A 108,911-nucleotide genomic window follows, 5' to 3' on the forward strand; every position below is an offset into this window, starting at 1 on the left:
AGAGGCTGATCCATGGGTTTGTGTGATGGGAGATCATGTCTCATGAACTTGTTTGAGTTTTTGAAAAAGTAAACAAGAAGGTTGACAAGGGTAAGACCATCTTCTTCTTAGGCCCCTTCTCAGGCATGGCTGACCCATGGGTGTCTCCAGGGTTGGAGGACGCCTGTGCGTGACTTTGTTTAACGTGGGGAGACTGGTGCACAGACAGCCACCCCACGGTCCTTGACAGATCTGGGTCAGGATCCAGTGGCATACAGTCCAAGACGACGGGGGACCCCTTTCTGCTGCAGCCTTCATCCGCCTTCCCAGCCGTTGTGACGCTCCACTAAGGTCAGCTATCATCCTCCGCCTGTTCCACCGTTGAGGTCTTGATCGGATTGCTCTTTGTCAGAGTCCTCCCCCTCGACCTTACCGCCATGGGTGGCCCTACCAGGAGCATAGCTTAGACTAACTGGTCTGTAATTCCCCAATATGGCTGAATTATGTAAGAAGGAACTGAATGTCAGCGAGGCCCAACGCAAATTGGAGGATCAGCACCTCTTATTTCTCTTTGGGCAGCTTACACCCCAGTGGTATGAATGACTTCAAGTAACCCTTGCTTTGCAACTCCATCCCTCCCCCATTCTCGATCTCTGACCAGTCTGACAGTCCTCCTGCCTAAATTTGATTTTGTATGTTATAACATATAACCATATAACAATTACAGCACGGAAACAGGCCATCTCAGCCCTACAAGTCTGTGCCGAACAACTTTTTTCCCTTAGTCCCACCTACCATAACCCTCCATTCCCTTCTCATCCATATGCCTATCCAATTTATTTTTAAATGATACCAACGAACCTGCCTCCACCACTTCCACTGGAAGCTCATTCCACACCGCTACCACTCTCTGAGTAAAGAAGTTCCCCCTCATGTTACCCCTAAACTTCTGTCCCTTAATTCTGAAGTCATGTCCTCTTGTTTGAATCTTCCCTATTCTCAAAGGGAAAAGCTTGTCCACATCAACTCTGTCTATCCCTCTCATCATTTTAAAGACCTCTATCAGGTCCCCCCTTAACCTTCTGCGCCCCAGAGAATAAAGACCTAACTTATTCAACCTTTCTCTGTAACTTAGTTGTTGAAACCCAGGCAACATTCTAGTAAATCTCCTCTGTAGTCTCTCTATTTTGTTGACATCCTTCCTATAATTGGGCGACCAAAATTGTACACAATGCTCCAGATTTGGTCCCACCAATGCCTTGTACAATTTTAACTTGACATCCCAACTTCTATACTCAATGCTCTGACTTATAAAGGCTAGCATACCAAAAGCTTTCTTTACCACCCTATCTATATGAGATTCCACCTTCAAGGAACTATGCACGGTTATTCTCAGATCCCTCTGTTCAACTGTATTCTTCAATTCCCTACCATTTACCATGTACATCCTATTTTGATTTGTCCTGCCAAGGTGTAGCACCTCACATTTATCAGCATTAAACTCCATCTGCCATCTTTCAGCCCATTCTTCCAAATGGCCTAAATCACTCTGTAGACTTTGGAAATCCTCTTCATTATCCACAACACCCCCTATCTTGGTATCATCTGCATACTTACTAATCCAATTTACCACACCTTCATCCAGATCATTGATGTACATGACAAACAACAAAGGACCCAACACAGATCCCTGAGGCACCCCACTAGTCACCTGCCTCCAACCCGACAAACAGCCATCCACCATTACCCTCTGGCTTCTCCCATTCAGCCACTGTTTAATCCATCTTGCTACTCCTGCATTTATACCCAACAGTTGAACCTTCTTAACCAACCTTCCATGAGGAACCTTGTCAAAGGCCTTACTAAAGTCCATATAGACAACATCCACTGCTTTACCCTCGTCAATTTCCCTAGTAACCTCTTCAAAAAATTCAAGAAGATTAGTCAAACATGACCTTCCAGGCACAAATCCATGCTGACTGTCCCTAATCAGACCCTGTTTATCCAGATGCTTATATATATTATCTCTAAGTATCTTTTCCATTAATTTCCCCACCACTGAAGTCAAACTAACAGGCCTATAATTGCTAGGTTTACTCTTAGAACCCTTTTTAAACAATGGAACAACATGCGCAGTACGCCAATCCTCGGGGACTATTCCCATTTCTAATGACATTTGAAATATTTCTGTCATAGCCCTGGCTATTTCTACACTAACTTTCCTCAATGTCCTAGGGAATATCCTGTCAGGACCTGGAGACTTATCCACTTTTATATTTTTCAAAAATGTCAGTACTTCTTTTACTTTGAAACTCATAGTATCCAATAGCTACTCTACTAGTTTCCCTTACATCACATAATTCAATATCCTTCTCCTTGGTGAATACCGAAGAAAATAAATTGTTCAATATATCCCCCATCTCTTTTAACTCTGCAGATAGCTGTCCACTCTGTCTCTCCAATGGACCAATTTTATCCCTCGTTATCCTTTTGCTATTAATATAGCTGTAGAAACCCTTTGGATTTACTTTTACCTTACTTGCCTAAGCAACCTCATGTGTTCTTTTAGCTTTTCTAATTTCTTTCTTAAGATTCTTTTTACATTCCTTATACTCCTCAAGCACCTCATTTACTTCATGCTGCCTATAATTATTGTAGATCTCCCTCTTTTTCCGAACAAGATGTCCAATTTCCCTTGAAAACCAGGACTCTTTCCAATTTTTACTGTTTCCTTTCAACCGAACAGGAACATAAAGATTCTGTACTCTTAAAATTTCCCCTTTAAATGTCCTCCATTTCTCTTCTACATCCTTCCCATAAAACAAAATGTCCCAGTTCACTCCTTTTAAATCATTTCGCATCTCATCAAAGTTAGCCTTTCTCCAATCAAAAATCTCAACCCTAGGTCCAGTTCTGACCCTCTCCATAATTATATTGAAACTAATGGTATTGTGATCACTGGACCCGAAGTGCTCCCCAACGCATACTTCCGCCACCTGTCCTGTCTCATTTCCTAACAGGAGGTCCAACACTGCCCCTCCTCTAGTAGGTACCTCTATGTATTGCTGCAAAAAACTATCCTGCACACATTTTACAAACTCCAACCCATCCAGCCCATTTACCGAATGTGTTTCCCAGTCTATGTGTGGAAAATTCATATCTCCCACAATCACTACCTTGTGCTTACTACTAATATCTGCTATCTCCTTACATATTTGCTCTTCCAATTCTCGATCCCCATTTGGCGGTCTATAATACACCCCTAATAGTGTTGCTACACCTTTCCCACTTCTCAGTTCCACCCAAATAGCCTCCCTAGATGAGCCCTCCAATCTATCCTGCCAAAGCACTGCTGTAATATCTTCCCTGACTAGTAATGCAACACCTCCACCTCTTGCCCCTCCAATTCTATCACACCTGAAACAACGAAATCCTGGAATATTTAGTTTCCAATCACAGCCCTCCTGCAACCATGTTTCACTGATCGCCACAACATCATACTTCCAGGTATCTATCCAGACTCTAAGCTCATCCACCTTTCTTACAATGCTCCTAGCATTAAAATATGCACATTTAAGAAACCCCCCGCCTCTTATTCTCTGTTTATTTCCTTTTTTTTCTTTCTCCTCTTGTGTCCGAGTGCTTCCCTTTTCTGCTTCCTGCCTCCCATTCTGTCTACTACCTTTCGCTATTTGAGTCCCTTGCCCCAACCATTCTAGTTTAAAGTCTCCCCAGTAGCCTTTGCAAATTTCCCCGCCAGGATATTGGTCCCCCTCGGGTTCAAGTGCAACCCATCCTTTCTGTACAGGTCCCACCTTCCCCAAAAGAAGTCCCAATGATCCAGAAACTTGAATCCCTGCCCTCTGCACCAGTCTTTCAGCCACGCATTTATCCTCCACCTCGCTCCATTCCTACTCTCACTGTCGCGTGGCACAGGCAGTAATCCTGAGATTGTTACCTTTTTGGTCCTTTTCCTCAACTCTCCACCCAACTCCCTAAATCCTCCCTTCAGGACCTCTTCCCTTTTTTTACCTATGTCATTGGTACCTATATGTACCACAACCTCAGGCTCCTCTCCCTCTGATTTCAGGATATCTTGGATGCGTTGAGACACGTCCGAGACCTTGGCACCAGGGAGGCAGACCACCATCCCGACTGCGTCCACAGAATCGCCTATCCGAACCCCTAACAATAGAGTCCCCAATTACTATTGCCCTCTTCTTTTTGTCCCTACCTTCAGGAGTGTACCTTTCGCTACCCCTGGGCAGGCTGTCACCCCCATCCGTACTCAAACAGGAGTACTTATTTGCAAGGTGTACCAATATTGAAGTACTCACTCGTCCCTGCCACTGCCCTTTGCCCTCCCTTAACGTGACCCACATGTCTCTCTCCCGTGGTTTTGGAGTGGTTTTGGAGTCCCTATAACTTCCCTCTATGACCTCCTCACTCTCCCTGACCAGAGGTCATCGAGCTGCTGCTCCAGGATCCTAATACGTTCCCTTAGGAGCCCCATCTCGCTGCACCTGGTGCAGATGTGGATGTCTGGAGGGCCATCCGACACCATGTCCTCCCACATCTGACATCCAGAACAGTACACTGCTCTGGCTGTCATTCTCCCGCCTTACCCTGGATCTGATACCAGTATAATACAATAGAAACTGCTGGGAGAAATCAGCAGGTATCTGACTCACAACAGCTGCTCCCTCGTGACCTTTAAACTGCACCTTTATTAAATTAGCAAAAAGCACTGTACCCTTAACTCACTGTACCTTTACTAAAGCACTGTACCTTTAGCCCATTGTACCCTTGGCTCACTGTACCTTTACTAAAGCATTGTACCTTTAGTCCACTGTACCCTTGGCTCACTGTACCTTTACTAAAGCACTGTACCCTTAGCTCAATGTACCCTTGGCTCACTGTACCTTTACTAAAGCACTGTACCTTTAGTCCACTGTACCCTTGGCTCACTGTACCTTTACTAAAGCACTGTACCTTTAGCCCACTGTACCCTTGGCTCACTGTACCTTTACTAAAGCACTGTACCTTTAGTCCACTGTACCCTTGGCTCACTGTACCTTTACTAAAGCACTGTACCCTTAGCTCAATGTACCCTTGGCTCACTGTACCTTTACTAAAGCACTGTACCTTTAGTCCACTGTACCTTTAACCAGGAAGCAGAAATGCTAACCCGAGGTTGCACCCAATCAGCTGTTTCCTCTAGTCTGCTTCCACCAATCAGCGGCTTCCACCAGAACCCTCCCTATGAAGTGTGGAACGTTACAGATTTCTGTAAGCCCTGCCCTCCTCCACACTCTCCAACGATCCCGGGCCTCTCTAAAAGCAAGCCCCGCGCTCGATTTATATACTCACCGCCCTGACCCTCCTCCACTCTCTCCAACGGTCCCAGGCCTCTGTTTCGTTGTCACCTTCCCCTAGATAACAATGATACACAACAGACAATAGGTGCAGGAGTAGGCCATTCGGCTTTTCGAGCCAGCACCGCCATTCAATGTGATCATGGCTGATCATCCACAATTAGTACCCCGTTCCTGCCTTCTCCCCATATTCCTTCACTCCGCTATCTTTGAGAGCCCTATCAAGCTCTCTCTTCAAAGTGTCCAGAGTACCGGCCTCCACTGCCCTCTGAGGCAGAGAATTCCACAGACTCACAACTCTCTGTCTGAAAAAGAGTGTGTGAATGATTTTCCTTAAACATCGTCCCCTTTGATCTCTCGTTTTCACACCTCACCTTCCATATCATATGTTTCCAGCATCTGCAGTTCTTTCTGAAACACTTCCATATCTCTGTGTCTCCCTCTCCCCTGACTCTCAGTCTGAAGAAGGGTCTCGACTGGAAAAGTCACCCATTTCTTCTCTCCAGAAATGCTGCCTGTCCTGCTGCGTTACTCCAGCATTTTTTTGTCAATCTTCAGTGTTTAATATGTGTGGACACAGAACAATGAAATCCTTTCTTGCATCAGTATAACAGGTCTGTAAACGCAATACTGAACACAATAAAAGGGAGACACAAAATGCTGGTATAACTCAGCGGGACAGACAACATCTATGGAGAGAAGGAATTAGTGACTTTTTTGGTCGAGACCCTTCTCTCCAGAGATGTTGCCTGTCCCACTGAGTTACTCCAGCATTTTGTGTCTATCTTCAGTGTAAACCAGCATATGCAGTTGCTTCCTACACATAACTTTGTTATTGCCAGCCTGAGATTCTCAAGCCCTGCTTTCCCTGTAGACACAGTTGTTTAGTTTCACACACAACTTTCTTCAATAAGGCAAGGTTTTACTTTGCACGGTGGCGCAGCGGTAGAGTTGCTGCATCGCAGAGACCCGGCTTCCATCCTGACCACGCGTGCTGTTTGTACGTTCTCCCTGTGAGCTGCGAGGGTTTTCTTCAGGTGCTCTGGTTTCCTCCCACACTCCAAAGACATACAGGTTAGTAGGCTAATTGGCTTCAGTAAAAAATTGTAAATTGTCCCGATTGTGTGTGGGATAGTGTTAATGAAGTGGGCGCATGTGCGCATGTGCGGAGCTCTTCTAGTGTGTGCGCATGCGCAGGACATTTCTAGAGTGTGCGCATGCACAGGACATTTCCGGAGTGTGCGCATGTGCGCATGTGCAGTATTTCGGGCGGGAAAAGCCTGCAGAATCAGCCATGTTTGCCAGACGTTTCTGAGTTTGTGTATTGCAGAAATAAGTTGCTTAAAGCTTAAATAAAGTTAAGTTAATTACAAGTATTGAAAGTTTCATTTATCTCACAACAATTTAAGCAACTTATCTTCAGAAGTGAAACAGTCCGACTTGGGATGGAGAAGCTACTGAAACCACAACGCTTGGATCTGGATCCCAACTCACCTGCTGGTGCAAAGAATTGGAAGCACTGGCTTCGCATACTAAATAACTTCTTTGATGAGTGCAGCAATGATGCACCAGACAAACACAAAACATTAATAAGCTTTGTCTCTTCTGATGTATATGATTACATAGAGGAATGTACAACTTATGATTCTGCTATTGATGTACTAAGCAAACTCTTCGTTAAGACACCCAACGTGATATTCTCTCGACACCTCCTTGCTACTCGGAAACAAAAACCTGGTGAGTCACTTGATGAATTTTTACAAGAACTTCAAAGACTTAGTAAAGACTGTGCCTTCAAAGCAGTTACGGCTGATCAATATCGACAGGAAGTTATTCGAGAGTCTTTTATCAATGGTTTGGCATCGCCTTTAATACGACAGAGACTATTAGAACACAAAACCTTGGATTTACAGTCAGCTTACAATCAAGCTTACTCTTTGGACTTGGCTCAGAAAAATTCAGATGCTTATGGCTCATCTAATGTGTATTCTGCTGCAACTACTACAAAAGAATTTCACCCACGTACTAATATGGAGCAAACGGAAACAATTTCTACTGATAAAGGTGCCCTTGCTGCAGCATATAATTATTCAAAAAGGAACTGTTACTTTTGCGGGGGGTAATATTCATAAGAGAGAGACATGTCCTGCTCGAGAGGCAACTTGTAATAGTTGTGGCAAGAAGGGACATTATTCTAGAGTATGCAAGTCCAAAGCAACAACTAAAAGTGTGACTGCTGCCATATACACACCTTCTTTATGTGCAATTACAGCTGCATTTCCTCAGAGCTTGTCTCATGCAGCTACAACGGTATCCATTAATGGCCATACACTTAATGTATTACTTGATTCTGGCAGTTCAGAAAGTTTTATAAGTGAACAAGTTGTGTCCCGACTAAATCTAACTATAATTCCTTCAAATAGAGAAATCTCAATGGCTCTGACAACTCTCAATACTCAAATTATAGGATCTTGTATTGTAGACTTTATTCTGAACAAAACTAGCTATAAATCTGTGTGTCTTGGTATTTTGAAAAATTTGTGTAGCGATATAATTCTAGGTCAGGATTTCCAGAAACTGCACAGATCACTTCAAATAATGTATGAAGGAACTATGCCTGATCTTGTATTGTCAAAGCCACCCGTATTGTGTGGTTTTTCTGCTGCATCTGTTGAATGTCCTTCATTATTCACTAATTTATCCTCCAAGTGCAAGCCAATTGCTACAAAATCAAGACATTTTAGTAAAGATGATAGGAACTTTATCAACACAGAAGTAACTAATCTTTTACAAGAGGGGATTATAGAACGCAGTTCTTCCCCTTGGAGGGCACAAGTTGTCGTGGTTAAGGACCCCTTGGAGAGACATAGAAAGAGACTCTGCATTGATTACTCTCAAACTATAAACCAGTTCACGGAGCTTGATGCATATCCATTACCTCGAATAGAAGAGATTATCAATACATTAGCTAAGTATAAGATATTCTCTACTTTTGACTTAAAAAGTGCTTACTATCAAATTCCTCTGAAGGAATCAGAGAAGAAATACACTGCATTTGAAGCAAATGGGAAATTATATCACTACTGCAGAGTTCCTTTTGGGGTAACTAATGGCGTGGCTGTTTTTCAGAGAGAGATGGACAAACTTGTTGAACAGGAAAACCTTAAAGATACTTTCCCTTATCTTGATAATATAACTATTGCAGGAAAAGACCAAACTGAACATGATGAAAATGTACAACGGTTTTTAGATGTTGTACATTCTAAAAATCTAACATTAAATGAGGCTAAGTCAATAACATCAGTTTCATCAATTAATATTCTTGGTTATTGGGTTAGAAATGATATAATCAAACCTGATCCAGAAAGATTCCGCCCACTCCAAGAGATACCTGTTCCAGCAACATTAAACTCTCTACGAAGGGTTCTTGGGATGTTTGCATATTATGCTAAATGGATACCAAATTTTTCTGACAAAATTCAACCTTTGATTAGAGCGAAATCTTTCCCCCTTGACTCTACAGCAATTGGTGCCTTTACTTCTTTAAAGAAACAATTGGAATCTGCGACATTGCACGCCATCGATGAGGATCTCCCCTTTGTTGTTGAATGTGATGCCTCTGATTTAGCAGTATCAGCTACATTAAATCAAGGAGGACGACCAGTGGCTTTCATGTCTCGTACTCTCCAAGGTAGTGAATTGCACTACCCATCCGTCGAAAAGGAAGCTACAGCAATTATTGAAGCAGTGAGGAAATGGAGTCATTTCCTTGCTCGCCAGCACTTCACTTTGATAACAGATCAGCGTTCAGTGGCTTTTATGCTGGATATTCGGAAACGAACGAAGATTAAAAATAACAAAATTCATGAATGGAGGATTGAATTATCTGCATATAGTTATTCAATTGAGTACCGCCCTGGTAAGGATAATGTTGCTCCGGACACATTAACTCGAGCATTTTGTGCCTCTGTTCATTCTTCTGCACTCACTGATCTTCACAATGGGCTGTGTCATCCTGGAGTCACTCGTTTGTTACACTATGTTCGTTCCAAAAACTTACCTTTCTCTACAGAAGATGTGAAGATGACATGTGCTTCATGTAGAATCTGTGCTGAATTAAAACCAAGGTTCTTCCGTCCTGAAGAAGGAAGATTGATCAAAGCTACTCAACCTATGGAACGTTTGAGTATTGACTTCAAAGGGCCTTTACCATCCTCCTCTCAAAATGTTTATATACTTACCTTAGTTGACGAATATTCGAGGTTTCCATTTGCCTTTCCTTGTCCAAATATTTCAGCTGCTATGGTTATCAAATGTTTAGATCAACTGTTTTCATTCTGTGGATTTCCAAGTTACATACATTCTGATAGGGGCACCTCATTCATGTCAAAAGATTTAAAGGACTACCTTTCTAAGAGAGGAATTGCAACAAGTAAAACAACACCATATCATCCTATTGGAAATGGTCAGGTTGAGAGGTATAATGGAATCATTTGGAAAGCAGTGAAACTGGCTTTAAAGTCGAATGATATACCAGATCAGCAGTGGGAATGTGTTCTACCAGATGCATTACACTCCATCAGATCTCTACTGTCAACTGCTACCAATAATACTACTCCACACGAACGGTTCTTTAACTTCAAACGGCGTTCTTCTAGTGGTACTTCTCTGCCATCATGGTTGACGAGCCCTGGGCCTGTGTTGCTTCGTCGGTATGTCCGATTAAATAAGAATGAACCTTTTGTTGATGAAGTTGAACTGACTGATGTCAACCCTTCTTATGCAACTATCAAGTATCGGGATGGACGTCAGTCAACTGTCTCACTTCGTGACCTTGCACCATGTCCATCTTCTCCATCAGCTCCGTCACTTCTTGATAACACTAATCGAGAACTTCCTCTGTCAGCTCCGTCGCTTCTTGATAACACTAATCGGGAATTTCCTCCAACACTTCCAGCATCCTCTATGGAAACTTCTACAAGAAATTCTAAAATTGAAAATCTAAATAACAATATGAGTGAAGTTGATGACCAAGCAATATATCTACCCTCGGCTATTGAAACACCTGTATCTCCTGAGGCTCCAGTGCTGCGACGGTCATCAAGACGTTATTAAACCTCCTGACCGTCTCAACTTATAAATAGGAGGGGAGAATGAAGTGGGCGCATGTGCGCATGTGCGGAGCTCTTCTAGTGTGTGCGCATGCGCAGGACATTTCTAGAGTGTGCGCATGCGCGGGACATTTCCGGAGTGTGCGCATGTGCAAAGTATTTCGGGCGGGAAAAGCCTGCAGAATCAGCCATGTTTGCCAGACGTTTCTGAGTTTGTGTATTGCAGAAATAAGTTGCTTAAAGCTTAAATAAAGTTAAGTTAATTACGAGTAGTGAAAGTTTCATTTATCTCACAACAGTTAGTGTGCGGGGATCGCTGGTTGGCGCAGACTCGGTGGGCCAAAGGGCCTGTTTCCGTACTGTATCTGGAAACTACACTAACGTAATCTAAACTCCAGTGACAGGTCTGTGGAATTTGAATTCTCTATCCCTTTATTTCTCTGGGATACTGTGGACTCAGCAGCGGTTTCTGTCTGCCTCACTGTAACCCAACAGTCAACAATTAACTCAACAAAATAAATTTGTGGTTGCTAAAATTATTTTAATCTTGAGGCAGGTACAGTGGTGGACCTACATTTTTGGGGCCCTGAAGCTTGAACTGTTAAGGGGACCCTTCGCAACCAGCACCGAGGTCTGGGTAAACACTGTTATCTTCTGCAATGGGGTTGTTCCACGACAGATCACCACAAATTTTAATTTCTGTCATAAATGTTAATAGTATTTTAAATTATTTATAATTATTTTATATTAAATATATTTAGAATGAAACATCCTTAATTTGAACTTTTTTTCGTTTACAGCTAGCCTACATCATACTTTAATAAACTTTTAATTTTTATCTTAACTATTATTTTGTAATGACTATCATACAGTAGTCCCAACATTTTTAAGCAATGTGGACTAAGCATTGGATAAAAGTAGGAAGTATTGGCCGGGGGTCAAGGAGGCTGACGTGGCCCCTGGCGGGGTCCAGGGGCAGCGCCCCCGGTGGGGGTTCAGGGGAAAACGCCCCCTGAAGCTCCTGCATTTTCAATAAATTGAAAGTGATTCTCAAGTTTTCTGCTAATAGTTTGCATAACAGAAGCTTAGAATTTTTCTAAGACATAAGCAGTAAAATAACCCCCAAAAGATATTTCATGGTAGACAATAGACAATAGGTGCAGGAGTATGCCATTCGGCCCTTCGAGCCAGCATTGCCATTCACTGTGATCATTGCTAATTTTCCGAAATCAGTACCCCGTTCCTGCCTTCTCCCCGGTTCCCTTGACGCTGCTATCTTTAAGAGCTCTATCTAACAGCAGTCTACTTTGAAGTCTGAAGAAGGGTCTCGACCCGAAATTTCACCCATCCCTTCTCTCCAGAGATGCTGCCTGTCCTGCTGAGTTACTCTGACATTTAGTGTCCATCTACAGTCTACTTTAGTCAGATTCTGGTCTCTGCTGTGAAAGGACGAATGGAAATCGTAAAACATTCAAATCAGGTGGAAAGGAGTAGCAGGACATTTGCTTATCTGCAATGGGGTGAAATTGGGCAGCGTTTTCTCTTCTGTGTCCTTCCGAGGTGCATGATTTATAATTGTTACTAGACTAAGTGGGACCCGTTGGGTCCCAGCATCACACAGGAGGGCTGGTCATCCAACACAATATTCCACCTCTCCACCAATTCTAATATTGGTGGCCAGTTGGGGGGGGGGGAGGGGCTTTCTGGAGCACTAGTATGGGTGTTGTGGGCTGAAGGGACTGGTTTCTAGAGGGCTAGTATGCAAATTGTGCGCCAAATGGATTATTGGGCTGGCGTCTCAGTCAATCAAGCCTGTTGTGCTAGCAACTCACTCACTCACGGCTGGTAGTTAACTCATGGCTAATCCTTGAAATTCTATTTCAAGCAGGGTGCAAGGCGACCAAATTCAAGTGCAGTTTCATATCATTGGAAGTAGGGTGCAAAGCCACTAAAGACAGCGACTCGTGACCTCTCCCGCCTCCATCTTGCAGAGACTGCGCCACACCCACATTTCCGGGTTTTATAACCCCTCCGGAAAAGGTGTGGCTTTCATGGAGTGATTGACAGGAGAGAGATTCTCAACATTTTTTTAAAAACTAATAACACTTTTATTTTTCATTGATGGGAAGAATTCCCTGCACCTGCTCAGCGGAGGGGGACTGAGTAAGATGGCCAAAAATCACAGCCGTAAGTGGTAGCATTTTATCTAAAATCAATATACAGTGCAAACAGGAAGTAAGTGCATTTACAGTAGTGCCTTTTAACTTCAAGCCAAAGCACCCAAGCCACCATTTGCAGTAAGTAGTGCATTTCAACTTCATGCCACCATTTGCAGTAAGTGGTGCCTTTCAACTTCAAGCAAATTAACCCATGCCACCATTTGCAGTAAGTGGTGTCTTTCAACTTCAAACCACACCCAAGCCACACCCAAGCCATCATTTGCAGTAAGTAGTGCCTTTCAGCTTCAAGCCAAAGCAACCAATCCACAATTTGCAGTAAGTAGTGCCTTTCAACTTCATGCCACCATTTGCAGTAAGTAATGCCTTTCAACTTCAAGCCAATACACCCACGCCCCCATTCGCAGTAATAGTGCCAAAGCTCCCAAGCCTCCATTTGCAGTAAGTAGTGCCTTTCAACTTCATGCCACCATTTGCAGTAAGTGGTGTCTTTCAACTTCAAGCCACACCCAAGCCATCATTTGCAGTAAGTAGTGCCTTTCAATTTCAAAGCTCCCAAGCCACCATTTGCAGTGTGGTGTCTTTCAACTTCAAGCCACACCCAAGTCATCATTTGCAGTAAGTAGTGCCTTTCAACTTCAAAAAGCTCCCAAGCCACCATTTGCAGTAGGTAGTGTCTTTCAACTTCATGCCACCATTTGCAGTAAGTGGTGTCTTTCAACTTCAAAGCTCCCTAGCCACCATTTGCAGTAAGTAGTGCCTTTCAATTTCAAGCCAAAGCAACCAAGCCATCATTTGCAGTAATAGTGCCTTTCAACTTCAAACCAAAGTCCCACCACCATTTGCAGTAAGTTTCAACTTCGTCATAATTTGCAGTAAGTAGTGCCTTTCAACTTCAAGCCAATGCAACCACGCCCCCCATTTGCAGTAAGTAGTGCCTTTCAACTTCAGGCCACCATTTGCGGTAAGTAGTGCCTTTCAACTTCAAGCCAATGCACCCACGCCCCCCATTTGCAGTAAGTAGTGCCTTTCAACTTCAAGCAACAATTTGCCCAAGCCATAATTTGCAGTAAGTAGTGCCTTTCAACTTCAAGCCACACCCAAGCCATCATTTGCAGGAAGTAGTGCCTTCAACTTCAAGTCAAAGCAACCAATCCACCATTTGCAGTAAGTAGTGCCTTTCAACTTCATGCCACCAATTGCAGTACGTGGTGTCTTTCAACTTCAAGCCACACCCAAGCCACCATTTGCAGTAAGTAGTGCCTTTCAACTTCAAGCCAAAGCAACCAAGCCACCATTTGTAGTAAGTAGTGCCTTTCAACTTCAAGCCAAAGCAACCAAACTACCATTTATAGTAATAGTGCCTTTCAACTTCAAGCCAATGCACCCAAGGGGCGAGGGGAGGGAGGGGGGGCTTTCTGGAGCGCTAGTATGAACCATTTTAGAACCAACCAACATTTTTTTGCAAGCTTTAGAACCAATAGACATTTTTTGCAAGCTTTAGAACCAATAGAGACATTTTTTTTGCAAGCTTTAGAACCAATAGACATTTTTTTGCAAGCTTTAGAACAAATAGACATTTTTTGCAAGCTTTAGAACCAATAGACATTTTTTTTGCAAGCTTTAGAACAAATAGACATTTTTTGCAAGCTTTAGAACCAATAGACATTTTTTTGCAAGCTTTAGAACCAACAGACATATTTTTGCAAGCTTAGAACCAATAGAGACATTTTTTGCAAGCTTTAGAACCAATAGAGACATTTTTGCAAGCTATAGAACCAATAGAGACATTTGTGCACACTTTAGTACCAATGGACATTTATTTGCAAGCTTTAGAACCAATAGACATTTTTTGCAAGCTTTAGGACCAATAGACATTTTTTTTGCAAGCTTTAGAACCAATAGACATTTTTTGCAAGCTTTAGAACCAATAGTGACACTTTTTGCAAGCTTTATAACCACTAAGGGCACTTACATTTGAGTAGACATGTGTTCAGTGTTATTTACAGCTCAGAGAAACGTGACCCTCTGCCTTCTTCCATCTTGAAGAGACTGTGTGGCACACCACTTCCTGGTTTTATAGTCCCTCCCCCTGCCGCCAGCGGGGGCAGCAGAGAGAATGGGGAATTTTGTAAAAACATTAATATCTCTGTCATTTTTAATCAACGGGAAAAATCCTCGGCACACATGTGGTGGAGGGGGGCTCTGAGCAAGGTGGTGAAAAATGATGGCGATAGGTTGCGGCGTTCTCTCGGAAATCGCAGCACAGATGGCCAAAACCGGTCAAAAACAGACTTTTAGTAATATAGAAGATGTCAACAAAAATAGAGAGAGTACAGAGGAGATTTACTGGAATGTTGCCTGGGTTTCAGCAACTAAGTTACAGAGAAAGGTTGAACAAGTTAGGTCTTTATTCTTTGGAGCGCAGAAGGTTAAGGGAGGACTTGATAGAGGTCTTTAAAATGATGAGAGGGATAGACAGAGTTGACGTGGATAAGCTTTTCCCATTGAGAGTAGGGAAGATTCAAACAAGAGGACAGGACTTGAGAATTAAGGGACAGAAGTTTAGGGGTAACATGAGGGGGAACTTCTTTACTCAGAGAGTGGTAGCTGTGTGGAATGAGCTTCCAGTGAAGGTGGTGGAGGCAGGTTCGATTTTATCATTTAAAAATAAATTGGATAGTTATATGGACGGGAAAGGAATGGAGGGTTATGGTCTGAGCGCAGGTAGATGGGACTAGGGGAGAAAACTGTTCGGCATGGGCTAGAAGGGCCAAGATGTCCTGTTTCCGTGCTGTAATTATTATATGATTATATGGTTATACTAAGTTGCTGCTTGGCCCGCCCAGTATTTCTAGCATTTTCTGTTTTATTTTTATTTCAGATTTCCTCCTTGTATGGCTCTGGGTTTTTTAACATGGAACATAAACTAACATAGAAAATAGGTGCAGGAGGAGGCCATTTGGCCCTTCGAACCTGCATTGCCATTCATTGTGATCATGGCTAATCGTCCCCAATCAATAACCCGTGCCTGCCTTCACCCTATATCCCTTGATTCCACTAGCCCCTAGAGCTCTATCTAACTCTCTCTTAAATCCATCCAGTGATTTGGCCTGCACTGCGCTATGTGGCAGGGCATTCCACAAATTCAACAATTCTCTGGGTTTTTTTCGCACCTCAGTCTTCAATGGCCTCCCCTTTATTCTAAGACTGTGGCCCCTGGACTCGCTCAACATTGGGAACATTTTTCCTGCATCTAGCTTGTCCAGTTCTTTAATAATTTTATATGTTTCTATAAAATACCCCCTCATCCTTCTAAACTCCAGTTTTCAATCTTTCCTCATATGACGGTCCCGCCATCCCAGGGATCAATCTCGTGAACCTACGCTGCACTGTCTCAATCACAAGGATGTCCTTCCTCAAATTGTACCAAAACTGTACACAATACTCCAGATGTGGTTTTACCAGAGCCCTATACAACTGCAGAAGAACCTCTTTACTCCTATACTGAAATCCTCTTGTTATGAAGGCCAACATTCCATTAGCTTTCTTCACTGCCTGCTGTACCTGCACGCCAACTTTCAGTGACTGGTGTACAAGGACACCCAGGTCTCCTTTTGCTTGGCCAGCTCCTCCCTCATGCCTTCCTAGTCCCCTTTGTTCCATGCCGACCAGTGATCCCCGCACACTAATGCTATCCTACACACGCTGGGGACAATTTACCGAGCCAATTAACCTACAAACCTGCACGTCTTTGGAGTGTGAAATCCTGGGGAAAACCCACGCAGGTCACGGGGAGAACGTACAATCCTCGTACAGACAACACCCTAGTCAGGATTGAACCGGGGTCTCTGGCGCTGTAAGGCAGTAGCTCTACCGTTGCACTGCTACGTTACCCCTCAGTTTCCTATAAAAATCTTTCCCCCTTCACCTTAAACCTACAAGATACAAGATACATTTATTTGTCACATGTACCAATTGATCCAGTGAAATTTTTGGTCACCATACAGCCGTACAATAACAAAGAGCACAGAACATAGTAACATAGAAACATAGAAATTAGGTGCAGGAGTAGGCCATTCGGCCCTTCGAGCCTGCACCGCCATTCAATATGATCATGGCTGATCATCCAACTCAGTATCCCGTACCTGCCTTCTCTCCATACCCTCTGATCCCTTTAGCCACAAGGGCCACATCTAACTCCCTCTTAAATATAGCCAATGAACTGGCCTCAACTACCCTCTGTGGCAGAGAGTTCCAGAGATTCACCACTCTCTGCGTGAAAAAAGTTCTTCTCATCTCGGTTTTAAAGGATTTCCCCTTTATCCTTAAGCTGTGACCCGTTGTCCTGGACTTCCCTAACATCGGGAACAATCTTCCTGCATCTAGCCTGTCCAACCCCTTAAGAATTTTGTAAGTTTCTATAAGATCCCCTCTCAATCTTCTAAATTCTAGAGAGTATAAACCAAGTCTATCCAGTCTTTCTTCATAAGACAGTCCTGACATCCCAGGAATCAGTCTGGTGAACCGTCTCTGCACTCCCTCTATGGCAATAATGTCCTTCCTCAGATTTGGAGACCAAAACTGTACGCAATACTCCAGGTGTGGTCTCACCAAGACCCTGTACAACTGCAGTAGAACCTCTCTGCTCCTATACTCAAATCCTTTTGCTATGAATGCTAACATACCATTCGCTTTCTTCACTGCCTGCTGCACCTGCATGCCTACCTTCAATGACTGGTGTACCATGACACCCAGGTCTCGCTGCATCTCCCCCTTTCCTAATCGGCCACCATTTAGATAATAGTCTGCTTTCCTGTTTTTGCCACCAAAATGGATAACCTCACATTTATCCACATTATACTGCATCTGCCAAACATTTGCCCACTCACCCAGCCTATCAAAGTCACCCTGCAGTCTCCTAGCATCCTCCTCACAGCTAACACTGCCCCCCAGCTTAGTGTCATCCGCAAACATGGAGCTGTTGCCTTCAATTCCCTCATCCAGATCATTAATATATATTGTAAATAGCTGGGGTCACAGTAGTACTGAGCCTTGGGGTACCCCACTAGTCACTGCCTGCCATTGTGAAAAGGACCCGTTTACTCCTACTCTTTGCTTCCTGTTTGCCAGCCAGTTCTCTATCCACATCAATACTGAACCCCCAATGCCTTGTGCTTTAAGTTTGTATACTAATTTCTTATGTGGGACCTTGTCGAAAGCCTTCTGGAAGTCCAGATACACCACATCCACTGGTTCTCCCCTATCCACGCTACTAGTTACATCCTCGAAAAATTCTATAAGATTCGTCAGACATGATTTACCTTTCGTAAATCCATGCTGACTTTGTCCAATGATTTCACCACTTTCCAAATGTGCTGCTATCCCATCTTTAATAACTGACTCTAGCAGTTTCCCCACTACCGATGTTAGACTAACTGGTCTGTAATTCCCCATTTTCTCTCTCCCTCCCTTCTTAAAAAGTGGGGTTACATTTGCTACCCGCCAATCTTCAGGAACTACTCCAGAATCTAAAGAGTTTTGAAAGATTATTACTAATGCATCCACTATTTCTGGAGCTACTTCCTTAAGTACTCTGGGATGCAGCCTATCTGGCCCTGGGGATTTATCGGCCTTTAATCCATTCAATTTACCCAACACCACTTCCCGGCTAACCTGGATTTCACTCAATTCCTCCAACTCCTTTGACCCGCGGTCCCCTGCTATTTCCGGCAAATTATTTATGTCTTCCTTAGTGAAGACGGAACCAAAGTAGTTATTCAATTGGTCCGCCATATCCTTTCCTAATTAAGCCCTTTGTCCTCCTCTGCTGGTCTCTGAATTTCTCCCAGTCCTCCGGTATGCTGCTTTTTCTGGCTAATTTGTACGCATCATCCTTCGCTTTGATACTATCCCTGATTTCCCTTGTTATCCATGGATGTACTACCTTCCCTGATTTATTCTTTTGCCAAACTGGGATGAACAATTTTTGTAGTTCATCCATGCAGTCTTTAAATGTCTTCCATTGCATATCCACCGTCAACCCTTTTAGAATTAATTGCCAGTCAATCTTGGCCAATTCACGTCTCATACCCTCAAAGTTACCTTTCTTTAAGTTCAGAACCATTGTTTCTGAATTAACAATGTCACTCTCCATCCTAATGAAGAACTCAACCATATTATGGTCACTCTTGCCCAAGGGGGCACGTACAACAAGATTGCTAACTAACCCTTCCTCATTACTCAATACCCAGTCTAAAATAGCCTGCTCTCTTGTTGGTTCCTCTACATGTTGATTTAGATAACTATCCCGCATACATTCCAAGAAATCCTCTTCCTCAGCACCCCTGCCAATTTGATTCACCCAATCTATATGTAGATTGAAGTCACCCATTATAACCGTTTTGCCTTTGTGGCACGCATTTCTAATTTCCTGTTTGATACCATCTCCAACTTCATTACTACTTCATCCTCCTCTGTTGGCCTCCCCTGTTCGGGGGGCTCCCAAACCCCCCGCTGTCGCCGTTACGGGCGGCCCGATGTTCAGGCCCGCTCGCTGGGGTGATGGAAGTCTGACGTCGGGACTGGAGGACATCCTCAGTGGCTTGGAGCTCCGAATCGGGCACCTCCTACCGGAGTCCGCGGCTCCGAAGCCCACAGGCCCCACTGGGCGGAGATTCAACGCTGGCGGCCCCCGGCAAAGGGCCCCGGGACCCCGCGATGTTGAAGTCAGCGCTGGAAGCTCTACCAACCACAGCCCCGCGATGTTGAAGCAACAGGCCCAAAACTCCGGAGCTTCAACGGCGACCCAGGTAAGCAATCGTCCGCTCCGCGATGTATCCAGCGCTGCGCTGCCGCTGCTGAAGCTCTGGTCCAGTCCCCGGCAGGAAAGGCCGCTCCAATCCAGGTGGTAGGCTGCGAGGAGGGGGGCGAGGACTCGACTCGGAGAATAGTTGCATCCTCGCCACAAAGTGACTGGGAAACGGTTTCCCCCTTACCCTACCCCCCTCCCCACATAGAAAAGCTAAATAAATCTCCAAAAGCAAACTTTTAAAACTGGCTAAAAAAAAAAGACTGAAAAACAGACAGCCTGTAGGCAGAGGCTGCCATCAATGCGGCGCCCCCTAGTGGCTATGCCCTCTGCCCTCTGGTTCTCAATTCCCCTATTCTGGGCACGAGACTGTGCAACGAATGTGATCCCATTTCTCAATACCTTTCCTCACTGTAGACCAATTCCTTAGTGCACTTCATCATGTACCTGCTTAATTGTTACTCCCACTCAACCTGCTCCATCCGTTAGATCACATAATGATCTACAACTACTCAAACCTCAGCCCTGCTGTTTTCAAGAGGAAAATGCAACATTCTTAAGAGGACAATGCAAAGAGAAAGAATAAGGCAGACCCCTTGTAGATTATAGTCTTGGAGTCACAGAAGCTTCTCCCCGTGACCTGTGTGGGTTTTCTCCGAGATCTTTGGTTTCCTCCCACACCCCAAAGACATACAGGTTCGAAGGTTAATTGGCTTGGTATAAGTGTAAATTGTCCCTAGTGTGTGTGTGGGATAGTGTTAGTGTGCGGGGATCGCTGGTCGGCGCGGACTCGGTGTGCCGAAGGGCCAGTTTCCGCCCTGCATCTCTCAACTAAACTAAAAGTAATTGATGCACTTCAATGCTGAGAACTATATTCTGTATTTGTAAGAACTGTATCTTCACTGCACTCAAGGTAGTTGAGGCCAGTTCATTGGCTATATTTAAGAGGGAGTTAGATGCGGCCCATGTGGCTAAAGGGATCAGGGGGTATGGTACAGGATACTGAGTTGGATGATCAGCCATGATCATATTGAATGGCGGTGCAGGCTCGAAGGGGGGAATGGCCTACTCCTGCACCTATTTTCTATGTTTCTATGTTTCTATGTACCTCGGTACATGTGATAATATTAAACCTAAACGTAGAAACATAGAAAATAGCTGCAGGAGTAGGCCATTCGGTCCTTCAAACCAGCACCGCCATTCAATATGATCATTGCTGATCTTCCGAAATCAGTACCCCGTTCCTGCTTTCTCCCCATATCCCTTGATTCCATTCGCCCTGAGAGCTGTATCTAAATCTCTCTTGAAAACATCCAGTTTAACATCCAAGCCTAAACCCACACAGCTCCTACAACTCCCTTGACTCCATGTTTAATTTGGTTTAATTTGGTTTAGAGATACAGCATGAAAACAAGCCCTTCGGCCCACCGAGTCCACGCCAACCAGCGATCACCTGTACACTAGCTCCATACTACACACTAGGGACAATTTACAGAAGCCCAAATCAAATTAAAAACCTGTACGTCTTTGGAATGTGGGAGGAATCCAGAGCATCTGGTCCGGACAATCCACGCAGTCACAGGGAGAACGTGCAAACTCTGTACAGACAGCACCCGCAGTCAGGATCGAACCTGGGACTTTGGCGATGGAAGGTAGCAACTCTACCGCTGCGCCACCATGCCACATGATTGTATCTGTCTGTGGCATATCTGATCTGTTTGGATAGCACGCAAAACAAAGATTTTTGCTGTACCTCGGTAGATGTGACAATAAAAAAAACAAATCTAAACGTACACAGCAGAGAAACATGTTCCTTCAGTCCCTGGATCCACACTGACCAAGAAGCACTTACTTACACTAATTCTATAGTTTAGTTTAGTTTAGATATACAGTGCGGAAACAGGCCCTTTTAGGCCCACGGGGTCCGCTCCGACCAGCGCTCCCCGCACACTAACACTATCCTATTACCCACTGGGGCCAATTTTTACATTTACCAAGCCAATCAACCTACAAACCTGTATGTCTTCGGAGAGCGGGAGGAAACCGAAGATCTCGGAGAAAACCCACGCAGGTCACTGGATGAACGTACAAACTCCGCACAGACAAGTACCCGTAGTCAGGATCGAACCCAGGTCTCCGGCGCTGCATTCGCTGTAAGACAGCAACTCTACCACTGCGCCACCGTGACTACCCACTATAGTAATCTATGAGATACTTTCACTCACCTACACAAACTGGGCACAACTCACAGCAGCCAGATGGCTGAGCAACATCAACCACAGCCTTGAAATATGGATAGTCTTTGGCTGCACGAAGGACTTCGGGATTTATGTGCTAGGCGGCGCGGTGGCGCAGCGGTAGAGTTGCTGCCTTACAGTGCCAGGCAGCCGGGTTCAATAGTGATGGCGGCTGCTGTCTGTACGGAGTTTGTACGTTCTCCCCGTGACCTGCGTGGGTTTTCTCCGGGTGATCCGGTTTCATTCTACACCAAAGAGGTGCAGGTTTGTAGGTTAATTGGCTTGTAATAAATGTAAAATTGTCCCTGGTGTGTGTAGGATAGCGTTAATATGCAGGGATCGCTGGTCTTAGTGGGCTGAAGGGCCTGTTTCCGCACTGTATCTCTAAACTAAACTAAACTAAACTACTGGGGTTACTAATTTACTGATTTTTTATTTATTATGTATTATTTATATGTATTGTGTATACAGGTCTATTATGCTGCTGCAAGTAAGAATATCATTATTCAGTTTATTATTGTCACATATACTGAGATGCAGTGGAAAGCTTTTGTTTGCATGCTTTCCAGTGGGTCTGAAGAAGGGTCTCGACTCGAAACGTCACCCATTCCTTCTTTCCAGAGATGCTGCCTGTCCCTCTGAGTTACTCCAGCATTTTGTGTCTGTCTTCGGTGAAAAGACTATACATGATTACAATCAAGTTACCCACAGCGATGCACATATGATACTTGATTCTTGAGCCTCGGCCAATTCTCACGTCTTTGGAATGTTGGAGGAAACCGGAGCACCCAAGGGAAACCTAGGTGGTGACTGGGAGAACGTGCGAACTCCACAGAGACAACACCAAAGGTTAGCAGTGAACCTGCATCATCGGAGCTGTGAGGTAGCGTAGCAACTATACTGATAAGGAATCATTTAGGTTGAGCAGGCTAGGGCTTTATTCCTTGGGGTGATTTTATCATGTGTTTGGAGCAGAATTAGGCCATTCGGCCCATCAAGTCTACTCCGCCATTCAATCATGGCGGATCTATCCCTCCTTCCTAACCCCATTATCCTGCCTTCTCCCCATAACCTTTGATACTGGTACTAATCAAGAACTGTTCCAATTCCTCCTCATCTCCTAGAGTTAGATAGAGCTCTCGGGGCTAGTGGAATTAAGGGATATGGGGAGAAGGCAGGCACGGGTTATTGATTGGGATGATCGGCCATGATCACAATGAATGGCGGTGCTGGCTCTAAGGGCCGAATGGCCTCTTCCTGCATCTATTTTCTATGTTTCTATGTTTTTAAAAGAACGTTCTTTAATTCAGCGGCAATAACCTCTAGTCCTAGACACTCCCACTAGTGGAAACATCCTCTCCCCATCCACTCTATCCAAGCCTTTCACTATTCTGTACGTTTCAATAAGGTCCCCCTTCATTCTTCAAAACTCCAGTGAGTACAGGCACAATGCCGTCAAACGCTCATCATATTTCAACCTACTCATTCCTAGGATCATTCAGTCTTATGCCCAGAGTAGCGGAATCGAGGACCAGAGGACATAGGTCTAAGGTGAGGGGGGGGAAAGATATAATGGGAACCTGAGGGGTCCCTTTTTCACACAAAGGGTGGTGGGTGTATGGAACGAGCTGCCGGAGGAGGTAGTTGAGGCAGGTACTATCGCAACGTTTAGGAAACATTTAGATAGGTACATGGATAGGACAGGTTTAGAGGGATACTAGACTAAGTGGGACCCGTTGGTTCCCAGCATCACACAGGAGGGCTGGTCACCCAGATGGGTGTTGTGGGCCGAAGGTACAGGTTTCCAGAGGGCAAGTATAGACATTGTGGGCCAAATGGATTCTTGGACTGGCAGCTCAGATACTGAGGCATGGCAGTACAGTCACTCGGACCTGGCAGGCTGGAAGCTGAGAAACTGCCAGAAATTCTGCCCAAAACGGGTGACAGACTGTGAGAGAGAAGGGGGAGAGGGTGGACTGAATGGATTATTGGGCTGGTAGTTCAGTCACATATGGCCGGTGGGCTGGCAGTTCACTTACTCATGGCTCGTGGGCTGGAAGTGCAGTGACTCACACCTGGTACGCTGGGATTTCACTGTCACCCCTCCTCCCTTCACCACCACCCCCTCCACTCTGCTCCTTGTCTGTCACACGCACACACACACACACACGCGCAGACACACACGCGCAGACACACACGCGCAGACACACACGCGCAGACACACACGCGCAGACACACACGCGCAGACACACACACACACAACTAAAATGCCAAGTAACTTCAGAATGTATTGAATACACAGTGGGTAAAACAAATGTTGAAAGCCTCCTGTAGAGGTTGCTGGTGCTGAATCAAAAACATGCTTCAAATAACATCCAACAAACACACTCACCATAGACAGAGCAGCTCTCCTGAATTAATCAACGGCGCCTGCACTCGGCGCCATCTTGACGTCACCCTCTGAGTGAGCCACCACACTTCCGGGTTTTATTGTCCCTCCCCCTGCCGCCAGCAGAGAGAATGGCGAATTTAAAAAAAAAAACATTAATATCTCTCTGATTTTTCATCAACGGGAAAAATCCTCCGGTCCAGTCCGGCGGGGGGGGGGGAGGCTCTGAGCGAGGTGGCCAAAAATGACAGCCGTAAGTGGCGGCGGTCTCTCGGAAATCTCATCGCAGTGAGTCAAAAGCGGTCAAGATCTTACTTTTAGTAATATAGATGGGCCAAACACAGGCAGGTGGGATTAGTGTAGATGGGGGCATGTTAGTCGGCATGGGCAAGTTGGGCCGAAGGCCTGTTTCCACAATGACTACGACTCCATGACACTAATGGCAGATTCTGGTGATTAATAATGCCTCAGCCTTCCTGAGCATTGAAGATCATTAACTGGTAATTCTTTTAGCTGTAGGTTCGCAAGATTCATTGCTCACAGATTCATTTCCTTCCAGACAAGGACATTAGGCTGGAATTCATCTCCTAAGGAAATATTTACATCTGAGTCAATCATTTTTACATCTACAGACTGGATCGCTGTGGTCATTTTCTGCTAAAAGCCACCAAGCAAAGAACAGCATTCTTCACCATGGTGACACAAAGTGCTGGAGTAACTCAGCGGGTCAGGCAGCAGCTCTGGAGAACATGAATAGGTGACGATTTAGGCCTGGACCCTTCTTCAGACTGGAAAAGTCAGCTATCCATGTTCTTAGTTTAGTCCAGTTTGGAGATACAGCGCAGAAACAGGCCCTTCGGCCCACCAAGTCCGCGCCGACCAGCGATCCCGCACACTAACACTATCCTACACCCGCTAGGGACAATTTACAATTTTACCAAAGGCAATTAACTTACAAACCTGTACGCTTTGCAGTGCGGGAGGAAACCGGAGCTCCTAGAGAAAACCCACGCAGGTCACGGGGAGAATGGACAAACTCCGTACAATCAGCACCCGTAGTCAGGATCGAACCCGGATCTCTGGTGATGAAGAATAGTAGATTCTGGTGATTAGTAATGCCTCCGCCTTCCTCAGCATTGAAGATCGTTAACTGGTAATTCTTTCAGCTGCAGGGTCTCAAGATTCATTGGCACAGATTAATTTCCTACCAGACAAAGTCACTTGGCTGGAATTCAGCTCCTAAGGAAGTATTTACATCCGACTCGTGCTTATTTCAATCTAAAGTAATTTTCTGCTAAGACCCACCATGCGAATAACAGGGTTTATCACCATGAAGACACAATGTGCTGGAGTAACTCAGGGGGTCAGGCAGCATCGCAGGAGAATGTGGATAGGTAAAGTTTCTGGTTGGGATACTTCTACAGACTCAAAAAGTCACTTATCCATATTCTTCAGAGATGCCGCATGACCCTCTGAGTTTCTCATAAGTTCATGTTCCTAAGGGATAGCAGATGTAGGCCATTCGGCCCATTGAGTCTACTCTGCCATTCAATCATGGCTGATCTATCTTTCCCTCTCAACTTCCTAAGTTGTAAAACTTCCTCTCCCCATCTGGAAAACTGAGCCCAATTTTTCTTTTGACACTGATGCAATTAAGAAATACTAGCTCATGTCAACATTTAAATTCGCGGAACAAAGATTCGTCATTTATGTTACACAATAAAGTACATTTTGAATTTGTGTTTATTGTGATATTTTAGAGATACAGCAGGGAAACAGACCAGGGCAGTCGCACTGTGGGCGGTCACGGTGGCGCAGCGGTAGAGTTGCTGCCTCATGGCGAATGCAGCGCCAGAGACCCGGGTTCCATCCCGACTACGGGTGCTGTCTGTACGGAGTTTGTGCGTTCTCCCCGTGACCTGCGTGGATTCTCTCCGAGATTTTCGGTTTCCTCCCACACTCCAAAGACGTACAGGTTTGTAGGTTAATTGGCTTGGTAAATGTAAAAAACAACAATTGTCCCTAGTGTGTGTAGGACCGTGTTAATGTGCGGGGATCGCTGGTCGGTGCAGACCCGGTGGGCCGAAGGGCCTGTTTCCGTGCTGTATCTCTAAACCCTTCAGCCCAGCGAGTCCACGCCAACCAGCGATCACCTTGTACACTCACATCATCCTACACACACTAAGGACAATTTGCAATTTTACAGAGGCCAGTTAACCTGCAAATCTGTAGGAAATCGGAGCACCCGGAGAAAACCCATGCGGTCACAGGTAGAACGTACCAACTCCGTACAGACAGCACCCTTGGTCAGGATCAAACCCAGGTCTCTGGCGCTGTAAGGCAGCAACTATACCGTTGTGCCACTACCATCTAAGCCAGTCCCATTTGCCTGCGTGTGATCCATAACCCGCTACAGGTCACAAGGTTATAAGGGATAGGAGTAGAATTAGGCCATTCGGCCCATCAAGTCTACTCGGCCATTCAATCATGGCTGACACATCTCTCTCTCCTAACCCCATTCTCCTGCCTCCTCCCTAAACCTTTCCTATCTGTGAACTTGTTCAAATGTTTGTTAAATATTGTTATTGTTGCTGCTTTAGCCACTTCCTCTGGCATCTCATTCCATCTACCGGCCATCCTCTGTGTGAAAACAAATTGCCCCTGAAGAGGTTGACGTGTTGTACAAAGGCCAGGTTTAATATTTAAACGATACAGCTCAACAATTAGTACAAAAGAGCAAGGTGTGTGTTAACATGTCGACTGTGAAGTGAAGACTAGCCCCGGTGTCTGCTGTACCCCCCCAACTGTTCACCCGTTGATTGGTCGGCCCAGATCACGGAGGTCCACGCGAGCGCTCGAGCTCGACAATCGATGATTCGAGACCAAAGTGGCTCGGCCCGTCACACCCCTCAGTTTCCCTTCTCTCGAATTAAATCTTTCCCCTTACCCAAATAGATCGGGTAGTCACACAGAGTCTTTTACCCAAAGTAGGGGAATCGAGGACCTGAGCTCGTAGGTTTAAGGTGAGGGGGGAAAGATTTAATAGGAAGCTGAGGGGTTTCTCTTTTACACAAAGAGTGGTGGGTGTATGGAACCAGCTGCCAGAGGAGATAGTTGAGGCTGGGACTATCGCAACGTTTAAGAACCATTTAGACAAGTCCATGGATAGGACAGGTTTAGCGGAATATTGGCCAAACGCAGGGAGGGGGGGAAAGGGGGGGAGTGGGGGGAATGGGACAAGCTAGTCTCCAAAGGGGGCCAAACAAGATAATATCCTATCACTACATCCCAGTGTATAATTAGCCCAATAAACATATAATAATTTAATAATATGACAAAATATTGCACGGTTGCACTCACTAATTATCCTGAAATATAATTATCAAGCGTCAAGAAAAAGACGGTAATCATGTATTTTTACAGAGATGCCAGCCCGGAAACAACCCGCCCTGACACTCCCGTAGCTCTGGGCCTGCGCGCACACGCACACACGCGCACACGCACACACACGCGCACACGCACACACACAAATGAAACATAAACCAAAGGACTAGTTAGATCTCAAGTCGGGTGTTGAGCAGCCAGGTTGCTGTCTCTGCGTCAATGTCTGCCATTTGGTGGGTGATAGAGCGGGCGCCCAGAGATGACATGGTTGGCTGTTTGTTGTTCTGCTCCGCATTCACAGGCTGGGCTCTGGAACTTGATAAGAAAGAAATCCAAATGGGGGGGGGGGGGGGGATAAGAAAGATAAAAACCTCGGTGGATAGAAGGAACTGCATGTGCTGGAAAATCGAAGGTGGACAAAAATGCTGGAGAAACTCAGCAGGTGAGGCAGCATCTATGGAGCGACGGAAATAGGCAACGTTTCGGGTCGAGACCCTTCTTCAGACTCTGTGAGCAGATGGAACCAGTTGGGAGGTGATGAGCCGAGGAAACAGGGAGGGGGTGTACAAAATCATGAGAGGATTTGATGTTGCTGAGGCCACATTTCGAGTTTTGAGTTCAGTTCTGGGCACTGTGATATAGGAAAGGTGTTGTCAAGCTGGAAAGGGTTCCGAGCAGATTTACCAGGACTCGAGGGCCTGAGCTACAGGGAGAAGTTGAGCACGCCAGGGCTTTATTCCTTGGAGTGTGGGCGTATGAGAGGTAATCGTACAAAGTCATGAGAGGAATAGGTCGGGGGAACGTCTTTTGCCCAGAGTTGGGGAAGGCAGCAGAGGTGACTTGGATAGGCATATGGATGAGAAGGGAATGGAGGGTTATGGCATGTGTGCAGGCAGGTGGGACTAAGGGAAAAAAGTTGTTCGGCAGGGACTTGTAGGGCCGAGATGGCCTGTTTCCGTGCTGTAATTGTTATATGGTTATATGGTTATATGACGTTTTGGGTTGAGACCCTGCTGTCCATGTTCTCCAGAGATACTACCTCACCCACTGAGTTACTCCAGAACACTGTGTCCCTTCATGACTCTAGAGATACAGCGCGGAAACCGAGACAGCGTCGACCAGCGATCACCCCGTTCACTAGCACTATCCGATGCACCAGGGACAATTTTACAACTTACCGAAACCAATTAACCTACAAACCTGCACGTCTTTGGAGTGTGGGAGGAAATCTGAGCACCCGGAGAAAACCCACGTGGCCAGTGTGCAAACTCCCTACCATCGAGGGGATCTATCGCAGTCGCTGCCTCAAAGAGGCTGCCAGCATCATCAAGGATCCACACCAACCTGGCCACTCACTCATCTCTCCGCTGCCTACAGTTATTATGTGTGAAATGTTTTAAGTTTTATGTGCGATGCTCTGGTATTCCCTAGGAAAAGTCTTCTCATTTTGCACTGTACAATTGTCGCTTTGCAAGATGACAATAAAGGTTGATTGATTGATTGATTGATTGAGGAAGAAGGTGCAGGAGCCTGAAATCTGCAACATACAGGTTCAGGAATAGCTACTTCCTCACAGCCATCAGGCTATTAAACTCAACTCAATCAAAACTCTGAACATTAATAGCCCAATGCACTTTATCTGATTATTTATGTGTGTATATATATATATATAATCAATAGTTTATGGTCACACTGATCTGTTCTTTATTTATTTATGCTTACTATATTCTGTTGTGCTGAAGCAAAGCTGATAACAAGAGGAATCGAATATAGGAGCAAAGAGGTCCTTCTGCAGTTGTACAGACCCTAGTGAGATCACACCTGGAGTATTGTGTGCAGTTTTGGTCCCCTAATTTGAGGAAGGACATTCTTGTTATTGAGGGAGTGCAGCGTAGGTTTACAAGGTTAATTCCCGGGATAGCGGGACTGTCATATGCTGAAAGAATGGAGCAGCTGGGCTTGTACACTCTGGAGTTTAGAAGGATGAGGGGGACCTCATTGGAACATATAAGATTGTTAAGGGTTTGGACACGCTAGAGGCAGGAATCATGTTCCCGATGTTGGGGAAGTCCAGAACCAGGGGCCACAGTTTAAGAATAAGGGGTAAGCCATTTAGAATGGAGTCGAGGAAACACTTCTTCTCACACAGAGTGGTGAGTCTGTGGAATTCTCTGCCTCAGAGGGCGGTGGAGGCAGGTTCTCTGGATGCTTTCAAGAGAGAGCTAGATAGGGCTCTTAAAAATAGCGGAGTCAGGGGATATGGGGAGATGGCAGGTACAGGGGTACTGATTGGAGATGATCAGCCATGATCACATTGAATGGCGGTGCTGGCTCGAAGGGCCGAATGGCCTACTCCTGCACCTATTGTCTATTGTCTATTGTCAAAGCAAGAATTTCATTGTCCTATCTGGGACACAAGACAAAAACTCTCTTGAATCTTGAATCCATACAGACAGCACTCGTAGTCAGGATCGAACCCAGGTGTCTGCCGCTGTAAGGCTGCAACTCTAGCGCTGCGCCACCGTGCCGCCCCGTATTGTGTATTAACCAGCATCTGCCGTTCTTTGTTTCGACACACATACAAAAAGCAGATGGCTGGATAGATCATAGAGTTTTACAGCGTGGAAACAGGCCCTTCAGCCCAACTTGCCCACACACCGGCAAACCTGTCCCATCTGCACTAGTCCCACCCGCCTGTGCGGATGCAGCCAAGCCTCCGTGAATGCTGGTGTCCACACCTCTGCTTGCAGCAGCTGTGTTACAGGAATGCAGTGTCATCTTACACAGCAGCACAAAGGCCTTGCGCAAGAACTTCCTGAGCTTCTGCTGCAATCTTGGGCCACACTCGCTCAACATCCTTGCAGTGGAAGCTGAGTCACTGCAGCAGGCCAAGTCTGGGTGATCATGTTTGCATGCAACCTTGTCAAAGAAAAGATTACACATGATTACAATCCAGCTGTCCACAGGATAAAGGGTAGAACATTGATGCAAGATATAGCCCGCGGTGGTCAGGATTGTTCCCTAGTAGGTGAGAGGACAATACATGATTACAATCGAGCCCTTTACAGTGTACAAATACATGATAAGGCAATAACGTTTCTTGCAAGAGAAAGTCGGTAAAGCCCGATTAAAGATAGTCCGAGGGCCATCAATGAGGTAGATAGTAGTTCAGGGCTGCTCGCTGGTTGAGGTAAGGTGGTTCAGTTGCCTGATAACAGCTGGGATGAAACAGCTAGGACGATATAGACTCGGCTTGTACTCACTAGAATTTAGAAGATTGAGGGGGGATTTTATAGAAACTTACAAAATTCTTAAAGGGTTGGACAGGCTAGATGCAGGAAGATTGTTCCCGATGTTGGGGAAGTCCAGGACAAGGGGTCACAGTTTAAGGATAAGAGGGAAATTCTTTAGGACCGAGGTGAGAAAAACACTTTTCACACAGAGAATGGTGAATCTCTGGAACTCTCTACCAGAGAAGGTAGTTGAGGTCAGTTCATTGGCTATGTTTAAGAGGAAGTTAGATGCGGCCCTTGTGGCTAAAGGGATCAGGGGGTATGGAGAGAAGGCAGGTACAGGATACCAAGTTGGATGATCAGCCATGATCATATTGAATGGCGGTGCAGGCTCGAAGGGCCGAATGGCCTACTCCTGCACCTATTATCTATGTCTATGTTTCTATGTCCCAGAATTTGGAGGTGTGAGTTTTCAAACCTCTATACCTCTTGCCAGATGGGAGAGGGGAGATTTAAATTACATAACAAATTTAAATGTAGATTTAATTTACATAACAAACGTGAACACACGTGAACATCCCGGGATGGCGGGACTGATATATGATGAAAGAATGGGGCGACGGGGCTTACATTCGCAGGAATTTAGAAGGATGAGAGGGTATCTTATAGAAACATATAAAACTCTTAGTAGAGCTTAATAGGACTTGAAGTTTCAATCCCTGTAGTAAGTCGGCTCTCTTGATATTGGCAGTGGGATTAGGTCAGTGTGAAGGGAGTGGTGAAAGGTCAGGTAGGTACGTCATCGGGGTCATCCTTCTTTGACGTTTCATTGATAAGCCCACAACGTCTCCAGAGGGCTCAACGGTGATACCTGGCTTCCCAGGTACACCCCCTTCAGTTCCATACCCTCCTGTCTTCACCTTGCAGCCCAATTGTTGCAGCCCAATGGTTGGATGATCAGCCATGATCATATTGAATGACAGTGCAGGCTCGAAGGGCCGAATGGCCTACTCCTGCACCTATTTTCTATGTTTCTATGTTTCCTTTTAATCCAAAGCCAATTGCTGCTTTTTTTCTGCTGAATTTGACAATGATTTGATTGCTTGTTGGAGGGAGCGACCCCTCACCCCCATTTTCTTCAATAGCCTGGTCGCAGATGTGGCAACAAATCCCCTGCATCCCACTTCGACAGGGAAAACCTTGGCCTTCCAGCCATTCTGGGCAGCTTCAGTTGCCAGTTCACAGTACTTGGTCTGTTTCCTCTCATAAGCTTCTTCAACACCATCTTCCCATGGAACTGTCAATTCCACAATGGATGCCAAGATGGCTGTTGTGGACCACAGCACCACGTCTGGCCGGAGTGTTGTAGTCACAATGTCTGGGGGAAACACAAGCTTTTTTGCCAACTCCACGTCCATTTTCCAATCCTGAGCAGGCTGCAGAACGCTTGCATCCTTTGATGTTACCTGGTGCTCTGGAGGTTGGCCTGCTGGTACAAATGTTGTGAGGTGGACATTTCCTGCCGATGTTGGTGGGGAAGCATTTGTGGTCGTTCTCCTCTGTTGTTGGATTGATGCCAGCTGTCTGAGAACTTAGTTATGCTGCCAAGTGTAACACCCTTGGCCGAGGCTCATAGTGCATCCTGTTAAAATGTGCCTTAGTGATGCAGGTGCTTGGCAAAGGGAGCAAGTGGGGTCTTCTCCGTCCGAACCACTGCTTCAGGTTCTGGGGTGATGGTAGAACATCATAAGTGGCTCTGTTGACAAAACTTAGCCGAGATCCCTCCATTTGCCAGATGTCACGCCAGCCGAGTTTCCTCTTTTCCAGGCTCTCCCAGTTAGTCCATTGGTCCTGCTTGGCCCTTGAGACGGCCTTGGCGTGTCGCTCTGCCTCCTCCCGTCTTTTCAACTCCTCCACCGCAAGCCGTCTCTTCGGCACTGATGTTGCCTTGTGCCATTGAGGAGCTTTTGGGACGAGCCAGAGCTCGGTTCTCCCGTGTTGGACTTGGCCAACCACATCCCGGAAATGAAGAGCAGACTTAGCACTCTGAACGGCTTCAGATGGGGCCCACTTCCTTCCCCGGTGCCAGTAGGAAAAATGTTCCCCATGTTCGGAGAGTCCAGAACCAAGAGGCAAGAATAAAGGGTCGGCCATTTAGGACTGGGATGAGGAAAAACTTTTCCACCCAGAGAGTTTTGAATCTGTGGAATTCTCTGCCACAGAAGGCAGTGGAGGCCAATTCACTGGATGCTTTCAAGAGAGAGTTAGATAGAGCTCTTAGGGCTAACAGAAACAAGGGATATGGGGAGAAAGCAGGAACGGGGTACTGATTTTGGATGATCAGCCATGATCACATTGAATGGCGGTGCTGGCTCGAAGGGCTGAATGGCCTATTCCTGCACCTATTTTTTATATTTCTATGTTTCTATGAAGCGTCACCTGTCTATTCCTCTCCACAGATGCCGACTGACCAGCGGAGTTTTATTTAGTTTAGAGATACACGGGGAAACAGGTCCTTCGGCCTCCCAGAGTCCATGCACAGTAACACTATCCTACACACACTAGGGATAATTTACAATAATACGAAAGCAATTAACCTACAAATCTGTAAATCTTTGCTGTGTGGGCAGAAACCAAAGATCTCGGAGAAAACACACAGGTCACAGGGAGAACGTACAAACCCCGTAGAGACAGCGCCCGTAGTCAGGATCGAACCTGGATCTCTGGTGCTGTAAGGCAGCAGCTCTACCGCTGCGCCACCGTGCCACTCCAAAGCCTTAATTAAGCTCTGCTTATTGTGGCCAAGAAGCAATAAGTCATCTGTGGATCATATTGCAAGTTTTGGTGAGACAATGGATTGATTAAATTATTAGCTGTGTGGTTTAACCAGATTTTTAAACAACAATCAACAATCCACAACAAGAATGTCTGATTATGTAACGACTTTCATACCATTGGGGTAATTCACAATCAGTGGACTGCGTTTTAGGTGACGGAAGGAAATGTGAGACGCAGAGAGAATGGATTTTATGCACACGTGTTGGTGAATGCCATGCAATCATGTGGCACGGTGACGCAGCAGTAAAGTTGCTGCCTTAAGGGCTTGTCCCACTTAGGCGACTCTTCATGCGACTGCCAGGGACCAGTTGTAATGGAATTAACCTACTACACCCTACGTCAACTTACGACAACCTACGGCAACCTACGGCAGCAAAAATTGTTGCAATTGTCGCTGAAAAATTTTCAACCTGTTGAAAATGTTGTGGCAGTCGCCTCCAGTCGCCCAAAAAATCGCCAGAGTGGGACAGGCCCATTACAGCGCTTGCAGCGCCGGAGACCAGGGTACGATCCCGACTACAGACACTGTCTGTACAGAGTTTGTACGTTCTCCCCGTGACCGTGTGGGTTTTCTACGGGATCTTCGGTTTGCTCCCACACTACAAAGATGTACAGGTATGCAGGTTATTTGTCCCTAGTGTGCGTGTAGGATAGTTCTAATGTGCGGGGATCGCTGGCCGGCGCAGACCAGGTGGGCCAAAGGGCCTGTTTCCGCTCTGTATCTCTAAACTAAACTAAACTTGCACTTCCCACAACAGAGCTGTCAGAAGGAAGCAAATGTGTGTGCAACTTTGAAATTTCATTTTCTCGTCATAAGGGCAGAATTAGGCCATTCGGCCCCTCAAGTCTATTCCGCCATTCAATTATGGCTGATCTATCTTTTCCTCCTAACCCCATTCTCCTGCCTTCACCCTATAACTCCAGACGCCCTTACTAATCAAAAATCTATCTATACCTTAAAATGATCCATTGACTTGGCCTCCACAACCTCTTGTGGAAAAGAATTCCACAGATTCACCACTGTCCGACTCAAGAAATTCCTCCTCACCTCCTTCCTAAAGGAACATCTGAAGTCCCTGGTCCTAGACTCTCCAACTAGTGGGAACATCCTCGCCACATCCACGCTATCCAGGTCTTTCACTATTCGGTAAATTTACATGAGATACCTCCCTCATCTAAACTCCAGTGAGTACAGGCCCAGTGCTTTAAAACGCTCATCATATATTAACCCACTCATTCCTGTGACCATCCTCGTAAACCTCCTCTGGACCCTCTCCAGAGCCAGCACATCCTTTCCGCAGATATGGGGCCCACAATTGCTCACAATATTCCAAATGCGACCTGACCAGCGCCTTGTGGAGCTGCAGCATTACATCCCTGTTTTTGTATTCTAGTCTCTCTCGAAATAAATGCGGGCAATCCGTTTGCTAATTTTACCAAGACTTTTGCAAATGTAAACTTTGCAGATGGCAAAATGAGTGAAAAATAAATGCACATGCAGTAATTTACTAAAATTTACATCACAGAGACGGCCCTTTAGTGCAGCTGCTCCAAGATGGTGTTTATGTTTTATACAAGCTGTAATGACCCCTTCATTCTCCATCTCTCTGTACCCATCTCTATCATGGCTAACATACCCCGTATTTCCCGGCAATGAAGACGCACCTACGTCGAAGATGCACCCCCAATTTGTTGCTAAATTTTGAAAAAAGGATGACAGGACGGGATCAAGGGTCTGGTTTAGTCCAGGGGTCGGCAACATCACCTGTGTGCCCCGGGACTGGCAGTAGCGCCCAGGTCACCTGCCACGGGACTAGTAGAGAGAGAAGAGAGAGAGACAGAGAGGGAGAGCGAGACCGGGACAGAGCAACCAGCACCCAGTAGCTACTCGCCAACCACCACCTCCACCGGTTGCACCTGTGCCAAAGGACACCGTGGCTGGCTGGCGGGCAGGCCGGCGAAAGGCGCTGAGGTGGCGGCCGGTTCCGCTGTCCGGTGCCGGCGGCTGCTAACAGCCACCCGAGCTACTTCCCTCCCCAGCCACAATGCGATAGCAGCAGTGAGTGAGTGAGTTGCTGGCATGATCCCCGACCCCCTCCTTCTCAACGCTCCTGCCCTCCCCGCAACTTTATCCCTGGCTGCCCAGCCACTTTGTGCAGCCCGGGCTGTGCTGACCCGGGCCAGACTCCCCACACACTGTGAAAGGAACTCCCCCCCCCAGCGGCACTGTCCTTTTACAACCGCTTCCCACTTTACAGCCGCTGCCCATCAGCTGCTAGCAATGAGGGATAGACTTGAACATCATTCATGCTGTACTGAGGGATAGCCAAGTCTATCTTTCTTGGCTAACGACCTAACCTTGGGCCTCCAAGACGCAGGTAAATTTCTGTGCCTTATTTTGGATAAAAAATAGCGTCTTCATTGCCAGGAAATACGATATGTGGTAAAACAATGGGACGTTTAAACTAACAGGGCAGGGGGATGGGAACCAATGCAAGGAGACAGAGGGCCATAAAAGGAGGACAGAAGCAAAAGGTAGAGGAGAGATAAGAAAAATTAACCTGAAAGCTTTGTGCCTTAATGCGAGGAGCATTCGTATTAATGTGGATGAATTGAATGCGTAGTTAGTAGTTAAGGGATATGATATAGTTGGAATTATGGAGACATGGCTCCAGGGTGACCAAGGCTGGGAGCTAAACATGCAGGGGCATTCGATATTCAGGAAGGATAGACAGAAGGAAGAGGAGGTGGGGTGGCATTGCTGGTTAAAGAGGAGATGATTTTGATGCCTGCCATCCGGGCCGGGATGGGGGTGGGATCCATGTGTACACGTGATAGATGTGGTCCGCCATCCCCGTACAGACATGCGCCCTGGCCCCTATGCAGAACAACGTTGCCGACCCCATATCTAGCGGGAGGGAGGAACTGAAGGGAATCCACGTTAGTCAGGAAATGGTGTTAGGTAAACTGTTGGGACTGAAGGCAGATAAATCCCCAGGGCCTGATGGTCTGCATCCCAGAGTACACAAGGAGGTGGCTCTAGAAATCGTGGATGCATTGGTGACTATTTTCCAATGTTCTCTTGACCCTGGATCAGTTCCATTGGACTGGAGGGTAGCCAATGTGATGCCACTGTTTAAGAAAGGAGGGAGAGAGAAAACAGGAATTTAAAGACCAGTTAGCCTTAGATCGGTATCGGGGAAATTTGCTTGAGTCGATTGTTAAAGATGTTATAGCAGCACATTTGGAGAGCAGAGACAGGATCGGTCAAAGTCAGTATGGATTTATGACGGGAAAATCATGCTTGACTAATCGTTTGGAATTTTTTGAAGATGTAACTAGTAGAATGGATAAGGGAGAGCCAGTGGATGTGGTGTATCTGGACTTGCAAATATCCTTCAACAAGGTTCCACACAAGAGATTAGTGTGCAAAATTAGAGCACATGGTATTGGGAACAGGGTAGTGTCATGGAAATAGGACTGGTTGGCAGACAGGAAGCAAAGAGTACGAATTAATGGGTCATTTTCAGAATGGCAGGCAGTGACTAGCAAGGCTCGGTGTTGGGACCCCAGTTATTTACAATATATACTAGACTATGTGGGACCCGTGGGATCCCATGTTCACACGGGAGGGCTGGACCCCCAACGTAATATTCCACCTCTCCACCAATTCCAATATTGGTGGCCAGTGGGGGGGGGGGGGGGCTTTCTGGAACACCAGTATGGGTGTTGCGGGCTGAAGGGACTGGTTTCCAGAGGGCTAGTATGGATATTGTGGGCGAAATGGATTCTTGGGGTGACAGCTCAGTCACTAAAGCCTGATTTGCTGGCAGCTCACTCATGGTAGGTGGGCTGGCAGTTGACTCTCGGCTATTCCTTGAAATTCCATTTCGAGCAGGGTGCAAGGCCACCAAATTCAAGTGTAGTTTCTTACCACTTCAAGCAGGGTGCAAAGCCACCAAATTCAGGTGCAGTTTCCTACCACTTCAAGCAGGGTGCAAAGCCACCGAATTCAAGTGCAGTTTCATAAGACTTCATGCAGGGTGCAAGTCCACCAAATGCAAGTGCCGTTTCATACCACTTCAAGCAGGGTCCAAGTCCACCAAACCTAAGTGCAGTTTCCTACCACTTCAAGCAGGGTGCAAGGCCAGCAAACTCAAGTGCAATTTCCTACCACTTCAAGCAGGGTGCAAGGCCATCAAATTCAAGTGCAGTTTCATGCCACTTCAAGCAGGGTGCAAGGCCAGCAAACTCAAGTGCAGTTTCATAAGACTTCATGCAGGGTGCAAGTCCACCAAATGCAAGTGCAGTTACTACCACTTCAAGCAGGGTGCAAGGCCACCAAACTCAAGTGTAGTTACTACCATTTCAAGCAGGGTGCAAGGTCAGCAAACTCAAGTGCAGTTTCATACCACTTCAAGCAGGGAGAAAACACCATAAAACCACACAAAACACTACATAAACACTACATAAATACTACATAAACACCACACTCACAGTTCAGTAGACATTCAGTGTGTTCAGTTGATTCACAGCTCAGACAGTCGTGACCTCTCACTCCTCCATCTTGCAGAGACTGAGCCACACCCACACTTCCGGGTTTTATAATCCATCCCCCGCTCACACCAGAAGGGGCGTGGCCTTCATGGTGTGATTGACAGGAGAGAGGTTCTCAACATTTTTTAAACATTAATAACACTTTTATTTTTCATTGATGGGAAGAATCCTCTACACCTGATGAGCAGAGGGGGACTGAGTAAGATGGCCAACAATCACAGCCGTAAGTGGTAGCGTTTTATCTAAAATCACTATACAGTGTAAACAGGTAATTGTCAAGTTTATACTTTTAATCATTTGCCATTTCAAACCAACCACCAGCAACCATTTGCAGTGCTTTATTTCAAACCAACCACCACCAACCATTTGCCGTCCTTTATTTCAAACCAACCACATTTTCAAATTTCAAAACACATTAAGGGCACTCAATGTCAGTAAAACCACACTCACAGTTTAGTAGACATGTGTTCAGTGTTATTCATAGCTCAAACTGAGAGACATGACCCTCTTGCTCCCCCATCTTGCAGAGAATGACTGAGGCACTCAACACTTCCGAGTTTTATAATCCCTCCAGAAGGGGCGTGGCCTTCAGGAGAGAGAATCTCAACATTTTTTAAACACTAATAACTCTTTTATTTTTCATCAATGGGAAAAATCCTCTTGTCCTGCGCAGCGGAGGGGGACTGGGTAAGATGGCCAAATATCACAGCCATAAGTGGCAGCGTTTTTTTCTAAAATCAATATACAGGACAACAGCAAGTGGTCAAGATCAGACTTTTAGTAAAATAGATTAATGATTTAGACGAGGAAATTAAATGTGACATCTCCAAGTTTGCAAGCTGGGTGACAATGTGAGCTGCGATGAGGATGCTATGAGACTGCAGGGTGACTTGGATTGGTTGGGTGAGTGGGCAGATGCATGGCAGATGCAGTATAATATGGATAAATGTGAAGTTGTCCACTTTGGATGAGAGGGGATCTTATAAAAACATACAAAATTCTTAAAGGATTGGACAGGCTAGATGCAGGAAAAAATGTCCCCGATGTTGAGGGAGTCCAGATCCAGGGGTCACAGTTTAAGAATAAGGGGTAGACCATTTAGGACTGAGATGAAGAAAATTGTTCACCCAGAGAGTTGTGAATCTGTGGAATTCACTGACACAGAAGGCAGTGGAGGTCAATTCACTGGATATTTTCAAGAGAGAGTTGGATTTACCTCTTGGGACTAAAGTAATCAAGGGATATTGGGAAAAGGCAGGTACTATATTTAGATGATTAACCAGTATCATATCGAATGCTGGCTCGAAAGGCAAAATGACCCACTCCTGCATCTATTTTTCTGTGCTTCTATGTTTCTATGACAATTTGCAATTTTACCAAGCCAAATTTAGCCTCCAAACCTGCACGTCTGTGGAGTGTGGGAGGAAACCAAATATCTCAGAGGTCACAGGGAGAACGTACAAACTCCGTACACACAGCGGCAGAGAACCGAGTACGATCCTGACTACGGGCGCTAGAGTTTGTACTTTCCCTGCGTGGGTTTTCTCTGAGATCTTCGGATTCCTCCCATATTCCAAAGGCGTTTAGGTTTGTAGGTTAATTGGTTGGTATAAATGGAAAACTGTACCCAGTGTGTTGCAATTGTGTCAAAGTGCGGGGATTGCTGGTTGGTGCGGGCTCGGTGGTCAGAAGGGCCTGTTTCTGCGCTGTATCTCTAAACTGAACTAACTGAACACTTTGTGCCTATCTACGGTACAGACCAGCATCTGCAGTTCCTTCCTACACGTATGGAACTTCCTTGTTAAATTCATCAGCTCACAAAGATTTGCTCATGGATATGTAGGGAATGGAAGCATATGGATTATATAGGCACACGGGAGTTGGTTTTGGTAGCATGTTCATCACAGTAATCTCAGCCAAAGTGCTCTGTTCATGTGCTGCGCTGTTCTAAGTAGGAAGGAACTGCAGATTACACAGAAAAGCTGGAGAAACTCAGCGGGTGCAGCAGCATCTATGGAGCGAGGGAAATAGGCAACGTTTCGGGCCGAAACCCTTCTTCAGACCCTTCCTATTTGCCTCGCTCCATAGATGCTGCTGCACCCGCTGAGTTTCTCCAGCTTTTCTGTGTAACCTTCGATTCTCCAGCATCTGCAGTTCCCTCTTAAACAAGGAACTGCAGATGCTGGTTTAAACCTAAGATAGACATAAAACGCTGGAGTAACTCAGCGGGACAGGCAGCATCTCTGGAGAGAAGGAATGGGTGACGTTCCAGTCTGAAGAAGGGTCGAAACCCGAAACGTCACCCATTCCTTCTCTCCAGAGATGCTGCCTGTCCCGCTGAGTTACTCCAGTATTTTGTGTCCACCTGCATTGTTCCATGTTCAATTTGTCCCCATTATATGAAGGCTATAGAAACATAGACATAGAAACATAGAAAATAGGTGCAGGAGTAGGCCATTCAGCCCTTCGAGCCTGCTCCGCCATTCAATATGATCATGGCTGATCATCCAACTCAGTATCTCCATACCGCCTGATCCCCTTAGCCACAAGGGCCACATCTAACTCCCTCTTAAATATAGCCAATGAACTGGCCTCAATTACCTTCTGTGGCAGAGAGTTCCAGAGATTCACCACTCTCTGTGTGAAAAATGTTTTTCTCATCTCGGTCCTAAAGGATTTCCCCTCTATCCTTAAGCTGTGACCCCTTGTCCTGGACTTCCCCAACATTGGGAACAATCTTCCTGCATCTAGCCTGTCCAACCCCTTAAGAATTTTATAAGTTTCTATAAGATCCCCCCTCAATCTCCTAAATTCTAGCGAGTACAAGCTGAGTCTATCCAGTCTTTCTTCATATGAAAGTCCTGACATCCCAGGAATCAGTCTGGTGAACCTTCTCTGCACTCCCTCTATGGCAATAATGTCCTTCCTCAGATTTGGAGACCTAAACTGTACACAATACTCCAGGTGTGATCTCACCAAGACCCTGTACAACTGCAGTAGAACCTCCCTGCTCCTATACTCAAATCCTTTTGCTATGAATGCTAACATACCATTCGCTTTCTTCACTGCCTGCTGCACCTTCATGTCTACTTTCAATGACTGGTGTACCATGACACCCAGGTCTCGTTGCATCTCCCCTTTTCCTAATCGGCAACAAGTTAGATAATAGTCTACTTTCCTGTTTTTGCCACCAAAGTGGATAACCTCACATTTATCCACATTATACTGTATCTGCCATGCATTTGCCTACACACCCAGCCTATCCAAGTCACCTTGCAGCCTCCTAGCATCCTCCTCACAGCTAACACTGCCCCCCAGCTTAGTGTCATCCGCAAACTTGGAGATGTTGCATTCAATTGCCTCGTCCAAATCATTAATATATATTGTAAATAGCTGGGGTCCCAGCACTGAGCATTGCGGTACCCCACTAGTCACTGCCTGCCATTGTGAAAAGGACCCGTTTACTCCTACTTTTTGCTTCCTGTTTGCCAGCCAGTTCTCTATCCACATCAATACTGAACCCCCAATACCATGTGCTTTAAGTTTGTATACTAATCTCTTATGTGGGACCTTGTCGAAAGCCTTCTGAAAGTCCAGATATAACACATCCACTAGTTCTCCCCATCCACTCTACTAGTTACATTCTCGAAAAATTCTATAAGATTCGTCAGACATGATTTACCTTTCATAAATCCATGCTGACTTTGTCCAATGATTTCACCACTTTCCAAATGTGCTGCTATCCCATCTTTAATAACTGATTCTAGCAGTTTCCCCACTTCTGATGTTAGACTAACAGGTCTGTAATTCCCCGTTTTCTCTCCCTCCCTTTTTAAAAAGTGGGGTTACATTAGCTACCCTCCAATCCTCAGGAACTACTCCAGAATCTAAAGAGTTTTGAAAGGTTATTAATAATGCATCCACTATTTCTGGAGCTACTTCCTTAAGTACTCTGGGATGCAGCCTATTTGGCCCTGGGGATTTATCGGCCTTTAATCCATTCAATTTACCTAACACCACTTCCCGACTAACCTGGATTTCACTCAGTTCCTCCATCTCATTTGACCCGCAGTCCTCTGCTATAGGATAGCATACAGGTTGCAAGATTGAACAGTGCGTTTGTATTCAACCTAATCTCAGTGCCCCCATTGTGCTTCTGTCATTGCTCCGATATTGGTCTCAGTCTGACTTGTTGCATTGCAGTATTTCAAGTCCAACCAGTTAGGGAGAGTCCTCAGGGTTTGTTCTGGCCTCTGAGATGACGAAGAAAGCCACGGAACTGAAACAGAATGCATATCATGTAATACTTGAGAAAGCACAAGAAGGTACTGGCAGGCTGATGATAACTGTGAAAGGCCTGGATAGAGTGGTGAGGATGTTTCCACTCGTGGGAGAGTCTTAGACCAGAGGCTACAGCCTCAGAATAAAAGGATGTACCTTCAGGAAGGAGACAAGGAGGAATTTCTTTAGTCAGAGGGTGGTGAATCTGTGGAATTCATTGCCTCAGACGGCTGTGGAGGCCAAGTCAATTGATATTTATAAGGCTGAGATAGATAAATTCTTGATTAGTACGGGTGTCGGGGGTTATGGGGAGAAGGCAGGAGAATGGGGTTGAGATGGAAAGATAGATCAGTGATTGAATGGCGGAGTAGACTTGATGGCTTAGTTCTGCTTGTAAGGTGAGGGGGGAAAGATTTAATAGGAATCTGAGCGACAACCTTTTCACACAAAAGGTGGCGGGTGTCTGGAACGAGCTGCTGGAGGAGGTAGGGACTATCCCATCGTTTAAGAAATATTTAGACAGGTACATGGACAAGGACAGGTTTGGACGGATATGGGCCAAACGCAGGCAGGTGGGATTAGTGTAGATGGGACATGTTGGTCGGCATGTGCAGTATTGGCTGAGGGGCCTGTTTCCACGCTGTATCACTCTGACTTTGGTTTTGTTTATTGTCACGTGTACTGTGAGGTACAGTGACAAGCTTTTGTTGTGGAAAGCTTTCCATTATGGCATTATTCCTTTCCCACGTTTACGTGTGGCAGGGTGGCGCAGTGGTAGAGTTCAACCCCAACCGGGGTTCGATCCTGACAGCGGGTGCCTTCTGTACGGAGTTGGTCCGTTCTCCCCGTGACCTGCGTGGGTTTTCTCCGAGATATTGGATCCCCCCCCACACTCCAAAGACGTCCAGGTATGTGGGTAAATTGGCTTGGTAAATGTAAAAAAAAATTGTCCCTAGTGTGTGTAGGATGGTGTTTAAGAAGGAACTGCAGATTGAAGGTATACAAAAATGCTGGAGAAACTCAGCGGGTGCAGCAGCATCTATGGAGCGAAGGAAATAGGCAACGTTTCGGGCCGAAACCCTGCGTTGCCTATTTCCTTCACTCCATAGATGCTGCTGCACCCACTGAGTTTCTCCTGCATTTTTGTGTACCTGTGTAGGATGGTGTTAGTGTGCGGGGATTGCTGTTCAGTGCAGACCAGGTGGGCCGAAGGGCCTGTTTCAGAGCTGTATCTGTAAACTAAACCTAACACCGATTCAGGACTTACCTGGACTTACCTTGTCTGCACATCTGGATGCCCGCAGCGGCGACTGCGGAGGGTTGTGGTCCCGACCGCGGGGGATCTGACCCAATTTTGGGCCTTCCACTACAGTGATGAATGCTGTGGTGGATGTTTGTGTTAAATTTTTATTGTGTATTGTGTGTTCTTTTTTTATTGTACCGCTGCTGACAAATTCAGTTCAATGCACTTTATGTGCACGTAACGAATAAAACTTGACTTGACTTGACTTGCACTTCCCACGACATAGCTGTCAGAAGGAAGTGAATGTATGTGCAACTTTTAATTATCATGTTCATATTATAAGAGCAGAATTAGGCCATTCAGCCCCTCCTGTCTGTTGAAGGGCCTGTTTCCGCGCTGTATCTCTAAACTAGACGAAACAAAATAAAATTTAACTGTATCTTATTGAGTCACCTCCAGTCAGTGAAACGCACTGAACTGCCATTCCAAGGTTGAGGAATGCTATATCAATGAAAGTTGCAGATGCACGAAGTTTAAAGGAGGTAGATAGACACAAAGTGCTGGAGGAACTCAGCGGGTCAGGCAGCATCTCTGGAGAAAAGGAACAGGTAACGGATGACGTTTTGTCTGACTCCTGAGTTGTACAGGACCCTGGTGAGACCACACCTGGAGCATCGTCTGCAATTTTGGTCTCCTAATTTAAGAAAGGACATTATTGCTATTGAGAGAGTGCAGCAAAGGTTCACCAGGTTAATTCCCAGGATGGCGGGACAGACATACTATGATAAAAGAATGGGTCGACTGGGCTTGTATTCCTTGTAATTTAGGAGGATGAGAGGAGATCTTATAGAAACATATACAATTCTTTAAGGATTGGATAGGCTAGATGCAGGAACAATGTTCCCTATGTTGGAGTCCAGAACCAGGGCTCACAGTTTAAGAATAAGGGGTTTCAAAGGTCTTTTATTGTCACGTGTACCAATTAAGATACAGTGAAACTCGATTTACCATATAGCTATATTAGAAAAAGCAACAAGACACACAACTACATAAAAGTTAACATTAACATCCGCCACAGCGGATTCCCCACAATTCTCACTGTGATGGAAGGCAATAAAGTCTAATCTTCTTCCCTCTTTATTCTCCAGGCAGTTGAACTATCTGCAGTCGGGCCGGGACAGTTGAACCATCTGCAGTCGGGCCCGAACCTCCCCGCGGCTTGGAGCTCCCGAAGTCGGTCCTTAACCGATCATTTAGGACTGAGATGAGGAGAAAATTTTTCACCCAGAGAGTTGTGAATCTGGGGAATTCTCTGCCACAGAAAGCAGTGGAGGTCAATTCACTGGATGTTTTCAAGAAAGAGTTAGATTTAGGGCTAACGGAATCAAGGGATAGGGAGGAAAAAGCAGGAACAGGGTACTGATTTTAGATGTCTGAAGAAGGGTTTCGGCCCGAAACGTTGCCTATTTCCTTCGCTCCATAGATGCTGCTGCACCCGCTGAGTTTCTCCAGCTTTTTTGTGTAACCACTGATTTTAGATGATCAGCCATGATCATATTGAATGGTGGTGCTGGCTCATTCAAAATGGTATACCCCTTATTCTTAAACTGTGATCCCTGGTTCTGGACTCCCACAACATTGGGAAAAATGTTTCTACATCTAGCCTGTCCAATCCCTTAAGAATTATAGAAGTTTCTATAAGATCCCTTCTCATTCTTCTAAATTCCAGTGAATACAAGCCCAGTCGATCCATTCGTTCGTCATATGTCTGTCCTGCCATCCCGTGAATTAACCTGGTGAACCTACGCTGCACTCCCTCAATAGCAAGAATGTCTTTCCTCAAATGAGGAGACCAAAACTGCACACAAAACTCCAGGTGTGGTCTCACCAGGACCCTGTACAACTGCAGGAGGACCTCCTTGCTCCTATACTCAAATCCTCTTGCAATGACGGCCAAACATGCCATTAGCTTTCTTCACTGCCTGCTGCACCTGCATGCTTACTTTCAGTGTTGAAAAGGGAACTGCAGATGCTGGAGAATCTCAGCGGGTGCAGCAGCATCTATGTAGCGAAGGAAATAGGCAACGTTTCAGGCCGAAAACCCTTCTTCAGACTTTCAGTGACTGTTGTACAAGCACACCCAGGTCTCGTTGCACCTCCCCTTCTCCTAATCCGACACCATTCAGATAATAACTGATCCATTTACAGTGTCGATTAAAACGTGTGAGGCGATTGTAATACGTGATTGTAGATCAGCGGCTGAGGCCAGCACGCAAATAGTTGCCTGGCTGTTTTAAACACAGACACTGGCGGATGAATTGAATGCATTGCCAAGGTTGGTGGTGGAGGCAGATACAAAAGTGTCATTTAAGAGGCTTTCAGACGGGCAAACGGATATGCAGGGAAGGCAGGGAATTGGATCACGTGCAGACAGAGGAGATTAGTTTATCTTGGAATCGTGTTCAGCAAGGACATTGCAGGCTTTTGTTTTGTTTTTGTTTGCTTTTTAACAAAAATAAATGTAATCAATTATTGCAAGAATAATATATACAATACAAAACATTGGCAAACGAACCAAAATCACCCACTTATCTAAACAAATATTTTAAATGCCAAATACACTCTTCAACAACTATTGCCTCATCCCTTCACCTCCCGCGATGCCCTGTGGTCCTGGGAATCCCCCAGGGTGCCCGTGGACAGCGCGTAGTCCGCTCTCTAGTACCCCCCCAGGCACGGACGTAACTCCAGAAATGGGGCAGGCAGCCGGCTCGGGCACGGCCCTCTTCCTCCTGGTGCCGTGACTTGCAGATGGCCAGGCCCAGGAGCAACCCAACCAGGACATCTTGAGCCCATCCCCTCTCCCCTACACACAGGGGTGTCCAAAGATGAGGGTGGTGGGTGTGAAGTGAGGTCAGATGACCAGGAGCAGCCCCTTTAGATATTGGAACAGTGGCCGCAGCCTCACGCACTCCATATACAAGTGGTACACAGACTCTTCCAGCCCGCAAAAGTGGCAGGCGGCTGGCGAGTCTGTGAACCGCGAGAGAAACAGGTTGCAGGGAACTCACCGGTGCAGTATCCGAGGTCCCCTGATGTAGAGGGGTAGAATCTCTGCGTAGACTTATTCTCCCGCGGGCCAAACGCAGGCAGGTGGGATTAGTGTAGATGGGACATGTTGGTCGGCATGGGCAGTATTGGCCGATGGGCCTGTTACCACGCTGTATCACTCTGACATTGGTTTAGTTCATTGTCACGTGTACTGTGAGGTCCATTGACATTTATTGTCACGTGTACTGTGAGGTCCAGTGACAAGCTTTTGTTGTGGAAAGCTTTCCATTATGGCATTATTCCTTTCCCAAGTTTACGTATAGCAGGGTGGCGCAGTGGTAGAGTTCAACCCCGACCGGAGTTCGATCCCGACAGCGGGTGCCTTCTGTACGGAGTTGGTCCGTTCTCCCCATGACTGCATGGGTTTTCTCCGAGATATTGGATTCCCCCCCACACTCCAAAGACGTCCAGGTATGTGGGTAAATTGGCTTGGTAAATGTAAAAAGAAATTGGCCCTAGTGTGTGTAGGATGGTGTTTAAGAAGGAACTGCAGATCGAAGGTACACAAAAATGCTGGAGAAACTCAGCGGGTGCAGTAGCATCTATGGAGCGAGGGAAATAGGCAACGTTTCTGGCCAAAACCCTGGTTTCGGCTCGAAACGTTGCCTATTTCCTTCACTCCATAGATGCTGCTGCACCCACTGAGTTTCTCCAGCATTTTTGTGTACCTGTGTTGGATAGTGTTAGTGTGCGGGGATCGCTGGTCGGTGCGGATCAGGTGGGCCGAAGGGCCTGTCTCAGAGCTGTATCTGTAAACAAAACCAAACACCGATTCAGGACTTACCTGGACTTACCTTGTCTGCACATCTGGATGCCCGCAGCAGCGACTGCGGAGGGTTGTGGTCCCGACCACGGGGGAAAATGGAGGAGGACTGGCACAATTTTGGGCCTTCCACCACAGTGATGAATGCTGTGGTGGATGTTTGTGTTAAATTTTTATTGTGCATTTCCCACGACATAGCTGTCAGAAGGAAGTGAATGCGTGTGCAACTTTGAATATTCATGTTCATATTACAAGAGCAGAATTAGGCCATTCAGCCCGTTCCTGCCTTCTCCCCATATCCCTTCACTCCTTTTTCTTTAAGAGCTCTTAAATGTGCGTTTACCTTATAAAGTGACCTTGTCCAAACTGGGGATAGACACAAAATGTTGGAGTAGCTTAGCGGGTCAGGCAGCATATCTGGAGAAAGGTTTCTGCAGATCACGTAAGAATTGTGGAGAGAGGAGTGAGTTAGTGTTTCAGGGAGGTGGCCTGGCACCGAGAAAGCCAGTTCAGACATTGTGTAGGAAGGAATGTCGGATGTTGATTTAAACCAAAGACAGACACAAAAAGCTGGAGTGACTCAGCGGCTCAAACAGCATCTCTGGAGAGAAGGAATGGGTGACGTTTCGGGTCGAGACCTTTCTTCATCCTCTGAAGAAGGGTCTCTGGCCGAAACGTCACCCATTCCTTTTCTCCAGGGATGCTGTTTAACCCACTGTGTTACTCCAGCCTTTTGTGTCTATCGTCAGTTCAGATATGAACTCTTTACATACTTTCAATTATCACTTTTTATTTGATTTTTCTTTCTTGTGGCAACTTCCTGTTTGTTGAACTAGTGACGCGCATGAGTTACCCCACACCCCCAGAGTCAGGGACAGATTCTTCCCAGCTGTTATCTATTAATTGAACCATCTTATCAACAACTAGAGTGCGGTCCTGAGATACTATTCACCTCATTGGAAACCCTCAGACTATCTTTAATTGGACTTTATCTTGGTTTAAACGTTGTTCCCTTTGTCATGTTTCTGTACATTGTGGATGGCTCTATTGTAACCATAGGTAGTCTTTCCTCTGGCTGGTTAGCACATAACAAAAAGCTTTTCACTGTACCTCGGTACACATGAAAATAATGTAAACAAACTGATGGGGTGGCACGGTGGCGCAGCAATAGAGTTGCTGCCTCACAGCACCAGAGACCTGGGTTTGATCCTGACTACTGGTGCTGTCTGCATGGAGTTTGTATGTTCTCCCTGTGACCTGCAGGTCCTCCCACACTCCAAAGAAGTACAGGTTTGTAGGTTAATTGGCTTTGGTGAAAGTTGCAAATTGTTCCTAGTGTGTGTAGGATAGTGCTAGTGTACAGGGATCGCTGGTCGACACGGACCCGGAGGGTCTGTTTCAGCGCTGGGTCTCTGGGTGGGAGAGAGAAGGGGGTGGGAGGGGGGAGAGCAGGAGCTGTAGGGGAGGGGAAGAAGGGGTGGGGGCGGGAGGGGAAAAAGGGGTCGGGGGGATAAAGGAGGGGAGAATGGGCCTGGGTGGTGGAGAGGCAAGGAGAGAGAGGGAGAGGGGAGAGGGGAGGAGCAGGGGGAGGGGAGCTGAGCAGAGGGGAGGAGGGGGGGGGGGAGGAGAGAGAGGTAACTTTTTAAGTGGGGGGGGTGGGGGGGAGAGAGAAGTCATATAGTCAAGAAAGGCTTGAGAGTAGAAAGATGAGTTTTAAGTCTCGACTTAAAGAAGTTGATGGAGGGGACAGTTCTGATGGGAAGAGGGATTCTGTTCCACAGTCTAGGAGCTGCAACCGCAAAGGCGCGGTCGCCCCTGAGCGTATGCCTAGACCGCAGGATGTTCAGTAACCCCAAGTCGGCCGATCTGAGGGACCTGGAGGTGGTGGGGAGAAGGGGTGAGGAGAGAGAGAAGGGGGGAGGAGGGGAGATGTACTCTTGGTGAACGTGGGAACAAGGAGAGGGGAGGAGGAGTGAAGAGAATGGGAGAGGGGAGGAGTGAAGAAGAGAGGGGAGGAGAGGAGAGAGGGGAGGAGAGAAGGGAGGAGAGGAGAGTGGGGAGGAGAGGAGAGAGAGAGAGAGGAGGGGAGAGGAGAGGGGAGAGGGTGAAGGGGAGAGGAGAGAGGAGAGGGTGGAGGGGAGAGGAGAGGGAAGGGGAGGAGAGGAGAGAGGAGAGGAGAGGGGAGGAGAGGAGAGAGGGGAGGAGAGAGGTGAAGCGAATGGGAGAGGGGAGGAGTGAAGAAGAGAGAGAGGAGGAGAGAAGGGAAGGTCGATAAAGAAGGGGAGAGAGCGGGAGAGAAAGGGAGAGAGAAAGAAAGAGAGAGAGAGAGAGAGAGAGAGGGGAGGAGTGAAGAGAATGGGAGATGGGGAGGAGAGGAGAAGAGAGGGGAGGAAATGAGAGAGGGGCGGGCGGATCGAAGCTCTGCCCAAACCGTGTGAGTGTGTGTCACCAAAGATCCTACAGCAGAGCTATAGGATCTTTGTGTGTCACTGCGGTCTGACCGCCCTGCTTCTCTGTCCCTGTGTGTGTGTGTGTCTCAGAGCAGGGAGGGGAAGGGATGTGGGCGGCCAGACCGTGAATGCGCTGCTGCTGCTGGAGCTGCTGCTGCTACTGCTGTGGGGCCGGGTTGTGGACGAGATGAGACGCCAATGAATCCGGCCAGACTGTCGGTCCTGTTGTGTGGGGCGGTCAGCAGCTTGGTGTGCCTGTGCATCTACCTGGCGGGCAAGGGGGGGGAGGGAGGATCCGGCGGCAGCCCGGGGCTGGGCTCTGGACAGTGCCCGGTGCGGGGACTACCCGGCCGAGTTGTGCTCCGCTCTGTTCCAGGGCCGGCCGGCGGCCGCCGCGCTGGGTGCTCGCTGCGAGCGCCTGTACCCGGGCCGCCTGTTCGAGCCCCGCTCCCCCCTCAACTGCTCGGGGCTGTCGAGCGAGCCCTCGTCCTACATCGGGCGGCCACTGTCGAGGGAGGAGGAAGAATTCCCGCTGGCCTACATCCTGGTGGTGCACAAGAACCTGCAGACCTTGGAGTGGCTGCTGAGGGCCATCTACATGCCTCAGAACATCTACTGCATCCATGTGGACAAGAAAGCCCCCGCTGCCTTCAGGCGGGCGGTGGGAGACCTGGCCTCTTGTTTCCACAACGTTTTCCTGGCTTCCAGGGCCGAGAGCGTGGTCTACGGGGGCTTCTCCCGGCTCCAGGCCGACCTCAACTGCATGCAAGACCTGGTCCTCTCCAAAGTGCCCTGGAGATACGCGCTCAACCTGTGCGGCCAGGACTACCCGCTCAAGACCAACCGCGAACTGGTGCTCCTCCTCAAACGCCGCTGGAAGGACAAGAACATCACCCCGGGCATCCTGCAGCCCGACCACATCAAGCAGAGGACCACGCACGTCCACCGCGAGTACATCTCGCCAGCACAGTCGTACGTGGTGAAGACCGGCACCAGGAAGGCGGCCGGTGTCCCCCACGGCCTGAGGCTCTACTTCGGCTCCGCTTACTACGCCGTGACCAGGGAGTTCGTGCAGTTTGTACTGCGGGACCAGCGGGCCAAGGACCTGCTTCAGTGGTCCAGGGATACCTACAGCCCCGATGAACACTATTGGGTGACTTTGAACCGCATTTCAGGTAAACCCCTTACCCCTCCGTCTCTCCCCCCCCCCCCCCCCTCATTCTCCTTCCCTCCTCTCCCTCCCCTCTCCCTCCCTCTCCTCCCCCCTTCCCCCTCTCCTCTAACCCCCCTCCTCCCCTCCCGGAGTCCCCCTCTCCTCTCCCCCCCCTCCTCCCCCCCGCCCCACTCTCCTCTCCCCCCTTCTCCTCTCCTTCTCCTCTCATTCTCCCTCCTCCCCTCCTAGCCTTAAGGCCCCTCCCCCCCACCTCTCCAACCCGTCCCCCTCTCCTCTCCTTCCCTCTCCTCCTTGTCTTTCCCTCCCCCTCTCCTTCCCCTCCCCCCTCCGCTCTCCTCCTCCCCCTCCTCTCCCCCCTTCCCTCCTCCCCCCTTCCCCTCCTTCCCTCCTCACCCTCTCCTCCTCTCCTCTCCCGCCTTCCTCCCCCCCCCCCTCCCTCTCCTTCCCTCCCCCCCCCCTCTCCTCCCTTCCCTCCCTCCTTCCCCCCTCCTTCTCTTCCTCTCCCCCCTCCTCTCCTTCCTCCTTCCTCTCCTCCCTCCTCTCCTTCCCCTCTCTTACCTTAACCTCCCCATCCCCACCCCTCCTCCCATCACCTGCCCTTTTCTCCTCCCCACCCCTTCCCCAGGTGAGATGTCTGTCTCATTTCTTATCTTACAACAGGTTGCACTTCAAGAGCACGCACATTTGCTTCTCTATCTCAATGTTTCATTGGGCAGAGTTGCTGCCTTGCTGCGCCAGAGACCCGAGTCCCATCCTGAACGTTGATCCCGAGCTTGTACGTTCTCCCTGTGACCCTGTGTGGGTTTTTCTCCAGGAGCTCCGGTTTCCCCCCACACTCCAAAGACGTGCAGGTCTGTAGGTTAATAAGCTTTGATAGAATTGTAAAATGTCACTAGTGTGTGTGGGATAGTGTCAGTGTGTGGGATAGTGTCAGTGTGTGGGGATCGCTGGTCGGTGCGGACTCGGTGAGCCGAAGGGCCTGTTTCTGCACTGTATCTCCAAACTAAACTAAACTAAACTTATTCTTCGCCCAACCCACATGAAAACTTCACACTATCCCTCTCTCTCCACACTTCTGAACTGATTTGCATTTTTTCTCCAGAATTAACTTGTTTTCAGCTTTGCTTCTCTCCCCTGGCTCCTGAAAGGTTGTTTCAAAGTTCAAATGCGCACAAATTAATCATTTAAAGTAATCCCTCTCCCTCCCTTCCCCCTCTCTTTCTCTCCTTCCCCTCTCCTTCCCTCCGCTCTCCCTCCCTCCCCTTCCCCTCTCCTTCCATCCCCTCCCCCTCTCCTCCCTTCCCTCAAACCCCATCCCTCACCCCCTTCTCTCTCCTCCTTCCCACACTCCACTCCATCCCTCCCTTCCCCCCCCTCCCCCCCCTCCCCCCCCCCCCCCCCCCCCCCCCCCCCCCACCCGCCCATTGACCTTGGCTTATATTTCTTGCTGTGAATGTCAAAACAAAATCCCCTCTTCCGTTCTGAGCAACATTTCAACCGCAGGCATTTTTGCTCGTTTTAAAGAGAAATTGAGTCATAAATCTAGTCAGAGACAAATGTGGTGAAACTGAAGGCTGGGTTTCCTTGAAAAAACACAAAATGCCGGGATAACTCAACGGGACAGGCAGCATCTCTGGTGAGAAGAAATGGGTGACGTTTTGGGTCGAGTCCCTTCTTCAGACAAGGGCTTCCTTGATGTGGGAAACTGAAACTGTGTTCCTGAATGGATATAACTACTTATGTCACTGGTTAGATCCACAATATAAGCAATCTAGAACAGGCCCCTCAGCACAACATGTCCCACCTACACTGTCCCACCGGCCTGCTTCTAGCCCATATCCCCCTAAACCTGTTCTATCCATGTACCAGTCTAAGTGTTTCTTAAACATTGCGATGGCACCTGCCTTAACTATGTCCTCCGGCAACTCGTTCCATATACCCACTACCCATACCCCTCCAGTTCCTATTAAATCATTTCCCCTTAAACCTCTGTTCTCTGGTTCTCAATTAGGTCATGAGGCCATTCGGCCCATCAAGCCTACTCCGCCATTCAATCATGGCTGATTTATCTTTCCCTCTTAACCCCATTCACCTGCCTTCGCCCCATAACCGGGTTTCGGCCCGAAACGTCGCCTATTTCCTTCGCTCCATAGATGCTGCTGCACCCGCTGAGTTTCTCCAGCAATTTTGTGTAGCCCCATAACCTCTGATGCCTGTAATAATCGAAATCTATTTATCACTGCCTCTCCAGAGCCAGCACATCCTTCCTCAGGTATGGTGCCCAACATTGTTCACAATATTCCAAAATGAGGCCTAACCAGCACCGTATAAAGCCTCAGCATTACATCCCTGTTTTTGCATACAAGCCCTCTTGAAATAAATGCGAGCATTGAGTTTGCTTTCCTTACTACCGATTCGACATAGACAATAGGTGCAGGAGTAGGCCATTCGGCCCTTCGAGCCAGCACCGCCATTCAATGTGATCATGGCTGATCATCCCCAATTAGTACCCTGTTCCTGCCTTCTCCCGATATCCCCTGACTCTGCTATTTTTAACAGCCCTATCTAACTATCTCTTGAAAGCATCCAGAGAACCCGCCTCCACCGCCCTCGGAGGCAGAGAATTCCACACTCACCACTATCTGTGAGAAAAAGTGCTTCCTCGTCTCCGTTCTAAATTGCTTACTCATTATTAAACTGTGACCCCTGGTTCTGGACTTGCAGATTAACTCTTTGGGAGTCCTGCACCAGCACTCTGAAGTCCCTTTACATCTCCGATTTCTGGATTCTCTCCCCCATTTAGAAAATAGCCTACGCCTTTATTCCTCTGACCAAAATGCATGACTCCACACTCCATCTGCCACTTCTCTGCACACCCTCCCAACCTGTCCAAGTCCTTCTGCAGAGTCCCTGATTTTTCTCTACACCACCTGCCCCTCCACCTATTTTCGTATCATCCGCAAACTTGGCCACAGAGCCTTCAATCCCCTCGTCCACATCATTGATATGCAACGTGAAGAGTAGCGGCCCCAGCACCGAGCCCTGCGGAACTCCGCTAGTCACTGGCAACCAACCGGAAAAAGCCCCCTTTATTGCGACTCTTTGTCTTCTGCCATCCAGCCAACCTGCTGTGGATCGAAAACTCTGCCTTACTGTAAACATATCCACTGACCTGGCCTCCACAGCAGACTGAATGAACCAGGTGCCAACCTTACCTGCCTCTGTCTGCTGATAATATCTGTGATATACAGGGATGTTGAGGGGTTTGGTGACAATGGGTTAATGTTTTACAGTTGGCATCTCCAGGCACAGCCAGCGGACTGATAATCTGAAAGGTTGGGTCTGCTGTTCATCAGGTGCAGTTACAGCTTTGTTGATTGTTAGCATTGGACCCAAGCCATTGCAAGCTGTGGTGATAGAGCATTTTTTATTTAGTCAAAGGATTACGGGGCCTGTGGCACTAACTGTTTGTGGCTCTCTATAAGCAATTCCAGTCAGTCCCATTTCACCTCCGTTTCTGTGCAGCCCGTAAAATTATTTTCCTTTAAGAATGAGAGGAATAGGTCGGATAGACGCACAGAGTCTCTTGCCCAGAAGAGGGGAATCTAGAAACAGAGGCCACAGGTTTAAGGTGAGGGGGGGGGGGGGGGATGGAACAGTGGTCACGGTGGCACAGCAGTAGAGTTGCTGCCTTACAGCGAATGCAGCGTCGGAGACCCGTGTTCGATCCCAACTACGGGTGCTGTCTGTACGGAGTTTGCACGTTCTCCCCATGACCCGCGTGGGTTTTCTCCGAGATCTTCGGTTTCCTCCCACACTACAAAGACGTACAGGTTTGTAGGTTAATTGGCTTGGTAAATGTGAAAATTGTCCCTAGTGGGTGCAGGATAGTGTTAGTGTGCGGGGATCGCTGGTCGGCGCGGACCCGGTGGGCCAAATGGCCTGTTTCCACGGTGTATCTCTAAAACTAAAATTAAGATTTAATAGGAACCTGAGGGGTACTTTTTCCGACAGAGGGTGGTGGGTGCATGGAACGAGCCACCGGAAGAGGTAGTTGAGGCATGTAGTATTGCAACGTTGAAGAGACATTTACTGTCAAGAGGTACATGGATAGGGCGGGTTTACAGGGATATGGGCCAAACGCAGGCAGGTGGGACTAGTGTAGCTGGGACATGTTGGTGGGTGTGGGCAAGTTGGGCCGTAGGGCCTTTTTCCACACTGTATCACTCTATGACTACCTTGTTCTTTTCGACACAAGGAACGGCAGTAACTCAATGGAGTCACTCTAGCACTTTGCGTCTTGCCCTACACACCAGGAAATGGAGTCGCTGGTTCAGTAGGGAAGGCACAAAATGCTGGAGGAACTCAGCAGGTCATGCGGCATCCCTGAATAACATGGATACATGATGTTTCATGATGTGGAGGGAAGAGGAAGGAAGAATGACTCGGAGAAATGAAGCAGCCTCTGGATGTGGTCTCCTCACATTGGAAGTCGCTCGGTAATCTTATGGAATCAGTACATGCTGGATGACATGGAGTTGAAGGGGAGACTTGATTTTTGCTTCAGCACTCTAGGACCAGATGCCAAAACCTCAAAATAGTTCATAGGTTATTGGAGCAGAATTAGACCATTCGGCCCGTCACATCTACTCTGCCATTCAAGCATGGCTGATCTATCTTTCCCTCTCAACCCCATCCTCCTGCCTCCCCCCTGTAATCCCACAACACCCTTGTTAATCAAGATTCAAGTGGTTTATATATCAAGCCTGAGATTAGATTTGCTTTTAATCCCAGAGCTGAATAGATATGGTGAATGTAGTATTTTACCCAGAGTAGGGGGGGGGTCAAGGAAAGAGCGTTCACGTCACGGCCCTGTTTCCACCAATCTTTCCACCACCACACACAAGAAGCACAAGTCAGACACCATTGTATGCAGATACCGAGAAGTGTGTTCAGCTCTGTAGGGGAATCAAGAACCACAGGACGTAGGTTTAAGGTGACGGCAACGGTTTACTACAGAGTGCGGCGGATATAGGGGGGGAGTTGAGGAGTCTGTGTGGAGTTTGCACGTTCCCCCTGTGACTGCATGGGTTTTCTCCGGGTGCTCCGGTTACCTCGCACATTCCAAAGACGTGTGGATTTGTGGGTAAATTGCCTTCTGCAAATTGCCCCTAGTGTGTGTAGGATGCGAGAGTGGGATAACATCGAACCAGTGTGAGCGGGTTGGCATGGACTCGGTGGGCTGAAGGGCCTGTTTCCAAGTTGTATCTCCAACCTAAACTTAACTGCACAACCTTTAGAACTGTAAGGGCGGCACGGTGGCGCAGATGTGGAGATGCTGCCTTACAGCGCCTGAGACCCGGGTTCGACCCCGACTACGGAGTTTGTACGTTCACCCCGTGACCTGCGTGGGTTTCCCCCGGGTGCTCCGGTTTCCTCCAAAGCCGTTCAGGTTTGTAGGTTAATTGGCTTTGTAAATTTGTAAATTGTCCCGTGTGTGTGTGGGATAGTGTTACTGTGCAGGGATGGTAGGTCGGCGCGGACTCGGTGGGCTGAAGGGCCTGTTTCCGCGCTGTATCTCAAAACTAAACTAAGCTGAACTGTTGCATTTGCTCTGGTAACTCGACATGGCTCAATGTCTCGTATTGCTCTGGATAATGTGGGACAACGTAAATACAGAGAAGGAAAGAGAGAGCTTTCATTGGAGGTGGCGGAGTATATGTTTGGATAGTGATTTGGAAAGTGGTGAGTAAGTTGGATGGATTTGTGGAAAGAATTTTGGTGTTCAGAGGAAAGATGACAGAAGGCATTGGAATGAGTAATTTTATTAGACTTGGTTGTTGACCCGCTGAGAGAGAGAGTTTTTTTCCATGGTGTACAAGCTTAAGGAAAATACAGCGATAGACACAAAAAGCCAGAGTAACTCAGCGGGACAGGCAGCATCTCTGGAGGGAAGGAATGGGTGACGTTTCGGGTCGAGACCCTTTTTCAGCTGTTCACTTTGGACTTTAGAGATACAGCACTGGAAACAGGCCCTTTGGCCCACCCACCCCGTGCCCACCAGCGATCCCCGTACACGAGCAATATCCCACACATGCTGGGGACAATTTACAACTTTTACAGAAGCCATATGACCTACAATAATGCACGCCTTTGGAGTGTGGGAGGAAACCGGAGCACCCGGAGAAAACCCACGCGGGTCACAGAGAGAACGCACAAACTCCGTACAGACAGCAGCTGTAGCAGGGATTGAACCGGGGTCTCTGGCGCTGTAAGGCAGTAACTCTACCCGCTGCGCCACCCTGCTGCCCTGTATGGTGCTGTTAAAATTCAGCCTTTAAATATGAGGAACAGTTTGAGGTAATCTATCTCGAGTGGTCTTTGTGATAACACTTGACTAACTACCGCCTTCATTTAACATTGTGTATAATGTGCGACTCAAGTCTCTTTGCACAGAGGGTGGTGAGTGCCTGGAATGCGCTGCTGGGGGTGGTGGTGGAGGCAGATACAACAGTGACATTCAAGTGACTTTTAAATAGGCAAACAGATATGCAGGGAATGGCGGAGTATGGATTAGACTGATAACAGTCGGCATTATGTTTAAGAAAGAACTGCAGATGCTGGAAAAATCGAAGGTAGACAAAAAATGCTGGAGAAGCTCAGCGGGTGAGTCTGAAGAAGGGTCTCGACCCGAAACGTCGCGGGTCTGAAGAAGGGTCTCGACACGAAACGTCGCCTATTCCTTCGCTCCATAGATGCTGCCTCACCCGCTGAGTTTCTCCAGCATTTTTGTCTACAGTTGGCATTATGGACGGCACAGCCAATCTGGGCTGAATGGCCTGTTCTTGTGCTGTACTGTTCTACTGGCAAAGCTCGGCATTTGTTACCCATCCCAGTGCAGCAGTGGGTAGAGTTGAGCATCTGACCAGAGCTGTAATTCTCTGTGGAATTCTCTGCCACAGAAGACAGTGGAGGCCAATTCACTGGATGTTTTCAAGAGAGAGTTAGATTTAGGTCTTTGGGGCTAAGGGAATCAAAGCATATGGGGAGAAAGCAGGAATGGGGTACTGATTGTGGATGATCAGCCATGATCATATTGAATGGCGGTGCTGGATCGCAGGGCCAAAGGGAACTACTCCTGCACCTATTGCCTGTGTTTCTATGTAACACATTGCTGACTAACAGAGGTCAAAACTTCCAACTAGGTCAGCAGGGAGTGGGCATTGGTGGTGTAGCTGGCAGTGCTGCTGCCTCGCAGCGCCAGAGACCCGGTTCAATGCTGACCTCGGGTGCTGTCTGCGTGGAGCTGGCACGTCCTTCCTGTGACCACGAGGGTTTCCTTCAGGTGCTCTGGTTTCCTCCCAAGTGCCAGGGTTTGTAGAAGTGTGCGGGGAGGGAGTGAATGAGAAAGTGTGAACTGGTGATCGATGGTCAGCGTGATCTCAGTGGGCCATTGAATTTGTCGAATGGAACTGCAGATGCTGGTTTATTCCGAAGATTGTGTCCATTTTCCGTGTACACCAGCATCTGCAGTTCCATTCCACACATGACAAAAGGCCCTTTGGCCCACTGAGATCTTGCTGACTATCGATCTCCTATTCACTATGGTTCTGGAGAAAAGGGATGGGTTGTAGAAAGGAACTGTCGATGCTGGATCCAAGAGGGGTGGGCCATTCCTTCTCTCCACAGATGCTGCCTGACCCGCTGAGTTACTCCAGCACTCTGTGAAACGTCACCTATCCGTGTTCTCCACAGATGCTGCCTGACCCGCTGAGTTACTCCAGCACTTTGTGTCTATCTAGGGACTATTTTCATGCTGTATCTCTCAAACTAAAAACCAAGATTGTGGTCCTACAATAGCACAAGATCATGCAGTGACTTAGAGTAGACTGGGCGATCGTTTCTCTGAACACCTCCGCTCAGTCCGTCTGGACTACCTGATCTCCCGGTTGCCTAACGCTCCACTTCCCATTCCCACGATGACCTTTCTGCCCTGGGGTCTCCTCCACTGTCAGAGTGAGGCCCAGTGCAAATTGGAGGAACAGCACCTCGTATTTCGCTTGGGCAGCTTACACCCCAGCGGTATGAACATTGACTTCTCTAACTTCAAATGGCCCTTGCTTTCCCTCTCCCTCCATCCTCTCCCCCACGCTAGTTCTCAGACTAGTTTCACTGTCCTGATTAATTTTACTGTTTGTATGCCTCGTTGTCACCTTCCCCATAACTAATAACAAACCATTGTTTAGGAGCCATTGTATGGGCAATGTATGGTCCTCAATGAGTATTTCTCCTCTGTATTTACCGAGGAGAAAGACAGTAGGGCGGAGGAACCTGGGGCAGTCAATGGAAGTGTCTTGAGAGCAATCTGTGTTACTGTCGAAGAAGGATGAGAGGGATTCTCATTGAAACATATTAGATTGTTAAGGGCTTGGACGCACCAGAGGCAGGAAACATGTTCCCGATGTTGTGGGACCAGAACCAGGGGCCACAGTTTAAGAATAAGGAGTAAGCCATTTAGAACGTAGACGAGGAAACACTTTTTCTTACAGAGAGTGGTGAGTCTGTGGAATTTTCAGCCTCAGAAGGCGGTGGAGGCAGGTTCTCTGGATGATTTCAGGAGAGAGCTAGATAGGGCTTTTAAAAATAGCAGAGTCAGGGGATATGGGGAGAAGGCAGGAACGGGGTACTGATTGGGGATGATCAGCCATGATCACATTGAATGGCGGTGCTGGCACGAAGGGCCAAATGGCCTACTCCTGCATCTATTGTCTATTGTCTAAGTAGGTACTGTATTGTATGAAGATAGACAAGTCTCCAGGGTGTCTAAATTCGACTAGTTTATTGGTTTCTAGGAAGCTGAATGTCATGGGCTTTATTTGCCTATTACTATTGAACTATGTGGCTTGCAGTGCCGTTTCAGAGGGCTTTTCAGAGTCAAATTCAGGTTTATTGCCATGCATCTGCAGATATCCTCCCCTGAAGGAAGTTATTGAACCAGAGACGTGTTTATGACCAAACAGCAGTTTTAGCAAAACTTTGCTCCTGACCCTGTTTTTCTCTAACTTCCAGACACTAACAAAATTGAAATTTCACAGCTTTTCTGCTGGCTTTTGAACTTGGGTCTCCAGATTATAAGGCCAGGCCTCATAATTCTCGGTCTGGAAATTGAAACACTCCTTCGCCACTGTATGCAAGTCTAGACGATTAGATTTACTTTAGACTTTAGAGATACATTCGAGTCCACGCCAACCAGCGTTTACCCCATACCCCGGGCACTATCTTTAGGGGCGGCACGGTGGTGCATCGGTAGAGTTGCTGCCTTACAGAGCTTACAGTGCCAGAAATCCAGGTTCGATCCAGACTAAGGGCGCTGTCTGTGCGGAGTTTGTACCATCTCCCTGTGGCCGCGTAGGTTTTCTCTGAGGTCTTCGGTTTCCTCCCACACTCCAAAGACGTACAGGTCTGTAGGTTAATTGGCTTGGGTTCTGTATACTTGCTATCAGTGTAAATTGCCCCTAGTGGGTGTAGGCTTGTGTTAATGTGCGGGGATCGCTGGTCGGCGCGGACTCGGTGGGTTGAAGGGCTTGTTTCCTCACTGGATCTTTAATCTCAAATCTTACACACTCGGGACAATTTACACTAAAATCCTACACACTAGGGACAATTTACAGTTTTTACCGAAGCAAATAAACCTACAAACCTGCGCGTCTTTGGAGTGTGGGAGGAAACCGGAGCACCCGTAGAAAACCAATGCAGGTCACAGGGAGAACGTAAAAACCCCGTACAGACAGCACCCGTAGTCAGGATTGAACCTGTATTCAGGATGTGAGGCAGCAACTGTACTGCTGTGCCACCGTGCTATGCTTGGGCACCGGGCAAAAGTCAAATAAATTATTGTTTTCACATTTTTTAATTTCTGTTTTTTTTGAGAGGAGGAGGGACACTTCATGAATGTGTTCTGAAAACAAAATTCCTGGCATCGTGTTTAGCACAGACATTGTGGAGCAAAGTTCCACCTTCTAGATCATCTATTTAAAAATAGTTTTATTTTAGTTTCCTGCGTTTCCTTGCATTTAATTTTTATTATTCTTCTGGTCAACAAACATTGTTTATCTTTTGACAGTTCAATGCAAACAAAATGATTCACTTTAAACATTTTTCATTTAAACCAGACATGTTTATTTGTTCATTGATGACACTATTATTGGTTAATTTAGTCTAGCTCCATGGCGAATGAGTGAATGATATTTTACTGTTGTTCAGAATAGTTTATTTTAGTTATTCTAGTTTAGAGATACATCATGGAAACAGGTCTTTCGGCCCACCGAGTCCAGGCCGACCAGCGATCACTAGTTCACTACACTAGTACACTACCCTGCACACAAGGGATAATATTACAGAAGCCAATTAACCTCCGTCTTTGGAGTGTTAGAGGAAACCGGAGCACCTGGGGAAAACCCACTGGTCACAGGGAGAACATACAAACCCCGTTCAGGCACTGGAATTTAGAAGGATTTTTGTGTTTTTTTCCCTTCCATTGACTCAATTTACAACTCACGCTGCCTCGACAAGGCCATAACAGCATAATCAAGGACGCACACCTCCAGATTCAGGGACAGTTTCTTCCCAGCTGTTATCAGGCAAGTGAACCATCCTACCACAACCAGAGAACAGTCCTGAACTGCTGTCTACCTCTTTGGTGACCCTCGGACGATCCTTGATCGGACATTGTTGACTTTACCTTGTGCAAAATGTTATTCCTTTATCAAGTATCTGTACATTGTAAATGGCTCAATTGCGATCGTGTATTGTCTTTCTGCTGACTGGTTAGCACGCAACAAAAAAGCTTTTTCGGCGTGACAATAAACTAAAGTAAAGTTTAAAGGAGATGTGAGTGCCAAGCTCATTAAACGAGGGGAGGAGGAAGTGAATAGCAGAACTGTTATCAGCAGTGTCTGAACACTGCTCATGGGAGGATGTTTCAGGCTCTGGGGAGGCAGTATCGGAGAACTCTTGTTGAAGCAGGTGCAAGTTTGTCCTTCGAGGATTGGCAGTCCCACGAGAACGGCAGCATTTCGCAAAGTGGTTCTGCTTTTTACAATAATTGCAGGACTTTCCGTAAGCTGTGAAGAATTGGCGACCCTTTGCATGAAAATAGTTACAATTCCGACATTGCGCAGCAGGCATATTAGGGGCTTTGCGGGAGGAGGAGTCAGTAAGATTGAAGTTGTGTTGCTGTCGTGGGTTGAAAAAGACAGGATCAGCATGGGGAGCAGTAATCTCTGAAATTTGACATGAATGAATCGCTTGGCTAAGAGTTAGTTCGTGTCGCGAAGTCAACTCACCAACGTGACAGCGCGCAGCCACGTGTTTCAATCCGCTAATAAATTGTTCAATAGGTTCATCAACCTGCTGCAAACGAGCATAGAACTTCATCCGTTCAATTATGTGGTTTGACGGCAGATCACACAGTTCTCTAAATTTTCTGAGCAGAACCACGGGATTGGTGGTCAGTCATGAAGGTCTCGTTTGTCCCGACTGATCGCCTACAAACACGGCTGCGGACGAGACTGTACAATTGCTGTCCACAGTCATACGGAATGGTTGGCCCCACAAACAGTCAAATACCCCGCTCGAGATACGCTCCTGCTTCCTAGTTTGTGACGAGTTAGTGCTACAGGACGGAATCATAGTCAAGGGTCACAAGGCGACGGTCCCTGCCGCACTACGGGGCGAATACTACAACGACATCCACAGGGGCCACCCCGGCACGGAGGCCACTCTCCAGCGGGCTCAAACCATGTTTTACTGGCCCGGAATGACAAAATACATACGTGAAAGAACCAAAACGTGCGCTGTCTGCAACAGTTTAGCACCACATCAGCAGAAGCAGCCTCTTCTGCCCCAACCAGTTCCTCCTCTTCCGTGGTCCTCGCTGGCCGCTGACATCTTCGAATGGCATGGGAAACACTGTCTAGTTCTTGTCGACTCTTACTCGGGATGGTTCGAACTAGACCTACTGCAAACCATTTCCGCTGAGTCAGTGATTGAGGAGCTGCAACGACACCTTTCCGTGCATGGCTCCCCTGCACGTATTCAGACTGACAATGGCAGACAATTCACCAGCCAAGCATTTAAGAACTTTGCTGAAAGATGGGCCGGCCTTCCGACACATTACCAGCAGCCCCGAGTTCTCGCAGTCCAATCGACTGGCCGAACGTGCTGTTCGGAGTGTGAAACAACTTATGGAACGTTCCTACCTTGCCGAATCCGACCTGGACTCGCTCAATCTACGAAACATTGCATGGGACTCCATTCTAGGCTCTCCAGCCCAGCGACTAATGTCTCGCCAAACCCGTGCACCCCTGCCTGTCTCTCAGCAGCTGCCGCAGCCCCGCGTTCGCTCCCCGCCCGCGGTGCAGAAGCAGCTACAATTCAAACGAGACACACGGAAGCGTTTCTTCGACAAGTCCAGCAAGCCACTCAAACCGCTTGCGCATGGACAAATGGTTCGCCTGCAAACCGACAAGGGCCATACACGACTGGAGGACATTTAGGGCCCGTCCAAAGAGCCATGTTTGTACCTGGTCGAAATGGACGGAGTCATCGGCAGACGCAACCGTCAACATATCCTTCCAGTGAAGGAACCGCGCCCTGCACCTACAGGTCCTGAGATCCCGCCTCTCGTGTTCGCTCCCACAGCCGTTCCAGCTACTCCACCACCAGCCGTTACTTCTGCCGTGGGTTCCCCGCATCGGCTGACGCCTGGATCGCCTGTGGCGTCTCCCACCAGGCCTGCCGGGTCGCCAGTCATGTCCCCACTACCGTCGCCCATCTGTTCTCCCGCGAAAGGGGGCGAGGCGGCCTCCTACCGCACGAAGACTGGACGGGTTTGCAGGCCACCCTTTAGATATGCCGATTTTGTATAATCGTGTTAGCATATCCTTAGCATCCCCACCTTATATTGTTTAAAGCACCGTGGTTCCTTTATTTTCTACAAGAAGAGATGCAGATCAGCTATTACATGCTAGCCAATCATAGTGCTTTTTGGTAGTAGCCCCGCCTAATACATGCTTTATAGTATTAAGAATCCTCCTACGTCAGGCAGTAGATGTAGCAGCTCGGAGATGTAACTGCAGATCCTATGCTGTAAGTGCTTAATACAGATGTGTTGTATCTTTACGTGCGTTTGAGTCCTGCAATTACATATGCCTTTCATTATTCTGTAAGTTTCAATGAGGTCCCTCCTCAACCTTCTAAACTCTAGCGAGTACAGGCCCGGTGCTGTCAAACGCTCATCATATGTTAATCCACTCATTCCTGGAATCATTCTTGTAAACCACCTCTGGACCCTCTCTAGAGCCAGCCCATTCTTCTTCAGATATGGGGCCCATATTTGCTCACAATACTCCAAATGCGGCCTGACCAGCGCCTTGTAGAGCCTCAGCATTACATCTCTGTTTTTGTATTTCTGTCCACAGACTGGCGTCACAGGTAGATAAGGTGGTCAAACAAGCTTTTGATATTGAGTATTGAGGTTGGGAGGTCATGTTGCAGTTGTATAAAACGTTGATGAGGCCGCATTCTGGTGAACCTTCTCTGTACTCCCTCTATGGCAAGAATGTCTTTCCTCAGATTAGGAGACCAAAACTGTACGCAATACTCCAGGTGTGGTCTCACCAAGACCCTGTACAACTGCAGTAGAACCTCCCTGCTCCTTTATAGAGGTGTATAAAATCATGAGAGGAATAGATCGGGTAGACGCAGAGTCTCTTGCCCAGAGTTGGGGAAATCGAGGACCAGAGGACTTAAAGTGAAGGGGGAAACATTTTTTAGGAATCTGAGGGGTAACTTTTTCACGCAAAGGGTGGTGGATGTATGGAACGAGCTGCCGGAAGAGGTAGTTGAGGCAGGGACATTTGCAATGTTTAAGATGCAATTAGGTAGGTACATGGACAGGACAGATTTAGAGGGATATGGGCCAAAAACAGGCAAGTGAGACTAGTGCAGATAGGACATGTTGGTCAGTGTGCGCATGTTGGGCCGAAGGGCCTGTTTCCACACTGTATGACTATAATTCTATCATTATGAGCTGATGAGCCTGTTTCCACACGGTATGACTTGTGGGCCGAAGGGCCAGATCCTGTGCTGTACCAGTCAGAGTAGAAATAGGAGGATATTGCAGATTAATACGTGGCTTGAAAAATGGTGCAAGGGGGAGGGATTCAAATTTTTAGGGCATTGGAACCAGTTCTGGGGGAGGTGGGACCAGTACAAACAGGACGGTCTGCACCTGGGCTGGAATGGAACCAATGTCCTTGGGGGAGTGTTTGCTAGTGCTGTCGGGGAGGATTTAAACTAATGTGGCAGGGGGATGGGTACAAGAGCAGAGAGGCAGGGGGGGTGTAAAATGAGGGTAGAAGCAATAGGTAGCAAGGTGAAAAGTAAAAGTGGCAGGCAGACAAAACCAGGGCAAAAATCAAAAAGGGCCACTTTTCAACATAATTGTATAAGGGGTAAGAGAGTTGTAAAAACAAGCCTGAAGGCTTTGTGTCTCAATGCAAGGAGAATTCGGAATAAGGTGGATGAGTTGAACGTGCAGATAGCCATTAATGATTATGATATAGGAGACATGGCTCCAGGGTGACCAAGGCTGGGAGCTGAACATCCAGGGATATTCAATATTCAGGAGGGATAGAGAGAAAGGAAAAGGAGGTGGGGTAGCGTTGCTGATTAGAGAGGAGATTAACGCAATAGAAAGGAAGGACATTAGTTTGGAGGATGTGGAATCTGTATGTGTAGAGCTGCGAAACACTAAGGGGCAGAAAACGCTGGTGGGTGTTGTGTACAGGCCACCTAACGGTAGTAGTGAAGTTGGAGATGGTATCAAACAGGAAATTAGAAATGCATGCGACAAAGGCAAAGCAGTTATAATGGGTGACTTCAATCTACATATAGATTGGGTGAATCAAATTGGCAGGGGTGCTGAGGAAGAGGATTTCTTGTAATGTATGCGGGATAGTTATCTAAATCAACATGTAGAGGAACCAACGAGAGAGCAGGCTATTTTAGACTGGGTATTGAGTAATGAGGAAGGGTTAGTTAGCAGTCTTGTTGTGCGTGGCCCTTTGGGCAAGAGTGACCATAATATGGTTGAGTTCTTCATTTGGATGGAGGGTGACATTGTTAATTCAGAAACAATGGTTCTGAACTTAAAGAAAGGTAACTTTGAGGGTATGAGACGTGAATTGGCCAAGATTGACTGGCAATTAATTCTAAAAGGGTTGACGGTGGATATGCAATGGAAGACATTTAAAGACTGCATGGATGAACTACAAAAATTGTTCATCCCAGTTTGGCAAAAGAATAAATCAGGGAAGGTAGTGCATCCGTGGATAACAAGGGAAATCAGGGATAGTATCAAAGCGAAGGATGATGCGTACAAATTAGCCAGAAAAAGCAGCATACCGGAGGACTGGGAGAAATTCAGAGACTAGCAGAGGAGGACAAAGGGCTTAATTAGGAAAGGAAAAATGGATTATGAAAGAAAACTGGCAGGGAACATAAAAACTGACTGCAAAAGTTTATAGAGATATGTGAAAAGAAATAGATTAGTTTAAACAAATGTAGGTCCCTTGCAGTCAGAAACAGGTGAGTTGATCATGGGGAACAAGGATATGGCGGACCAATTGAATAACTACTTTGGTTCCGTCTTCACAAAGGAAGACATAAACAATCTGCCGGAAATAGCAGGGGACCGCGGGTCAAAGGAGTTGGAGGAATTGAGTGAAATCCAGGTTAGTCAGGAAGTGGTGTTGGGTAAATTGAATGGATTAAAGGCCGATAAATCCCCAGGGCCAGATAGGCTGCATCCCAGAGTACTTAAGGAAGTAGCTCCAGAAATAGTGGATGCATTATTAATAACCTTTCAAAACTCTTTAGATTCTGGAGTAGTTCCAGAGGATTGGCGGGTAGTAAACGTGACCTCACTTTTTAAGAAGGGAGGGAGAGAGAAAACGGGGAATTACAGACCAGTTAGTCTAACATCGGTAGTGGGGAAACTGCTAGAGCCAGTTATTAAAGATGTGATAGCAGCACATTTGGAAAGTGATGAAATCATTGGACAAAGTCAGCATGGATTTACGAAAGGTAAATCATGTCTGACGAAACTTATAGAATTTTTCGAGGATGTAACTGGTAGCATGGATAGGGGAGAACCAGTGGATGTGGTGTATCTGGACTTCCAGAAGGCTTTCGACAAGGTCCCACATAAGAGATTAGTATACAAACTTAAAGCACACGGCATTGGGGGTTCAGTATTGATGTGGATAGAGAACTGGCTGGCAAACAGGAAGCAAAGAGTAGGAGTAAACGGGTCCTTTTCACAATGGCAGGCAGTGACTAGTGGGGTACCGCAAGGTTCAGTGCTGGGACCCCAGCTATTTACAATATATATTAATGATCTGGATGAGGGAATTGAAGGCAATATCTCCAAGTTTGCGGATGACACTAAGCTGGGGGGCAGTGTTAGCTGTGAGGAGGATGCTAGGAGACTGCAAGGTGACTTGGATAGGCTGGGTGAGTGGGCAGATGTTTGGCAGATGCAGTATAATGTAGATAAATGTGAGGTTATCCATTTTGGTGGCAAAAACAGGAAAACAGACTATTATCTAAATGGTGGCCGATTAGGAAAAGGGGAGATGCAGCGAGACCTGGGTGTCATGGTACACCAGTCATTGAAAGTAGGCATGCAGGTGCAGCAGGCAGTGAAGAAAGCGAATGGCATGTTAGCTTTCATAGCAAAAGGATTTGAGTATAGGAGCAGGGAGGTTCTACTGCAGTTGTACAGGGTCTTGGTGAGACCACACCTGGAGTATTGCGTACTGTTTTGGTCTCCAAATCTGAGGAAGGACATTATTGCCATAGAGGGAGTGCAGAGAAGGTTCACCAGACTGATTCCTGGATGTCAGGACTGTCTTATGAAGAACGTCTGGATAGACTTGGTTTATACTCTCTAGAATTTCGGAGATTGAGAGGGGATCTTATAGAAACTTACAAAATTCTTAAGGGGTTGGACAGGCTAGATGCAGGAAGATTGTTCCCGATGTTGGGGAAGTCCAGGACAAGGGGTCACAGCTTAAGGATAAGGGGGAATCCTTTATCCTTTAAAACCGAGATGAGAAGAACTTTTTTCACACAGAGAGTGGTGAATCTCTGGAACTCTCTGCCACAGAGGGTAGTCGAGACCAGTTCATTGGCTATATTTAAGAGGGAGTTAGATGTGGCCCTTGTGGCTAAGGGGATCAGAGGGTATGGAGAGAAGGCAGGTACGGGATACTGAGTTGGATGATCAGCCATGATCATATTGAATGGCGGTGCAGGCTTGAAGGGCCGAATGGCCTTCTCCTGCACCTAATTTCTATGTTTGTTTCCATATTCTATGTACTTTATCCTGGAAATGGTGACTCTACAACCAGTTTCACATTACGTGCTTGCATTTATACGAAGGTGTTCTATGAGCTGTAGGTAGACTCAAAACTCTGGAGTAACTCAGCGGAACAGGCAGCATCTCTGGAGAGAAGGAATGGGTGATGTTTCGGGTCGAGACCCTTCTTCATTTCACCCCTGGGTCAAGACCTTAAGCGATCTTATTTCCTGCCCACTGTCCTCCCAATGAATCTCTATCCTCGATGCCGTATCAAAGGCAGACTTGTCGATTTGTCCATTCATTCATTTGGTGCAATTGTTCTCAAATAATGGAATGTTATCGTGTAACTGCACCCAGAGAATGTTACAGAGCGCCTGTATTGATATGTGACCCAGTCTTTTGTTGTGATATGGATATTGGCAATCTTGGATTACATAAGTGGGGAAAAACAATAGATATTTTTCTAAACAGATTAATCTGTGAAAGGATCACCACAAGATGATCTAGGTTAATTCCCGGCATGGCGGGACTGACATATGATGAAAGAATGGGTTGACTGTATTCGCTGGAATTTAGAAGGATGAGAGGGAATCTTATAGAAACATATACAATTATTAAGGGATTGGACAGGCTTAATTCTTAATATTAGGGGAGTCCAGAACCAGGGGTCACAGTTTAAGAATAAGGGGTAGGCCATTTAGGACTGAGATGAGTAAAAACCTTTTCACCTAGAGATTTGTGAATCTGTGGAATTCTCTGCCACAGAAGGCAGTCGAGGCCAATTCACTGGATGTTTACAAGAGAGGGTTAGATTTAGCTCTTAGGGCTAAAGGAAAAGGGATATGGGGAGAAAGCTGGAAAGGGGAGCTGATTTTGGATGAACAGTCATGACCACATTGAATGGCGGTGCTGGCTCGAAGGGCAGAATGGCCTACACCTGCACCTATTGTTTACGTTTCTACAATAGAAGTGGGACAGAACTGGGAGCAGAGATACAATCTAGTACAGAAACGGCGGAGATTTCAAACAAGCACTTTGTATCACTCTTCATAAAGTAACACAATACAGCCAATGTAGCAGTTTTAAAGACGGTGATAGCAATGACATAGAGAATGCAATTTAGTTTAGATTAGAGATACAGTGCGGAAACAGGCCCTTCGGCCCACCGAGTCCGCACCGACCAGTGATTTCCGCAAATTAACACTATCCTACACACATTAGGGACAATTTACAAGTATACCAAGCTAATGAACCTACAAACCTGTACGCCTTTGGAGTGTGGGAGGAAACCCACGTGGGTCACGGGGAGAACGTACAAACTCCGTACAGACAGCACTCGTAGTCAGGATCGAACCCGGGTCTCTGGCGCTGTGAGGCAGTAGCTCTACCCCTGCGCCACCGTAGAGTTATACAGCCTGGAAACAGGCCCTTTGGCCCAACTTGCCCACACCGACCGATATGCCCCAATCTAGTATGGGTGCCTACCCGCCTGCATTTGGCCCATATCACTCCAAATCTGTCCTATCCATGTACCTATCTAATTGCTTCCTAAAAGTTGTGATAGTCCCAGCCTCATCTACCTCCTCTGGCAGCTTGTTCCATACTCCCACCACCCTTTGTGTGAACAAGTTACCCCTCAGATTCCTATAACATCTTTCCCCCTTCACCATGAACCTTTATTTTCTGGTTCTCAAATGATTCTAAAATAATGATTTGAAATTCAGTATCAGAAAATACATTGCTGGTGTACGTGTTCTCCAGAGATGTTGCCTGAGCCTGACGCTGAGTTACTCCAGCATTTTGTGTCCATCTTCAGTTAGAGATACAATACGAGCGATCACCCTGTACACTGGCTCTATTCTACACACTTGGGACCACTTTCCATTTTTATAGTCAAGTCAATTGTATTTCTATAGCACATTTAAAAACAACTCTCGTTGACCAAAGTGCTTTACATTAGTGCAGGTACTAACGTGCTACAAACAGTGGTACATAGATCAACAATACATACGTAAATACATACATACAGCGCTCCCTCAGAGAACCTCAATAAAGGTTTGTGAGTAGAGATGTTTTAAGTCTCGACTTAAAAGAGTCGATGGAGGGGGCGGTTCTGATGGGAAGAGGGATGCTGTTCCACAGTCTAGGAGCTGCAACCGCAAAGGCGCGGTCGCCCCTGAGCTTATGCGTGGACCGCGGGATGTTCAGTAACCTCAAGTCGGCCGATCTGAGGGACCTGGAGGTGGTGTGGTGGGTAAGCAGACTTTTGATGTAGGTGGGGGCAAGCCCGTTATGGGCTTTGTAAACATAAAGGAGGATCTTGAAATTTATTCGGAACCGCACAGGGAGCCAGTGGAGAGAGGCCAGGATCGGGGTGATGTGGTCCCTTTTTCGGGTGCCCGTCAGGAGTCTCGCTGCGGCGTTTTGGACCAGTTGCAGGCGGGATAGGGATGATTGGCTGATGCCAGTGTAAAGGGAGTTGCAGTAATCTAGGCGGGAGGAGATAAATGTGTGGATGATCTTTTCGACGTCATCAAACTGGAGGAATTGTTTTATTTTAGCTATCGTCCGAAGCTGGAAGAAGCTAGCTTTTACCACGGCATTGACTTGTTTGTCAAATTTCAATGCTGAGTCAAATATCACGCCAAGGTTTTTGACGTGAGGTTTGAGTAATGGGGTAAGGCTTCCAAGGCTGCCTGCTATCATTTTGATGGAGTCCAAGGGGCCGAGTAGGATGACCTCAGACTTACTCTCGTTTAGTTGGAGGAAGTTCTGGGCCATCCAACACTTTATATCCTCGAGGCAGTGGATAAGGCTGAGTAGATTAGATTGGTTGTTGGGCTTCAGAGGGAGATAGAGTTGTGTATCGTCTGCGTAGCAGTGGAAGGAAATGCTGGTGTGTGTGAATGACTTGGCCTAAGGGGAGTATATACAGGGAGAAGAGAATGGGGCCTAGGATGGAGCCTTGTGGAGCCCCGCAGCAAAGGCTAGCTGGGGAGGAGAATGTTTGTAGAGAAATTCCTAACTTTGAGTTAGGAGACGAACCAGCTCAGGGCAGTGCCATCAATACCAACCCCGTACCGGAGACGGTCAATTAGGATGGTGTGGTCCACTGTATCAAATGCTGCGCTGAGGTCGAGAAGGAGCTGGATTGCACAGTTGCCGGAGTCAATGGTGAGAAGTAGGTCGTTATGTACCTTCAACAAGGCAGACTCTGTGCTGTGGTGGGCCCTGAAACCTGATTGGAAATTTTCCAGGATGGTATTTTGCTGTGGTAAGGCATTAGTTGATTTAAAATTACCTTTTCAAGGACTTTTGAAAGGAAAGGCAGTTTGGAAATAGGTCTGTAGTTGCTAGGCAAAGTGGGGTCTAGGTTAGGTTTTTCAGGAGGGGCTGGACCACCGCGTGCTTGAAGCAGGTTGGAACAGTGCCAGTGGCCAGAGAACTGTTGATGATGGCGAGGATGCTGGAACCGGCTATAGCAATGACATCCTTCAGAAGGGCAGTGGGGACAACGCCGAGGGGGCAGGTAGCAGGTTTCATAGTGGTGACCAGTTTTACAAGGGAGGGTAGAGTAACGGGTTGGAAACAGTCTAATTTAGAAGAACAGACCAATGAGACAGCTAGGTCACGGATTGGAGGGGAAATATTCGTTCTGATGTTCTTACCTTTACTGGTGAAAAATGTAGTAAATTCTTCGCACTTAGCAGGGGACCCCGCAAAGCTGGTACTGACATGACTTCAGAATTAAGGGACAGAAGTTTAGGGGTAATATGAGGGGGAACTTCTTTACGCAGAGAGTGGTGGCGGTGTGGAATGAGCTCCCAGTGGAAGTGGTGGAGGCAGGTTCATTGGTATCATTTAAAAATAAATTGGATAGGCATATGGATGAGAAGGGAATGGAGGGTTATGGTACGAGTGCAGGCAGGTGGGACTAAGGGGAAAAAAATTTGTTCGGCATGGACTTGTAGGGCCGAGATGGCCTGTTTCCGTGCTGTAATTGTTATATGGTTATATGGTTACTGGGGGAAAGACATATGACAGAGGTAATGGTACTAAATAGGACCTTGGTGTTATGGGCGTTTGTGGTAATAAGGTCGGAAAAGTATTGTGTTCTTGCAGACTTTACTGCTTCTTGGTATTTGAGAAGATTATTTCCCAGAAGTTCAAAGGAAATTGAAGCTTATCAGATTTATTATCAGCTTATCATTCAACACCATTATACCATCAAAACTGATCACCAAACTCGGCATCGACCCCTCCCTCTGCAACTGGATACTGGACTTTCTAACCAACAGACCCCAGTCTGTTAGGTTAGACAAGCACACCTCTTCAACCCTCACCCTGAACACCGGCGTTCCACAGGGCTGTGTGCTGAGCCCCCTCCTCTACTCCCTCTTCACCTATGACTGCACACCTGTACATGGTACTAACACCATCATCAAGTATGCAGATGATACAACGGTGATTGGCCTCATCAGCAACAACGATGAGTTGGCCTACAGCGAGGAGGTCCAGCACTTAGCAGCATGGTGCGCTGACAACAACCTGGCCCTTAACTCCAAGAAGACCAAGGAGCTCATTGTAGACTTCAGTAAGTCCAGAGGCAGCACGCACACCCCTATCCACATTAATGGGACGGAGGTGGAACGTGTTTCTAGCTTCAGGTTCCTGGGAGTCAACATCTCCGATGACCTCTCTTGGACCCACAATACCTCAACTCTGGTCAAAAAGGCTCACCAGCTTCTCTTCTTCCTGAGGAGACTGAAGAAGGTCCATCTGTCTCCTCAGATCCTGGTGAACTTCTACCGCTGCACCATCGAGAGCATCCTTACCAACTGCATCACAGTATGGTATGGCAACTGCTCTGTCTCCGACCGGAAGGCATTGCAGAGGGTGGTGAAAATTGCCCAACGCATCACCGGTTCCTCTCTCCCCTCCATTGAGTCTATCCAAAGCAAGCGTTGTCTGTGGAGGGCGCTCAGCATCGCCAAGGACTGCTCTCACCCCAACCATGGACTGTTTACCCTCCTACCATCCGGGAGGCGCTACATGTCTCTCCATTGCCAAACCAGCAGGTCGAGGAACAGCTTATTCCCAGTGGCTGTCACTCTACTCAACAATGTACCTCGGTGACTGCCAATCACCACCCCCCCCCCGGACACTTATTATTATTTATTCAAATCATTTGCTATGTCGCTCTTCCAGGGAGATGCTAAATGCATTTCGTTGTCTCTGTACTGTACACTGACAATGACAATTAAAATTGAATCTGAATCTGAATCTGAGATTTGTACTTCTGTTCTGTTTTTCTGCACTCGCTTCTTAGGGCTCTGATAGTGTCATTGTGCCAGGGCCAGCCTTTAGGCTTAGGCTTTTTCATTTTAAGAGGAGCAACAGAATCCAGGATGGAAGAGCAAGTGGTGTTGAATAAAGAAATGAGGTTGTCGGTGCTGAGATGAAGGGGAGAGGCCTTGATAGTGCAGATGTCGGGGGCGACTATGAGAGCCTCAGAGAACTTACTGGCAATCGAAGAGTTTACGTAGCGGGATTAGCGAGCAGGGAGATAGGATTTTGAGGGAGAGAAAGGCAGAGATGCATCGACTATAATAACACTGTGATCTGACAGACACGCATCAATAATTTCTATATTACAAATTGGGAGACCAGTCAAAATCACCAGGTCGAGTGTGTGGCCAAGCATGTGCGTGGGTCCAGTGGTGAGCAGAGTCAGATTGAAGGACTCAACCAGGTTCATAAATTCACTCACAAGAGGCTTTGTGGGACAGCAGACATGAATGTTAAAGTCACCAAGAATCAGGACCCGGTCAAATTTGGGCAACAAGCTAGCGATAAGATCAGCAAATTGTGAGATAAAGTCCTTATGCATTTTTGGTGGGCGATACACAAGAACAATTAAAAGTGGACAGATTAGACCAACTATAATTGGTTGATGTTCGAAACTGGAGAAATGATCAGCGTTCAGGAGGCGGCAGTTGAAATGTTTCTTAAACACAGTGGCTCGGCCCCCACCGTGACCGGAGAGCCTGGGCGAGCTGAAAAAGTTACAGTTATCAGGACAGAGTTCCACGAGTGGAGCAAGCTCACCAGGATTAAGCCAGGTTTCTGTGACCAATAAGAAGTCCAAATAACCTACAAAACTGTAGGAGGGAACTGGAATTCCAGGAATGATTCCAGGATCATTCCATTCCATGATTCCAGGAATGAGTGGGTTAGCATATGATGAGCGTTTGACAGCACTGGGCCTGTACTCGCTGGAGTTTAGAAGGTTGTGGGGGGGGGGACCTCATTGAAACTTGCAAAATGATGAAAGGCACAGATAGAGTGGATGTGGAAAGGATGTATTTACTGGTGGGAGATGGAAAGGATGTTTCCACTGGTGGAAGAGTCTAGGCCCAGAGGTCACAGCCTCAGAATTAAAGGGTGTTCTTTTAGAAAGGGGATGAGGAGGAGCTTCTTTAGTCAGAGGGTAGTTAATCTGTGGAACTCATTGCCACAGAGGGCTGTGGAAGCCAAGTCAGTGGATATTTTTATTAAGGCAGTCATAGACAAATTCTTGATTAGAACGGGTGTCAAGGCTTATGGGGTGAAGGCATAGAAATATGATTACGAGGCAGACATCAGCCATGATTGAACTCAATGGGCCGAATGGCCTAATTCTACTCCGATAACTTGTGAACTGCAGATGCTGGTTTACACCGAAGATAGACACAAAATGCTGGAGTGACTCAGCGGGTCAGGCAGCATCTCTGGAGAAAAGAACTAGGTGACGTTTTGGGTGGAGACCCTTCTTCAGGCTGACCTGCGGGAGGATGCGAGCGAGGTGCCAGTATGGAACGCGGGGCACGGAAGGAGAACTGTTGCAAATGTGCGATGGACCGACTGTTGGTACGTGTGTTCTCCGGGTTGGGTCAGAACCTGAACGTCACGAACGTTGGACACCCTGAGGCTTCCCCAAGTCCGAAGAAGGGTCTCGACCCAAAACGTCACCCGTTCCTTCTCTTCAGAGATGCTGCCTGTCCCACTGAGTGAGTTACTCCAGCATCTTCAGTCTTTCCACAGTATCATCACAGCAGCTCTCTTTAACACTTCCATATTGCCAGTATTATGTTCCTTTGTGACGACTGATACAAAGTACTCGTTTGGTATCATTTCTGCACAAGATTGTTTCTCTGGGCCCAGTTCAGCCCACAACCTTTCCCGTGGTTATTCCTTCACAATTTAATCTCTTTAGAAAAATATTTTGTTTTTCTTTTTTTGTGTAAACCGAGAAAGCCGATATCCCTTGCACACAAAGACAGGAGGATCGCGCTTTTTCCCCCGAGTGAAACAGTCTTGTTTCTAATAGTTTCAGTCGTTTCATGTAGTTTAATGTAGTTTAGAGATACAAAGAAAGTTGGAGGAGAGGAGTGCCAGGAGTATGGCTGTTAATAGGTGAACGCAGGCCGGGGTGGGGTGGGGGGGTTCCTTGATAGACAGATTGCTGGACAAAGGCCGGAGATGAGATGGCAAGTGTGAGCCCAATAAGGATAGAGTTGCGAATTGTGAAGCTTGAGGAGGGAAAGGTCGTGAAATGTGAAGCCGGTAGAAGGAATGGGGGGGGGGGGGGGGATAGAAACCAGTGCAAGGTCAGCCAGGGGTCAAGGAAGGGGTAGAGATGTAGAAGCAAGGAACTGCAGGTGCTAACAAATACACAAGAGGACACAAAGTGCTGGAGTAACTTCAGTGGAGTGAAGTTGGGGGGGGGGGGGAAATTGAGACTAATCCAACTAGCTTTACATCAGTAATTTACTTTAGAGATATAGCACGGAAACAGGCCCTTCCGCCCACCGAGTCCGCACCGACCAGCGATCACCCCGCCCACCGGCACAATCCCACACGCTCTTGGGACAATTTCACAATTTTATCAAGCTATTTAGCTTGCAAACCTGCGCGCCTTTGGAGTTTCGGAGGAAACCGGGGCACCAGGAGAAAACCCACGCGGGTCGTGGGGCGAACGTGCAAACTCCGTACAGGATGGAACTCGGGTCTCTGGCACTGTGAGGCAGCAACTCGACCGCTGCGCCACCGTACATCCAGAGATACGGTCTGACCCGCTGAGTTACTCCAGCACTTTGTTTTTGTTTGTCTGTGTTGAGGGATGTGGGCCGAACGCAGGCAGGTGGAACTACGGTAGACTAGTGCAGCTGGGACGTGTTGGCCGGTGTGGGCAAGTTGAGCCGAACGGCCTGTTTCCACTCTGTATCACTCTGTGACTCTAAGTGTTTACAAACCTGGGTCTCTGGCTCTGTAAAGGGCCTGTCCCACTTGGGTGACCTAATCCACGAGTTCCGGCGAGTTTGCCCTCGGCTCATACTCGCAACATGGTCAACACGAGGTCTTTGTAACTCTCCTTCATGCTCAAGAGTAGAACCCGTGTACTCGAGGCCTCAGATAGGTTGCGGTGTTTTTTTCAATATGCTAAAAAATGACCGCGAGTAATAAAACGTTGCTATGGAAAAAATCTTTACTCGTAGGTTCAGTCGTAGTAGGTCGGCATGTTAGTCGTAGGTAATCGAGGGTAGTCGAAGGTAGTCGTAGATAGTCGTCATCGTAGTCGAAGGGAGGTTGAAGGAGATCGTCTTCACTCTCCACTATTCGGTGTCCAATTTTCATGAAGTTAGTCATAACTAGAAGATGGTCTTCAACATAGTCGAAGGAGGTCGAAGGAAGTCTTCAACATGTCATTTTTTCAAACTCTTCTAAACTCACCAATTAAGTGGGGGACAGCCCAGTAAGGCAGCAACTCTACCTCTGCGCCACCGTGCCACCCTTCTAAGTCTAATGTCTTCAGCAGGAGGATGTCGCCTGGGCCCATCAGTTTTTCCTCACCATTCAATACAATTGTAGCTGACCTGATCCAGGCCTCGTCTGTGCTTCTTCCCCAAGCCGCTGATTCTGCAAAAATCTATCCACCTCTTAAATACTGACAAAGAACTCACTTGAAATACTGACACAGAACTCACTTGACATACTGACAAAACTCAGAATTCCAGAGATTCACTGCCCACTGCGACAAGAATCCTAGCGATGTGCCACCCTCTGTAAGAAGAATGCAGGCTTAGTTTACAGATAAAGTTTAGAGATACAGCACAGAAACTGGCCCTTCGGCCCACCGAGTCCGCATTGACCAGCGATCCCCGCATACTAACACTATCCTACACACACACACACACACACACACACACACACACCACACACACACACACACACACACACACACACACACACACACACACACACACACACACACACACACACACACACACACACACACACACACACACACACACACACACACACACACAATTTACAAGTATACCAAGCTGATTAACCTAAAAACCTGTACGTCTTTGGAGTGTGGGAGGAATCTGGTGATCTCTGAGAAAACCCACGCAGATCACGGGAAGAACTTCTGTGCAGACAGCACCCATAGTCAGGATCAAACCCAGATCTCTAGCGCTGTGAGGCAGCAACTCTACCGCTGTGCCACCAGATGGTGTGTAGCATAGTGCAAGTGCATGGGGCAATCGCTGGTCGGCGTGGGCTCGGTGGGCCGAAGGGCCTGATTCGGAATGGCCGAAGGGCCAGGCTACTGGCCGGAGAGTCTACGAATGAAAGAACGTTCCTTTGGGAAGGTGATGAGGAGGAATTTCTTTAGTCAGAGGGTGGTGATCCTGTGGAATTCTTTGCCACAGGAGGTTGTGGAGACCATCAATGGATGTTTTTAAGGCAGAGATGGACAGATCCTGGGATGAATAGAACCCCAGGTGTCAGGGGTTACAGGGAGAAGGTAGGAGAATAATGTTCAGAGGGGAAGATAAATCAGCCATGAATGAATGACGGAGTAGACTTGATGGGCCGAATGGCATAATTCTGCTCCTATCACTTATGACCTTGACTTATTCAGTGCTGCACCACTGAAGTCAAAAGGTCATAAGTGATAGGAGTAGAATTAGGCCATTCGGCCCATTAGCTCCTGGGCGCACAAGTTGTTGAACCAAGCCACGATGCAACCGGTCAGCATGCTCTCTACTGTACACCTGTAGAAGTTCAAGAGAGTCCTCCTTGACAAACCGACTCTCCGTAATCTTCTCAGGAAGTAGAGGCGCATATGTGCCTTCTTTATAATTGCATCAGTGTTCTCGGACCAGGAGAGATTGTCAGAGATGTGCACGCCCAGGAATTTGAAGCTCTTGACCCTTTCCACCATCGACCCGTTGATATAAACCTATCACGCTCCACACATTGCCCCGTCTCCACCTGTGCCAGTTTCCATCCCCCTCCCCACACCATTCCAATCAGTCTGAAGAAGGGTCCCGACCCAAAATGTCACCTGTCCATGTCTTTGTTTAGTTTGCAGATACAGCTCACCGGGTCCGCGCCGACCATCGATCCCCCCCACACACCAACACTACCCTACACACACTAGTGACAGTTTTACATTTACACCAAGCCAATTAATCTACAAACCTGCGCGTCTTTGGAATGTGGGAGAAAACCGGGGATCCCGGAGAAAACCCGCACAGGTCTCGGGGAGAACGTACAACCTCCGCAGTTTGTAGACAGCACCCGCAGTCAGGATCAAACCCGGGTCTCTGGCGCTATGAGGCAGCAACTCTACCGCTGCGCCACCGTGCCGCCCAGCGATCCCCCAGAGATACGGCCTGGCCCGCTGAGTTACTCCAGCACTTTTGGGTTTTTTTCTCTGTTGGGGAAGTGTGTGAGGGATGTGGGCCAAACGCAGGCAAGTGGGACTAGTGCAGTGTAGACTAATGTAATATAGGCGTAGAAACATAGAAAATAGGTGGAGGAATAGATGCAGCCCTTAGAGCCAGCACCGCCATTCAATATGATCATGGCTGATCATCCAAAATCAGTTCCCCGTTCCTGCCTTCTCCCCATACCCCTTGATTCCGTTAGCCCTTAGAACTATAGTTAACTCTCTCTTGAATACATCAAAGATGTAGCTGGGACATGTTGGCCGGTATGGGAAAGTTGGACCGAAGGGCCTGTTCCCACACTGTATGACTCTTATGACTCTTACAGATTAGCTTTGTGAAGGGCTTTGATCTGAACTAATTTCCTCTTCTATGAGTGGGTGTGGGGAAATAAAACGGAAGTGTTTTTTCTATATCTACTTCGACAAATCTTTTAATATTTAAACCACAATCAACCTTCTAGTTTCGACGGTTTATAAATGGAGCGATGTATCTGCTGATAAAGGAGCATGTTGGTGTCCAATTGATTATCATTCTGCAGAATTAGTCAGAAACCAAGCAAATGTCTTCCTGTGGAACTTTTAGTTGTTTAGCTCAGAGGCCCAGATGTTACGTTAGTGTTGGCGTGTGCCAAACTGCCGAGGGGAGTGGTCACCCTGCCTCACAGTTGGTCCGCACCAAACGTTCCCAAAGAATCTTTCTTTAGACCTTCGACCTTTCCTCAGACTAGACTTATCGAGACTAAATGATCCCAGGAATGAGTCGGGTTAATCTATGATGAGCGTTTGTCGGCGCTGGGCCTGTACTCGCTGGGGTTTAGAAGAATGAGGGGGGAGGATATATGGGGAGGGGGGGGGGGGGGGGAAACAGCCATGATCACATGAATGGTGGGTGTTGGCTCGGAGGGCCGAATAGCCTGAATGGCTTTGTTTCACGATGTGTTTAGTTTATCGTGGAGAGGATGTGAAAAAGCTTATGTTGCCTGGTCAGCGAGTCTACATGATTACAGTCGACCATAGTGAATGTGGAGAGGATAGCCTCATAGCCTCAGAATTACTTATGACCTTATGAGTTTAGATATACAGCACAGAATAAGTTATATAAGGTTATAAGTGATAGGAGCAGAATTAGGCCATTTGGCCCATTGTCTAATCTGTCATTCAATCATGGGTGATCTATCCATCTCAACCCCATTCTCCTGTCTTCTCGCCATGACCTCTGACACCCGTACTAATCAAGAATCTCTCTATCTCTGCCTTAAAAACATCCACTGACTTGGCCTCCACAGCCTTCTGTGGCAAAGAATTCCACAGATTCACCACCCTCTGACTAAAGAAATTACTCATCATCTCCTTGCTAAAGGAACGTCCTTTAATTCTGAGGCTGTGACCTCTAGTCATAGACTCTCCCACCAGTGGAAACATCCTGGCCCTTCGTAAATCTGGACCTTCGGCCCACCAAGTCTACGCCGACCAGCGTTCACCCCGTGCGCTAGCACTATCCTACACACCTACTAGCGGCACGGTGGCGCTGCGGTAGAGTTGCTGCCTCACAGCGCCAGAGACCCGGGTTTGATCCTGACGACGGGTGCTGTCTGTACGGTGTTTGTACGTTCTCCCCGTGACCTGCGTGGGTTTTCTCCGCGTGCTCCGCTTTCCTCCCACACTCCAAGATGCACAGGTTTGTAGGTTAATTGGCTTCGATCAAGTTGTATATTGTGCCTTGCATGCAGGATAGTACTAGTGTACGGGGTGATCGCTGGTCGGCGCAGATTCGGTGGGCTAAGGGCCTGTTTCTGCGCTGTATCTCTAAGCTAAACTGGTAATTTGGCTCTCCTCAAAGAGTGAGCCTAATATAGGGTGGTATTTGATGCAACAGAGTGGCAGGAAATTATAAGGCTTGTACTGATAGTGTGTGGTTAGTGGTCTAACTGTATTATGGATGGTTACATGATGCTTGCTGAAATGATAACTAAATGAACCAGGGGCCACAGTTTAAGAATAAGGGGTAAGCCATTTAGAACGGAGACGAGGAAACACTTTTTCTCACAGAGAGTGGTGAGTCTGTGGAATTCTCTGCCTCAGAAGGTGGTGGAGGCCGGTTCTCTGGATACTTTCAAGAGAGAGCTAGAAAGGGCTCTTAAAGATAGCGGAGTCAGGGGATATGGGGAGAAGGCAGGAACGGGGTACTGATTGTGGATGATCAGCCATGATCACATTGAATGGCGGTGTTGGCTCGGAGGGCCGAATGGCCTACTCCTGCATCTATTATCTATTGTCCATTGTTTTCACAGGATGAGTTTAGTTTATCGTCACGTGTACCGAGGTATAGTGAAAAGCTTATGTTGCCTGCCAACCAGTCAGCAGAAAGACAATACATGATTACAGTCGAGCCGTCCACAGTAGCAACGTTACAAAATTTTGAGATTTAAAAAATCAAGTCTGCAATTTATCACATCAGATAAAGCATAAAAAGAAGTTTAATTTGACACCTAATTCGCTTTCATATCTTCAGTATTAAAAACGTTTTGGCCATTTTCATACTCGGAAATTAGCATCTTGATCCCTATTGCTTTTCCATTGACAATACAAAAGCTGTGATCGAGGACAGTCAAAAGCCCATAACTTTCTTAAAAATTAAGAGAACTGAAAGAAATTTTCAGTTGTTATAGATTGATATAGACTTAAACAATGCAGACATTATAAATGGCAAAAATAAACAAAGTGCTGTATTAACCCAGTGGATCAGGCAGCATCTCTGGAGAACAAAAGTTCATAAGTTCTAGGAGAGTAAATTAGGCCGTTCAGCTCATCGAGTCTGCTCTGCCATTCAATCATGGCCGACCTATCTCTCCCTCCTAACCCATTCTCCTGCCTTCTCCCCACAACCGCCGACACTTCTGGGGACAGAGTTTAAGGTGAGAGGGGTGGGGGGGGGGGAAGATTTAATCAGAACCTGAGGGGCAACGTGTCGTGGGGGGTAGATGTTTTGAGTGGGCGGAGAAGGTAGTTGAGGCAGTGAAATGTGGACACAAGCAACTGCAGATGCTGGTTTCCAAAAAAAATCCTCCACATATCACTGAAGCCACTCAGCAGGTCAGGCAGCATTGATAGAATATTTTGATGGGTGATATTTCAGGCCGGGACTCTTATTCACCCTGAGACGTTAGCTACGCTGGTCATCAAGAAACGCTGCCTGACTGGCTGAGTTACTCCACCATTTTATTTAACAAACCCAGTTGCTCCATTCTCTCAGCATATGACAGTCCCGCCACCCCGGGAATTAACCTTGTAAAGTAAGCATGCAGAGACAGCAGGCAGTGAAAAAAGCGAATGGGGTGTTGGCCTTTATAACAAGAGGAATCAAATATAGGAGCAAAGAGGTCCTTCTGCAGTTGTACAGAGCCCCAGTGAGACCACACCTGGAGTATTGTGTGCAGATTTGGTCCCCTAATTTGAGGAAGGACATTCTTACTATTGAGGGAGTGCAGCGTAGGTTTACAAGGTTAATTCCCGGGATGGCGGGACTGTAATATGAGAGAATGGAGCAGTTGGGCTTGTACACTCTGGAGTTTTGAAGGATGAGAGGGGACCTCATTGAAACATATGAGATTGTTAAGGGTTTGGACACGCTAGAGGCAGGAAAGATGTTCCCGATGTTGGGGAGTCCAGAACCAGGGGACAAAGTTTAAGAATGAGTAAGCCATTTAGAACGGAGACGAGGAAACACTTTTTCTCACAGAGAGTGGTGAGTCTGTGGAATTCTCTGCCTCAGAGGGCAGTGGAGGCAGGTTATCTGGATGCTTTCAAGAGAGCTAGATAGGGCTCTTAAAAAATAGTGGTCAGGGGAAAGGGGGAGAAGGCAGGAACGGGGTACTGATTGGGGATGATCAGCCATGATCACATTGAATGGCGGTGCTGGCTTGAAGGGTCAAATGGCCTACTCCTGCACCTATTGTCTATTGTCTATTGTCTGTAAACCTACGCTGCATGCCCTCAATAGCAAGAATGTCCTTCCTCCAATTAGGGGACCGAATCTGCACACAATACTCCAGGTGTGGTCTCACTAAGGCTCTGTACAACTGCAGAAGGACCTCTTTGTTCCTATATTCGAGCAATATTTGTTATAAAGGCCAACATGCCATTTGCTTTCTTCACTGCCTGCTGTACCCGCATGCTTACTTTCATAGACTGATGTACAAGGTCCCCCAGATCCCATTGTACTTCCCCTTTTCCCAACCTGACGCCATTTAGATAGTAATCTGCCTTCCTGTTTTTGCAACCAAAGTGGATAACCTCACATTTATCCGCATTAAACTTCATCTGCCATGCATCTGCCCACTCCCCCAACCTGTCCAAGTGAACCTGCATTTTCATGTCATCCTCCTCACAGTACACACTGCCACCCAGCTTTGTGTCATCTGCAAATTTGCTAATGTTACTTTGAATCCCGTCATCCAAATCATTGATGTATATTGTAAATAGCTGCGGTCCCAGCACCGAGCCTTGCTGTACCCCACTAGTCACTGCCTGCCATTCTGAAAGGGACCCATTAATCCCCACTCTTTGTTTCCTGTCGGCCAACCATTTCTCTATCCATGTCAGCACCCTACCCCCAATACCATGTGCCCTAATTTTGTCCACTAATCTCCTATGTGGGACCTTATCAAATGCTTTCTGAAAGTCCAGGTACACTACATCCACTGGCTCTCCCTTGTCCATTTTCCTAGTTACATCTTCAAAAAATTCCAGAAGATTAGTCAATCATGATTTCCCCTTCGTAAATCCACGCTGACTCGGACCGATCCTGTTATTGCTATCCAAATGTGCCGCTATTTCATCTTTCATAATTGATTCAAGCATCTATCCCACCACTGATGTCAGGCTAACTGCTCTATAATTCCCTGTTTTCTCTCTCCCGCCTTTCTTAAAAAGTGGGATAACATTAGCTACCCTCCAATCCACAGGAACTGATCCTGAATCTATAGAACATTGGAAAATTATGACCAATGCATCCACGATTTCTAGAGCCACCTCCTTAAGTACCCGGGGATGCAGACCATCAGGCCCTGGGGATTTATCAGCCTTCAGTCCCATCAGTCTATCCAACACCATTTCCTGCCATGTGGATTTCCTTCAGTTCCTCTGTCACCCCAGATCCTCTGGCCACTACTATATCAGGAAGATTGTTTGTGTCTTCCTTAGTGAACTCATCTGCCATTTCCTTGTTCCCCATAATAAATTCACCCTTTTCGGCCTTCAAGGGTCCAACTTTGGTCTTAACTAATTTTTTCCTCTTCACATACCTAAAGAACTTTTATTATCCTGCTTTACATTCTTGTCTAGCTTACCTTCGTACCTCATCTTTTCTGCACATTTAACCATCAAATCCTATACGTCTTTGTAGTGTGGGAGGAAACCAAAGATCTCGGAGAAAACCCACGTGGTCACGGGGAGAAGGTACAAACACGGTGCAGACAGCACCCGCAGTGCGGATGGAACCCGGGTCTCTGGCGCTGTGAGGCAGCAACTCTTCCGCTGTGCCACCGTGCCGCCCTGTTCCACTGTGTAGAATCATAGAAACAGAAAACAGGTGCAGGAGGAGGCCATTCGGCCCTTTGAGCCAGCACCGCCATTCAATGTGATCATGGCTGATCGCCCCCAATCAATAACCCGTGCCTGCCTTCTCCCCGTATCCCTTGATTCCACTAGCCCCTAGAGCTCTATCTAACTCTCTCTTAAATCCATCCAGTGATTTGGCCTCCACTGCCCTATGTGGCAGGGAATTCCACAAATTCACAACTCTCTGGGTGAAAAAGTTTTTTTCTCACCTTAGTCTTAAATGGCCTCCCCTTTATTAAAGACTGTGGCCCCTGGTTGTGTGACTCATTGACTAAACAGCCACGATGGGTCTTTGACATTGTAACCTTCAGCATCTATTCAAGTGCTGTAGCATTCAGAGGGAATGTAAACACGGTTTATAAGCAGTGTTGGCAGAGTGATAGCAGTAAAAAAACAACCAAACAGAGCAGAAGAACAAATATCCAAATTGCATAAATTCAATATTGCCCTTTTAATCAGTAATCGTAACCTTCGGAAGGACATTTTAGTGAGAGTCACGTGCGGGGTGAACAGCTGACAGCCTTAATACACTGTGTAGGGCGGTCACGGTGGCGCAGCGGTAGAGTTGCTGCCTCACAGCAAATGCAGCGCCGGAGACCCGGGTTCCATCCCGACTATGGGTGCTGTCTGTACAGAGTTTGTACCTTCTCTCCGTGACCTGCATGGGTTTTAGACAATAGGTACACGAGTAGGCCATTCGGCCCTTTGAACCAGCACCGCCATTCAATGTGATCATGGCTGATCATCCACAATCAGTACCCCGTTCCTGCCTTCTCCCCATATCCCCTGATTCCACTATCTTTAAGAGCCCTATCTAGCCAAACAAATTATTCATGTATAGGAAGGAATTGCAGATGCTGGTTTAAACTGAAGATATAAGACACAAAATGGTGGAGTAACTCAGCGGGACAGGCAACAGCTCGGGAGAGAAGGAATGGGTGACGTTTCGGGCCGAATCCCTTCTTCTGCAGACGTTAGGGGGGGGGGGGGGGGGGGGGGGGGGGAGGAGGAGATACAGAGATAAGGATGCATAAGGAGTGAAAACAGGATAAAGGGAATGAAGATCAAGGAAAATGTAGAATAGGTCATTGTTAGCTGGGAGAAGAATGTAGTCGGAGACAGTAAGACTGGTCGGAGAACTGGGAAGGGGAGGGATGGAGAGAGAGGGAAAGCAAGGGTTACTTGAGTTAGTCAATGTTCATACGCTGGGGTGTAAGTTGCCCAAGCAAAATATGAGGTGCTGTTCCTCCAATTTTTTGCTAGGCCTCACTCTGACATGTTCCTTGATCTCCATTCCCTTTGTCCTATTTTCTCACCTTAAGTTCAAGTTCAAGTTACATTTATTGTCACATGCACCCTTGGTACAGTGAGATTTGAATGACCATTCAGCCACACAAATAAAAAGAACACAATACACATCCTAAACAAATTATTTATTTCTATTTTAGTGAATGTGGAATATGTGCAGGGAGGTAAGAGATGGTCTTGGCATCATGTTGGGCACAGACATTGTGGGCCGAAGGGCCTGTTCTTGGTCTGTACTATTCTATGTTCCATGTTCTCAGCCTGCACTTAAAGCGGTTTTCAGATCCACATGTATTGCCGTTAATTGGAGACTAACATGGCGGCACGATGGCATAGCGGTAGAGTTGCTGCCTCCCGGTTTCCAAACACTTTAACTCCCCATCCCGTTCCTGTTCCCACACCGACCTTTCTGCCCTGGGCCTCCTCCCGTGACAGAGTGAGGCCCATCGCAAATTGTAGGAACAGCACCTCATATCTCGCTTGGACAGCCTACACCTCAGCAGTACGAACGTTGATTTATCTCATTTCAAAACCCTTGCATTCCTTCTCTCTTCCTCCCCCCCCTCACACTAGTCATCCTACTAGTTCCACTGTTTGCATCCCTTCGTTATCACCTCTTCCCCAGCCAACAATGGGCCACTATGGGCTCCACCCTCCCTTGGTCATCTGTTGCCAGCCTTGCTTCGTTCTGGCCTTTTCTCACCTCCATTTCCTAACCTCTCTACTTTCAGTCTGAAGAAGGGTCCCCACACGAAACGCCACCCATCCTTTTTCTCCAGAGATGCTGCCTGTCCCGCCGAGTTACTCCAGCCTTTTGTGTCTATCTTCTGTGTAAACCAGCACCTGCAGTTCCTATCTACACAAACTAAACTACATGTCTGGGGTACGGCAAATGCAAACAGTGCATTTCCAAATCGGCCGGAGGCGTTTACTTTTAAGAACATTCCAAGCGATTTGAAAGATTAGCGAAGAAAGATTTTTGTTTAGTTAGTTTAGTTTACTACTAGCTCTCGCAGCTTCTGGCTGCTGCTTCTCTCCTGCCTTCCCGGAAATCATTTGAACCGGGCCTTTGGCGCTCTTTTTGAACCTTCTTTCCCTCTGACTCACCTACTTCCAGCCAATATTAGCTGCTGAGTTTCTCCAGCATCTTTGTGTACCACCAATACTAGCTCTCACTGCTGCTGGCTGCTGCTCATCTCCGACCTTCATCGAAACACTCGGACTAGTGCAGCTGGGACATTGTTGGCCGGTGTGGGCGAGTTGGGCCAAAGGGCCTGTTTCCAAACTGTATCACTCCATGTTTCTTTGTCAATAGACAATAGGTGCAGGAGTAGGCCATACAGCCCTTCGAGCCAGCACCGCCATTCAATGTGATCATGGCTTATCCACAATCAGTGCCCCGTTCCTGCTTTCTCCTCATATCCCCTGACTCCACTATCTTTAAGAGCCCTATCTAGCTCTGTCTTGAAAGTATACAGATAACCAGCCTCCACCGCCCTCTGAGGCAGAGAATTCCACAGACTCACAACCTTCTGTGTGAAAAGGTAGACAAAAGTGCTGGAGAAACTCAGCGGGTGCAGCAGCATTACGGAGCGAAGGAAATAGGCAACATTTAGGGCCGAAACCCTTCTTCGGACCGATGTATGGTGGGGGGGGGGGGGGGGGGGGGGGGGGGGGAAGAAAGGAAAAAAGGAAGAGGAGGAGCCCAAGGGCTGAGGGAGAGCTGAGAAGGGGAGGAGAGCAAGGGCTACCGGAAATTGGTGAATTCAATGTTCCTTCTTAAACACTCTGTATGAAAAAGAGTGTCTATGTTTCTATGTCTCTTTATTTTATTGTCATGTGTACCAAGGTGCAGTGAAAAGGTTTTGTTGCGTGCTAACCAGTCAGCGGAAAGACAATACGTGATTACGATCGATTCATTTACAGTGTATAGATACATGATAAGGGAATAACGTTTAGTGCAAGGTAAAGCCAGCAAAGTCTGATCAAAGATAGACCGAAGGTCACCGATAAGGTAGACAGTAGTTATGGACTGCTCTATTCAGTTGCCTGATAACAGCTGGGAAGAAACTGTCCCTGAATCTGGAGGTGTGCTTTTTCACACTTCTATAGCGTAGTTTACTTTAGAGATACAGCGCTGAAACGGTCCCTTTGGCCCACTGAGTCCGCGCCGACCAGCGATCCCTGCACACGAACACTGTGCTACCCACACACTGGGGACAATTTACACATACACCAAGCCAATTAACCTACATACGAGCAAGTCGTTGGAGTGTGGGAGGAAACCGAAGATCTCTGAGAAAACCCATGCAGGTCACGGGGAGAACGTACAAACTCCGTACAGACATCGCCCGTAGTCGGGATCGAACCTGGATCTCTGGCGCTGAAAGTGCTGTGAGGCAGCAACTCTACCGCTGCGCCACCGTGACCGTCCGATGGGCAAGGGGAGAAGAGCGCCATTTTATTTGAGTTCACCAAGTTGCACTCTTTCGCTTAATAGATGCACCAGGAGCAGATCCCAATGCTGAGTGGGAAGGCAGCATCCGATCCATTAAGTGGCTGGACCAGACCAAAGTCACCCACAACGGCTGCAAAGGTAAACACACTCATAAGTTCATAAGTTCTAGGAGCAGAATTAGGCCATTCGGCCCATCAAGTCTACTCCGCCATTCAATCACGGCTGATTCATCTCTCCCTCCTAACCCCATTCTCCTGCCTTCTCCCCATAACCCCGACATCCATACTAATCAAGAATCTATCTATCTCTGCCGTAAAAAATATCCACTGACTTGGCCTCCACAATGTTCTGCAGGAAAGAATTCCACAGATTCACCACCCTCTGACTAAAGAAATTCCTCCTCATCTCCTTCCTAAAGGAACGTCCTTTAATTCTGAGGCTGTGTCTCTGTTCCCAGATTCCTGCACTAGTAGTAACATCCTTTCCACATCCACTCTATCCAAGCCTTTCTATGAGTTACCCCTCTTCCTCTGAAACTCCAGCGAGTACAGGCCCAGTGCCGTCAAATGCTCATCATATGCTAACCCAATCATTCCTGGGATCATTCTCGTAAACCTCCTCTGGACCCTCTCCAGAGCCAGCACATCCTTCCTCAGAGATGGGGCCCAAAATTGTTCACAATACTGTACTCGCTGCACCGAAGAGTAACAACATTGTGACTTCTCATCAGAATAAATTTGTCTCAATGAGATTGTCGCTCTTATTTTAAATAATAACCAATATCAAGTTAAGGTATGAATATTGTAAAAACAAGGAACTGCAGACACTGGTTTACACAAAAAGACACAAAGTGCTGGAGTAACACAGGCAGCAGCTCTGGAAAACATGGATAGATGACAATTTTCCAATACAGTTCAGTTCAGTTTAGTTTATTGCCACGTGTACTGAACTACAATCATAGTTCAGGACCGCTCTCTGGTTGTGCTAGGATGGTTCATTTGCCTGATAACAGCTGGGAAGAAACTGTCCCTGAATCTGGAGTTGTGCGTTTTCACACTTCTGTTCCTCTTGCCCGATGGGAGAGGGGAGAAGAAGGGAGTGGCCAGGGTGCGACTCGTTCTTGATGATGCTGCTGGCCTTGCCGAGGCAGCGTGAGGTGTAGATGGAGTCAATGGAAGGGAGGTAGGTTTGCGTGACGCTGTGTCCACAATCCACTGTAATTTCTTGCGGTCTTGGATGGAGCTGTTTGCAAACCATACTGTGATGCATCCGGATAAAATGCTTTCTGTGGTGCATCTGGAGAATTCGGTGAGAGTTGTTTTGTGACATGCCGAACCTCCTCAGCGTCATTTGGTAGCAATCCCCAATATTAACATGGAAACAAAGAACTCCAGATGCTGCTATATACCAAAGGTAGACACAGGTGGACAAAGATAGATTCTGAAGGAACTCTGTGGGTCAGGCAGAATCTTAGGAGAAAAAGGATGGGTGACGTTTCGGTTTCAGATCCTTCTTCAGTGTGAACAAGGATCCGATCTGAAACGTCACCCATCCATGTTCACCAGACATGCTGCCTGATCCACTGAGTTCCTCCAGAACTTTGTGTGCATAATTTTAGTTTTGTTTAGTATATAGGCAATAGGTGCAGGAATAGGCCACTCAGCCCCTCGAGCCAGCACCGCCATTCAATGTGTTCATGGCTGATCATCCACAATCAGTACCCTGTTCCTGCCTTCTCCCCATATCCCTTGACTCCACTATCTCTATCTAACTCTCTCTTGAAAGCATCCAGCGAACTGGCCTCCACCGCCCTCTGAGGCAGAGAATTCCACAAACTCACAACTCTCTGTGTGAAAAAGATTTTCCTCATCTCCATTCTAAATGGCTTATCCATTATTCTTTAACTGTGGCCCCTGGTTCTGGACTTCCCCAACATTGGGAACATGTTGCCTGCCTCTAGCGTGTCCAAACCCTTAATGGTTGAGAGATACAGTTTAGAGACACAGTGCTGAAACCTTTAATGATTCCCCCGACCTTCGGCACAACGAGTCCGCGCCGACCAGCGATCCCAGCACACCAACACTGCCCTACACAAACTAGGGACAATTTACACTTATTCCGAGCCAATTAATCTACAAACCTGGATGTCTTTGGAGTGCAGGAGGAAACCGAAGAATTCTGAGGAAAAACCTACGGGGAGAACGTACAAACTCTATTGCTGCGCCACCGTGTCACCTTTGCACGATGCTTGCGGACCAGCCCTATCCTTATCTATTACCATTGTAAAACAAATACTCACCCACTAATACTTCAGTCACTTGCCCATTCCAATTCCATTATCATAGAGTGATAGACTGTGGAAACAGACCCAGAGGCCCAACTTGCACACGCTGACCAACATGTCCCATCTACACTCACCTGCCTGCATTTGGCCTGTACCCCTCTCAACCTGTCCTATTGTCTATTGTCTATTGCCTATCCATGCACCTAAGACAGACACAAAATGCTGGAGTAACGCAGCGGAACAGGCAGCACCTCTGGGGAGAAGGAATGGGTGACGTTTTGGGTCGAGTCCCTTCTTCAGTCCCGAACCTTACCCGAGGTTTCAGTCTTGACCCGAAACGTCAGCCATTCCTTCTCTGTCTGCTGAATTACCGCAGCTTTTTGTGTCTCTTCGGTTTAAACCAGCATCTGCAGTTCCTTCCAACTCACTGTCTATGTTCCTGTCCAATTGTTTCTTATACATTGCGATAGTACCTGTCCCGACCACCTCCTCCGGCAGCTCGTTCCATACACCCACCACCCTTTGTGTAAAAAACAAAATACCCTCAGGTTCCTATTAAATCTCCCCCCCTTGCAGCTAAAACCTATGTCCTCTGGCTTTCGATTCCTGTACACTCTGGGCAAGAGTCTTTGGGCTTTTCCTAAGAGTAGGTTGAGCTCTGCCTCTCCCTTGTAGAGGCCTCTACATGTTGGCTGAAGAAACATTTAACAAATTCCTCCCCATCTAAGCCTTTGGCAGTGTGACAGTACAGTCTATATTGGGAAAGATAAAATCCAGTGCTATGACAACCCTATAAGTCTTGCCGCTGCCTGCAATCTGTCAACATATTTGTTCTTCTCATTCTACTTGAGGGCGTCACGGTGGCAGAGCGGTAGAGTTGCTGCCTTGCACAGCCAGAGACCCGGGTTCGATCCTGACTACGGGCGCTTGTCTGTACGGAGTTTGTACGTCCTCCCCGTGACCTGCCCCACACTCCAAAGACGTACAAGTTTGTAGATTAATTGGCTTGGTATAAAATGTAAATTGTCCCCAGTGTGTGTGTAGGATAGTGTTAGTGGGCGGGGATCGCTGGTTGGCACGAACTCGGTGTGCCGAATGGCCTGTTTCTGCGCTGTATCTCTAAAATGAACTAAACTATATTCCCGATGACTATTTGGGGAGGCCTACATTACACTCCAAACATGGTGATCATCCCCTTTTTCATCCCTCAGCTCCACCCACAGAGCCTCACTGGACGAACCAGCAGTAATGTCATCTTAGTTTAGTTTATTGTCACATGTACCAAGGGAGAGTGAAAAGCTGTAGTTGTGTGCTAACAGGCACAGATTTTTTTATTTGTACACAATAGACAATAGGTGCAGGAGTAGGCCATTCGGCCCTTCGAGCCAGCACCGCCATTCAATGTGATCATGGCTGATCATCTACAATCAGTACCCCGTTCCTGCCTTCGCCCCATATCCCCTGAGTCCGCCATCTTTAAGAGCCCTATCTAGCTCTCTCTTGAAAGTATCCAGAGAACTGGCCTCCACCGCCCTCTGAGTTAGAGAATTCCACAGACTCACAACTCTCTGTGTGAAAAAGTGTTACCTCATCTCTATTCTAAATGGCTTAGCCCCTATTGTTAAATTGTGGCCCCTGGTTCTGGACACAGATTCACCACCATTTGACTAAAGAAATTTCTCCTCATCTCCTTCCTAAAAGAATGTCATTCAATTCTCTAGTCCTAGACTCTCCCACTAATGGAATCATCCTCTCCACATCCACTCTATCCAAGCCTTTCACTATTCTATGTTTCAATGAGGTCCCCCCTCATTCTTCTCAACTTCAGCGAGTACAGGCCCAGTGCCGACAAACGCTCATCGTTTGATTCAGCTGTTCTCATGGATGGTCCCTCCGTGGTCTCCAGGACGGAGCTCCCCCGGTGGTCCCCCTCTGCGGCCTCCAAATTGGAGCCCCTCCTGTGGTCTCCAAGACAGAGCTCCCCCTTTGGTCTCCAGGACGGAGCTACCACCGTGGTCTCCACCTCAGAGCTCCTCCTCCTTTGGTCTCCAGGATGGAGCTACCACCGTGGTCTCCACCTCAGAGCTCCTCCATGGTCAAAATTTAATAACAAGGAACTGCAGATGCTGTTTTCTGCCAAATATAGGCACAAAATGCTGGAGCAGCTCAGCGGGTCAGGCAGCGAGGTAATGCACAGGGGTCTAAAGCCCCGGACAGACTGGCGGTCTGGGGAAGATCCCCACCTGAGGCGTTGCCTGGTTATTCTCTCACGAGATGCTGCCTGACCTGCTGCGTTATGCCAGCATTAACTCCCGTATGGTCTCTGCGTTGGAGCTCCACCTTGGTCTCCGCGTCAAATAGAAAGTTAGAAAAGTAAAGTTAGTGAAGTAGCACTTCCGTTTCCGAGACTTGAGTAACGTCTGATTTAGTGGGACATGTTTTCTCCGGGACTATCCCACTATTTTTCACCCATTCACACTAGTTCATTCTTGCTATTGAGAGAGTGCAGCGTAGGTTCACCAGATTAATTCCCGGGATGGCGGGACTGACCACCACATGATGAAAGAATGGGTCGACTGGGCTTGTATTCACTAGAATTTAGAAGGATGAGAGCGTTTTTTCAACGATCCTTGGTTTCCTCCCGCACTCCAAAGACGTACGGGTTAGTAGGTTATTTGGCTTGGTATAAAATGTAAATTGTCCCCAGTGTGTGTAGGAAAGTGTTAGTGTGCGGGAATCGCTGGTCGGCCCTTTAGAAGGACAGGCTAGAAGCAGGAAAAATGTTCCCCATGTTGGGGGAGTCCAGAATCAGGATTCACACAGTTCAAGAATAAGGGGGAGGCCATTTAGGACTGAGATGAGGAAAAACCTTTTCACTCAGAGAGTTGTGGCTCTGTGCCACAGTAATCACTGGAGGCCAATTCACTGGATGTTTACAAGAGAGAGTTAGAATTAGCACTAAAGGAATAAAGGGATATGGAGAGAAAGCAGGAACAGGGTACTGATTTTGGGTGATCAGCCATGATCATATTGAATGGCGGTGCTGGTTCGAAGGGCCGAATGGCCTACTCCTGGACCTATTTTCTATGTTTCGATGGAGTCACTGTCATAGAGTCTTAAGGGCCTGTCCCACGATGCGAGTTTACTCAAGAGTTCTCCCGAGTTTAAAAAAGAATCAAACTCGTGAAACCTCATCACGAGTATTTTTTTACTCTTGGACATTTTTCACACTGTTGAAAAAACTTCACGAGTTTCCGGGTTTCCCGAGTACCTGCCGTTAGCGTTACGAGCCGCTACAAGACAGCCACGAGTAACCCGACGTACCCGCTACGTACATTCTACGTATTTACCACGAGTTTGATTTTTTTTTTAACACGGAAGAGATCTTGGGTGAACTCGCATCGTGGGACAGGCCCTTTACAGCGCGGAAACAGGCAATTTGTCCCAACTTGCCCACATCGACCAACGTGTCTCACCAGTCCCAGCTACCAGCAAAGGTCAGGGAGCATCTGTATCTGTAAGCAAAAACTAGAGTTTGGAGGTAGTATGTGGAAACATGCCCTTGGGCTCAGCGAGTCCACACCAACCAGCGATCCCCGTGCACTAACACCAAACTACACACACTAGGGTCAATTTACTATTTTACCAAATCCAATTAAGCTACAAACCCGTACGTCTATGGAGTGTGGGAGTACACCGGAGCACCCGGAGAAAACCCACGCAGGTCACGGAGAGAATGTACAGACAGCGCCCGTAGTTGGGATCGAACCCGGGTCTCCGGCGCTGTGAGGCAGCAACTCTGCGCCACCGTGCCACCCTCGTAAACTACTATGTATAGAACTGGCAACACGGAACGGCGAGAATAAACAACAACGAGAGCTGTGGACTGTGCCGTCCTTCTGTGTGTATTTTTTATTACAGAGTTTATTTTTGAAGCCTAGCTGAAAGATTCTTCCCTCCCCCGCACCCCTCACTGCGTTGTCCTCCCTGCGATTGTTTTCCTTTCTACAAGTTTTACTCTATATGGAATTGGAGCTGTCGCCATGACGGAGCTCGTGCCTCCCTCTCCCACACACCCAGAGCAAAGCACAGCACAGTGGTGAGCTCTGCACTGGCCCATTAACAGCACTCTGAAGAAGGGTCTCCGCCCGAAACATCACCCATTCCTTCTCTCCAGAGATGCTGCCTGACCCGCTGAGCTACTCCAACTTTTTGTGTCTGTCTTCAGTTTAAACCATCATCCGCAGTTCCTTCCTACACAACACATTCCCCTCTGGATATACTTCGAAACATACTTTGTTACTTGTGGGCGGAGCACCAAGGCAAATTCCTTGTATGTGAATACTTGGCCAATAAACTTACTTACTTACATCATGTTTCACTGCCCTCGTATTAGGAAATCCCTCCTCATGTAGAAACAAGGAACTGCGGATTGGCACGGTGGCGCAGCGGTAGAGTTGCTGCCTTACAGCACCAGGGTCCTGCCGACGGGTGCTGGCTGTACGGAGTTTGTACGTTCTCCCCGTGACCTGCGTGGGTTTTCTCCGGGATCTTAGGTTTCTTCCCTCACTTCAAAGACGTACAGGTTTGTAGGTTAATTGGCTTGGTATGGTGTGTGTAGGGTAGTGTTAGTGTGTGAGGATCGCTGGTCGGTGCAGATTCGTTGTGCTGAAGGGCCTGTTTCTCCAAAACTAAACTAAATTAAAATGTGTAAGAGACAGCAGATGCTGATTTTCACCGAAGATAGACATAAAATGCTGAAGTAACTCAACGGGTCAGGCAGCATCTCAGGAGAGAAGGAATAGGTGACGTTTTGGGTCAGGACCCTTCTTCAGACTGAGAGTCAGGGAGGGGGATACTGGACATATAGGAAGGTGCAGAACAAAGCTTTTACACTGAAGATAGACACAAAATCAGTAATAAAGAAAGCAAACACAATGCTAGCATTTATTTCAAGAATGCTTTTGTACAAAAACAGGGATATAATGCTGAGGCTCTATAACACGCTGGTCAGGCCACATTTGGAGTATTGTGAGCAATTTTGGGCACCATATCTGAGGGAGGATGTGCTGGCTCTGGAGAGGATCCACAGGACGTTTACAAAAATGATCCAGGAATGAGTGGGTTAACATATGATGAGTATTTGTCGGCACTGGGCCTGTACTCGCTGGAGTTTAGAAAAATGAGGGGGTGACCTCATTGAAACATACAGAATAGTGAACGGCTTGGATAGAGCGGATGTGGAGAGGATGTTTCCACTAGCGGGAGAGTCTAGGACCAGAGGTCAGAGCATCAGAATTAAAGGGCGTTTTTTTCAGGAAGGGGATGAGGAGAAATTTCTTCAGTCAGATGGTGCTGAATCTGTGGAATTATTTTCCACAGAAGGCTGTGGGGGCCAAGTCAGTGGATATTTTTAAGGCAGAGATAGATGGAGAGATAGTGCAGGTGTCAGAGGTTATGGGGAGAAAGCAGGAGAATGGGGTTAATGATCAGCCATGATTGAATGGCTGATCTATCGTAAACTTGATGGGCCAAATTGCCAAATTCTACTCCTATTCCTTATGACCTCCTGACCTTAAAATGTTTCACTGAAGATGGCTTTGTTCTGTACCTTCCCAGACCTACAGTGACCCCCTCTCTGACTCAGTCTGAAGAAGAGTCTCGACCCGAAACGTCACCCATTCTTTCTCTCCAGAGATGTTGCCTGACCCGTTGAGTTACTCCAGCAATTTGGGTCTATCTTCATTAGTTTTATCTTCTGAAAAGCGTATTTGTAATTTACAGAAGTGTTTTAAATTTCTTCGTATGCACACACCCAGACTTCACAGGACTTGTCTGCATTCCTACCGCAGATAGTTTTCTGAAATGCTTTGTGAGGTATTTTCTTCTGGCAAGGTTATGGCTATCATTGAATGTAATTTGCATGGTCTTGTTTAGTGTAGTTTAGTTTAGAAATACCGTGTGCGGAAACAGGCCCTTCGGCCCACCAAATCTCGGGGTGCTCCGGTTTCCTCCCGCACTCCAAAGACGTACGTTTGTCGGTCAATTGGCTTTGGTAAAAATGTTTTTAAAATTGTCCCTAGTGTGTGTGTGTGTGTGTGTAGGATAGTGTTAATGTGCGGGGATCCCTGGTTGGTACGGACCCGGTGGGCCGAAGGGCCTGTTTCCATGCCGTATCTCTGAATTGTGGATGTGCAGGCTCTGGAGAGGGTCCAGTGATGATTTACAAGAATGATCGTAGGAATGAGTGGGTTAGCACTTGTTAGCACTGGGCCTCTACTCGCTGGAGTTTCGAAGGTTATGGGGAGACCTCATTGAAACTTACAGAATAATGAAAGGCATAGATAGAGTGGATGTGGAGAGGATGTTTCCACTGGTGGGAGAGTCTAGGACCTGGGGTCATAGCCTGAGAATGAAAGGGCGCTGTTTTGGAAAGGAGGTGAGGAGGGACTTCTTTAGTCGGAGAGTGGTGAATCTGTGGAACACATTGCCACAGAGGGCTGTGGGGGCCAAGTCAGTGAATATTTTTAACGCAGAGGTAGGCAAATTTTTGATTGGAACGGGTGTCAAGGGTCATGGGGTGAAGGCAGGAAAATGGGATTGGGAGGCAGAGATCAGCCATGATTGAATGGCGGAGTGGAGTCGATGGGCCGAATAGCCTGATTCTACTCCGGTAACTTGTGAACTTGTGAACTAAACAAAAAAAAATCACTGCTGCATTCCCACAATGTTGCTATGTGAAGAGATTCGGAATGTTGACCCCAGCCAAGATTAGATTTGGCATTGTGACAAGCCATGGTAGAGGCAGCGTCACTGTAGCCTTTGTGTTTCTAGGTCGGTGGGTTTTGACATTAATGATGCGGTGCTGAAGAGATCATTAAAGTTATTGCAACTTTTAATGAGCTGCGTGCAGACCCAGAGCAGACGTAATAGGTCTTTATTTAGCACAAAAAAGCAGACGGAGAGGAGATGGTACACAAAAACGCTGGAGAAACTCAGCGGGTGCAGCAGCATCTACGGAGCAAAGGAAATAGGCAACGTTTCGGGCCGAAACCTGAAGAAGGGTTTCGGCCCAAAACGTTGCCTATTTCCTTCGCTCCATAGATGTTGCTGCACCCGCTGAGTTTCTCCAGCATTTTTGCGTACCTTCGATTGTCCAGCATCTGCAGTTCCTTCTTAAAAACGGAGAGGGGATGTGGTTTAGTTTAGTCATAGAGTCACACATGATAGAAACATAGAAACATAGGTGCAGGAGTAGGCCATTCGGCCCTTCGAGCCAGCACCGCCATTCAATCTGATCATGGCTGATCATCCAAAATCAGTACCCCGTTCCTGCCTTCTCCCATATCCCTTGATTTTGTTCGCCCTAAGAGCTCTATCTAACTCTCTCTTGAAAGCATCCAGAGAACCGGCCTCCACCGCCCCCTGAGCCAGAGAATTCCACAGATTCACAACTCTCTGCGTGAAAAGATTTTTCTTCATCTCAGTCCTAACTGGCCTACCCCTTATTCTTAAACTGTGTGACCCCTGGTTCTGGACTCCCCCAACATTGGGAACATTTTTCCTGTATTTTTCCTGCATCTAGCCTGTCCAATCCCTCAAGAATGTTATATGTTTCGAAAAGAGATCATCTCATCCTTCTAAATTCCAGTGAATACAAGCCCAGTCGACCCATTCTTTCATCATGTGGTGGTCAGTCCTGCCATCCCGGGAATTATCCTGGTGAACCTACGCTGCACTCTCTGAATAGCAAGAATGACTGGTGTGAATGGGTAATCAATAGTCTGATAGCCCTAAGAGCTAAATCTAACGGTCACTTATGACCTTATGCTACATAATATTCATATCATCATATAGTAAATCCTCTGTCATTCTAAACCCCACCCCCCAACCTACAAGGAGACAATTTAGAGTCAGAGTCATAGAGTGATACAGCTTGGAAACAGGCCTCTCGGCCCAACTTGCCCACGCCGACCAACATGTCCCATCTACACGAGTCCCACCTGCCTGCGTTTGGCCCATATCCATCTAAACATATCTTATCCACGATCCTGTCTCAATTATCTGATCCACATCTTATCCATGTTCCTGTCTCAATTTTTCTTAAACCTGATGATAGTTCCTGGAAAGACAAAAATGCTGGAGAAACACAGCGGGTGAGGCAGCATCTATGGAGCGAAGGAAATAGGCAAAGTTTCAGCCCGAAACGTTGCCTATTTCTTTCGCTCCATAGATGCTGCCTCTCCCGCTGAGTTTCTCCAGCATTTTTGTCTACCTTTGATTTTCCTGGAAATGCAGTTTCTTCTTAAACAGATAGTTCCTGGAAATGCAGTTTTATAAAAAGCTGCACCATCAATTCCTGACTCTTCTATTTCTTAAACGTGGCCGAAGGGCCTGTTTCAATGTTATATCTCTAGACTAAAAACTAAACTACCTCCTCCGGCAGCTCGTTCCGTACACCCACCACCCTTTTTGTGTGAAAAATATACCCCTCAGATTCCTATTAAATCTCCCCCCCCCCCCCCCCCCACCTTAAACCTATGTTCTCTGGTTCTCACCCTCAGATTTAAAGATACAAGGTAGAAACAGGCCCTTTGGCCTCCAAGACTGCGCCAATTAGTAATCGCCCGTACACTAGCTCCATCCTACACACTAGGGTCGATTTTACAGAAGCGGATTAACCTGCAAATCTGCCCGTCCTAGGAGGGCGGGAGGAAACTGGAGCACCCGGAGAAAGCCCACGCGGTCACGGTCAGAACGTGCTAACTCCGTACAAACAGCACCCGTAGTCAGGATCGAACCAGGGTCTCTGGCGCTGTGAGGCAGCAACTCTACTGCTGAGCCACTTTGCTGCCCCCTGGTGGTGGAGGAATACTCTGTAAGCACAAAGAGAAAAGCATCTGACTGAATACAGCCTCTATCGTTCTGTGTGTAGACAAGTGGGTTGGGTTCGTGGATAATTTCTAAACATCATAACTGACAAGACTGCCTCTGAAGATTCAGATACTTTGAAAGTGAAGACACACAAAACAACTTCTAGTCAGAGAGGCCTAGCGCAAATTGGAGGAACTGCACCTCATATTTTGTTTGGGCAGCTAACACCCCAGCATATGAACATTGACTTCTTTAACTTCAAGTAACCCTTGCTTTCCCTCTCTTTCCATCCCTCCCCCTTCCCAGTTCTCTGACCAGTCTGATTGTCTCCAACTACATTTTATCTGTTTGCTTTCTCCCAGCCAGCAATGATCTACTCTACATTTTTCCATGATCTCCATCCCCTTTGTCCTGTTTTCACACCTTGCACTTCCTTATCAATGTATATCCCTCTCCCCTGACATCAACCCTCTCAACCCAAAACGTCACCTATTCCTTCTCTCCAGAGATGCTGCCTGTCCTGCTGAGTTACTCCAGCATTTTGTGTCTATCTTCGGCTCTTTTATCCTCTTTTCCTGCTTTCTCCCCTCCCACACAACTATCAGCCATAGAGTCATACAGGCAGGAAACAAGCCCTTGGGCCAAACTTGACCAAGCCGACTACGATGTCCCATCCTCACTAGTCCCTCCGGCCCAGTTCCCTCCAAAGCTTCACTTTCCATGTACCTACCCAAATGTCTTTGAAATGTGGTTATAAGATCATTAGATCATAATTGATAGGAGCAGAATTAGGCCATTCGGCCCATCAAGTTTTCTCCGCCATTCATTCATGGCTGATCTATCTCCCCCCAACCCCACTCCTCCTGCCTTCTCCCCATAACCTCTGACACCCGTACTAATCAAGAATCTATCTATTTCTGCCTTAAAAATATCCACTGGCTTGGCCTCCACAGCCTTCTGTGGCAAAGAATTCCACAGATTCATCACCCTCCGACTGAAGAAATTTCTCCTCATCTCCTTCCGAAAAGAATGTCCTTTAATTCTATGACCTCTGGTCCTAGACTCTCCCACAACTGGAAACATCCTCTCCACGTCCACTCGATAGCTGTTGCACCGGCCTTCATCTGGCAACTCGTTCCATACACCCTACACCCTCTGTGTAAAAAATGTTGCCCTTCAAGTTCCGATTAAATCTTGGATTAGAGGGTGTTAGTTATGTGAAGATGGTTGTACAAACATGGTTGTTTTCTCTGGAGTGTCGAAGGCTGAGGGGAGACCTGACAGAAATGTATCAAATTATGAGAGGTGTAGACAGGGTAGACAGTCAGAACCTTTTTCCTACGGTGGAATCATAGAAACATAAAAACATAGAAATTAGGTGCAGGAGTAGGCCATTCGGCCCTTCGAGCCTGCACCGCCATTCAATATGATCATGGCTGATCATCCAAATCAGTATCCCGTACCTGCCTTCTCTCCATACCCTCTGATCACAAGGGCCACATCTAACTCCCTCTTAAATATAGCCAATGAACTGGCCTCAACTACCCTCTGTGGCAGAGAGTTCCAGAGATTCACCACTCTCTGTGTGAAAAAAGTTCTCCTCATCTCGGTTCTAAAGGATTTCCCCCTTATCCTTAAGCTGTGAAGCTATGCCCTCTGCTATCATCCAATAGCAGAGGGCATAGCTTGAAGGTAAGAGGTCAGATCAAAGAAGGGTCCTGACCCAAAACATCATCTGTTTGTTTAGTTTAGTTTAGAAATACAACACAGAATCAGGCCCTTCGACACACCGAGTCTGTGCTGACCAGTGATCCCCGCACACTAACGCTATCCTGCACACACAGTTTACAATTATCAGGGACAACTTGCAATTACACCAAGACAATTAACCTGCAAACCTGTACGTCTTTGGAGTGTGGGAGGAAACCGGAGATCCCGGAGAAAACCCACCCAGGTCACGGGGAGGGCGTACAAACTCCGTACAGACAGCTCCGGTAGTCAGGATCGAACCCCGGTCTCTGGCGCTGTGAGGCAGTAACTCTACCACTGCTACCATATAACCATATAACCATATAACAATTACAGCACGGAAATAGGCCATCTCGACCCTTCTAGTCCGTGCCGAACACATAATCTCCCCTAGTCCCATATACCTGCGCTCAGACCATAACCCTCCATTCCCTTCCCATCCATATAACTATCCAATTTTGGCTCCACCATGCCGCCCCACGGTTTCCCTCCACAGATGCTGCCTGGATCGATGGTTTGTTTTTATACCACTAGGTATTTGGGAGGCCAGTTTCAGACATAAATATTACTTCTGTTGAAGGAGCTCCACCTTGTGGTGGTGAAGAGTATGGCACTGAAAGGTCATGGAGTGATACGGCATTGAAACAGGCCCTTCGGTCCAACATGCCCACACCCACCAGCATGCCCCGTCTTCACTAGTCCCACTTGCCTGCATTTGGCTCATATCTCTCTAAACCTGTCCCGTTCATGTACCTGTTTAAATGTACCTCCAGCTGCTCATTCCATACACCCACCACCCTTTGTGTAAATAGGTCGCCCCTCGGGTTGCTTTTAAATGTTGCTCCCCCCCTCTCTTTAAACCTATGTTCTCTGGCTCTCTAAACTAAACTAAACTAAACTAAACTAGTGAGAATGCATGACTGATGGTCGGTACGGACTCGGTGGGCTGACGGGCGTGTTTCTGCACTGTATCTCTAATCTAAACTAAACTAAATTAAACAAAACTAAACTAAACCAGTGTGAACGGGTGCTAGATGATCAGTGTTGACTCCGTGGGCTGAAGGACCTGTTTGCACGCTGTGTCTCTCGACTAAACCAGTGTGAACGGGTGATCGATGGTTGGCGCGGGCTCGTTGGGACGTAGCTGTATCTCTAAACTAACCTAGACTAAACTAGTCCCACCTCCAGTTTAAATTCCATTTGGAATATTTTGGAGGACCAAGAAACCAAGAAACTAGCGTGAACGGGTCTGAAGAGGGTCTCGACCTGAAATGTCACCTCTTCCACTTTTCCAGAGATGCTGTCTGACCTGCTCAGTCACTTCAGCTTTTTGTGTCTACGATCAGGCGATCGACGGTCAGTGCGGACTCGGTCGGCCGAAGAACCTGTTTCCGGGCTGTATCTCTAAACTAAACTAAACTTGTGTGAACTGGTGACCAATGGTCGGCGTTGACTCGGTGGGCCGACGAGCTTATTTTCGCACTGTATCTCTAAACTAAACTAAAGTAGACTAGAGTGAAGGAATGATCGCTGGTCGGTGTGGACTCGGTGGGACGAAGGGCCTGTTTCCGCGCTGTATCTCTAAACTAACTCCGTGCATGCATTTCGTTGTCTCTGTACTGTACACTGACAATGACAATTAAAATTGAATCTGAATCTAAACTAAACTATCTCTCGTTTTCCATTTCCCCCGAATCACAGTCTGAAGACGGGTCTCGATCCGAAAATCGCCCATTCCTTTTCCCTAGAGATGCTGCCTGACCTGCTGAGTTACTCCAGCTTTTTGTGCCTAACTTTGCCTTTAACAGTCTGTTTTGCTTCCCTCAGGTCATTACGTCCACAACATCTGCGTGTACGGATTGGGGGACCTGGAGTGGCTGATTCAAAGGGACAGCTTATTTGCCAACAAGTTTGAGGTTGACAATCACCCTCTGGTGGCCGAGTGCATGGAGCGTTGGTTACGGCGCAAAACGTTGTCTCAGTCGGAAGTCCCCATTCAGCCAGAATGGCGGGTTACCAAGAACAAGTGCTTCTTTGACATCGAGGGTGACGACTGCAATACCTGACCCCATCTGAAGACCCTTGAGTGATCAACAATTGAAGGAAGTGCCCACTTACCTTCAAAACGTACCCGCCTTTCTATCAGTTCAATAGGAAAAAAAACGGTTTCTCCTGTTATGGTCCAAGAACCTGGAGGCCGGGCGCCAACGTTACAAGATGGCCGACAGCGACAGGGACCGCGACGCTCTCCCCGATCCAACGGGCAGAGACAACTTCACCTGTTGGAGTTGTGGGACTGTCAGCCTGTCGAGGACGGGACTACTCAGCCACAGCGGGGTAGCAACTACAGATGAAACATTCCCCTCTCCAAATCGGACAACGTCAAAGCCACACCAGCCTCTCTCGCAGATGGATGGATGCCAACCTAACCCAACCCAACCGAACCCAACACAACCCCAACCCAATACCAACCCAACCCCAACGCAACCCAATCCAATACAAACCCAACCCAACCCGACCCGACCCATCCCATCCCAACCCAACCCAGCCGTCATTAAGCACGTGTGTAGGAAGGAACTGCAGATGCTGCTTCAAATCGATGATAGCCACAAAAAGCTGGAGGGACTCAGTAGGTCAGGCAGCATCGGGTCTGGCAAAGAACATCATCTATTTCTTCTCCCCAAAGATGCTGTCTGACCCGCTGAGTTACTCCAGCACTTTGTGTTTATCTTGGTCTTTAAGCACTTATTCCTTTTGGAGCCAACACAACTATTTGGCTTGCGTCCCCAGCCTTTGTCCGTTAATGGGAATTTTATACAGTGATCCCTCTGACAATAGAAATTCCTCCTCAACTCCTTTCTAAAGGTACATCCTTTTATTCTGAGGCTGTGGCCTCTGGCCCCGGGCTGATCGCTGGATGGCGTGGACTCGGTGGGCCTAAAAGGCCTATTTCCACTCTATAAACAACACTCGGTTACAGAGCACAATCGGCAATAACGGGCCCCATCCTCCCCCCCCCCAGGTCCGAGGGTTTACTGTATTTATGTGTTCCTCCAAATTTGCTGAACATTATTTACGATTGGATGTCTAACTGACCAAGTTAGTCGGCTCTAAATAATGCAGAAGAGCAGTCCAGAGCTCTCTGCTGTTCCTCATCTGTTCCAATGGTCAATGCTTTATTTGCCGCAGTGAAATTCTGTTTGCACGCATTACACATGCGAGCGCCGCCATTATTGGCGCCAATATTCAGAGTCCGGTCGGCCCGCGCGCTCGATGAACTGGAGCAGTTCCCGCCAACCGATGTCCCTCTCCTGTCCTCTCCTCGCCTGGCCATCTTTGTGTCCTGGGGGGGGCGCCTCTTGAAGGTGGAGGCATCACCCCGGTTCACCCCCCCTACCAGCCCTTGCCCCCCACCTCCGACGTCCCCGGTTACGCCGACCGGCGAGCCTTTGGGCGGGTTCCCGGAGAGCGCGGCGGGCAAGTCGGGACTGCTTGGCGGGAGCGTCCCGGCACGCTGCTACGGTACTAATCTCGGTTTTTCTAACAGCGGAGTATTGTGGAAGGAACAGGCTTAGAACTTAACTTAGAAACCGGGCTGCTTTAAATCCCTGTCCCACGGTACGAGTTCATTCCAAGAGCTCTCCCGAGTTTGCCCTGATTCAAACTCGGAGATTTACGGTAATGGCCACTCGTCGGTACTCGGGGCTCTCGTGGACATTTTTCAACATGTTGAAAAATCTTCACGAGTCATCCCGTGCTTACCTGCCGTTAGCGAGTCTTACCGAGTACCTGCCGATCACGTTACAAGCCGGTAAGAGACGTACCCGCTACGTTCATTCTCCGTGCTTACCACGAGTTTGATTTTTTTTAAACTTGGGAGAGCTCTTGTAATGAACTCGCACCATGGGACAGGGCTATAACTTATTGTCTTTTTATTATGAAAGTCAAATGGTAAAGTTCACCACATTTACAATTATGATTTTAATGCAAGTTGTGGATTTATGTAAATATGTAAATTAACAAATTAATTTTATTGTTCGTTAGAATCAGGGCATTGCCATTTTAAAATTATCTTCTCATAGGTTAGTGAGACGAGAGAGTTTGATTTTGTGCCTCGACTGACAGCGGTTGAACTGCTTGTACTAATTGAGCACATAAATCTCAGCCAAACCTGATTAAAAGTAAACATTACGGGTAAGGAGTACATACTGTACAGTAACACATTGCTCTTAAAAAGCACCACTTAACGTGGATAAACAACATAATGGCAGTTCGCAGAGGTGTAATTAAATGCGGATGCAGCGCCAAGCCTTAAATAAATTACTCAAAATAATACAAAGTTTAGCTTTGAGGTCGGTCTCGAACATCGAGCATAAAGGTAGAGATTTAGAGAGATCACAGAGTGCAAAACTAAGTTCATAAGCAGAATTAGGCCATTCGGCCCATCAAATCCCACTCCGCCATTCAATCATAGCTGATCTATCTTTCCCCCCCAACCCCATTCTCCTGCCTGCTCCCCGTCACACCTGACACCCGTATCAATCAAGAATCAGTCTATCTAGGCCTTGAAAATATCCATTGACTTGGCCAGCTCAGACGGCTGTGGCAATGAATTCTGCCATAGGTTGAAAGTGTGGGAGGTGGAGTAAGTCTAGTGTTTCTTTGTTGTAAATCAACCAGGATTGCAGACAAGACGTGTAGAGGTGGACAAAAAATGCTGAAGTAACTCAGTGCAGCATCTCTGGAGAAACGGAATAGGTGAAGTTTCATTTCAGAACCCTTCTTCAGACTGAAAGATGAAAGTTTGAGGGGTGGGGTGGGATCAGGAGGCAAGAAAATGTGAGGAATCTTTCAGTCGGAAGAAAGGTACCAACCCGTAACGCTACCTACTACTTTTCGCCAGAGATAAGAGATGGTCTTGGTGTTGTGTCCAGCACAGATATTGTGGGCTGAAGGTCCTATTCCTGTGCTGTCCTGTTGTATGTTTAATATGTTCTGTTGCTATAAAGGTTGGGACCCTTCTTCAGTCAGGGGGAGAGGGAAACTAGAGGTATAAAAAGGTTCACAACAAATCAGAGCCGGCACAGATGGCCAAGGAAAAGTGGAGCTCATAATGGTCCATTGTTGGCTGTGGAGGAGGTGATACCAAAGGGTATGAACACAGTGAAACTAGGCGGACAACAATGAAAGTAGTAGGATGACTAGGGTAAGGGAGAGACGGTGAGATAGGGGATGCAAGGGTTACTTGAAATTAGAGAGATTAAAGCTCATACCATTGGGTTGAAAGATGCCCAAGCGAAACATGAGGTGGAGAAAGATAGACACAAAATGATGGAGTAACTCAGCGGGACAGGCAGCATCTCTGGAGAGAAGGAATGGGTGACGTTTCTGGTCGAGACCCTTCATCAGGCTGATGTCAGGGGAGAGGGAGATACGTAGATAAGGAAGTGTAAGGTGTGAAAAAAGGGCAAGGGGAATGGAGACCAAGGAAAATGTAGAATAGATCATTGTTAGGTGGATGAAGTTAACAACAAAGAAAACAGGGATAAAATGGGTGATGTTTTGGGTCAAGACCCTTCATCGGATTGAGAGTCAGGGGAGAGGGAGACAGAGATATGGATGGGGAGGGTGTGAAAACAAGACATCAAAAGAGATGCGAACAAGGACAATGAGGATTAGATCATTGTTGGCTCGGAGAAGGTGACAATGAAGCAAACAGAGATAAAATGTAGTTGGGAGGTTCAAGGATAAACTAAATTCAGATTATGAAGGAGGCAGGAAGCAAGGACACCAAAGTAGCCAGTGAGAAGGAGCAGATTACGATATCAGAGTTTTTGGATAAATTAGAATGTAAGGAGGTGAAACGTACTGGGAAAAAATATATAAACTTTGCTCGTTGACACAGTTGTAGTGAATAGATCTGCAAAATCATTTAGTATGGTCTTGTAATCGTCTGGTCGTGGCCAAAACAAAAACAATAAGTATTAGAAGATAGACGCAAAATGCTGGAGTAACTCAGTGGGACATAGAAACATAGAAACATAGAAATTAGGTCCAGGGTGACGTTTCAGATCGAGACCCTTCTTCAGTACTTGTCTAAGTGCTCCTTAAAAGTCCAGACCCAGGTGTTATAGCTGAAGAATAAGGGGTAGGCCATTTAGGACTGAGATGAGGAAAAACCTTTTTCACCCAGAGAGTTGTGAATCTGTGGAATTCTCTGCCGCAGTGGAGGCCAATTCACTGGATGTTTTCAAGAGAGAGTTAAAGCTGAAGAATAAGGGGTAGGCCATCTTAGGGCTAACGGAATCAAGGGATATAGGGAGAAAGCAGGAATGGGGTACTGATTCTAGATGATCAGCCATGATCATATTGAATGGCGGTGCTGGCTCGAAGGGCCGAAATCCCGACCCATGCACCTATTTTCTATGTCTACTTATTCTCCAATTAAACTAGATTCCACTATTGATGGTCAGTTTTAAGAAGGATCCCGATCCGAAACATCATCTATCCATGTTCCCCTGAGATTCTGCCTGACTCGCTGAGTTACTCCAGCTTTTTGTATCTTCGATTACTCTTGGTCAATTGAGCAGCAGATGAAAATAAGGCAAGATGTAGCGGAGTGGCCTATTGGGAGTGGCCGTGTGGAGGTGAAGAGCTGTGTTGAGGTTCAAGAGGAGAACGCAGATAGGTGACGCTTCAGGTCAGGAAACTGGCTGAAGAAGGGTCCCAACTAGAAACATCTCTCCGTCTTCCCCAGAGATGCTGGCCTCTCCCGCAGAGTTACTCCAGCATTCATGTCTTTTTTTACCTCTTGGCATTTAAGCGATGTCCAGATGGATTCTTGAACGAGGTTCAAGCATAGGGAGTTGTGGGTCAAATGCTGAAAGATGAGATGAACGTGGATAGTTGCCCATGGACAAGTTGTGTGGCGGGGCAGCATGGTGGCACAACGATAGAGTTGTTGCCTTACAGCACCAGGGACTCAGGTTCGATCCCGACTACGGGTGTTGTCCATACAGAGCTTGTATGTTCTCCCCGTGACTGGGTGGGTTTTTTTCCAAGATCTTCGGTTTCCTCCCACAGTCCAAAGACAAACAGGTATGTAGGTTAATTGGCTTGGTGTATGTGTGAAATTGTCCCTAGTGTGTGTAGGATAGTGTTAGTGTGCGGGGTGATCGCTGGTCGGAGCGGACTCGCTGGGCCGAAGGGCCTGTTTCTGCACTGCATCTCTAAAAAATAGATGGGCCGAATGGCCTGTTTCTGTGTGGTATGACTCTTAATATATATTCCAAAATGTC

The 108,911-nt window shown here is 47.2% G+C and overlaps 1 protein-coding gene across 1 annotated transcript; it reads left to right on the forward strand.

Moving 5' to 3' along the window:
• Positions 1-50,141: 50,141 nt before the first annotated feature.
• Positions 50,142-107,515, forward strand: LOC129705730 (N-acetyllactosaminide beta-1,6-N-acetylglucosaminyl-transferase-like; the record flags this gene model as incomplete). Its single annotated transcript, XM_055649495.1, has 3 exons — positions 50,142-51,114; positions 88,749-88,844; positions 103,441-107,515. Coding segments are annotated over 3 exons (1,308 nt in total), but the record flags the coding sequence as incomplete, so codon positions are not given.
• Between the last annotated feature and the right edge of the window lie 1,396 nt (positions 107,516-108,911).

This window comes from Leucoraja erinacea, chromosome 2, assembly GCF_028641065.1.
Source record: "Leucoraja erinacea ecotype New England chromosome 2, Leri_hhj_1, whole genome shotgun sequence".
Classification (NCBI taxonomy): domain Eukaryota; kingdom Metazoa; phylum Chordata; class Chondrichthyes; order Rajiformes; family Rajidae; genus Leucoraja; species Leucoraja erinaceus.